The 119,068-nt window shown below is 39.6% G+C and overlaps 1 protein-coding gene across 1 annotated transcript; it reads left to right on the top strand.

Moving 5' to 3' along the window:
• The first annotated feature begins 38,029 nt into the window (after positions 1 to 38,029).
• Positions 38,030 to 99,952, top strand: LVRN (laeverin). Its single transcript, XM_045566067.1, has 20 exons — positions 38,030 to 38,911; positions 57,199 to 57,341; positions 58,404 to 58,543; positions 61,795 to 61,921; positions 65,707 to 65,861; positions 67,647 to 67,760; positions 73,330 to 73,473; positions 74,006 to 74,071; positions 74,166 to 74,231; positions 74,605 to 74,777; positions 76,327 to 76,403; positions 76,739 to 76,878; positions 78,979 to 79,034; positions 83,468 to 83,621; positions 85,463 to 85,557; positions 87,441 to 87,548; positions 88,292 to 88,459; positions 88,671 to 88,808; positions 95,306 to 95,381; positions 99,509 to 99,952. The coding sequence occupies exons 1-20, from the start codon at positions 38,214 to 38,216 to the stop codon at positions 99,647 to 99,649; spliced, it is 2,979 nt and encodes a 992-aa protein (XP_045422023.1). The 5' UTR covers positions 38,030 to 38,213; the 3' UTR covers positions 99,650 to 99,952.
• Positions 99,953 to 119,068: the final 19,116 nt, after the last annotated feature.

Genomic DNA, 119,068 nt, shown 5'->3' on the forward strand with positions numbered 1-119,068 from the left:
GACCCTGCCCAGGCCTGACTTCCCTCTGGTGTCCGCCTTGGTCACTGTCCTCTCCTTTCATTCCACCTCCACCCCCCTTTTCCAGATGTTCATGTATGAATACTTGGCAAGTTCCTTGTTATTACTGCTCTTTGGAGCCTTTTCAGAGTAAGGATTGAGCAAGTTTGCAATGTAAACCTTAGGGATTTGAATTTTCAAGTTGTGAACTTAAGCCTTTTGGTGATTACTCTTGTTCAAATGCAGCTTCCTGCCCTCATGAAAAAAAGTCTCCAGAAACATTTGGACATCTAGTAGCTATTGCAAAATGACATACTGTTGATGATTTAAGTGTAAGGAAACCAGAAACATATGGATTACATTTCCTTTTAAATGAGCATTGTCTTCAAAATGAAGGGAGCAAGTGAATTATTTGGCAATATCCAGTTTGGAACTGGTCGATATTAAAGTATTGGAAAAATGGGCAGCAAACCAGGCCTGCTTTCAGGATTCTCCCTCTGCGGGCTGCAGGGAGCTGCTAGACCTTGTTCTGTGAGGGCCGCTCCCCAGCTATGAGAACTGTCGTGCTGCGCGGCAACTACTGGCACGGATTGGGACACTGCCACTGTCCAAGGGCATTATTGAGTGATGGCTCATCACTCAAATGCAATTAACACTTGTAAATAAGTGGTTCATAACTGCAGGACATAACACTAATCAGCGTATTAAACAGATGAGGCCATTGTAATATATCAGCTACCAGCCTAGTCTTTATTCTTTAAAAATAGACTTTATTTTTTAAAGTAGTTTTAGGTTCCTAGCAAAATAAGACAGTGTTCATAAAGTGCCAGGTTCAGACCCTGAAACTGGCTCGACACATGTAAGAGGGCTGCAATATGTACCCGGCTTCCCTCCCGTCTTCCTTCTCTGTCAGCAGGCTGCCCTCTCCCGCTCACCTGAGTAGGTTGCGTGGGAACTATCTTGGACTCATTCCTCTATTTCTTTTACCCTTACATTGAACTGCCACACCCTGTTGACTTTTAAAAAAACAGCTTTATTAAGATATAACTCATACAGTCTACGATTCATCCATTTAAGGCATCCAATTTAATGGCTTTTAGTATGATCACAGATACATATAACCATCACCATAGTCAAGTTTAGAACATTTTCATCACCTCAGAAATAAACTCTGTACCCTTTAGCTTTATACTCTCCCATCTCCCACCCCCTTACCCCTAAGTAACCACAAATCTCCTCTTTGTCTCTATAGATTTGCCTACTATTAGCTTTCATGTGAATATAATTATGCAAAACATGGTCTTTTGTGACTGGCTTTTTTCACTTAGCCTGATGTTTTCGAGATTCGCCCATGTTATAGCATGTATCAGGACTCATTGTTTTTATGGCCAAATAATATTCTATTGTGTGGATACACTACATTTTGTTTATTCATGCATCAGTTGATGGACATTTGGGATGTTTCCACTTTTTGGCTATCATGAATAATTCTACTATAAACAATCATGTCTAAATTTTTGTGTGGCCATATGCTTTCATTTTTCTTGGGCATATACCTAGGAGTGCAATTACTGGGTCATATGGTAACTCTAATCATTTGAGGAATTGCTAGACTGTTTTCCAAAGTGGCTGCACCATTTCACATTCCCACTAGCAGTGTATGAGGTTTCCGGTTTCTCCACATCTTCTCCAGCACTTGCTATTGTCTGACATTTTGATTCTAGCTATCCTGTTGATTTTTGAAAAATTCTTTTCCTCTGAAAGAAGGCAACACCTTCCTTACTTAGATCATTTTGTCCAATGTAGCCACCCCCCTCTAGAATTTCATCACCTCACCCAGAACTCGGGAGTCTAAACTGCTTTTGATTTCTCCCCTTTACAGGTCACACTGCCCAGCCCCGCCAAACTCTATGTGAGAAACATGTTTTCATCTCTGATTAGTCTTCCTCAGATCCCTTCAGTGGCTCCTAAGGTCCTGTCACAGCATCTCTGAGCTACTCTTGTGGCTTTCCAGGTATCCCTGGAGACCCTGACCCTACTCACACACCTCAGCACGCATCCTCCTCCTCCCTGACCAGACCTCCAGGCCGTGCTCACCCTCCCGCCAGCAGTGGTGCTGCCCACTCATTTTCGCCTCCTCAGCCTTAGGCTCGACTGTGAATGCCCCCTTTTCTCGTTTGCTTGACCAAAAAATCACCACAGAAGCTTCCAAGAAGATTTCTATGACTCTTCAACCATTCCTTCCCATGTCCAAGGGGTGGGTGCGGCCAATCATGTGTCCAAGATTATACTTTCTCTCTGGAATGTACATCTGAGCCAAGTGACATTAGGATTAAAAAGTGGTGACAGTGGTCTCCTAAAGAGACTCCTCATCAATTTTACATACTTTTACAAGGACATCTGGCTACACACTGTTGTCCAAACTCAGACTGAGGTCACCCTCTTTATTGATATTTGCAGCCAAGGATAGTTATTTCTAAACAATTATGCAATCCTCCTCAATTTTTCCTTTAAAAGCTTTTGTCTTCCTTTACCTCCCTAAATATGCACATAGTTTACTATGACATGTGTATTCCCTTTACAACGCTCTTTTCCCAAATAAATATATTTTCTTTTAAAGAGCCTCTGTTTGCTGTTTAGGTTGACAATACCAATCACTTCCTTTTTGTTTGTTTGCTTATGACAACCAAAGTTGTCTTCTACCGATTAAACCAGATAATCCTAACTGATATATTAAGCACAATAATACTAGTATGAATGTTTCTTCAGTACTGCTGTGGACAAGGCACTATGCAAAATTCTTCAGCTGGATTATTTCAGTTAATCTTCAAAGTGCCTGTAAAATAAGTAGCATTTTGTCTCCCTTCTATGCATGAGGGAATCATACCTTTGAGAAGGTGAGAAACCTGTTCCAAGCGACACAGCTGATTAACGAGGAAGATAGGTTGAATCCAGGTCTGCCTGGCTCCCAAGGATGTGCCCATAGCTAGCATGCAGTCAGGCCTCCCACTCCCATGGCATCTGTCTGGCAGCCAGTGAAGGCTCTTCCCCACAGATTTCCTTGTGTATTATTTGGTATTGAATATAGTTCACATTACTGTCTAGTGACAACTGACATTTCATCTTGTATTATAATTATTTGTGTGAGTACATGTCTTACTTCCCCGGCCCAGAATCTGGCATATATAGGAGGTAATCAATAAATATTTCTGAATAGATAAATGAATGGATAGTTACATCTAAAAAAGACCAAATGAAATTCCAGATCCAATTGAAGTAAACTGCTTTGGCAGAACAAGTAGAGCGACAACACCCTGGCAAAGATGGCAGTAGCTATCCTTTTCACATGAATGTATTTATAATTTCATCTTTAGAAAGCTTGTCATGGTTATTACAAAATACTGATCTCCTTTCCAGTACTTTGCACACAAACCTTTAATAGTGGATTGTGGTTTTGGTCACCAAGGTTACTTTAATTAAATTCAGTAGTTAGCAAATACTTGTGGCAAATCTTCCCAAGTTACATCATTGGCCAGTGGAGCGTACTGCTTCTTACCAGGGTCTCTCTGTTGCAAGATTTTCTCCTCCTTCCTCGTTACCATTTTAATTTTTTCTTTTCATCTGTACTTTCTTCTCCTGAACTTTCCTTGTGGCCCAGCTGAACTCTCTGCATCTCTCCTCCAAACTTTAATATTAAACACCATGCAGGGATTGAAGGAGAAACAATCCCCCAAGCAGTGACAACTGGCAGAGGTAAGAATGAAGGGAGGGGAGAGGCCTTGTTGGGATGGACTGGCAGGCTGGTCCTGGGTAGAATTAAGTAGGGTAGCGCAAGCCAGCACAAATGATGTCAGTCATAACATTGTAATGTTCCCACAAACTGCATGAGTTGTCTAATTGAGGCAATTTTTTGAAACTTCCATGGAAAAGATGCAAAATCTAACTTTTCCTTTTAAATATTCCCAGCTGCTACTACTTACTCTCCAGGCTTTGCTGATTTAAGGATGTCTGTCCCTTTTATTAGGACCATGGAACACAACATATTTCATGTCCCCTTTTGTAATATAGAATGCTTTAAACTGCCCCTATCAGATTAACTGTGTGATAGAAAACTAACCAAAACACTGCAGATATGGGAAAGCTGAACTGATACTGTAACTAGAGACAAAGGAGAACACTTTGTCTGCCAACCCTGGAATCAGGCAACTTCAAGGAAGGAGGAGATAGTTAAGAAGGTCAATATAGAGAATGAAAGAATTGAAGATAGCAAAAACACCTCTTTCATTTCGTATCCAAATCATGAAAAAAATGAATCATATCGAAAAATGAATATCTTCTACACACTTTAAATGTTTCTTTTTGCTTCATTTAAATATTATTTCCTAATATTAATGAATAAACAGAATGGTTCTTAAGAGAGACACATGCTAAGTGATGGAAATAGCATGGACTTCATATAGGGAACACAGACCTGGATTTAAGTCCTGACTCTACCTCTCCTCAGTTCTGTATTCATGAGCAAATTGCTAACGCTCACTGAGCCTCAGTTTCCATGCTTATCTAGTAGAGAAAAAAACAACCCCCGACCGCCTGTCGGCTGTTATGGCGGTAAATGAAATGCGTACATATAAAGTGCTTGCTATAGTGGCTGGCACATGGTACGAGGTCAACATGTGATAGCAATATATATGCTATTCTACCACATACATTGGTAGAACCGGCAAATTGGTTTCAATTTGCTGAACTGATCACCAGCCTCTTTTTCCATGATCAATGAAGTGAGCATGATAAATTTACCATGTCTGATGCAAAGAGAGGAAGGAAGTTAAAAGATTAGGTAGAAAAGATTCTGTAACAAAGAACGTTTTTCAAAAAGATAACATTTTTCTAGTGTAAAGTGTTCATGGCATTGCAAAACTATCCATACATCTCTTTTGTAAGATTTGACGCCACGACACCTTTCAAACAGAACTACAGACTAAGTAGATCAAGTAAGGTGGAGGCTGCCCAGTTTGTAGGTACTTTATGACCTCAGTATAGTTCTCGCAATTTTAATTCTTGCTAACTCACGCCTTACTGAACACTTAAGAAACTAACCTGAGTCCCAGGAAGAAAAAAATGTTTGAAGCAATGGTGAGTTTATATTATGCTGAAAATAAAAGGAGCAGGGTAAAATGAACCTTATTATCTAAATCAAAGAGCTTTAATATCCTGTAATATAAGTCAACAATCAGTCTTATGAGTTATAAAGCCATTGGATCATAGCTAGAAAACTGATTACATGGTCATAGCCACAAAGCACCAGAAGTCATAGACTTTTTTATTTTATCTTGAAAGACAGATTTGATTTGGATTTGAACATTTTAATTATATGCATTAATTTTATCTTTCCCAGCCTTCTACTTTTTGAAAATGATTCTTGGCCCTGGTAATGACATTCTTGAAGGTGATTCTGTGTTAGTGGATGTAACTTCCATGGTAATAAATAGAGTTGGAGCAAAGAGGAGAAAGCAGAACTGTTTAAAATTGTTCCTTGAGTTTGCAAGTTTTTCCTTTAAACAATAACTTGTAATATATCAGGTATGGCCAGGGAATAAGCTGCTCTACCTAAATAAATTTTGTAGGCAGGAAACACTCCCCAATTGTTTATATTAACTATTTCTGTGAGGAAATCTGTTATATTTTCAGCCTCCTAAAGCAGTAGACAGAATATAACTAAACCTTTGTTGACTTTATCCTGGATGACTCAGGTCAATCATTTAAATACTTAGAAGGTAGAGAACTAATATATCAGAAAAAGCACAGGATCAGGAGATCTGGTTATAACTGACTAACTCCGTAAACTTGGACAAATCACTTTATCTGGGTCTCAGTTTTAAAATTAGGGGGTTGATTTCCAAGGTTCCTTAAGAACTGTAATCCTATACTTCTGAGTATGAGCCTGTGTTTCTGAGGCTCTATGCTGTGACTAAATCCACATTCATCTTATTCAGCCCTTCAGTAGTACTGAACACAATTGCTTACCCCTTCTCCCACCAAAAAAAAAAAAAAAAAAACCACTTCCTTCGCTTGGGTTCCAGGACACCGTACTCATCAGTTTTCTTCTTACTGCAATGGCTTCCCCTTCTCTGTATCCTTTGTTGAAGCCTCCTCATCTTCCCAAAGTCTACATATTGGAATGCACCAACATTACACACATTCTTAGATTATTGTCCCCAGTTCTATGGCTCAAGGCAGAAGAACACCCACCTATTGATAATGCCTGGATTTACATGTATAGTTCTAACACCTCCCCTGAATTCCAGACAACCCACTCAACATCTCCATTTGAATATCTAACAGGGAGATCAAAATCAATAATCTAAATAGTCTACTCCTTTTAAAAAATTCTGCATGTCAATAAATGATACTTTCCATTTATCCTGTTTCTCGGGTTGAAGCCTTGGAGTCAATCTTGGCTCTTAATCTTTTGCTCCTACATGTCCTCTATTAGCCAGTCCTATTGATTCCATTTTCACAATATATTCCAAATCCAGCCACTTATTACCACCTTCAACTGGTACCACCCTAGTCTAAGATGCCCTCAGGTGCTGCCTAGGGATGGTCTCCTAACTGATCTCCACTTTTGACCATCAAAAGTCCAGTATCAAAAAGATCAGGAGCAGAGTGCTCCTTTCAAAACAAACCCTGATTATGTCTTTCCCCTACTCACAACCTTCTAATGGCCTCCCATCACAGAGAAAACCCAAAGTCCTTGGCAGGCCCTGGCACGACTCTCACTCCACTCAAGCCACACTCCCTTCCTGCTATTTCTCCCTCAGTAAGCACACTCTTGCCTCAGGGTCCTTGCTGTTCCCAGATGTTTGCACCATTTTCTTCCTTACTTGTTCAAATGTCACTTCTTCAGAGAGATAGATGTCCTGTAGCCACTCTGTCCAACATGGCAGCCGCCCCACCTCCCTAACTCTCTCCCTTTACTATCTTCATATTTCTTTAAAGCTTTTATTTCTACCCAATGTTATTTGTTTCATTCTGTGTTTATTATCTGTTTTCCCTGACTACAATGTAATCTTCTTGAGGGCAGGGACTCTAGTTGTTTTGTTCACTGCTACTTCCCATCAACTGCAACAGTGCCTGGCATTTAGTAGGCACTCTATAAATATTTGTTGAATGAATTATGAAGGTATTGGACTATTTTTATCTAATTTAACTTGCCCCAGAACGTTTGAGATCATAGTGTTGGATGGCTCTGTAATTTCCTTACTTCTCAGTATGTTAGTTTCTATTTCCACTTCTACCTCATTATAGTCTGCTCCTCCTGCTGAACAATGGTTATAACCCAGGCAGAATTCCAGCATTTCCAAGGGACACTACATAAATAAACTTGTTAGGACAGTAAGATTAATTTTATGTATACTGTGGCATTAATAGGTCCTGTCTGTGGCAATGTGGATAAAAGGGGCTGGAACGGGAGCCAGAAGCCTGGAGTTCTAGTTATTACTCTTCCACCAACCAGGTGTATGATAGGGGCAAGTCACATGGTCTCCCCATCTATAAACATTCTCTTCTCTGCTCCAAGGTCCTGAAGATATCTTCACATGACTTCTGTGGAGCAGAGTACATAAATTTCTGACACCTTTTTCTACCACTACTGGAAAGATATATTTTCTTTCTTTTGGATTTAGGTATGAGTAAAGGATGTGTTTGCTTGAAGTGATGTAGTAGTTGATTGGAATCCAGGAATCTTATGTTCCTTCATTAATTTTAGGAAATATTTATTAGGCATATACTATGCCAAGCAGAGTAATAGGAGCTGTAAATAAATAAGTGAACGAGACAGTCTTTATCTTTGCCTTCATGGAGAAAACAGCCCAGTGGATAAGTTTAGCCTCAAACAAGCAATTAATCACATGTCAGGAGAAGAGTTAAAAGGCTTTTGCGCTCCTCTAGGTCTGGGATGATATTGACCTGGCACGAAGGTGCATAGAGGCACTGAAGAGAGAGAATATTTGAAAGATATTTTGAAGGCAAAACTGATAAACTTGGCAATTGATTTGATGTGAGGAATGAAGAAGAGGGAGGAAACATGGCTTGAGCAACTGGGAGTGGGAGTGGAGATGCCATTTCCCAAGAAAGGAAACACTGGCAGAACAGCAGATATTGTGGGGTGAGAGGTCAGGAGAAGGAATTGAGTCCAGTTCAGGCCCAGGAGCCTGTAACACAGTCAGTGAAGATGCCAAGAAGCCAGTGCAGACATGAGTCAAGGCTGCAGATGTAAGTGTAGGATTCATCAGCCTATGTGTGGTATTTGAACCTGTGGGATGGGATGGCATCACTCTGGGAAAGAGCATAGAGTCAGAGAAGAATAAGACCCAAGGCCAAGCCTTGAGGAACTCCTGTATTTAATGTTTGAGTAGAAGAGAAGGTCAAGCAAAGGTATCTGAAAAGATGGGCCAGAGAGGAAAGAAGAAACCAAGGAGAGCTGGGCCCAGAAATCAAACAGAAGGGAGTGATCCACTATGATGAATGCTGCAGAGAGGCCAAGCAAGGTGAGAACTGTAGATTTGATGAGGTTGGAATTTCAGCTGGAGTAATTTGAAGAGTGACAGATGAGAAAATAGAGACAACAAAAGTACAGTACATATTCTTCTTTTTTTTGAGACAGGGTCTCACTCTGTCACCCAGGCTAGAGTGCAGTAGTGTCATCATAGCTCACTGCAACTTCCAACTCCTGGGCAATCCTCCTGCCTCAGCCTCTTGGATATCTGGGACTACAGGTGTAGGCCACCACACCCAGCTAACTTTTCCATTTTTTGTGGACACGAGGTCTCGCTCTTCCTCAGGCTGGTCTTGAACACCTGACTTCAAAGGATCCTCCTGCCTCGGCCTCCCAGAGTGCTAGGATTACAGGAGTGAGCCACTGTGCCCAGGGTGCACATACTCTTTAAAGTACATACTCTTTAAAGAAGTTTTGCTATACAGGAGATAGAATAATAGATGGACAGGCATAGGAGGTCAAGGAACTATCTTTCTTTTTAAAAAAACACAGACTTAAGCATGTTTAAATGGGAAGTGAAAAGATAGAGCAGAGAGGGAGAGGAAAAAGAATGGGAGTGAGAAAGAATGAGATTAATGGATAGCCTAAGATATCCAAGAAAATGTGTGAGAATAAGATTCAGAGCATAAACGAATGAACTGAGCTTAGATCAGAAGCACATGTCATTAGTATTTGTTGTGTCCAGAGGGGAAAGGAAAAGATGGGTGTGGATGCAGATAGGTCTGGTATATAAAGTTGAAGTGGTTCCCAGCTACTGACTTCTATTTTCTCTGTGAAGTAGGAGAAAAGGAGCGAGGAGGAGGGTTATAAGTGAGGAGGGTGGGACATGTGTGAAAATAGTTGTGGCAGATAGTGAAAAAGCAAAATATTAGAGAAAAATGGTTGGACTTAAGATGCAGCAGAGGCTGGTCACCACGAATTTATAGTGTTACCAACCTGCCCAGTCATGGCACCTTCTCCTGGAGCCCTGGGCAGGCGTGGAGACAGCTGGCTAGTTGGATTCACAATGCTGTGCAGACTTGCCAAGTGGAACAAGGCACACACAAGGGCAGGGGAAGTACAGGGAGTAGAATGCAGTTGAAGAAACATCCCAAAACATTATGGCTGATTTGTTTTTGTTTCTTCAGCCTTTTCTCTGTTTGATTTTTACAATAAAACAACACAAACAGGCTGGGCACGGTGGCTCACGCCTATAATCGTAGCACTCTGGGAGGCTGAGGCGGGTGGATCGCTCGAGGTCAGGAGTTCGAGACCAGCCTGAGCAACAGCAAGACCCCGTCTCTACTAAAAATAGAAAGAAATTATATGGCCAACTAAAAATCTATACAGAAAAAATTAGCCGGACGTGGTGGCGCATGCCTGTAGTCCCAGCTACTCGGGAGGCTGAGGCAGTAGGATCGCTTGAGCCCAGGAGTTTGAGGTTGCTGTGAGCTAGGCTGATGCCACGGCACTCACTCTAGCCCGGGCAACAAAGCAAGACTCTGTCTCAAAAAAAAAACCAAAAAAACAAAAAAACAACATAAACAAAAGTCTGTAGCAGATATTTGTTGTTTGCTTATCCAGCATCCATCCCCCTTCTTCCAGAAATAGCTCCAATTTTTATTTGAAGCTCCTCTCCCACCAGCTCTCAGTCCATAGGGTCTGGGTGGGGCTCCAGGAGGAGGGGCTGTGGAGCATGTGACCCATCCTGGCCAATCATAGTACTACATATCCTGGCCGCAGGAACAGGTGCTCCTATTGGCTGATGTCCCAAGCGGGCCCAATCAGAGTGACTGTTAGGGCTTTTGAGGAGGTGGGAAGAGGTAGGGCTGAAACTGCTGCAGTCATCTTGTAACCAAGAGGGAGAGCCGGCTAAGAACTGACTGGAAAAGCAAGTGCTGCTGAGGTTAGAGAGAGAAACGGAGCTCTGGTGACATGGTTTAAGTCCTAGACCCAACAGTGCCTGAGGTAATACACTGGACTTTTCAGTTCCACGAACCAGTAAGTTTTTCTTTTTACTTGAGCTAGTCTGTCTTTAGTTTTCAAAAGGGTTTTTACCCGACGCAAGATTTTAATTTTTAAAAAGGAGCCCCCTCTCCCAGTCATCTTTTTGTAGAGATGCCTTTGCTGCCCGTGTGAGTACTAAGAATTAATGAGGATGGTCATATGTCCTTGCTGGCTTAGAATGGAGATCAGAGGAATGTTGTGCAGCTACTAAAATGGTTGAGAAAAAATTGTTTTTGGATTGAAGATAAGTAAAAAACAAAAAAGCAGGATTTAAATTGTATATAAAATATATTAATAGTTATGATGTGGTTTTTATAAAAGATGAAGTAAATACAACAAAGTCTTACAATGATTGTTTTGGGTTACAAAACTATGGTTGATTTCCCCACCCCATTTTTTGCATTTTTCCTAATGAGCATGCATCACTCTTATGTATTTGTGTACTTATATAATTTTGAAATTAAGTTATGTTTTTACCAAAGTAATGTGTGCAACATTTTAAAAAAATCAAACAGTACTAAAATGCGTATAATAAAAAGCAGCAACCCCGTACCAGACCTGCTCTCTACTTCCCCTAATCCTGTTTTAGCAGTTTCTTCTGTCTATATACCTCCCTATTTCTAAATACTATGCATAGACTGCTATTTTTGATTTGTCAGTTTTAGAAAGTACCTTTCAGAATTCTGTTATATCAAATGAGGAATTAATCTCTCTTCTGCACCATCCCCTTTTAATCCTTTTCTTCCCATCCTCCTAATATAGTTGTGACACAGTTTAGGTTAAATCTTTAGTAATTTATGTGCACATTGTTTACTGCTAAACCAAAAGTATAGCCACGAATATATTTCTGTTCTTAGATAATTTTTTTCTTCTTCCTAGAGTTAATAATTGCCTTGCTTTTTTTTTTAATTGCTTGGTTCCATTTATTTCCAAGTATCCATTGCAATTTTCTTATAAGGGTCCAATAGAGCTGTCAAACTTGCAGCAATGTCTGTCACCATATACCTCACATCAGTCTGGAGCTAACACAGCCCTCCATGCTCTTGTGCTGGTTTCTCTCTAGGTCTGCTGTCAGCCTCACCCCCGAGATGCTGGATCCATTGTCTCCTGAGTTTCCTATCTTCCTCTTTCTTCAGTGTGTGGGGAAGCACATCTTTCACTGGCTTTCTAACAAAGAGTGCATAGAAGGCAATTTTTTTTAGTCCTTGAACATCTGAAAATTTCAGATATTTAGTTTACTCTCATACTTGATTGATCCTTTGGCTGGATATAGACTTCTAGATTGAAAATAATTTTCACTAAGAATTTTGAAAGAATTGCTGTATCTTAGTCTATCTTCTGGTAATGCTGTGGGAAGTCTGATGCCATTCTGATGCCTCTTCATTTGTTTTTTTTTTCTCTGTATCCTTTTTAAGATGGTCTATTTTTGATGGTCTGAAATTCATAATAAAATGCCTTGATGTGGGCCTTGAGTTTTTGTTATTGTTTTCCAATGAGTTATGCTGGTCATACAGTATACCCTTTCAATCTAGATTTATATTAATTCGTCAATAATTTCCTCTTTTGTTTTCTCAATTCTCGCTGGTCCTCTAACTTTCTTAGCCTTTTTTCCTCTAATTTTCCACCTCTCTGACCATTTTATTCCTCTTTTAGAAGATTCCTTTTATTTTTAACATCTACACCTTTACATTAAATATTTTATTTCAGCTACTATATATGTTTAATTTCCAAGAGTTTAATCTCGGAAATTTTTCTATTGTTTCTATTTTCATTCTTGTTTTATGTTCACAATATTATTTCTTATCTCAATAGCAATATCAATTGCAGAATTAAAAAGATAACTTCCACTTTTTGCGTTTTCTGTTTCTTCTTAATTCTTCTTTGCTGTTCAATTAGGGTTTTTTTTCTTTCATGTTGGAGGTTTTCCTCAAATGACCACTGATCCTTAGCTACGATTCATATTTAAGCACACAGCTCTACATTGCCAGTTAGAAGTTTTGTATATGGTGGAGGGAGGAAGTCTTGGAGGGACTAGGGTGACTAGTGTCCTTCACTGAATGATCATCATGACAAGGGTTGCTCTATCTCTAAAGTGTCTCCTGTTGGAGGTCTTTTCTCTGTACTGTTTAGTTTCTTAAGAGAAACTCCTCTAAACTTGTTTCTGGGATATATGCCAGGCTGCTATAATTTTGGGAGCAAGGCAGGATAAGAAAGGGCGGCCCTTCCATTCATTGTGGAGAGTTTCACTAAGCAGTGCATTATTTCATTAGCAAATATTGGTTGAATACCTGTTATGTGTCAGGCACTATTTTGTGCACTTAGGACCCATCAGTAAACAAAACATGGAAGGCTCCCTGCCCTTAAGGAGCTTACAGCCTAGCAACCTTGAGAAAGACAATAAGCAATAGAGATAAGAAACAAATTAAATAGTATCTTAGTAGGTGATAAGTACTATAGAAATAGAAAAATAATAGTGCAGGATACGGGAGATTAGGTGTGTTACATGCTTGCAATTTCAGTTAGGGTGGTCAGGATAGGCCTTATTAAGAAATTGATTTTTGAACAAAAAGACTTAATGGAAACAAGAGAGTTAGCCATGTGAATGTCTGGGCAAGAGCAGTTGAGTCAGAGGAATAGCAACGCCAAGGCCCTGAGGTGGAAGCAAATTTGTTACATTAGAGAAACAGCAAAGAGGTCAGGACAGCAGCAGGAGTGTGATTAAGGAGGAAATAGAAGGAGAAGAAGAGGGAGTGAAAGGTGGGTCTTGTGGCAGATAGGATGGCTTTACTCAGTATAGAGGGATGCCATTGTAAGCTTTGACAGGAAGAATGCCAGGATCTGACTTTGGATTTCAAAGAATCGCTCTGGCACCTGTGTGGAGAATAGACCATAGGGAGAAACGTTAGAGTAAAGGAGACAACTTAGGAGGCTGTTCCAGTAATCTAGAAGAGAAAGAGAGGGTAGCTTGCACCAGGGTGGTGGCGGTAAAGTTGGTGAGAAGTAGTTAGATTCTGGGTTTACTTTATCAAGATTTCCTGTGTCTGTCAATTCATGAGTGGATTAAGAAAATGTGGTATTACCATATACATACCATGGAGTACTACTCAGCCATAAAATGGAATGAATTAATGTCTGCTGCAACAATTTGAATGGAACTGGAGACTATTATCCTAAGTGAAGTATCTCAAGAATGGAAAAAAAAACACCACATGTACTCTCTAATAATTGGGAACTAATTGATGGGTACACATGGACAGTAAAAGAGAAGTAAAATCATTGGAAATCAAGAAGGAGAAGGGGGAGGAGGGGGGGGTAAAAACATACCTAACACATACAATGAACACTATTCGCATGATGCACACTTACAGCCTTGACTAAAGCATTGTAAAAACTATCCATGTAACAAAAACGTTTGTACTCCTTAATATTTTGAAATAAAAGAAAAGATTTCCTGATAAAATGGGTAGGAAGTATAAGAGAAAAAGAGGCATTAAGGGGGACTCCCAGGTGTGTGGGAGGGCACCTGGAAGAAAGGTATTGCCATCTGCTAAAATGAAAGAAGGGTCCAAAGTTCAATTTGGATATGTTGAGTCTTCCTATTTTCCTTCCCATGGCTTACCCTTGCCCTTTGCTGGGTGTACTGTCTTGAGCCACTTCCATTCGGTTCTGCCAAAGAATAAATCTCCAGTTTATGTGTAGAGGTATATGGGTCAGTAATGTGAACTTTGGGGGCCATAAAGAGTGAGTGAAATGGTGTGTGGGGAGTCAAGTTGCTCCATATGTGTTCAACAAAGCTCCCTGTTTTTATTTCCACGGCATATTGCTACCTTCCATGGAAATAGATACCTCCAAATCCTAAAACTTTCTGAGGTTCTGTGGAGGTGGAGTCCCATTGCTATTCCCCTCTGCAGGCACTTGAGTTTTAACTTCCTCTGCATTTTGAAGTGTTCAAAAATTTGCTGAAATTTCTTCTCCTCTCTTGCCTTTACTCGTCCTTGTGCAATCATCTTTTAAAATTCTTTTGCTGTGTCTTGAGTTTGGAGAATAAGAGGTTATAATGTGTGTGATCAGTACGATGTTGAAATGGATTTGCGCATGTCAGGGGGGAAAACTCTTCAAAAGTTTATATGATTTTGATTTCACCACACTTATTTTTCTAATCCTACATTTATATTTAAATTATTGTTGGTGACAAATTGCTTGCAAGTTGCCTCACAAGTCATTGAAAGTCTGCAGTTCAGCTCCAGCTTAGATGATAGAACAGAATGTCCTGAAAACACCATCTCTGAGATTTCTCCCCAAGTGAGCTCTTTCACTGAGAGGCTAAGCTCTGGCTTGGAGTTCAAAAATAAAGCATGGCATGGTTAATAAGGTGGTTATCATAATAAGTTCTGAGGATGCAGTGTTTAGAGCAGATAACCTAAAACAACATCTTCAGATGTATCCTATTCCAGCAGAAGGAAGCTGACCAATTATTAGGAATTAAAGAGGGGATAGATATCACCTTTTATTCTGTGGACATTAAAATGATAATGAAGAAATATTAGGATCAACTCTATGTCCATAAATTTGATAATATACATTAAGTAGCCTAATTCTATTATAAGAAATAAACTGGAGGTGCTTTCTCATGAAGAATCAGATAACCTAAATATACCCAAGTTAAATAAATCAATTGAAGTTATAATTAAAATTCTTCCCACAAAGGAAATGCTAGACCCAAACGATTTCACTTGTGAATTCTACCTAACATTTAAGAAAGAAATAATACAAATTGTATACCAAATTCCCCAAGAAAATGAAAGAGGAGAGGAAACTTTCCAAGCTTATTTTATGAGGTCAGGGTACCATATCAAAAACCAGATAAAGACATTACAGGTGACACAGGCAATTGGAAAATATTGAGAGAACTATACGTACAAAGATATTGGAGTTGTCAGGTAACTGATAAGTTGCATTCATGCCTTCAGAATGATAATGACAGACTAAGAGCTGTTACTATGCAGTTAACTGCTAAGTGTGAGAACCAGAGAGCATATTAGTTTCAAAAGAGGTCCTCATATCTTCATTATATGTAGCAGAAGGACAAATTCCATCAAACAGTAGACTAAAGACCTAATTGTGAGAATTACAGAGCACCAGTGATGTTTGAATATTCAGCCAAAGCCGGTCTATCATGAAGATCAGGGCTCTGGTAGGGAAAGCCTGCAATCCTGAAAAGTGAAACAGGGACATGTGATGGACACCCTTGAGTATGCTGACCCTACAACCTTCCTTCCCAGAACCTCTGGGTGTGCAGAGGAGCCCACCCTTCTCTTACTACTCCCTAGTAAGGACTAGCTGTGTTGGAAAATGTGGCAGAAGCCTGTCTACCACAAGGTAACCGGGATTCCCTTCAAGAGCTGCTCTCGTCTCTACCCCTGGCTGCCAAGCCAATAACTAGGGTTACCCAGAATAACCCAGTTGGGGATGTGCTGCTTTGGTACCTAAAGAATTATAAGAACTACCTTGCCAAAAGAGTGCTCCCAGGATGGGATTTTGAGGTTGCATGACCAAAGGAGTTGGAATGTAAAGTCAGATATGGTGAAATTTATTGATTTGAGTACACTTTCTCAGAACACTGGGATCAACACCCTAGCGAGGACCTCAGGGGTTGGTGTGCTCTTAGAAGTCTGTAAAAACTGATGATCAACTTTTAGCAAAGTAGCAATGCTGGAGTTTCCCTGGCAGATGGTAGAGGAAGGGGGGTGGGTGTGGGGGAAGGCTAATCCACCAGAATAGAATGTTCCATGACAGGGCCTAGAGGATTCGCCATGGAAGTTTGGTGGTGGCTATCCTCTGCAGGTCAGGGTTGATGGTAAGAAAGGAGGTCACAGAGTTTCTCTCATTGACATCCATGGGGATGATGATGGGATTCTGAAATAATAGCAGCCAGATGGTAGCACTTACCCACCAGAAGTCTAGAGACCACAATTACCATAATGACCAGTAAAGTTGGAGTAGCACCCAAAGGGTGGGGGTTTGACCCACCAGGAGTTGTAGAGGTAGTTATTAGAGCACGGTGTCCTTAGAAACAAAATATACTGACAGCCAACAAAGTTGTTCTTTAACATCTATTAAAATGGAGGGGGAGAGCAACAATGGAAAAACAGGAGGCTGAGGGTGGTCATTCCAGTAAAACAGCATGATCCCTTGTTCAGTTTCCAGACATGAGCCAATTTGCAGATCTGGAACCCATTTACTAAAGAGGGCACTGGTCCCAAGAGGACCTTGCCACACCATGGCTAGTGTCCACTGAGGTGATGTCTCCAGTTCTTCCACCAAGGGACCTATAGCCATTTATTTGGGTGACTGTACGCTAGGGAAAGGACAATAACCAAGCATTCTGAGGAGTATTGGATACAGGATCTGAGCTAATATGATACCCAGAGATATAAAGTGTCATTATAATCCCCAGGACAGATAATAAAGTCCTGAATGCTCAAAGTTTGGCTCATAGTCCCTGAGTGCACATTTGGAATCAATATACTAGGAAGGTGGAGTAGCCCAGTATCAGGTTTCTGGTTTGTGAAGTAAGATCATCATAGTTGGGAAGACCACATGGAAACCTCTGAAGCCACACCCATCCAGATAGTAAATCAAAAACAATATTGTACCGCAGGGAGGATGGCAGAGATTAATGCTACCACTAAAGACCTAAAAGATGAAATCATATCTTCATCTGATTCCAGTCTGACTCCTGCAGAAACCAGATGAATCCTAGAGAATGACTGTAGACTATTGCAGAATAACCAAATAGTAGCGCCAATTGCAGTTTCGAATGGCTGGCCATTTTGAAAGGGCCAGTGGTCCATCCTCACAAGGATATATAACCCATTTGAGGTACGGATTTGCCTTTCCTGCCCACAGATTGTCAGCCAGCATCATTATATGGGGGCTTTTGGAATACATGACCAACAGATAGGGAATCCCACACAGCATAGCATGAGACCTGGGGCTCACTGTACAGTGACAAAGTCGTGGGAACAGGCCTCTGACCATGGGATCTCCTGGTTGAAGTACATACCACACCATCTAGAGGCAAATCACCTCAGAGAATGCGGGAAAGGCCTTCTAAAGTTGCAGCTCAATTGCTGGCTTGAAGAAAACCCTGTGCAAGAATGGGATTCCATCCTTCGGAATGCAGTGTATTTATTAAATGAGAGACCTCTATATGGCGCTGTTTCCTCATTTGGAAAGATACATACGTCTGGGAAACAACCAGTGAAGGCAGGAATGACCTCACCTTCTTTCCCTTCCACTGACTCACTAGGAAATTTTTATTTCTCATCTCTGCAACGCTGGGCTCTATATCTCTATATCATTAGAAGTCCTGGTGCCCAAGGGTACTTCCTAGGGGACACAGCCAGAGCACCATTGAACTATAAGTTATGGCTGTCACAGGTTACTTTGGACTCCTTATGCTCAGGGACCAGCAGGCCAATAGGGGGATCACCATTCTGCAGGGATAAGTGACCCTGGTCAGCAGGAAGAGGTATGACTACTTTTACACAATGGGGACAGCGGCATGATCCACGTGGGCACGTTCAGGTGCTCCCTTGCCCCGTTGTAATTGTGAGTGGCCATGTGCAGCAACCCTAAACTTAGAAGGGTATGACTGTTGAGTGATCAGACCCCTTAGGAATCAAGGCTTGCTTCCTATCAACAGATAAACACTAGACTTGCCAAGGGTGAACAAAGTTTAGAATAAAAGGTGGAAGTGGGAGAGGATGAGTACGAGTTGTGGCTTTGAGATCAACTGCTGTGTCAGGGACGACAGGACATCCCACTAACCACCTTTTTCTGAGTCTCCCCTCAGAAGAGAGGCCCATAGGAATGGCAGAGAAGCTACTCCCGGAACGTGTCTGGAGAAGTACAGAGCTATACGGAAACCATGAGAGTGTACCTCGCAGACCTCCAGACCATGTAATTGAAGAAGGGCCCAAACTGCTGTGCTTAAAAGCCAGTGCCAAACAAGGCCCTGCCTCCCATGGGCTAGTCCTCACTGAGTGAGGTGGGGACACATGGAACTCTCTGAGGGCAGAGTTTGGGCTCCAGGACTCCCCGACAGCTTTGCCAACCCTTCCTTAGACCGCAGGGCAGTCCTGGAGGCTTCCACCCAACCTCCTCTCCCTTTCTTCTTCACTTGAGGTCAGATTTACATTGAGGTTTGGTGGCTCTCCCGTTCTCTCCTGGCTCCCTGCCTATTTCATTCCCCACAGGCTTTTCTCCTAATAAAATATTTGCATGTTTCATCTCCTCTTGGTGTCTGTGTCTGGGCGGATGCAGACTAACACGGGGCTGTGACTTTGTTCTGGCAGACAGTTAACTTACTTGTGAATCAGCTTGATACTTTTGAGGCTTGTTTTCAGGCTTCGGTAGAACAGGTCTAAATAGACTTTCTGTAAGGTTAGTTCAGACCTAAAACTAAAGCATTGCCCTATATGTCCTGAAGTTCCGGAAGAACTCTTCACTCTGGCTGGTTGGATTTGAATAGTTCTCAGCCTTCTGTGAGCTCTGGAATTGTTCTGTTTACAGCTCCCTGGTGTTCTTTGCTTGGCTTTGTGGCACTTTACCCTACATGTGTGTAGTTAAGCATGCAGCGATGGAACCAAGGGACCCCTATGGACATTTCTCTGGGTATCTCCCTTCTCTCTGATACTTTTCTATGTTCTGTCAATACTGGGTGCCCCAGGCTCCCCAAACTGCAGTCCAGAAAGTGCTTTCTGGTAGAAAGCAGAGATAATCATAGGTGTGGCTTCATTGGTTCCTTCTCTCAGGGAGGTGTCACAATCCTGTACTGACTGTTGTTTAATATCTGAAAACAGTTGTTTCATAAATTTTATCCAGTCTTCTAGTTGATTAGCATAGAAGGGCAGTTACCCCAGGAGGGCAAATCTGGTTCTAGTTACTCTATCATGGCTGGGAGTGAAATTCCAGCACCAGTACCACCCTTATACCTGGGCAAGCAAAGGGGCCTGTGCTTCGGGATGCCTTTCTTGAAGTTTTCAAGTCCTCTCTGCCCCTGGTGCCTGAGACCAGCTGGGGCCACCAGTGCCATCCTGTTGAGGTGTCACAAGTCTAGACTGGGACCCATATGGGCTTTGATCGCCATTTCTCCCCTCTGGATGCTCCCTATCCCTCACCCTGCACATGGGTTTGACCACATGCCCTGGGGAGCTCCCATACAGGAGTGTGGTTTGGCTAGTGGATTGTTTCCTATGGATGATGTGATATTTCTTTTGCAAGGTTGTGTGAGGTTGGGCTGCCAGAAAGGTGCTGATATGCTGATTTGGGGTGACTTTCACATGGGGCACAGTGTGAGTTCAGTTCTCTGACCTACCACTGTTCCACCACTAACCCTCGGGCTGTATCCATGTGTGCGGGTCTGTGCATCAACCTTCATCTCCATATTCCAACTGGTCTTCCACACCAAAGAGCAGGGGGTGGGGGTGGCAGGCGTCTTTTATCCTTTGCATCCCCTGTCACGGGCAGCCAGGCAGTCTCCTCACCCTCTCCACAGGCTCTGTGCCATGTGTCAGGTAGTCTGCTATTGGTGGCTGCACCTATTTCCTCTGAGAGCTTTTGAGATCCTTGCTGTGCGATGCCAGTGGGCCCTTTTATGGGTATGTTTGGGAGGTAGAAGAACAGGTCACACATAATAGATCCATTCCAATATTTCCATAAGCAGGCGCTTTTTGGTTTCTTCCTCTACAGCAGTGGTTCTAAAAATTAGAATCACCACAAAGCTTTAAAAATACCTTACCTTGGCATTAGAGATCTGTGGGTTGCACATTTAACTGACCTTACAACTTTGGGCCTAATCTATGTTGGCCTTGCAGCTGGAAGATAGATAAAACACTTCTCTAAGGTGACCATAGAGGTTTCCTGACTGTCCACTTGTAACTTGAGATGGGAGTTTAAAGCCTTAAGCTTTTTTTCTTTTCTTTTTGGACTTCTGCTGTGGCAGTCAGAAGAAGCCATAATAATCTACAAACCTCATAATCACCACTGTCACTGTAATAACTAAATCCTATAGCCACTCAATCTCCCAATGCCCTGCTTTCTACCTGTAATCCACCCTGTGCCATCACTGGTGAGTAAGCACCATCCTAGCAGGGAGGATATTCACGTGCTCTTCAAACATTTAAGCTGCCTGATCCCATGGTCACATTTTGAGAGCCTATTTTCTGGAACAATTTTTGATAAAACTATTATATCAGCACCCAACAGAAAATGAATGGCACAATCATGGGTGAACTGAAGAGAATTTAATAAGGGAGCTGTTTCTGGAGGTATGGACAGGATTAAGGATATAAATAAAGAATTATTACACATCTAGAGATTAGCAAGAATGAGAAGCTATTAGCATGCTTAGACCTGAAGGGGCGAGAGGAAATGGTATCAGCAGAGCCTGGAGAAAGCCAAGACCATGGCAGAGAGCCACTCAGAGGGAGCTGTGGCCAAAAACCAGTCCAGCCCTTTCTAGAATCACAGCACCTCTCACCATAACTCAACCTCTTTCTTTTTTCTGCCTTTGGATCTCCTGATGGTGCCTCCTATTAGCCAGATCCAGCTGGAGTCAGAGGTCAAAAGAACCTGGCTGTTGCAGTTAGTATAGCTTAGCTTCCCAGAGCAGAACACGAGGGAAAGATTGAATTAGGTTGTGGGGAACTGAGAATAACTAGCCCAAAATATCAATCTCTTTTCCAAAAAGCTGTTATGGTAGGCAAAACAGACCTTTATGAAACCTTTGCTGATTTTAGTTTTTGTCACCTGGGAGTTTCTCTTTGGCCACTGATGGGAATAAACAAAAACCTGTTTAATATTCTTGATCTTATTCTGGTACTGTCAGTCCATGGGAAAGCTCCTTAGTAAGGAAGTGATAAAAACCAGGAAGGGAAATTAAATTATCCAACTTTTAGCCTGCTTTTCAGTTCTCCATCTGAACTCCAGAACTTTCCCTGTTTTGCTTTTGTATGGTGATCCTGATTTGCACAAATGCTGAAGATTCACTTGATGCTGACTAAGGGTCTTCTAGCCCTGAGCAGGCTCAGTGGTGCCAATAAGAGCAGTGCTCAGTGAAACCCCTGCCTTTTCAGAGCATAGGAAGTGGAGCTGGGTGGTAATTTTAGAGTGAACATTGGAGAATTGAAAGTGCAGCAGGCAGGTCTGACCTCATATTTTGGGTGAATATCATTGCTCTCCTATGGCTCATAAACTGTGTGATAGCTGCATAGAGTGCTTTCTGTGCATCCTTAGATAAAAATAATATTTGGCACCACATGATACCGTCCCTGAAGTTTAGTTTTGTGGTAGCTTCCTCTTATTAAGTATTTTCTTTAAATACTGAGTAAAGAATGATTGTATTAAACTGCTTTTGTGAAGTATGGCAAAGACTGCTAATTATCTTCCAATGTCCATTCTTTCCTTCCTCCTTTTAGTAATAGGAATTCCCTGTAGAATTTTAGAGACATAGCTAGCCTTCCGTAGAACTAGATTTGGGCATATGGTTTCTTTACTATTGGAATATAAACAAAAAAGACACATGCAGCAACATCTGCATCATTTCTCTAAAAGAAAACATGTGTCCTCTACTTTCTCTCTTGTCCTATTCTTTAGTTTCAGTCTTTCACCACTGAATATAATGTTAGCTATAGGTTTTTCATAAATACCTTTTATCATGTTGAGGAATTTTCCTTCTGTTTCTACTTTTCTTAGTTTTTATTATGAAAGAGTTGGATTTGTCAAATACCTTTTCTGCATCAAGTGAGATGATCATGTAGTTTTCTTTCTTTGTTCTATTAATATGATATGTTACGTACATTGATTTTTTTTTATGTTGAACCACCCTTGCATTCTTGGGATAAATCCCACTTTATAATGATGCATAATCCTTTTAATACACTGTTGGATTTGATTTGCTAATATTATTTGAGGACTTTTACATCTATGTTCATAAGGATACTGGTCTGTAATTTTCTTGTGATGTCTTTATCTGGCTTTGTTATCAGAGCAATGCTGGCTTCATAAAATGAGTTATGCAGTGTTTCCTCCTCTTCAATATTTTGGAAGAATTTTAAAAGGTTTGGTTTTAGTTCTTATTTAAATGTTTGGTAAAATTCACTGATGAAGCCATCTAGCCTAGGACTTTTCTTTTTTGCGGATTTTCTTCTCATTTCTTTATGTGACTATTCTATAGATATTTTCTTTGTGGTTACCATGGGGATTACATTTAACATTTTAAAGTTATAATAATCCAATTTGCATTTATACCAATTTAATTGCAATAACATACAGAGTCTCTGTTCTTATAGATCTCTGCCCCCTTCTGTTATTGATGTTATAGATTATACCTTTATACTTTGTGTGTCCAATAACATAAATAAATAATTGTTTTTATGAACTTGTCTTTTTAAATCACATAAAAAATCAAAAATGGAGTTATAAGCTAAAATTATAAAAATATTACCTTTCATAATTGCCCACATATTTATCTTTACAAAATATCTTTATATCTTCATATGGCTTTGAGTTACTGTCTAGTGCCCTTTCATTTTAATCTAAAGAACTGCCTTTAGTATTTCTTGCAGGGCAGGTCTAGTGGTAACAAACTCCCTCACCTTTTGTTTAGCTGAGAATGTCTTAATTTTTCCTTTGTTTTTGAAAGACACCTTTGCTGGACAGAATTTTCAGGCAACAGGATTTTTCTTTCAGCACTTTGAATATATCAACACTCTGCCTTCTAGTCTGCAATGTATCTGATGAGAAATCAGCTGATAGTCTTATTGAGAATCCTTTGTATGTAACAAATCACTTCTTTCTTACTGTTTTCAAGATTCTCTCCTTGTATTTGGCTAGTCACAGTTTGATTATAATGTGTCTTGGTTTGAGCCTCTTTAAGTTTATCCCACTTGAAGTTTTTTGAGCTTCTTGGGTTTGTAGATTCATATTTTGCACCAGATTTGGGGAAATTTTGGCCATCATATCTTCAAATAATCTGTCTTTTTCTCTCTTTCTTCTCCTTCTGGAACTCCCATAGTGTGTATGTTAATCTGCTTGATGGTGTCTCATAGATCCCTTAGATTCTGTTCACTTTTCTTCATTTTTTTTCTTTCAGTTCCTCAGACTGTATAATCTCATTTGACCTATCTTCAATTTCATTGATTTTTCTTCCTGATAAAACCTACTACTGAGCCCATTTAGTGAATTTTTCATTTCAGTTATTGTACTTTCAACTCCAGAATTTCCATTGATTCTTTTTATATAATATCTATCTCTTTATTGATATTCTATATTTAATGAAATATTATTCTTGTGCTTATCTTTAATTCTTTAGACATAGTTTACTTTAGTTCTTTTAACATGTTTAAAATAGCTAATTTAAAGTCTTTAGTTTTTGTCCAATACCTGAAATTCTTCAAGGACACTTTCTATTGACTGCTTTTTTCCTGTTTATGGGAATACTTTCTTGCTTCTTTGCATGTCTCATACTTTCTTTGTTGGATACGTAGTATTTTAAATAACGTGACAACTCTGAAAATCAGATTCTCTTCCCTTTCTAGGGTTCGTTGTTGTCATTTTTCCCCCCAGTAAAGTTTGTGTTCTTTGTTGTGGTGGCCACTGATGTACTTGCTCAGTTAGCTTAGTAGTCAACTAGTGATTAGACAGAAATTTCCTTAAATTCCTAGAACCAAAAAGTTTCCCAGTCGTTGAGAAAGGGATCTCTGTGTGTGTTGAGGCATCCCTTCAACACTCAGCCACGCAATTGACAACTCTGCCTTAGCCTTCACAACCAGTTCAAGCAGTGCCTCAAGATTAGCTAGAAATGAGAGCTTAGGGATGTCTCAGGTCTTTCCTGGGTATATATAGAGCCCTGGTCACATGTATAGTTCTATACATGTGTGTGGCCTTCCAGCATTTTAGAAATATTTTGGAGCTTTTCAAAGCCTCCTATGGATATCTCATTCCTGAGCTTTTCCTTTTAAGCTTTTTAGTGAGTTTATTATTTGCTCCAATTGTTTGCCCATCTCAGGGAGTTTTAATGTTAAACAGTGTTAAACAATTGCCTCTGGTTGTTTTCAACCAAGGATCCTGAGGAAAGGCTGCTCACACTGGGTGAACTCTGAGTCACATAAAAAAAAATCTTTGCAAGCGGGGTCTTACAGGGAATTATCAAATACTTCAGATAATGACAATTCTCTGAGAATGAGTCTTTGAAGGGGCTCAAACATCTTTCTGTGCCTCATAATAGTTTCAAATCAAAAAACCTACAATGGATACACAAAAAGTAAAAAGTAAGAAATTGAAAGACACTGGGGGGGGGGTGGGCTGAAAGATGGCGGAGTGGAGGTGACCTCCTGGATTCGTGCTCCCGGAGAAGAAGGCCTGGATCTCAGTCTGCCACAATGCTAGAGGATCGCTCCCCCACCAGAACAGTGATGTGAACCCACAGAGAATCAGCGTGGGACACAGAGAGCAGGACAAGACTGCCGGACCCTGAACATTCGCCCCCAGCGCCAGCGACCGGCGCGCGGGCAGCCGCCATTGTCGGGGTCCCCAGCCTGGCCGCTGCGGAGCAACTGGGAACCGGGCGGCTCCATCCCCTGGTCCGCGGCCCCCACTAGGAGCTCTGCCTTAGCGTGAACACTGAGTGCTTCCCCGGTCGCGAGGGAGCGGAGCGCGGACCTTGCGGACATTGGGGCGGGTGGACCGTGGCCCCCGGGAGCCGCAGCAGCCGGGGCACCGGGCGAACGCAGGGACCCCCCCCCCAGCTGCTGTCTTTCCCGCAGAGAGAGGCAGAAACCACGCCGGGAGAGGAAGAGGCAAGGAAAAAGTTGCTTTTCGTCTAGGATTAAATCAGCCCAGGGACGGGACTTTCAAACCGGTTTCGGACCAAATTAACTCTCTGGGGCTGGACCCAACAGGAGCAGCCCCCCAGCTGAGGCAGCAAAATCCTGAACAACACGCGAAGGGCTCCCCCTAGTGACAGAGGAGGCAGCTCACCTGGGCTGCTGCACAGCCCAAGATCCTCGCTCATGGAGTGCCTCTGTCCAGCCTAAAGCTAGCTGAAAGAAGGGACCTAAGGATTGATCCAGATGGGAAGGCCTCAGCGAAAGAACTCTGGGAGTATGAAGAATCAAGCTGAAACCTTGCCTTCGAAGAAGATTACTAATTCTCCACCAATTGTCACAAATCAAATGCGAAATAGTAATATGTCCCAGGAAGAATTTCAATCATGGATCATAAGTAAGCTGAATTTTAGGCAAGAAAAAATGGCTAACCAACACAAAGATACCACAAAAAAGATCCAGGACTTGGAAGAAAAATTCACTAAAGAAATCGAAATATTGAAGAAAAATCAAACTGAACTCCTGGAAATGAAGAATTTATTCAGGGAGCTACAAAACACAGTGGAAAGTCTCAAGAGCAGGGTAGATCAAACAGAAGAAAGAATCTCAGCTCTCTCCAGGAGAACCAAAGAGATGTCGTATCATCGTTATTTCTTATAGCTGAGTAATACTCCATGGTATACATATACCACAGTTTACTAATCCATTCGTGGATTGATGGGCACTTGGGTTGTTTCCACATCTTTGAGAGAGCTGGAACCCATTATATTAAGTGAGGTATCCAAAGAATGGAAGGACAGCCATCACATGTACTCACCAGAAAAATGGTTTCCCTGATCATCACCTAAATGCACATTGGAGAAGGATACCAATTGGATATCAGACTGAGACGGGGGTGGGTGGGAGGGGTGGGGTGAGGGGATGGATCTATGCCTACATGATGAGTGCGTTGCGCACCATCTGGGGAGTGGTCGTGCTTGAGGGTGCTGACTTGGGGAGGTGGGGGGGAGGGGATGGAGGTGTGGCTGCATGGTGGGTGCCAGGCGCACTATCTGGAGAGTGGACATGCCTGGGGCTCTGACTCAGGGGGATGGGCGGGACACGGACAATGTATATAGCCTGAGCTTTTGTACCCCCATGAAGAGCTGAAATAAATAAAATAAAATAAAATAAATAAAAAAAAGAAAGAAAGAAAGAATCTCAGAAATCGAAGATAACACTTTCCAATTAAATAAGGCAGTCACAGAGATGGAGCAAAGAAATAAGAGTAAAGACCAGAGTCTACAAGAAATGTGGGATTATGTGAAGAAGCCTAACGTGAGAGTTATCGGCATTCATGAGGGTGAAGAAGACAATAAGCAAGGGTTAGATAAGCTATTTGAAGACACAATTGAGGAAAATTTCCTAGGCCTTGTCAAAACTCTAGATATACAGGTTCAAGAAGCTCAAAGAACCCCTGGGAGATTCATACCAAATAGGAAGACACCACGTCATGCAGTTATCAGACTGACTGAAATTTCCACTAAAGAGGCCATTCTACGAGCTGTTAGGAGAAAGAAGAAAGTTACATACAAAGGAAAATCCATCCAAATTACGCCAGATTTCTCAACTGAAACCTTACAAGCAAGAAGAAACTGGGGCCCCATTCTCACTCTTCTGAAACAAAATAATGCCCAGCCTATAATCTTATACCCAGCTAAGCTCAGCTTTATGTATGAAGGTGAAATTAAGACATTCTCAGATAAACAAAAACTCAGAGAATTCACCAAGACAAGACCAGCTCTCCAAGAAGTACTCAAAACAGGGCTACACACAGACCAGCAAAAGAAAGACCCACGAATATAAAACTACTCAAGAGAAGATAAAAACTCAGTTATCACAATGGCTCAAGTGAGAAAACAGAATAATGAAATTCAAGCCAGCATGAGGAACAGAAATCAGTCTCACTTATCAATTCTCTCATTAAATGTGAATGGATTGAATTCCCCACTCAAGAGATATATACTGGCCCAATGGTTAAAAAAATACAAGCCAAGTGTCTGCTGTCTTCAGGAAACTCATCTAACCTGCAAGGATGCATTTAGACTGAAAATAAAAGGGTGGAAATTGATATTTCAAGCAAATGGAAGCCAAAAGAAGGCTGGCATGGCAGTTTTAATCTCCGATAACTTAGTTTTTAAATCAGTAAAAGTAATGAAACACAAAGATTGTTACTATATACTGGTGAAGGGTACAATTCAACAAGAAGACATAATTATACTTAATTTATATGCACCCAACTTAGGTGCACCCAGATTCATAAAGCAAACCCTACTTGATTTGAACAAAATGATAGATAATAGCACGTTGATACTCGGAGACTTTAACACGCCTCTGAAAGTACAGGACAGGTCCTCAAAACAAAAAATAAACAAAGAAATAATGGACTTAAATAGAATGCTAGAACAATTGGGCCTGACTGACATCTACAGGACATTCTACCCAAAATCCACTGAATATACTTTCTTCTCATCAGCCCATGGGACATTCTCCAAGATTGACCATATCCTAGGACATAAAGCATGTCTTAAAAAATTTAAAAAAATAGAATTATACCATGCATCTTCTCAGATCACAGCGGAATAAAAGTAATAATGAACCCTAACAGAAATTCTCATTCCTACTCAACGTCATGGAAGCTAAACAACCTTCTCCTGAACAATTATTTTATAAATGAAGAAATCAAGATGGAAATCAAAAGATTCTTTGAATTAAATGACAATGGAGACACAACTTATCAAAATCTGTGGGACACAGCTAAAGTAGTCCTGAGAGGAAAATTTATTTCCATAAATGCCTATATCAGAAAGACAGAAAACTTACAAATAGACAATCTAATGAATAGACTCAAAGAGCTGGAGAAGGAAGAACAGACCGACCCCAAACCCAGCAGAAGGAGAGAAATTATTAAGATCAAATCAGAACTGAATGAAAAGGACAACAAACAAACCATAAGGGACATTAATAAATCAAAAAGTTGGTTCTTTGAAAACATAAACAAGATTCACATACCTCTGGCTAGGCTAACCAAGAGCAGAAAAGAAAAAACTCTAATTACCTCCATCAGGAACATGAAAGGAGAAATCACGACCGATGCCACAGAGATACATGACATCATCTATGAATTTTACAAAAATATTTATGCACACAAATTGGAAAATGAGGAGGAAATGGACAAATTTTTAGAAACACACAGCCTTCCCAAGCTCAACCAGGAAGAAATAGAATTTCTGAATAGACCAATATCTAGATCTGAAATCAAAACAGCAATAAAAAACCTTCCCAAAAAGAAAAGCCCTGGACCAGATGGGTTCACACCTGAATTTTACCATACCTACAAAGAAGAACTGGTGCCCATCCTACATAAACTATTCTCCAATATCGAGAAGGATGAAATTCTCCCCAACACATTTTACCAAGCCAACATAATTTTAATACCAAAACCAGGAAAGGATGCAACAAAAAAAGAAAACTACAGACCAATATCCCTTATGAATATAGATGCAAAAATTCTCAATAAAATCCTAGCAAATAGAATCCAAGTGCTTATCAAAAAAATAATCCATCACGACCAAGTGGGCTTCATCCCAGAGATGCAGGGATGGTTTAACATACGCAAATCTATAAATGTAATTCACCACATAAATAGAAGCAAAAATAAAGATCATATGATCCTCTCAATAGATGCAGAAAAAGCATTTGACAAAATTCAACACCCTTTTATGATAAGAACACTTAACAAAATAGGCATAGACGGGGCCTATCTAAAAATGATACAAGGCATATATGACAAACCCACAGCCACCATCATACTGAATGGGGAAAAATTGAAAGCATTCCCACTTCGAACTGGAACCAGACAAGGCTGCCCACTGTCCCCCTTACTTTTCAACATACTATTGAAAGTCCTTGCGAGAGCTGTCAGGCAAGAGAGCAGAATCAAGGGAGTCCAAATAGGGAAAGAAGAGATCAAACTCTCACTCTTTGCTGATGATATGATGTTATATCTAGAAAACCCCAAAGATTCAACCAAGAGACTCCTGGAATTGATCAAGGAATTCAGTAAAGCATCGAGATACAAAATCAATACACACAAATCAGAGGCATTCATATATGCCAATAACAGTCAAACGGAGAACCAAATTAAGGACTCAATACTCTTCAAAATAGCAACAAAGAAAATAAAATACCTAGGAATATATTTAACTAAGGAGGTAAAGGACCTCTATAGGGAAAACTACGAAACACTGAGGAAGGAAATCACAGAACATGTAAATAGGTGGAAAACCATACCATGCTCGTGGATTAGAAGAATCAACATTGTTAAAATGACTATACTGCCCAAAGTTATCTACAGATTCAATGTAATCCCTATTAAATTGCCAACATCATTTTTCACTGATATAGAAAGAATAAGTCTAGGCTTTGTGTGGAACCAGAGAAGACCTCGTTTAGCAAAAGCAATTTTAAGCAACAAAAACAAAATGGGAGGTATTAATTTGCCAGACTTCAAACTATACTACAAAGCTGTGATTATTAAAACTGCTTGGTATTGGCACAAGTGCAGGGACGCAGACCAGTGGAACAGAACAGAAAATCCAAATATAAAACCATCCTCATATAGCCATCTAATCTTTGACAAAGCAGACAAAAACATACTCTGGGGAAAAGATTGCTTATTTAATAAATGGTGCCGGGAAAACTGGATAGCCACATGCAGAAGACTAAAACAGCTTTCACCTCTCACAAAAATCAAATCATGGTGGCTAACAGACTTAAATCTTAGGTGGGAAACTATTAGAATTCTAGAAGAAAATGTAGGAAAGACTCTTACAGACATTGGTCTAGGCAAAGAATTTATGAAGAAAACCCCTAAGGCAATCACAGCAACAACAAAAATAAACGAATGGGACCTGATTAAATTAAAAAGCTTCTGCACAGCCAAAGAAACAGTCACGAAAATAAACAGACAGCCTACAGAATGGGAAAAACATTTCATATACTACACATCAGATAAAGGTCTGATAACAAGAATCTATTTAGATCTCAGGAAAATCAGCAAGAAAAAAATCAAACAACCCTATCAAAAAGTGGGCAAAGGACATGAATAGAAATTTTTCAAAAGAAGATATAAGAATGGCTAACAAACATATGAAAAAATGCTCAACATCCCTAATCATCAGGGATATGCAAATCAAAACGACAATGAGATATCACTTAACTCCAGTGAGAATGGCCTTTATCAAAAAGTCCCAAAACAACACATGTTGGCATGGATGTGAAGAGACAGGAACACTCATACACTGCTGGTGGGACTGCAAACTAGTGCAACCCCTGTGGAAAGCATTATGGAGATACCTTAAACAGATTCAAGTAGACCTACCATTCGATCCAGCAATCCCTTTATTGGGCATCTACCTAGAAGAACAAAAGTCATTCTATAACAAAGACATCTGTACCCGAATGTTTATAGCAGCACAATTCACAATTGCAAAGATGTAGAAACAACCCAAATGCCCATCAATCCACGAATGGATTAGTAAACTGTAATATATGTATACCATGGAGTATTACTCAGCTATAAGAAATAACGATGATACGACATCGTTTTGGTTCTCCTGGAGAGAATTGGAACCCATTATATTAAGTGAAGTATCCAAAGAATGAAAAAACAAGCATCACATGTACTCACCAGATAATTGGTTTCCCTGATCATCACCTAAATGCACATCGGGGAAGGATACCAATTGGATATCAGACTGAGACGGGGGGTGGGGGGAGGGCATGGGTGTATGCCTACATGATGAGTGCGTTGCGCACCGTCTGGGGAATGGTCATGCTTGAAGGTGCTGACCCAGGGAGGTGGGGGGTGCGGGGAGGGGATGGAGGTATGACTACATGGTGAGTGCCAGGCACACTGTCTGGAGAATGGACATGCGTGAGGCTCTGACTCAGGGGGATGGGCGGGACATGGTCAATGTATATAACCTGAACTTATGTACCCCCATGTTGAGCTGAAATAAAAAAAAAAAAAAGAAAAGAAAAGAAAGACACTACCAGAGAAAATCACTTCTAACAAAAACAGACAGGAAGGAAGGAAAAAAGAAAGAGAGGACCATAAATAACCAGAAGTCAAATAACATCATGGCAGTAATAATTCCTTACCAATCAATAATAACATTGAATGTGAATGGACCAAACTCTCCAATCAAAAGACATAGAGTGGCTGACTGGATTTAAAAAATACCCAATTATATGTTTTCTTCAAAAAAAACCTTTTACTTATAAAGATACAGAGCAGAAGTAGCTATACTTCTATCATATAGTTTTTCAAGGCAAAAACTATAAACAGAGACAAAGAAGATCATTATATAATGATAAAGTGGTCAATTCAGCAAGAGGTTATAATAATTCTAAATATGTATATATGCATGCAACACTGGAGCACCTAGATATATAAAGCAAATATTATCAGAGCTAAAGAGAGAGCTAGATCCCAGAAAAATAATCATTGGCGACCTCAGTACTCCATTTTGAGCATTGGACTGATTATCCGGACAGAAAATCAACAAAGAAACATTGGACTTAGTCTGCATTATAGACCATGTAGAGCTGATATTTATGGAACATTTCATCCAACAGCTGCAGAATACACATTCTTCTCCTTAGCTCATGGATCATTCTCAAGGATAGACCATATGTTATGCCACAAAACAAGTCTTAAAAAATTCCAAAACACTGAAATAGTATCAAGTATTTTCTCTGACCACAATGGAATAAAACTAAAAATCAATAATAAGAGGAACATTGGAAACTATATAAATACATGGAAATTAACACAATATGCTTTTGAATGGCCAGTGGGTCAATGAAGAGATTGAGAAGAAAATTTAAAGATTTCTTGAAATAAAATAAAAACACAACATATGAAAATATATGGGATATAGCACAACAGTAATAAGAGGAAAGTTTATAGCAGTAAGTGCCTACATCAAAAAAGTAGAAAAGCTTCAGATAAACAACCTAATGATGCATCTCAAAAAACTAGAAAAACAAACCAACCCCAAATTAGTAGAAAAAGAATAAAGATCAGAATGGAAATAAATGAAATAGAAAGAAAAATAAATACAAAAGATCAATGAAATGAAAAGATAAACAAAATTGATGCATCTTTAGCCAGACTAAGAAAAAAAAGAAAGAGGACTCAAATAAAATAAGAGATGAAAAAGGACACATTACAACTGATACTGAAATTCCAGGATCATTAAAGACTAATATATGAGCGACTATATGCCAATAAATTGGAAAACCTATAAGAAATGGATAAATTCCTAGATACATACAACCTACCAAGATTGAACCAAGAAAAAAATCTAAAACTTCAATAAATCAATAACTAGTAATGAGATAGAAGTGATAATTAAAAGTCTCCCATCAAAAAAAAAACCCAGGACCTGATGGCTTCACCGCTGAATTCTACCAAGCAGTCAAAGAAGAACTAATAGCAATTGTACTTAAACTATCCCCCCAAAAATGGAGGTGGAGGGATACTTCCAAACTCATTCTATGCAGCCTATATCACCCTAACACCAAAGCCAGACAGAGACATAATAAAAAAAGAAAACTATAGGCCAATAATTCTGATCAACATAGATGCAAAAATCCTCCACAAAATAGTAGCAAACCAAATACAACAACACATTAAAAAAATTATTCATCATCATCAAGTGGTATTTATCCAGGGATGCAAGGATGATTCAACAGATCCAAATCAATCAGTGTGATACATCATATCAACAAAACAAAGGACAAATACCATATGATCATTTCAATTAATGCTGAAAAAGCATTTGATAAAATTCAACATCCTTTCATGATAAAAACTTCCAAAAAACTGGGAATAGAAGGAACTTACCTCAATACAATGAAAGCCTTATATGACAGACTCACAACTAGCGTCATGTTGAATGGGGAAAAATTGAAAGCCTTTCCTCTAAGATCTGGAACAAAACAGGGATGCCCACTTTCACCACTGTTATTCAACAGAGTACTGTAAGTTCTAGCTAGAGCAATCAGACAAGAGAAGGAAATAAAGGGCGTTCAAATTGAAAAGGAAGAAGTCAAATTATCCTTGTTTGTAGACAATATGATCTTATATCTAAAGAAACCTAAAGAGTCCTCAAAAAAAAAAAAACTATTAGAACTGATAAATTCAGTAAAACTGCAGGATACAAAGTCAACATATAAAAATCAGAGCATTTCTACATGCCAATGGTAAACAACCTGAAAAAGAAACCAAGAAAGTAATCCCATTTATAATAGCTACAAATAAAATAAAATACCTTGAAATAAACTTAACCAAAGAAGTGAAAGATCTCTATAATGAAAACTATGAAACACTGATGAAAGGAAGTGGACACACAAAAAGGAAAGATATTCCATGTCCATGGATTGCAAGAATCAATAGTGTTAAAAATGTCCATACCACCCAAAGCAATCTACAGATTGATTGCACTCCCCATCAAAATACCAATTACATTCTTCATAGAAATAGAAAAAAAATCCTAAAATTTGTACAGAACCACAAAAGAACCAAAATAACCAAAGTCATCCTGAGCAAAAAGAACAAAACTGAAGGAATCACATTACCTGACTTCAAATTATACTACAGAACAGTAGTAACCAAATCAGTATGGTACTGGTATAAAAACAGATACATAGATCAATGGAACAGAATAGAGAACCCAGAAATAAATCCATACAGCTATAGTGAACTTATCTTCAACGAAGTTGCCAAGAACATCCAGTGGGGAAAGGACACTCTCTTCAATAAATGGTGCTTGGAAAACTGGATAACCATATGCAGAAGAATGAAACTAGACCCTTATCTCTCACTCTATACAAAAATAAAATCAAAATGGATTAAAGTCTTAAGTCTAATATCTGAAACTATAAAACTACTAAAAGAAAACTTTGGGTAAATGCTTCAGGACATTGGTCTGGGCAAGAACTTCTTGAGTTATATCCCCAAAGCACAGGCAACCAAAGCAGAATTGGACAAATGAGAGCACGTCAAGCTAAAAAGCTTTGTACAGCAAAGGAAACAATCGACAAAGTGAAAAGACAACCCACAGAATGAGAGAAATATTTGCAAACTACCCATCTGACAAGGGATTAATAACTAAAATATATAAGGAGCTCTAAAAAAATCAGTCAGATTTAAAAATGGGCAAAGGATCTGAATACACATTTCTCAAATGAAGACATACAAATAGCTAATAGGTATATGAAAAAATGCTCAATATCATTAGTCATCAGAGAAATGCAAATCAAAACTACAGTGAGACATCATCTCACCCTAGTTACAATGGCTTTTATGAAAAAGACAGGCAATAACAAATGCTGGCAAAGATGTGGAGAAAGGGGGACCCTCATACACGATTGGCTGGAATGTAAATTAGTGCAACTACTATGGAGAACAGTATGGAGGTTACTCAAAAAACTAAAAGTAGAACTATCATATGACCCTGTAATTCCACTGCTAGATATATCCAAAAGAAGAGAATTCAGTATATTGAAAAGACACCTGCACTCCCGTGTTTACTGCAGTACTATTCACAAGAGCCAAGATTTGTAATCACCCTAAGTGTCCATCAATGTAAAAGTTTTAAAAATTTAAAAATATTGTGCAGCTGTAGAAAAGTATGTGGAATATATCTGTGAACTGATATGGAAAGATTTCCAGGATATATTATTAAATGAAAATGCAGTTGCAGAACTGCAATATAGTATACTTTTTTTTTGTATGAAAGAGGAGAAATACGAAGGTATACACTTGTATGTGCTTAATTTGCCTGATGAAACAATGAAAGGATGCACAAGAAAGCTATTAAAAATTATTAACTATGGAAGTGGTAGAAGCAAGATATCTGAACATAGATTTTCATTGTTTTGATTTTTAAAGCTTGTGAATATATTATCTACTGAAAAAATTAAAATTTCAAAATAAATGAGAAAAAGAAAAGAAAAATTGTCATGTGATCCAAGAGATATAATGAAATATTATAAGGTTTCACAATAAGTACCAAGAAATAAAAGATGGAAAAATAATAGACTTGGCAAAGCATAAACATGAACAACAAAAGAAAACAGCAGCACAAGATACAAGCTGAAGTTTCACCTGGGTAGCATATAAAAGGCTTGTATTATTGCTTTAGCTCAAGAATTCTGAACAGTGGCACTAATGACATTTTGGATAGGATACTTCTTTGTTGTAGGGGATTGTCCTGCACATTGTCAGATGTTTAGCAGTATGACTGGCCTTTATCCACTAGATAACCGTAGCACTCCCTGCCCCCAGTTGTGACAACCAAAAACATCTCCGGACATTGTCAAATAGGAGGGTGGGCACAAAAATCACACCCAGTTGAGAATCATTGCTTTAGTTTATGTGAATAAAAAGATTTTCTGAGCAGCTCATTTTAAATTTTCTGGTGAATGTTTTCCTGGAAACTGATCTATATTCCAGAACTACTTTTTCATTGAGATGTCAAATATTTCATATAATACTTTTCCAGTTCCTTTTTTACTGTTATCATAACCCTGACCCGGCTAGTATGCTATTTTGCAACTTCTTTTGAGTGACATTAATAATTTATCAGAAATGTTTTCTTTTTTAATAAGATATTTAAATTGCTGAATCATTTGGTGTGATTTTATTACTTTGAAACTTTTTGTGTAGGAGCCAATCTTTATACTCGAGTCCACATTTATACTTTTCAGTAAAGTTTCTTATCTGTAAATGAGTGGAAGAACACCTCTAACGTGTTTGAAGTAATCTTGTTACTGACTTCTTTTTTAACTTTCCTTGGGAGTCTAGAGTCCTTCAAAAGCCTTCAAGAAGTCACCCAGGGGTGGTAAGGCCAGTAATTAGTTGGTTAGCTCCGCCTCCGTCACAATGTCAATCTGACAATGACCTGAACCCTGAGGCCTCTGTTAGCCCAGCAGCTCACAATCCTGGCAGCACAACCTGTGGTAGGTATATAGAAATAGAAGGAGCTACTTCTCCCTCAGCTCTGCCCAGGATCTTCTGAGAATGATGCATGTGGCCTTAATTATTTTTAAATAATTAAATAGTATTGTTCCATTTTTGAAGAAAGCAAATCCAACCTGCAATTAGGAGACTGGTCCACAGATTACAGCATAACCACCTGCCTGAGCTTCATGTTAAATCTCCTTCCTCCGCTCTGTTCTTGTTCCAGAGGGTTTTGTTGTTAATGTGATTAATTTCACTTCCAGGAGCAAGGAAGCTCACATTTCCCGGGAGAATCGCTGTGGTCTACCCTGTCTCTGAACTCAGGTGAAAGGGTTTCCTCATTGGAAGAGAGATACAGTCCAAGCAGGAAAGCAAAGACCGTTTCATAGCTGCCACAGAAAAATTATTTTCGCAGTGACACAACTGGACTCTAAAGATGGGATACGCTAAAATAAATCTTCAGCCTGAAACAGGATCTTTACCTTCCCCTCCCTCGTCCCCAGGGCCTCCTGATGTTTGCAATCGGGTTGCCGATTCCCTCGCGGGTGTGCGTGCAGACCGGGACCCCGTGCACCGCCAAGAACTCACCCCGGCGCGCTGGCTAAATAGCAAACAGATGCCCGACATGCCAAAGACCTCACCGACTGGGGCACCGCCTGGGAAACCAGTTCCAGCCCCGAGGTTTCTGAGTGGAAAGACTGGTCGCCGGATTGTTTTTTTTCTTTTCCTTCTTTGCTGGAAATGAACCGGTTCTGAAAGAAGGCATCCCCTTTCCCCCGGCGGGGGTGCGGAGAACAGCCCCAGATCCAGGACTGGAAAGCCCGAGCCGGAGCAGTTGCAGAGCTAAGTGGAGGCTTCCCGGTGCGCTCCTTCCTAGGGTAAAGCGGCCTCCCCCAGCCTCTTCACTGGGGAGACCGCGGGCAGCCGCCACACTCCCCGAGTGCTTTGTCGCCCCTTCCTCCAGTGCGGCTTCCTAAACTCCGCAGAGGCCGGGTTCTCCCGCCCTTGTTTCCATCCTCCCACTCGCTGCCTGGGCTGCGTGCGTCCCGGGCTTATTCAAGAGGCGAATTTAGGGCCACAGCTTTGCCTCCAGAAGTTTGTTCTGACTGTACGGTCGCCCCTCGCAGGGTCACTTCACGGCGCGTTCCCAAATGTCCCGGTCCCCAAGCCCTCACCCCACCCCCTTAGCACACGAAGCCCCGGGTGGCGGTCGGGCAGGTAAGTTGCGGTAGCTCAACGGGCTGCGGTCAAGGAGGTGAGGGTACTCGGTACCTGTCCCTTTCCGGACAACACCTGAAACCGTACCGGGACACACCACAGCAAATCCCAGTAATTCAGATGACCTCGTTGGTCCCACGGCCCCTCCCCGCGCCGCCCCTAGAGGCCTCTTCCGCGCGATGTTTCTCTTCGGACCCCAAGGGGCACACGCCTCGGTGCGCCGGGCCCGCCTCTTCCCCGGGCTCTAGCGGGGGCGGGGGTGGGTAGGCAGGGACCTGGATCTGATTAGCTGGGAGGGGGAGCCATGGTCCCAACCGCTCTCTCCTGCCTCTCTGTCCTCTCAGGCTCCTCGAGGAGTAGGAGGGACAGTACAGGAGAAGAGGGGCGAGGGTTCCATCGTTGGGCACCGGGGCCAGGGATTAGAGCCGCTGCCTCTGCCTCTGAGCTTCCACCTTGGCGCCCCCCGTCGCCCGCACCCCCAGCCGGCTCCATGGGAGCCACTTCCAGCTCGGGCTTCTATGTGAGCCGCGCAGTGGCCCTGCTGCTGGCCGGGCTGGCAGCCACCCTCCTGCTGGCGCTAGCGGTGCTCGCCGCCCTCTACGGCTACCGCGCGGGCGTCCCGCCGTCGGAGCTGCGTGGCCTCCAGGTCCCGGACGCCTCGTCCTCCACTCCGGGCAGTCAGGAGGAGCCGCCGGCTACCCCGAAACCCGGCTCCGCACGCGAGCCGTCGGTGACGACCACCTCGGGCGACTGGCGACCCGCGGGGCCCTGGGACCAACTGCGCCTGCCGTCCTGGCTCGTGCCGCTGCACTACGAGCTGGAGCTATGGCCCCGGCTGAGGCCCGACGAGCTCCCCGAGTCGTCGCTGCGCTTCTCTGGCCGTGTGAACATCACGGTGCGCTGCACCGTGGCCACTGCGCGATTGCTGCTGCACAGCCTTTTCCTGGACTGCGAGCGGGCCGAGGTGCGGGGTCCCCTGTCCCCAGGCATCAGGGACGCCACCGTGCGCCGCGTGCCCGTGGACGACGTGTGGTTCGCGCTTGATATGCAATACATGGTGCTGGAACTTGGTGAGGCCCTGCAGCCTGGTAGCCGCTATGAGCTTCAGCTCAGCTTCTCGGGCCTGGTGTACCAGGACACTAGGGAGGGACTCTTCCTCAACGTCTACACCGACCAGGGCGAGCGCAGGTAAGAGCTGGCCAGCCCTGGGTCTCCTCTGCCCCTGCCCCGGCGTCCGGGCGCAGGCTTGGCGTCCAGCTGCCTACCGTGTCCGGGGTGCGTCTCCCGACCTTCGCACTCCTGACGTTTTCTTCCCGAGCTGGAGGGCAAGCACCTCCTTACCTTTCGTCCTGAGACCCCGCTCAGGATAAGGGCTTCGAGACCATGGTTCTTCCTCTGGCCAGTTTTCGGTCCTATCCCTGCCCATCTAGTTTGTTTTTATCATTGCTCCTCTTGAGGTTGCTTCTTCCCCGGAAGTTTTTCTTCAGAAAGCCCCTTTCTTCTCTAGCCGGGAATTTCTTCACCCCTTTGAGCAAATCCCTGGCTACTCAAAGGTGGGTCCTTGGACTAGCCGCAGCTGTAATACCTGGGCGCTCGTTAGAAACGCAGACTCTCAGACTCCACTCCCGACCGAGGGGCTCAGAATGCGTTTTAACGAGATCTTAAGGTGATTCGCAGGCGTTGAGGTTGGAGAAGCGCCAGGCTAACGCACCCTTCCCGCCTCTGCTGTTTTCCCCTTGGTGCGCGTCCCTGAGCTCAGCTCCCTCTCTTTCTAGGCACTGGATAACTGCAGCTCTTACAATGAATACACCCACGTAGGGGCTGTTTGTCCCCATACCTTTTGATTTTTGCTAAGGTTCTCCAAAACTTTGGAATCGCCTTTAATTCATGTCCTCCTTCCCCCATCCCCCTACCCCCGTCCCGCCTGGGTACCGCACCTAGTTTTGCTGGCGAGCAGCGAGTCCCCTGCCGCTCCCAGCACTTCTGAGATTGCTCTGCTGGAAAAAAATAATAATAAAAGTGATGATAAGAGACCTCCCCTTTGAGTTTGAAAGCCCATATAATGTACATATGTTCTTTTTACACTCATTTGAGATTTCATGTCTCCCACACGGAGTATTTTCTACCCCTGCACAAGAATTGCCTCTTTCCACCCTTTGCGACCACACTACAGTCCTCTGGCGAACGCAGGGGAGATGTCTTCAGTGGAAGGTAACCAAAAGTTATTTTTTTCAAACCAGCGATCTCCTTCGTTCACACACTGCTGGAGCTTTTGCGGTTTACATAACTGCATGTGCTTTGCCCTTTATTATTAGAGAAAATGTTCTCAGATGTTCTCTGCGGGAAAGAAACCCACTAAATTACCCTCTAAACCATCTCCTGCACTATTTTGAAATTTTTAAGGGTTTTAAAATAAGTTTAATGAGCTACCTTAGTGGATATGTAATCTGTAACTTTTGTTTTTAAGGGCTGTGTGCTTGGTTTTCTCTTTCAAAAATGCTTGAAAAATAGTTTTGAAATTTTCTCATTCAGATGACGTGCTATCCAATTTAGGTGCCCTGGGAACCTTTTGAAATTACTGTGTGTAGTCCAGGGTGCAAGATCTTTCAGAGGAAACTCTTTGCAGACATATCTGACAGTGTTTTTTTGTTGTCAGTAAATCGTCATTTGTTCACTCATCTTTTCCTTCTTCCTGCCTTAGTGAGGCTATGGCCCACCCAGACAAACTAGCAAACACAGGAAAGAAAATACCTTTCTATTTTTTCTGTTGTGCCACCAGCTCTAACATTAACTGCAAACCATATTTTCAGAAGAAATCTTAAAGTCTTTGGTAGAGGACTTAATAAAGTCCAAGGTAGAGCTCCAGAATTGTGATGTTTTGGGAGAGTTGTTACCAGGAAGTTGTCCTCTGGGTCTCTGAAACCAAAAGGAAAAGACACCTGCGGTTAAACTTCACGCTGAGGTCACAAAGAACCTGGACAGAATGATGGCTTGTGATCTGGCTGACCTAGGGAACCCAGTAGGCCTGAGTTGGAACTGGAGCTGTGTGAATTGAGAGAACAGCTTAACCTCTCTGAGTCTGTTGCTTCATTCATGGAATGGACATAATAACTCAACTTTTAGAGTATTGTGAAAATGAAATGAGAAAGGGGGTGCACAGTGACTGGCACACAGCCTGGGCAATGGTAGCAGCTGTCATTAGGTCAGATTATCATTGTTAGAAGCAGCCTCCTTGTAAACATGAAACCTGCCAAGTTCCTGGTAGAGATGAGTCTAAGAAGAAGATTCCAGGTGTGGGAAGAAGCCAGGGACTGGGGGAGTAGGGAGTTTTTTTTTAATGGGTATATATTTTAGTTTTGCAAGAAGAACAGAGTTCTGGAGATTGACTGGCCACAATGTGAGTACCTAACACTACTGAACTGTACTCTTAAAAATGGATAAAGTGGCAAATTTTGTGTTATGTATATTTCACTACAATTAAAAATTTTAAAAGACCAAAAATATTTCTAGACCAGTGAATGTAGAATGGGGTTCAGAAACATACATATTTTAACAACTATCTCAGATAATTCTGATTCCCACAATCAGCACTTCACACTTCTTTCTAACTTTTTATTTTGAAATAATTATAGATTCATCAAAAGTTGTAAAAACAGTATAGGAAGGTCCTGGGTATCTTCATTCAGTTTCCCCAAATTGTTATATCTTACATAATTACAGTACAATGTCAAAAGCAGAAATTTGACATTATTATTATGTGTATATGGGTTTTTTTTATATTTTATCATATGAGTAGATTTGTGTAACCACTACCAAAATCAAGATATACGACTGTTCCATCACCTCAAAGATCACCCTCATACTTCTGCTTTATACCCCCTCACACTGCTCCCCCACTGTCCCCTAATCCTTGGCAACCACTAATCTGTTGTCAATCTATAATTTTGTTATTTTGAGAATTTTATATAAGTGGAGTTATATAGTATGCAACCTTTAGCTATCAGCTTTTCTTACTCAGCATAATGCTCTTGGGATCCATCCAAGTTGTGTGTATCAAAAGTTTGATTGTTTTTATAGCTGAGTGGTATTCCATGGTGAGGATGTACTACAGTTTGTTTAGTCATTCACTCCTTGAAGGATGTTTTGGTTGTTTCCAGTTTTTCGCTGCTACAAGTAAAGCTTCTATGAGTAATTGTGTACAGGTTTTTGTGAGAACATAGTTTTTATTTCTGTGGGATAAATACCCACAGGTGAAATTGCTGGGTTATGTGGTAATTGTATATTTAGTTTTGTTTGTTTGTTTGTTTTTTTTTTTTTGAGACACAGTCTCGCTCTGTTGCCCAGGCTAGAGTGAGTGCCGTGGCGTCAGCCTAGCTCACAGCAACCTCAAACTCCTGGGCTTAAGCGATCCTCCTGCCTCAGCCTCCCGAGTAGCTGGGACTACAGGCATGTGCCACCATGCCCGGCTAATTTTTTCTATATATATATTTTAATTGGCCAGATAATTTCTTTCTATTTTTAGTAGAGACAGGGTTTTGCTCTTGCTCAGGCTGGTCTGGAACTCCTGACCTCGAGCGATCCACCCGCCTCGGCCTCCCAGAGTGCTAGGATTACAGGCATGAGCCACCGCGCCCGGCCTGTATATTTAGTTTTTAAGAAACTGCCAAACTATTTACCAAGTGACTGTACTATTTTATACTCCCACCTGCAATGTAGGAGTGATAGAGTCTCTCCGCATCCTGGCCACCATTTGGTATTGTCCCTACTTTTTATTTTAGCTGTCCTGATAAGTGTATCATATCTCATTGTGGTTTTAAATTACATTTCTCTAATGGCTAATGATGTTAAACATCTTTTCATGTGCATATTTTCCAGTTGTATTAAATATATCATCTTTGATGAAATGTCTCTTCTTGTCTTTTATCCATTTTCTAATTGAATTCTAATTTTTTTTAACTGTTAAATTCTGGGAGTTTATGTATTCTATATCGGAGTCCTTTGTGAGATGCATATGGTTCACAAATACGTTCTACTGGTCTGTAGCTTGTCTTTTCATCCTCTTAATAAGGTCTTTCACAGAATAAAAATTTTTAATTTTGATGAAGTCCAATTTATCCATTTTTAAAGTGGATCCATTTTTAAAATTTTAAAAGTACAATTCAGTAGTGTTAGGTACTCACATTGTGATCAACCTCCAGAACTCTTTTCTTCTTGCTTTTGGTGTCCTGTCTCAAAACGCTTCACCAAGATTCTGCAGATTTTCTGTGTTACCTTCTGAAAGTTTTATATTTTTATGTTTTACATTTAAATCTATGTAAACGATTCACTTTAAGTTAATTTTTATATAAGATGTGATGTTTAAGTCAAGGTGTTTTTTTTTTTTTGGTTTATTCAATATCCAATTGTTCCAACACCATTTGTTGAAAAGACTGTCTTCTCTCCATTGAATTGCGTTTACACCTTTGTGAAAAACCAATTGTCCATACTTCTGTGGGGCTATTACTGGGTTTTCTATTCTGTTCCATCAATCTATGTATCTTTTCTTCCACCGATACTACATAGTCTTGAATACTGTAGCTATATGATGTCTTGCAATTGTCTTCTTTTAAAGAATTGTTTTAACTATTTTAGTTCCTTTGCCTTTCCATATATATTTGACAATATTTTTGTCTATATGTACCAAAAATCCTGTTGGGATTTTGATAGCAATTATATTAAGCCTTTATATAAATTTAGGGAGAATTGACACCTTTACTATGCTACGTCTTCCAATATTTGAACATGGAATGCCCATATATTTAGATCCTTGATTTATTGCATCAGGCTTTTATCATTTTTAGCATACAAGTCCTATACACTGTTTAATAGATTTATACCTAAGTATTTAATTTTATTTGAACAATTGTAAGTGGCATTGTATTTTTAATTTTGGTTTTCACATGTCTGTTGCTACTGTATGGGAATACTGAGTTTCATGTGTTGATCTTGTATCCTGTGCCCTTGCTGAACTCACTAGATCTAGAGGTTTTTGTTTTCATATTTTATAGACTCTTTAGAATTGTCTACACAGATCATCATGTCATCTACAAATAGAGACAGTTTTATTTCTTCCATTTACTTTCATTTCCTGTCTTACTGTACAGGCTAAAACTTCCAACGTCATGTTAAACAAGAGCAATGAGAATGAACATTCTTGCTTTTTTCTCTTGATCTTGGAAAGTGTTTAACCTTTTATCGTTAAGTATGATATTAGCTGTAGTTTTTATATATGTTCTTCATCAAGTTGAGGAAGTTGTGCTCTATTCATATTTTCATAAGAGTTTTTTTTTTTGCGTGAACTGGGTGTTGAATTTTGTCAAATACTTTTCTGCATCATGTGATTTTCTTCTTTAGCCTGCTAAATGTTATATTATATTGATTTAGTTTAGTATATTGAGCCATTCTTAGTGTCTCCAACCTTTTTGATAAGAGCAATTGCTTTATAGTAAAGGAGAGTGGCCAGCCATTTCAATATAGGGGTAAAGGCAGAGAAGAGAGAGAAAAGTACAATGGAAAGAGCAAGTGTCTTTACTTTCTACCCTCTTCCTTCTGACAGGGTATGACCCCCAAACAAATTTTCCTATAAAAGTAATTTATTAGGAAGTGTCTCCAGGAACAATCAGCTGAAGAATGGGGAATTGTGACTGGCTAAGAAAGGAGGCCAAGCTGGATATGACAAAGTCCCATGAAAGAAAGTTCTGGAGAGTGTGAGCTGTACCTAAGAATTATCCCTATTAGGAGCAAGGGAGCAGGAACATTTGGACCCTCTACACTGGCCCTGAGGCCCGGTTAATTCCCAGGTACTCTGCTCTTTAGAGATGCAGGCAAAGCAATTCCATAGGGAGCCTTGTTCTTCCCTTTGATTGGCTACCTTCTACCTCTGGAGCCAGTGTGGCTTCTAATTCACAAAACAGAAGTGGGTTAGGCCAGTGAGCCCTAGATAGTGAGGGTGGAACCAGTGATCCATTTGAGGCCTCAGGGGATCTAGAATTTCCCACATGGGCTGAGGATATTGACTGGAGAGCTAGAGAAGGGCTACCATGCCAAGGACCAAAGCAACTATGTTGTGGTGAATGGTGTAGAAGTGGTTACCCAAGATGTGGCTCCAAAGGGAGTTGCAGCCAGGTTCAGAGGACTGGCCACGCAAGCAGGAGCCAGTGAGGGCCACATCATCAATGGAAACCATGATAGTCTTCTTGACTATCATGAAGAAATTCACAAGTCACAGCAGTCCAGAAAATGAGGTCACACCAGCCTGGTAAATTCAGAAAGTCCTCTCCTTTCAAGGGTCTCCTCGTTCTCTCCCCTTTCCCAATATGTCATCTGGATGTGGAAGGAAGCCTCTTAGTTCTTGTGTCCTAAGGAAATAAAATAACCCTAAAAGGGAATTTAGACTTTGCATTGACTATTCCCCTGAACGAGACTGTTTTAAACTCATAACAGTGAATCACCTTTAATTACCAAATTTGCATTTTTTGTACCATCAGTGATAACAGGGGTTTCAGAGTATGAAGAAATTAGTTGTATGACAGTTTGTCTTATATACCCTAAGTTCTAGTAAGTGAATTTTGACAATACCCTACAATCCATATAAAATAAATGTCTTATCCAGTACAAATCATGGGGGTTGCAACATTCTGATTCATTCAAGTCTTCTAAGCAATTGTTACCAAGGACTCCATAAAACATTGCATTATGAAACTATACTTTGTACCAGTTATTCCTGACCTTTGGAACACATTGCAGAGGGCACTCCTATGCTAAAGTCTGGTACTCAGCTTGTTGAGAGTTGCTTATTCATCTGATAATAGATGTATTGGAAAAGTTAAATAAAAGTCTGTGTTTTTTCCTTTCTTGGTAAATACTAATTATTCAAATGGTCGTGGATTACAGAATGACTATAAGTCATCTTTGATCATTTTAAGAATTAAGGAAGCCCTTACCGAACTATCTCCTTCAGATAAAATTAGTTGTACTAGTTCTGAGAGAATTTGAGGACCATGTTTCATTTGTACTCCTTGAAGATGAGCTTGGCTCTCCCAGAGACCCTTGTTCATAGTACTAATCCCAGTGAATTAATAGGAGCCATGGGAATAAGGTGATATGGTACCATTACTGGTTATGAATTTTTTTGCATCCACATCTTCATTTACTGTGTGCAAGACTTACATAAGGTATGGATGGATGTAAGAAGCATGATATCTACTTCCATGAAAAACAATTTTAAAACAATACAAAGTACTAGAGTCACTTCTTTTTATTGTTGGCATAACTGGATTGAGAAGGTTTAATACAGAGGAAATGCCTTCTTTTTGCTTGAGAAATCTGAGGTTAAGATCTTTGTTAGAAGTACCAATCCTGCCTGAACTGCACACAGTACTTTTTGAGAGAAGTGGTCTTCTCCTTTTTTCCTGTTTCAGCTTTCTGATGATTAGTGTTTGCATGGTATATCTTTTCATATCCTTTCACTTTTAACCTATGTATGTCTTGATATTAAAAGTGATCTTTTTATTGAAAGCATGATGTTGGGTCTTACTTTTTATACAGTCTGACAATCTCTTTTAATCAATAGTATTTAGACTTTTTACATTTGATATAATTATTGATTTGATTGGGCTTACATCTACCATCTTGCTATTTGTTTTGTATTGTCCTATCTGTTTTTTGTTCTATTTTTCTCTTTTGGGGGGTTGAGTATGTTATTAATATTCCATTTAATTTTAACTCTTGGCTAATTAGCTATATCTAGGGGAGATGGGTGAGAGGGTTGCTCTAGGTTTACAAAATAAATTCCTAACTTATCACAGACTATAGCCAAATGATATTATTCCACTTCACAAAAATGTATGAATTTTAGAGCTATGCTATAGTTACTGTATATTTTACTCCTACATGGGTTATAAATCCCACAATGTATTATTATTGCTTTTGCTTTAAGCTATCAATTACTATTAAGTAAATTTTTAACAAAAGAAAGCTCTTTTTATTTACTTTCATATATACCATCTCCAGTGCTCTTTATTCCTTTGTGTACATCTAAGTTCCATATTGTATTATTTTGCTTCTACCTGAAGAACTTTTTAAGATATTTCTTCAAGACCAGGTTTACTGGTGATAAATTCTCTCGACTTTTGTTAGTCTGAAAAAGTTTTATTAATATTTTTCCTTCATTTTTGAAAGATATTTTGCTGGGTATGGTATTCTGGATTGGCGGATTTGTTTTTTGTTGTTGTTGTTAACTTCAGCAATTAAAACATATTATTTCATTGTCTTTTGGATCACATAGTTTCTGCAGTCTATGGCTTTTAATTTTTGTTCCTCTGTGTACTTTGCTTTTTTTTTCTCTAACTGCTTTTAAGTTTCTCTTTATTACTTGTTTTTAGCAATTTCATTACGATTTGCTTCAGGATGGTTAACATTGATTTAACCTGTTTGGGGTTCATGGAGCTTCTTGTACCTGTGGGTTTATAGTTTTTGTCAAATTTGGAAAAACTTTCAGCCATTATCTAAATTTCTTTTTTCTGTCCTCTACTTTTTTCTGCTCTTATTCTGGGGCTTCAATTACCTATTATGCTACCTAATAGGTCACTGAGTTTCTTTCATTGTTTTTTTAGTGTTTTTTCTCTGTGTGTTTGAGTTTGCATGGTTCCTATTGTTTTGTCTTCAACTTAATTGATTTTTTTTCTTCTGCAGTGCTCAATTTGCTTTTAGTCACATCCAGTGAAATTGTCATTTAAGATGTTGTATTTTTTGTCTTTAACATTTCTACATTCTTATATCTGTCATGCCATTCATCATCATGTTCATGTTTTTCATTATATCATTGAATATATTGGGCATATTTATAATAGCTGTTTTAATATTCTTGTCTGCTAAGTTTAACATCTTTGTTATTTTTGCTTCTTTTTATTTAGGTTATCATACACATTTTCTTGCATCTTTGTATTTCCAGTAATTTTTAAACAGATTTATTCAAGTATATTGAAGTGCATAACTTGATAAGTTTTGGCATATGTATATATATATGTGGTGGTGAAAACATCACTACAATCAAGATAATAAACATATTCATCACCTCCAAAAGTTTCTTGTGGTCTTTATCATCTCTTCTCTCTACACTACCCTAACACTTGCATCCCTGGGTAACTGTGGATCTGCTCTCCATAACTATAGATTAATTTGCATTTTCTAGTGTTTTATATAAATGGAATTGTGCAGTATGTACTCTTTCATGTCTGACTTCTTTCACTCAGTAGAATTGTTTTGAGATTCATTTTTGTGTGTGTATTAATTCTTTTTTATTACTGATAGTATTCAATTTATACCACAATTTGCTTAACAAAAAAAATTGCCAAGATATTTGTGTTGTTTCCACTTTTGAGTGATTACAAATAAAGCTTCTGGGAATATTCATGTACAAGTCTTTGTATGAATTCATTTTTCTTGAGCAAATACCTAAGAGTGGAATGGTTGGCTCATATCATAGGTGAATGTTTAATTTTTTAAGCAACTGCAAAACTGTTTTCCCAGGAGTTTGACCATTTAAAATTTCCATCAACAGTATAGCTACACTAGTTGTTCCACATCCTCATCAACTCTTGGTATTGCCAGGCTTTTTCATTTTAGCCATTCTAAGAGGTGGCTTTCATTACAGTTTTAACTTGTATTTTCTTAATGACTACTAATGTTATGCATAATTTCCTATACTTATTTGAAATCCATGTATCTTCTTAGCAAAGTGTCTGTTAAAATATTTAGTCCACTTTTTCCTTTATGTGTTTTCTTATTGTTGAATTTAGAGAGGGTCCTTTCTCAAATATGTGATTTGCAAATATTTTCTCAGTTGTGGCTTGTCTTTGTACTCTCTTAACAGTGTTTTTCAAAGAGCAGAAATTTTACATTTTGATGAAGTCCAATTTATCAATTTATCCTTTTATGTATCCGGATTTGGGTGTTGTATCTAAGAAAACACTATCTCAAGCTCATACAAATTTTCTTCTATACCTTCTTCTAGAAGCTTTTGAGTTTTAGGTTTTACAGTTAAATCTATTAATATGATCCATTTTGAGGTAATTTTTGCATATGGTGTGAGGTATGGATTGAAGTTCTTTTTTTTTTTTTTTTTGCATGTGGAAATTGAATGATCCCACCACCATTTGTTGGAAAGTATATTCTTTTCCACTGAATTGTCTATGCATCTTTGTAAAAAAAAAATCAGCTTTCATATATATGTGGCTATATTTTTGGATTGTCTATTCTGTTCCACTGATCTATTTGTATATCTTTATGCCAATTCCATACTGTCTTGATTACTGTAGCTTTATATTAAGTCTTCAAATCAGGTGATATTTATCTATTAACTCTGTTCTTTTTCAAAGTTATTTAAGTTATTCTAGGTCTTTTGTATCTCCATATGAATTTTAGAATTAGCTTGTTAATTTCTACAAAAAAAATAAGAAAAAGGCTACTGCAATTTTGGCTGAGATTATGTTGACTCCAGAAAAATCTGGGGAGAATTCAGATTCTAAAAATATTGAATCTTCCAACCCATGAGCATGGTATATCTCTCTACTTATTTAGATATTCTTTAGTTACTCTCAGCAAGGTTTTATAGTTTTCACTGTGCACAAGTTTTGTCAGGTTTATTCCTAAGTATTTCATATTGTTTGAATCTATTATTAATGGTATGTTTAAAAATTCTAATTATTTGCTGCTAGTTAATTTTTGTATTAATATATTGATCTTGTATGCTATAACTTTACTTAACTCACTTCTTAGTTTTAGCAGCATTTTCGTTGAAAAAATTTAATTTTCTATTAAATTTTCAACATAGGTGATCATTCTGTCATAAATAAAGACAGGTTTATTTCTTTTTCTTTTTTTGTTTAGATATCTTTTATTTTTTTTCTTAGCTTATTCTAATGTTTAGAGCCTCTAGAACAATGTTGAATAGAAGAAATAAGTGCAGAAATTATAGTCTCATCCCTTAATTCAGGGTGAAAACATTCAGTCTCGCACCATTAATTATGGTTTTCCCTGTAGGTTTTTCTTTTTCTTTTTCTTTCTTTTTTTTGGCAGATTCCTTTTATTAGATTGAGAAAGTTCCCTTCTATTTCTAATTTTCTGAGACCTTTTATCAGGAATGGATGTCAGATTTTTTTCAAGTGCTTATTCTGCATCTATTGAGATGATCATATGGTTTTTCTTCTTTAGTTTATTAATGTAAATTAAACTGATTTTCTAGTGGTAAACCATCTTGAATTTCTGCGATAAATCCTACTTGGTTTTGATACATTAGCCTTTTAAATTTTGTTAGATTTGATTTGCTGAAATTTTGTTCAGAATTTTTATTCTGTTCATGAGACATGCTGACTTGTTTTCTTACAATGTCTTTGTCTGGTTTTGGTATCAGAGTAACACTGGCTTCAAAGAATGAGTTCAGAAATATTCCCTCTTCTTTAATTTTCAGAAACAATTTGTATAAAACTGGTATTGTTTCTTCCTTTAATGCCTGGTTGAATTTCACTAGTGAAGCCACCTAGGACTGGAAATTCTTTGTGGAATGTTTTTTAACTACAAGTTAAAATTATTTAATAGCTATAGGACTATTTGGGTTATCTATTTCTTCATGAGTGAGCTTTGGTAGTTTGTGTCTTTCAAGGAACTTGTTTATTTAAACTAAGCTGTCAAATTTATAAGTTGTTCAAAATATTGCCTTATGATTCTTTTAATATCTGCAAACTCTGTAGTGACATAAGCTCTTTCATTCCTGATATTGGTAATTTGTGTCTCCTTCTTTTGGAAGCTGGAGCCCTGGTCTGGTACCTCCCTACCATTTACTAATTGTCTAATCAGTTGCTTCAGCTTTTACATATGTAAATTAAGAGGGTGGGACTCTCACAGGTTTCTTCTACTTCTAATACTCAGTAAGTTTGATCAGTCTGCTTAGAGATTTATCTGTTTTATTAATTTTCTTGTAGAGCCAATTTTTGGCTTCAATGGTTTTCTCTATTATTGTCCTGTTTCTTATTTCAGTGATATTTATATTTTGATCTTTATTGTTTCCTTTCTTCTTCTTACTTTGGGCTTTATTTCATTTACTTTTTTTTTATTCCTAAGTTTGACATAAGGTCATTAATTTAAGATTCTTCTTTCCTAATAAAGGCATTTAGTGCTATAAATTTCCCAACAACTCTTGCTTTAGTGGAATGCCATGGATGATGTTATTGTGTTTTTTCATTTTCATTAAGTTCAAATTCCCTCTAAGTTTCATTTTGATTTCTTCATTGACTAATGGATTATTTAGAACTGTGGTATTTTATTTCCAAGTATTTGGGCATTTTGTCATTTTTTATTGAGTGCCTGATATTTAAATTTGTTATCAAGTGCTGGGTTTTGTTATATTGCTTAAAGAATGCTGGAGTTTTGTGGATAGCAGCTTAAGTGACTTGATGATCCTCTTCATCCTTGTCTGATCCTCTTGAGACTTGTTTTTTAAGTTCTTTGGGCCCCGCAGCAGCCTTTAGGCTACTTTAGCTCACTTCTCAGACATTAACCTTCTGGTCTCCCTCTGTTGAATAATCCATATATTCTGGACACTTTAAATACTCTCGGTTGAGAGAATTCAAACAACTCCTAGCACTATGCGAGCTCTGGGAATTGCTCAGTTTACCTGAGTACTTGGAGTACTTGTTCTTTCCCCAACAGCTTTTATTTTCCTGACCTCATGAAGGACAGATTAATATTTGACCAAAGACTTAAGGGGAATCCTATGCAGATTTCTGGAGGTCTTTCTTTGCATAGTTACCTCTTCCTTATACTGTACTCTGTAAATTCTAGCTGTCTAGGACTCCCTGAATTCTAATGTCTACCTCAACTCAGTGAGACCACTGGACTCTGTTTCAGTTCCCCTTTCCTGTGCTGACATTTTGGAATTGCTTCCAGGCAGAGAGACAGGTGATTGTGAGTTCTCCTTGTTTGTTTCTCTTCTCTTGGGGGTCATAGTCCTGTGCTTCCAGTTATCTAATACCTGAAAGTAGTTGTTTCATAAATTTTGTCAGGTTTTTTAGTTGTTCTCAGCAGAAGGCCAATTCCAGCCTGTTATTCCCTCATGGTGGAAAACAGAAGTCTCATCATCTCTAGATATGGAAATGCTATTAATTATAAAGTTAATTTTCAGTCAACTTCATGACATCATAGCTTGCTTTTGGTATTTATTATATTACAAATTTCAAAGCAGACAGTGCGTTGGAAAGAACCCCAGGCTTGAGAGCTGGAGCCCTGATTCTGGCCCTCTGCCCTGGATCATCAGTTGTCTGGTCAGTTGCATAAACCCCCAGAGAGTCAGCATTCACATCTGTGTATGAAGATGGTGGGACTCTCCACGGTCATCTTGTTCAAAGATTCCTTTAGGAATCACTTCTTGCATTTTTGATCCTGTCATTCCCTTTTATCAAAGATAAAAAAGAACTGAAAGCTATTTAGAGAAACGAAAATAGAAAGATCAAGAAAGAAAAATGTGAAATAGTTTGATAAAATTAAGTTCTTTTGGAGGGACAAATAAAGGTAAAAGCAGCATAATCAAAATCACTCAACTTGTGCAGGTATAGACGGAGTGAACAGAGAATTGAAAAAGACTTCCTTGCAGTTTTTGTTTATGCTAGGAAATCTGGCATAGTGCTTAGGGTATGACACACAGGAGAGAAATTTGAGCAATATTAGGAAAGAATTCGGAAGTCTCAAAACAAGGTCAGGGGACTCAAGTGCCAGACACATGATGTTATTGGTGTCACAGAGGGAAGAGCTCATTGCATTATCCTATAGAGGTGTCAAACTCACATATTTCATGTGACTCAGCGGTTCTCTCTGGAAGATGGTTTTGCTCACCAAACATTAAGATTCTGTATCTTTTCAAAATGAGTATAACTAGCATATTGAAAAAGTGCAACTCATAATTCAGTAAAAATGCAACTTTGTTTTTCCCATTGTCCTTTTACAGTGGGAAATTTAGTGTATGGGGTAATCTTCCCTGTTCCTGCATGAGGACTCCAGCAGTCCATAATTTCTGGCTTATTCTTAGGTGACAGATGATCCACAGTCTAAGTCACATAGTAGATATAAAAATTAGAATATCCAGTCCTGTGTAATACTCAAAACTTCATACTTAATTTACTGTTAAATCCCCCTCTCTCCTGCCTCCGTCCTCACTTCCTCACTCTCGGGCTGGCTTCAGGATGGAAGCTTGCAGTAAGGTAGGGGTAGTGGTCCTTTTCCTTTCTCTACCTCATATTTCTAGTCCTCCTTGACTGTCTTGATGGCTGCTGTTTCAACCCCAGAAGGGTCCAGTGGGGCTGGGGGTGACAAGGAGAAGCGAGTACTCTTACTTGAACGAGTACTCTTGTCATTTGGTCTTAACTCTGGTCTCGCAGATGCCCTTTCTCCTTGAGATGATGTCATTTTCCAGGACTCTTCAGTTTTTCTGTTTTCGTCTACTATTCCCTTCCCCCTGAAGGATGCTTCTCTTATTTCTGTGTTCTCATGGTCACTGTGACTCCTTCCTCATCCCCTGGACATAGAGTAGTGCATCTCCAAGCTCCTCAGCCTCCTCCAGGTGGCTCTGTTGGGTGGACCCAAGACAGTCCCTGTACTGGCTCACTCTGTGTCTCAAGGTCCACAGCTCTTCCAAGGAACACTCATAGATCCCTTGTCTGGGACTGACATGAATCCCAAGGCAGCAGCACTCTTCTGGCCATGCCTCCAAAGCAGTCATCCATTCTCTTGCCTTTTAGACTCCCCTGGTAGAAGTTAGACACTGGAAACACTGCCAATTTCAGCTTTCTCAAAAGTGAGTTGGGCTTCTAAGCCTCTCAGCCTTTGCTGTCTGAGGGTCTCAGGGATCTTCTCCTCCTAGCCCAGGGTTAGAGGGTTGCACCTCCTCCCAACTCCCTAAGAGCATGGAAGGCTTGGGAAAAGAATGTGCATCCCGCCCCCTCCACCCACCAAGAGATATCTTCTCTGACATGTTTTGTCTCCATTCCCTGACCCTTCTTCTATGTCCTTGATCTAGCTGAGAAGGTTCTTGAGGTCATTTACTTTGAAAATCTTCATAACATGGTTTGGCACCTTTCTTTGGAATTTTACATCTATTATGTTCTGTTGCTTGGTGGAAACTTCAGTTTTCAGATCCTATTACACAAGTAATAAACAAACATTATTCATGAGCCAATCCTTGAACCACAGTCCAGTGTTGTAACATCTGGCTCTACTAAATATTTTTATTTCTGAGTGTGTTATTGTGTAAAAATATTGAGGGGAGAGACAACTTTCCTGAGACTTTTACTTAATCCTTGACCAGGTATGCTATTTAGCACTTGTTAACTGGAGCTATAGGCATACGGAATTCATAAAATAATTTGGAATGCAATATACTGAGTAGGTATAGTAGATAATTTTTGTGTGGTAGTAGATTAATTCGCCAAGGACATCATATGGTTCTTGACCACAGAGATCTTTTCTAACACAAGAAAGTGCTGTGTCCATAATTCTCTTTCTAGACAAGAGAGCAGGAAAGTGGCTCTGAAATACTGAGCCACTAGGAGACAAATTTTCCCAAATTAACTCCCTCACTAGCTAACCATTCTAAACACAGACCTAATGGGCAGCGTAATAGCATGTTTCAGTGAGATTTGAAGGGAGGAGAGGGGGTGAATGGTTCTCTTTTCTGAGGTCAGAATATTCTTACAGGATTGCTGGCGCCCAAAGCAGAGAGAGAAGGGAAAGAAACGCTACCCTGAGGTCCCCAGACGTGGCATAACCAGATCATATGTGATGCTGGCTGGCCCTGAACTTTGCAGTTGAGGTTGAGAGCCAAAAGGCTTTGTGTTGTAGGGATTTTTCCCTAACTTTTTGTTTGTTTGTGTAAGACCAGGGACGGAAATAGTTGAATAAAATCCAAGAAGCTTTCAGACCTGAATCATGGAATTGAAAGATACTTGCTTTATGTTTGATTTGCTGAAACGGTGGCCCTCTAAGCTGGTTTCTCGTAGCCTTTGTGAACCCATAGTATAAAAGTTTTCTACTTCTTTGAAGAGTGTAATTTTCTTTCTGCTCCCCACCTTGCAGCATCCTTGAGATTTATGCACTTTGTGAAGTCATGACAGCAGAGAAGATATTCTCAAGCTTTTACTTTCTATAGTGTCTGTTACAAAAACAATAGGCATTTGTTAGCTTTCCAAATATATAAACATGTATCATATAATTACATGTGCTTTTTCACTCTGTACGACACTTTTTCATGCTAATATACCACCATTTGTACAAAATGCCCTACAATTTCAGAGGGTTCAAAGACCTGCCAAAGGCCATGCATGAACCCCCAAGAGGACTTTCTTCCAACCCTAGATGACTCAGTCACGGCCACCTCATTGGTTCTTTTTCCATCCTGTTGGGTATCTTTATCCCTCTTAGAATCACAGTTTTAGAGCTCTAAGTGGCCTGAGACATCTTGTCCCAGCCCTGCATTTTGTAGAAATGAATGTCTAGAAAGTTTAAGCAACTTTCCCAGAGTTACGCAACTGTGTCTACACTGCAGATCCTGAGCAAGAAATTAGGTGGCTGAATTTCCTGTTCAATGTTCTTTCCAACATATTGTCAACTGCTTGGATGTTCTCTACTTTTTCCCATTCTCCCTTAAAGACCACAACCAAAACTACAACATAACAAATGCCAGTGTAACATACTCTGCAGAAGTATTTTGTGTTCTTTTGTATATACTAATATCAAGCTGCCTTATTTTATAGTAGCTCCAAGGCTGAGCAAATATTCAATTGTTATGAACCCCTATTTTTGCCAAATCATACAGAAGAAAAAAATATATGAGCTCTAACTTCTAATAGTTTAAAACTTATTGGGGAGACAAAGATGATTCTTATTCAGTTTGTGATCAGCTGTAACCCCTGGGACCTTTCTTAGTGATTTCAGCCCTCTACCGCATCCTGTAAGTTATCCCTCTTTGATTTCTTCTGTAGTTCATCTGTATGAAGAATGATTTGTGAGGAATATCAGAGAATTAAAAAGTGATGTATTGGTAAATTTAGTTACCAATAATATAAAAGCTCAAACATCAATGCAAAGTAGATGGTGTCATTATAGTCTAGGTGGGGAAACTGAGGCTTAGTGTAATTATGTGGGTTGTCCAGGATTGCCCAGTTGGTAGTAGGTGGAGCAGGGTCTTGCAGCCGAAGTGGCTGGTGTCAGAGCCGACAGGTCTCTTTCCAGGCTATGCAAGCCAGAGTATAGTAAAGTGGGTAGAAGCAAATAGGGCAAAACAGGCTTGTTGGAAACTATAGTGAGGTTATGGACACCTCAAATTAGCTGATTGTGAGAGGTTTTTGAATGTGTCCACTGTCCTGTGTGTCTTTCCTAACCCTGTGCCAATTTGTGTGTGAACAAGGGCCTTATCATGGTGAAGGAGGGATTCCCAGAGGAGAGTAATGGATGGAATACACTCTCTCAAGACATCTTTGTTAAATTCACCTTTATTTATCTAAGAACTGGGCCTGAAGCAAATGCAAATGTATCAGAGATTTTACATTTCAGAACCTTAGCTGAAAAAGGAATTTAGCGTCTACAATTGTCATCTAAAGACAGGTTCCCAGGTCAGCGAGTCTTGGCAAATGGGACCAGGAGACTGCAGGTTTATTTGGAGGAGGAAGTTGTATGCTGGGGCCCACACTTTCGTCAGACTCGGGCAGTGTTTGCAGAGGGTGAACCTGACATCTTTTTGTTTACTCAGGGTATTCCTGTCCTTAAGCTTTTCCATACACATCACTGTGGGACAATGTCACTCTTTGTATCTTCCCATGGAGATGCGAGGAAGAAGCGGCAGGGATTTGATAAATTTACCCATACAAAATTGAAAGTGTTTTGCTCAATTGGCATGTACCCATATTTTTTTTTAACCCCAAGGGTGTCCAAAATAAAACTTATTGTAAGTTTTCAACTAGGAAGAAGAAGGAACGTGTAAGAAAAAGAAAAAAAGTCCAACCGACTTGCACATTAGTGGAGGATGAAAGCAATGGACCATTCCCAAAGAAACAATCCTAATTTAGAAAAGACCTGGTTCTCAAAAGACTGGTATTGCATTTTTGCTATATTTGTACCTATTTTGTTTGTAAAAGGTTTTAAAGGTTTATGATGTAATGAAGCAAATATTATTTTGTGGTTGAAAATTAAAGTTCTTTTGAGTTTTTGGTCTTACAAGAATTCTGTGGTGCAGTGAGAATTGTGTGTGTGTGCTATGGGAGAGCAGTGAGGAAGATGAGGGAAAACTTCTTCTTGCACACCAGGTTTACTTAGAAGCCATAATCTCTCAATATTTTTTTATTCAATTGATTTGAGATAAAAATAAATGAAGTCTTCCCAAAAATGTATTTCAGGGCCCTGCTAGCATCTCAGATGGAACCAACATTTGCCAGGAATGTTTTCCCTTGTTTTGATGAGCCAGCTCTGAAGGCAACTTTTAATATCACAGTTATTCATCATCCAAGTTATGTGGCCCTTTCCAACATGCCAAAGCTAGGTAAGTAATGCTTCTTTTCACTATATACATAATATAATGAAATATATATATAGTAAAAGCTTATACATCAATAGCTTTTCTAGGCAGTGTTAGTGGTGTAGTGTAATTGCAGTCTATTATAATTAGAGAGCGCAGTCACCTGGGGCATGTGTCAGCACCCCCATCTTGGAGATGGCAAATCCTGATTCTTTTTGTATTAGAAAATGAGGACATTATGCTATTCTTATATTAATACATAGGCAGCCTGCCTGCCCGTTAGTTTGGCATCAGCTATTGATCATTAGTGATAGCAAGCTGGTGGACTTAGTCTGAATCTGGTGCACAGATGTGTTTTATTTAACTCATATGACTTTTTTCTTTTGATTGAATTAGTTTCTGACTTTAAAAAAATCCAGAGACTTTACATAAACATCTAAATTTGTACTTCCTTAAAAACTCAGACGGTCTAACAACATTGAACCTACAATGCTTATGTGTCAGTGATCAGTTATAGCCAAGAAGAGGCTGCCTCCTGCAGACTGGGCCTGTGCCCCCCAATCTGCCATGGTCCCCACCACTGCCTATTCGTGTACACTGGTCCATTTCACATCAAGTGCCTGAGTAGGCATTTGAATTGGTGATTTCAGCTTTAAAGGCCCCATATTGCTTCTACTAAAGACCTAACTGAAACCTGAGAATGGTAGAACTGTACCTTGTTGACTAACCATGGGCCTGGGCAGCTCTAGATCAAGTGTTGTGAGAAATGGGCTGGACTAGGAAACCATAGAAGTGGGTGGGAGAGAGGAGGCAGATTAGGGGCTAAGCTCACAGTGCTCATGGACTTGGGCCTCAGTCAAACCCGTATTACTCAACATGCTAATTCAGGCCTAAGATGCTGTTCTTAGATCTTCCTAATGTAGTTTTCATATCTTAGGGGTAGGCAGAGAAATCCAAACTGCTGGACAGACTATGGCAAGTGGGTGGAAAGGAGAAGCTGGGTGACAATTGACTTGACAAATTATTAGAAAGATAGATATTATTGCTTAGGTTTACCGTGATTTGGACTGAAATAAATTTCTCTAGGTCAGACTGAAAAAGAAGATGTGAATGGAAGCAAATGGACTGTTACTACCTTTTACACCACGCCCCACATGCCAACTTACTTAGCCGCATTTGCTATCTGTGACTGTGACCATGTCAATAGAACCGAAAGGGGCAAGGAGGTGAGTAAGGAAGATTCTCTAGGTAAGGGAGAATGTACTGGCTGCAGATGTTCATCTACTCTTCCTGCATCCAGGGGTTATGCCTGCATATCCCATTGTCACTTCCTGGTTCTCTCTCCCAAGCCCTGTGAAAGCTATCAGTGTGGCTTTGTAGAATTGGCCACATTTCCCACTGTGGCTCTGTGGACGAGTTTCCATGGAAAGACTGCACATTAAACCCACTCCTCAAGGCACAGTCTGAATCCCCTATTTCCAGCCTGTTTCCACTTTTGCAGAAGACGGGAGAGAACCAGGAGAGCTGCTGCATTGGCACTTTGACGCTCGGGTTTAGTATGTGTTGTTTACTTAGGCTACGGTGTCAGTGTACTCGTGAAGCTGGGGTGATACTCAAAATGTTTGGCAACCAGTATGGCCTGGGCAAAACAGACACCAGCCAGGAGCAACTGCTGTGGCTGAAATGGTGCGTGCAGGTTAAAAAAATGTCATCTCTAACTAGAAGCTGGGCTGCCATGTTCCTCAGCTCTGGGGTATGCCACACTTCCCTGAAATTGTGTAAAGTGTGTATCGGTCTTGAAATACCCAGTTTTCACTCAGTTATACCCATATTATATGACAACCCTTTAGGAAAATATTGAGTTTATTATGACAATGCTTTATATGCTGGTCCACTCCCTGTCATAAAGTGTGGAGGTGAGTAAGGTCAGTGCCTTAGGCCCAAGTCTTTCTAGTCACATCAACTTCATGGGGTTGGGGAAAATCAAGCTCTGTAGCTGGCTGAGACACCCTCCTGGGCCCTAGATCTTCCAGGCTTACACCATTGACATGTGGAGACAAGGAAGTTGTGGTGAGCCAAGGCCTTCATCAGCAGGAGAATCACTCAAAGCTACACCTCTTACGCTCCTTGTAACCTAATGATGAATTAATAATACTGTGTTATTATTAATTACAGCTTGTTATCTTCCTGAGCTGTTGGCTCCAGCCTGATTTTCCTCATTGAATAATTACTAGTAGATCCTTGACATTCACAGATATAACATTGGCCAAGGCAAATGTTCATGACAGATATTGTTAAATCTGCCCAGGCATGAATTAGAAGCACATGCTTTGAGCCTGGCAAGAGGGGGTGGGCCCGGTGGCTGCCATAGCTGGTGAGAGACCCCAGGTGGTCCCTCAGCATCCAGGTCCCAAGTGGCTTGTTGTGATCAGTACTGCTGCACAGTCAGCAATTCTTGTAGGGGGATAATAATCTGTTTCTTTGTAAGGACCCCCCTGAAAAGAACACCAGCTGCCATACAGCAAAGAGGAAATGGAGCATGCCTAAGAAAGTCATGTTTTGCCAGCAAAATGAAGTTTGGAGTGAGCTTATCAGTGGAATGTTGCACTTGGCTATGGCTCAGTTCTACAAAGTGAATGAGTCTACCATACACTCTACAGGAAACCCAAATGTATGCTGGGAATAGTCTCCAGCCTATAAGAAAGTTGCTCTTTAAGTAAGAGATCAGGATTTAGTGAAATTGAAATGTGGTTAATGTGTGGTGTGATAAACAGAGGAAACATGTAAGTAGGTGTGGAAATAACATACATTGAGTAGAATTTAGTGCACGTGGGTGTTTGAAAAGATGTTCCTGTTTTGGATGTCAAGATCTGCTGTGCCTAGGGAGGGACACCAGGACACACTGGTTGGACCAGGTGTGATTCCGAAGGAACCTTACAGTTGCGTCTCCAAAATGGCCTTTGTTGGCCTGTGTTCCTCACTGCTCTGCCAGGAGCCGCCTACTACCCTTTCCTCCCATTTGAAATCCTCGTCATTTGCCTCACTTTCGGCTTAGAGAGTGGTAATTTATGGGAGGAGCTTTGTAAACTGAAAGTTAATGTACACACATTAATTGTTATTGCTATTATAGTCCAAAAGGCTAACATTAAAACGCACACATTATCTTAACTGTGGGGAGAGCTATGACTTCCACTAGTGTGACCCTTGGTTGAGCAGCTTCCTAACTGTCGCCTCCGAAGTCAGAACTGGAACGGGAGGGTGGGTTTAGTGTAGGGGCAGGGCCAAGTCTGGGGCCATATTTCCCAGCACAATGAGGCCTCTGCAGCATGGGGGAGGCTGAAAGCAATGAAGGGGACCAGGCAGGAGCCTCAGAAACAGGTGGTTGCATTTTGTGAAAGGGGAGCATTCCTGAATCCTCACGTAATTTAGAAGTCGCCTAATTCAAGACAAATTTCCCAGAAGAAATAAAAGCAAAGTAAGGTGAAGGTATTTTGGAGTACACAAATCTGCAAATGTTGTTATTCTGCTTTTCCTTTTCGTAGCATTTTCTCCAGTGTTTTGCAGAGAGCTCTTTCTTAAATTAACTGCACTGACATCAGGACAAATATTTTAATTCTTTCACTTCTAACTTTTGTTCCAAGGTTTTTGAGTTTTATGCTTTTTTTTTAGCATAAATGCTGACAATTCTATTAAAAATTGTTTAGATGATATTGTTGTAGAGTATAAAGTGCTTTTGTATTACAATAATAATGTTAAAACAACAGCATATTAGCCACCAAAATCACACAGATAAGTTCCAAGTACCCAAACAACAGTGTGGTTACCTAAAACTGACAAAATACAGCAGAGATTTTCTTTTCCTTGCTGAAGTGGAAGCATCATTTGGCAATAGAATAAATAACCAGCAAATACAATTCACTTGCTTCAGCTTTAAAATCCTAAGACTTTTGATGATCTTTTTTAAATTAGGGGAATTAACCTGATTTCAAATTTTGGAAATAAGGTAGGACTATTAATGTTTTAGTTATCAAACTATTTTAAATTTGCATGATTCAAATTGGCTTAATATATTCCATACTATATAACCCCCACTAAACTACAATTCTGTTTTGGATCTTAGAAATGTGTCCTGAAAAGGGAAGCAAGAGTCCAAGGCGCACAAAATATATATAGAATCTACATTTACTGTGGGAGTGGATGGTAGTGTGGACCATTCCAAGGATTGTTTTGTAATTTCAGAGTTATGCATGTTATTGTCAGGGATTGAAATAACACATTTTCCAGAGCAATCACTGTTTATAACTTGGTGAACAGCCTTCTGGGTTTTTCTCAGCACATGTATGCATTTAAACATTATGTAGCTTCTTCCGAAAAGGTAAGACTTTGGCTCTAGAGCAGCAGGGATTTGGAGCAAGCAGGCTTCCACTTCCAAAATCACGACTGCCTTTCCTAATTACTGCTAATTGTTTTAATTTAGATACGCATCTGGGCCCGGAAAGATGCCATTGCAAGTGGAAGTGCAAACTTTGCTTTGAACATCACAGGTCCCATCTTCTCTTTTCTGGAGGATTTATTTAATATCAGTTACCCTCTTCCAAAGACAGGTGAGGCACCTTCCCTTCCAATGCAATTGGTTTCCTGTTACATGGGTCCTGGGTTGAGGTCACAGGGTACACAGATGAACCTTTGGGGACCTACCATCACCATTTAGCTGCTATTTTGGAGTTAGCCTCTTGGCCTCCCATCATTATGTCTTAAACATAGAGGCCTGTCTGCTGTCTCTGTTCGGTGCCATGTGCCCAGCAGGTGTTGAACATCTCTTAGATTTTAGATTCCTCTTGGGTCTCAATGGCAGCCTCTCCTCCTCCAGACCCTACTTTTTCTCTTGTGTTCTTGCCTTTTCTCTCATAATGCAAGTATGCAATGCTGTGTTCTGGATCTTTTTAGCTAGTGGGCTTGCATAAGTTACTCCAGTTCCCTCTAGTAAGTTTTTTCTTTTTAATATTCTGTAGCTGTGAGTTATTGGATTAGGACTTAGAGGTCTCATATGTGAATTTTCATTGTGTAAAATTGGAATCATATGTGAATATAGTATGATTCTTGAGGAAATATGTAAATATTTAACCTCTCACAGATCTGTATGGTATGTCTTTAAAACTGTATGAGCCACTCAGCTCAGAAAGTTGTTCAAGTGTTTTTTCTCTCTCAATTGAGAATATCATGGAAATGTATTTTGTTCCTCTGGCATGCTAGTTGAAGTCTCGGAAAAAGTATGCTGTACCTATATTGGTAAACTATCAAAGCTGGTCCACTACCTGTTTTTGTGTGGCCCATGAGCCAAGAATGGTTTTTACATTTTTAAATAACTGAAAAAAAAATCAAAAGAAGAATAATACTTTGTGACACATGAAAATTATATGAAATTGAATTTCAGCATCTAAAAATAAAGTTTTATTGAAACACAGCTTGCTAATTGCTTGCATAGTGTCTATGAGTGCTTTTGCACTGAGATGCTAGAGTTGAGTATGTGAAAGAAAACACATATCCCATAAAGATGAAAATATTTACTATCTGGCCCTTTACAGAAAAATTTGCCAACTCCTGTTCTGAAGGGTTAAGTGGTGGATTTGTGTGTGTTTCTATTATTATTTTAAAATAAGTTAATCATTAAAATAAAATAAAGCAGGCCATGCGTGAACCAGTGATGATAGTTTATTGAGAAACAAGGATCTTGCTTAATCTAATTCTATGCATCCGAAGTAAAAAAAAAATAGTTTTGAAAATAGTCATCAGGGTTAGTAAGAAATGCCTTCTTATTTATGTCCAGTAAGATTGGACCACAAGTATTGGTAGCATTCATATATGGAGCAGAGGATTTCCTGGATAACAAACATTGAGCAGAAAAAGACTCAGTGGTTGTAGAGCACAAAAGAGGGTTGGCTTGAGGGGAGCAGAGCAATCGCTGTGGGTGGACTAGTGGGTGGGGTGGGCGTGGGTGGGGGAAGAGGAAGGTTAGAAGGATGGGCAACCTAAGCTAACTTGCAATTAAGCATGCCCAAAGGTAAGGTAATAGAGCACTCATTGCTGGAGCTGTGTAATGTTACACTTCGCTACACACTGTCGGCTTCAGCCCTGTGGAAAGTCAACTTAAATATTTAACATAGCACAGCATAGAACATTCATTAGGCAAGAGTAGCATGGATTATAGGAGTGATATTTCTTCCATTAGGAAAATAAAATAAAAAAAAACTCTTACTGTTCTTCTACTTATAAAAGTAATAATCACATTGTCAAAAAATTGGGAAAACAGAAAAAAAAGCACAAAAAAGGGAAGAAAAATCTCCTGTAATGCTATCAAAAAGAGATAACCACAACTGACATTTTGGTGTGTATCTTCCCAAAGTCTGTCTTCCACTGCATTTACTCCTTGTTTTTAACAAAAAATGGCACTGTAGATTTGACATGGTTCTTTGAATGGCTTTTTTTAAAAACAGTATACAGCAACATGATCTAGATAACTAAAAACTTTTTTTTGTATTGATATTTTTAAGACATAGAATGCCTACATATCAACTTGACAAAATATTTAATCCTCTGTTGCTGAACGTTTGGATTGAATCCACCTTTCTTGCCTAATTTTTACAACACTAAAGACAAATATCTATACTATTTACCTTAGTATAAATTCCAAAAGTAGAATGATTTAGTCAAAATTTATGAAGATTTTTAAAGATTATGAAGCATTTTGCCAGATTGCTCCAAAATTATTGTACCAGTTGACACCCTCACCAACAGGCTATGTGACAGTTTTCCTATACCTATACCAATACTAATTATTTAATCTTATGTATTTTAAAAATTAAGTTATAGCATTTTAATTTTTGTTTTTTGATAATGAATGAAATTGAACATTTTAAATAAGATTTCTGACCATTTGAATTATTTCTTTGGTGAATTGTTCACATTTTTTTTCTTTTTTGATTGGTCAGAGATCTCTAAATATTAAAAATAATTATCTAATTGCCTGTGGTATGTGCTTCAGATATTTTTGCTTGGTTTAGTCTGGCTTTCAAATGTGTTTATAATGTCTTTTGGTGAAATAAAGTATTTAATTTAAATAGACTATTTTCTAGAGCAGTTTTAGGTTTACAGGAAAATCGTGCAGAAAGTATAGAGAATTCCCATTGCGCCCCCCCCTTCCCTTCCCTCCTATTGTTCACATCTTGCCTTAGTGTGGTAATTTGTTACACTGATGAACCAATACTGATACATTATTATCCACTAACATCTGTGGCTTATCTTAGGGTTCACTTTTTGCGTTGTACAGTTCTATGGGTTTGACAAATGTATAATGACTTGTATCTGCCATTACACTATCATACAGATCAGTTTCACTGCCATAAAAATCCTTGGTGCTTTACCTGTTTGTCTTCCCTGCCCCCTTCCCCTGAATCCCTGATAACTACTAATCTTTTTATTGTCTTTATAATTTTGCCCATTCCAGAATGTCATATAGTTGGAATCACACAGTATGTAGTTTTTTCAGACTGCCTTCTTGCACTTAGCAACATGCGTTTAAGGTTCCTCCATGTCTTTTCATAGCGTGATAGCGCATTTCTTTTTGTTGCTGAATAATACTGTCTTGTATGCATGTACCACAGTTTATCCACTCATCTATTGAATGGCATCGTGGTTGCTTCCAACTTTTAGCAATCGTGAATAAAGCTGCCATAAACATTTGTGTGTGGGTTTTTTGTGGACATACATTTTCAGCTCATTTGGATTAATACCAAGGAGTATAATTGTTAGATCTTATAATAAGCCTATATTTAGTTTTGGAAGAAACTGTCAGACTGTCTTCCAAAGTGGCTGTACCATTTTGCATTCCCACCAGCAGTGAATGAGAGTTCCTGTTGCTCCATATCCTTGTCAGAATTTGGTGTTGCCAGTGTTTTGGATTTTAGCCATTCTAGCAGGTGTGTATCTCATTGTTGTTTAAAATTTGCAATTCTCTAATGACAAATGATGTTGAGCATCTTTCCATATATTTGGTATTTGAATATCTTCTTTTGTGAGGTGTCCAGATCTTTTGCCTGTTTTGTAATTGGGTTGTTTATTTTTCTATTTTTGAGTTTTAAGAGTTCTTTATGTATTTTGAATACAAGTCTTTTATTGAAAATATTTTATTTTAATATAGTCAAAACAATTTATTTTCTGGCTTCTGTTTTTGACAGTAGTCTTTTAAAATGCTTCTCTCCCCTCAGGTGATAAATATTCACTTGTATTGTTCAGTAATATTATGATTTAATTTTGAAATATTTATATTTAGAAAGTCCAAATTTTCTTGGAAGAGATGATTTTATCTTTTCCTCCATTTAAATCCATTTAGATATAATTGCTTTGCCTATTTTTGACAACCGTGCAATGGAAAACTGGGGACTATTGATGTTTGATGAATCATTATTGTTGCTGCAACCAAATGACCAATTGACAGAAAAAAAGACTTTGATCTCCTGCATTATCTCCCACGAGATTGGACATCAGGCATGTGGTAAAATGTTCTTTCTTATTTCACATGACAGTATTCTCCAGCTGCTTTACCGAAAATAGCAAAAAAACCAAAATGCCCTGCCATATACCAAATTTTAAAAAAGAAAATCAGTATTCAAAAAATGTGACGGCAAGGAAAAACAAGGAAGGTTATACATAATCAGATTCTGGCTAGATTTGAGCTATTCGTGGTGGCTTATAGTGATGAGGCCTTATGGGCCTGCTGAGGGTTGAGTGTTTACATTTAAAGATTAAATTTGCTCCACAAAGTCTTCTTCAGGAGAAGTAAGCCATACAGAGCTAGGGGTATTTGGTTTTCATTCCACCTGAAAGTAAGGGATATTCAAAAGGATCACTGAAAGACACTTGCATTTCATCAGTAGGTTGTTATAAATTTTATTTTTTGTTGGTGTTGGATAGAGGTTAGGTGGACACAGGCAATATGTTAGTGAGGTGAGCAATAGTTAATCCTTGAGCCACATCTGCAAAGGTAGTATAAACAACGATTCATTTCATCAGATCTTTCATATATGCTTTCATGTTGCGATTTTAGAAGTTTAGCTGTTTGATTTAATGGAGATTTTCACATCTGCATTTTGTTCTCTATGTCATTAATATGAGCCTATGAAGAAAAAAATTGTCTCCATCATGAAAGTGTTATCTTCTTTGCTATGTGGCTGCATGAGAAGTTCTGGAAAAGAACAACTTACTAGGGTTGAATAACACCCTGGTGCACAGTCAACACGCACTTTCACAAGTTTGGATCAGTCATCTTAAGTGTCATTTTTTATTATAGCCTAAGTGACACATTGTTTTGGAATACAGGCTGCTAACTATTAGTACATCATAGCTGTTCTAAAAATTTGGTTAAATAGCAGAGCATGGTTTAGTTGGTTTTGGAAATTATTGTGTTTTTCTTTCCTAATTCTGTTCATCATCCTTTTGGCACTTCTATTTTTTCTGTTAAGCTTAAATAGAAGATAATTACAGCTGGATGTGGTTACAGAGCATATGATTGCTTAAGTGATTTGCACATGGTATATATCATGTTCTTAAAACATAAACAACTGCTCATAGCAAAATCCTGTTGTAGCGTATTTAGAGTATAGGTGCTAGAGTTAGTAGGTAGTAAGTCAGCATTCAGGGCTTCTGCTTTACTTAACTAAACACAACTTTTGGGCAAAGCGGATAGTTTAAAAAATGTTACTCTAACTGATCTTATGTTTATAAATCATGGTTTTAAAACAAAAATTGCTGGCCAGGCATGGTAGCTCATGTCTGTAATCCTAGCACTCTGGGAGGCTGAGGTGGGAAGATTGCTTGAGCTCAGGAGTTTGAGACCAGCCTGAGCAAGAGTGAGAGTCCATCTCTACTGAAAATAGAAAAATTAGCCAGGCATAATGGCATGCGCCTGTAGTCCCAGCTACTACTGGGGAGGCTGAGGCAGGAGGATTCCTTGAGCCTCAACCTGAGTTTGAGGTTGTAGTGAGCTACGATGATGCACTCTATTCAGGGCAACAGAGCAAGACTCTGTCTCAATCAATCAGTCAATCATAAAATCAAAATTGCTTTCAATAATTGGATATAAGATAATTGTTTCAAAGAAATGCATGGCTGATATCTCCTCATGTTAAAACAAGCTTTTTGGAGCCCTGTTTTCAAATTTTATTACTGATGGCGAATAAAGTTAATTATGTCTTTTGACCCTGCATTTATTTAACATGCATTACTATAAATATAATTTTAAAAGAAAGCTCTTTTTTCTTTCATCTCCAAAAGTGGTTTGGAAACTTGGTTACCATGAATTGGTGGAACAATATCTGGCTCAAGGAGGGTTTTGCATCTTATTTTGAGTTGGGCGTAATTAACTACTTCAATCCTAAACTCCCAAGAGTAAGTATGTTTGTTAAATTTATTTAATGTATTTTCTCCTAATTATAAAAGTAATGCATGTTTATTATTGAAAATGTATAAGATACTGAAAAATACAAGGAATATTAAATTATCTATAATGCCAAAGATGATGTATATTATCTTTTTGATATGTTTTAGTTCCAAGATTTTGAAAGTAGGAATTACATAAAAATTTGTAATGCTTTATGTACTTCATATTATCTTATGAACATTTCTACAAGTCATTAAATCTTTTCTGAAAAGAAGATTTTTCATGACTGCCTAATAGTTTATTACCTTATAAGGTGTTTGTATACAATTTTTCCCTCTTGTTGGTTTTTAGATTATTTTCACTTATTCCTATCTAAACTAAATTTTAAAGCAGTTGTAATCAGTGATCTATGACTTTAATGATAAGTAATACGCTACTTTTAATGACTCATATTTAATATTATTGCTGATATTTTTGGGCTAATTTGAGTAAATAGTAACATTGAAAAATAAATTCATGGAGATGCAAATCTGATTATTTCAACTGTAGGTTATATTTCTGATATTTAATTTATTAGAGTAATTAGATAGTGCTTTCAGAATGGCATGATAAAGCCAAATTGATTTGATTTGATTTAGACATTTAAATCTTTATACTTAATGTTGATCTCACTTCTTTAGCAAACTAGAGGTCCTTTCTCAGTTCACATCCTCTTTCCCCCTTCGTTCTGCCTCCTGGAACCTTGGCATGCTCCTTCCGGCTACTCTTCGCTGGCCTCTACCTCTTCTCACCTCCCAGCTGTTCCAAGGCTAGAGTCTTAACTTCCTTTCTCCTCCCTACCCTCACTCATTCAAAGAGCTTAATATTGAAAGTGCTGATGTCCACTTGCCAGATCTTCTTTACAGGCTAAATCTATTCATCTTAAAGGAGATTCTAAGATTATGTTCTTTCTATTGTTTTGGTAGTAAAATTTCCTTCTTTTATGAAAGATTGTGCTAGTATGTAGGTGGTTCTTGTTTTTGATGACTGTCAGAATAAAAAGTTGGCAAACCTATCTTGGCCCCATAGAAACCTTTTAAAAAATCTCTTTTTGTCTGTTTGTGAAATCACAGCATCTAGGAAGCGCTGATGTAGTACAGGCTCTTAAGACCTCAGTTCTATGCCACCCACCCTACCCTCTGTGGACGTCCTGTAAGATGTCCCAGGCCCCAGCCCAGTCTCCCTGCAGCGCCTCTCCCTTCCCCGCCTGCACTGTGCACGGGCCCTGCTTTTCACGGAGAGGACTTTGCACATCATTATATAGATCAGGAGACTGAAGTCCTGAAGGGTTAAATGACTTGCCCAGGGTCATTTGCCTCACTGGGACAGAACTGAGATTACAACCCAGTTGTCTGGGCCAGGCTGATGATGAGGATAATGATAACAACAATAATACTGTATACACCCGTCACCGCATATTTAGAACTTAAGTGCCAGACAGTGTGAATTCTATGCATAATCTTACTCAGTCCTCAAAACAGCCATATGAGTATCATTATTTCTGTTTTACAGATGAGGAAACTTAGACATAGAGGCATTAAGTAAATTGCCCAAGGTCTCTCATAGTTACTAGGTTCAATTCGGGTCTCTGTGACTGCAAAGCCCATGCTTTCAACCACTGTGCTCTGTGGAGAAAACACACAAGAGTATTCTTACCCTCAAGAAGCTAAGGATGTGTGTGTGTGTTATTATATGATTCTTTTCATATACAAAATTTGTGTACATACAGTAAATGTTAGTTGTTTTCAGAAGTCCTTTCCTCATACTCTATATCTACATACCTGTTTGTATCTGTTTTATAACTTTTATTCACATGTGGTTAGTGCTGTCTATAACTTTTTGAAAGCATTTCATTGTATCCCAAATTAACTCTGTGCTTAGAGTCAATAAGGGAGGAAGTTTAATTCTCATAAAACAATGAAATTTACCATCTATTTTTAATCGAATGGAATATATTATTAATATCAATTTCGGTTACCTCTTACAGCAACTAAAATGGCTACGGTATCAGTATCTGGCAAAACTTGATGAAAACATATTACTGATATTTTTGAAGCTAAGATTGCCAGATTAGTCTCTTTTTATACCATTATTTTTTTTTATCATTGGTTTCTTAATCACTCTTTTCTGAGCCTACAGTTCTCAGCTGCTTGTGAAGCTGAGTGAATATACCCTTGCCAGAAAGCATCAGATCCTGATGCTTGAGGAGGTTTCACAAGCTTTGTTTTTAAAAAGCTTAAGCTCTTGCTTCAGTGATCTGTGGAGATCAAGAATTTTGGCTTCCTTTTAATCTAGTAATTTGACTGAAATTGAGTAAGGGAGTCACAGAACCATATGTAGAAACAGATTTTCTATTTTTTTTCTATTTCTTGGTCCAGTTTCAGCTGAAAGTCATTAAAGCATGATATGAATGGGTCATGGTCAAGGGTTCAGAACATTAAGAACCAAGGGTTTCTTGAAGCTCCAACCCTGACATTGCCACTCACTGACTTTTCTTTGTCTCTTCTTCGTCCTGATCTCAGGAAGCAGCAGACTGGGTGAGGGGAAAGGGTACATGTGGGCCCTGCAGCCAGTCAGATATTGCTCTGCCTTTACCGTCATCGTAAGCTGGGGCCAGCAGATGAACCCCTCTGAGCTTCATTTCCTCATTTGTAAAATCGGTTTCATGCAGTCATTCAACAATCATTGAGCATCTACTATGTACAGTTGAAACAACTACCATTAACTAAGCTGTGGTTACATACTTACAGAATATCATATACATTACCTTTTCAATCCTTAGAGCAACTCTGAAGAAATAATAAAAATAATGATAGGTAATCACAGCAGTAGTTAACCCTTATTGAGCATGTCCTATTTGCTAGGGATTGTGCTAAGAACTTTATGTAAATTAATTGAATTTTCATAATAGTCCAATGAGGACAGTGTTATTTTTCCCATTTTCAGATGGCAAAACTGAGTTTCAGAGAGATAAATTTGGTTGACTTTTATGAGACACACCACTCCTAAAGGGCTGAGGTAGGATTCAAATATAGGCAGCTCGATGCCAGTCCTGTGTTTTTAACCGCTATAATACTTGACACAAATTCATTATAATATATAGTGTTATGTTTCTAAGTATAAGAATAGATTTTAATAAAAATAGAACTTCTCTGGGATATCACAACTTGCAGGATGAAATAATGGTGAGTATACAGATCCATTTTATCTAAACACTAGATGCAGTGGTTAAATATTATTGTTATTATTTTTAAAGCTGATGTCACTTTTATGTAGTGTTTCCCTCCAGCAGAACTGGAACAGGCTGGGGACAGCATCACTTTATGGGAGGCCTAGAGTAGAAAGACCCACGGGGAGTTGAGGAAGAGGTGTTCGCCTCATTCATCAGTTATCTTGTTTGGTTACAGTGATACCAAGAAGATTATGTAAAACCTTATACCAGGCAGGTAGAAGAGAGACAGACGATCCAGTCAGGGGGGAAGGGGCACAACATAGGGAAGAGGCAATATGTACAAAAATGTTCATTAAAACTAGTTGTAACAGTAAAATTTGGAAGCAGCTTAAATGTCTAACTAATAATAGAGAAATGATTAAGTCAATAGTGGTCTATTGACCTGACAGGGATTTTTTTTTTTTGAGACAGTCTCACTCTGTTGCCCAGGCTAGAGTGCCGTGGCGTCAGCCTAGCTCACAGCAACCTCAAACTCCCGGGCTCAAGCAATCCTACTGCCTCAGCCTCCCGAGTAGCTGGGACTACGGGCATGTGCCACCATGCCTGGCTAATTTTTTCTATATATTTTTAGTTGTCAAGCTAATTTCTTTCTATTTTTCATAGAGACGGGGTCTTGCTCTTGCTCAGGCTGGTCTCGAACTCCTGACCTTGAGCGATCCTCCGGCCTCGGCCTCCCAGCGTGCTAGGATTACAGGCGTGAGCCACTACGCCTGGCCTCCAACAGGGATATTATGCAGCTGTGTATTTATTAATTTTAATGTTTTGCTTGTGCAAAAGTTTTATCTGCTATATTTTGAAAAGAATAAAATCACCTATGATATGACCACCCTGTGTAATTACTATTAAATTTCAGTTTATGTCCTTTCAATTTATATTTCTGGAGTTTTTTAAATCATGCAGCAGCCCTTATAAAAGGATAGTTATAAAGATGAGGTAGCAAAATTTTAAAAATGCTATAATAAGTAAATAAGCAGGATAAAAAGTTTTTACACTTATGGGGATAAATAAATACATAAAAAAGATTTGAAAGAACTATACTAACATTGTAATGATAGTTAGGGTGTGAGATTATGGGTGTTTTTTATTTTCTCTATTTTCTCCATTGTGCTTATATGACGCAGATCAACAGTGAGACACTCTCAAGAACTCTTGAATGTTAAACTAATAAAATCTAGGCTTAATGAATAGCATTGAACCTATGCAGCTGACTGTTTTAGATCCTTGCTACTCAAAGTGTGGTTCTCAAACTAGCAACATCATCATTTTTGCATAGTTTATTAGAAAGACAGGCTCCAACCCAGACCACCTGGATTAGAACATGATTTCAACAAAATTCCCAGGTGGTCCTTATTCACATCAACGTCTGAGACATATTGCTTTCTCATTTCAATAAGAGCAAAGTTTGATAATAGTCTAATCAATAGTATTACTAACCTAAAAATAATGTGCTAATAGGAAAGGGTTGATTGAAACATTGGCAAATGGAAGTGGAATAGAATTTGAAAATCTGACACCGTGAGGGAAGAGAGAGTCAACTTGGAGACACCAAAGAGAGTCACTAGGGACTTAAGGCTTCACGTGGATCATGAGGGCTCCGCTCGGCTCTCCGGCCTGTGAACATATGTCTGTATCGCTTCTCTACTTCTTTGCTCTGGCTCTTCATCCCAAACCCCTCTTTGGCTATAAATTGGTTTTCCTTTTAGCTTTATTTCAGGGAGAAATTGCCCTTGTCGTGCATCTAAGAGAGATCTAGTCTTTTGGAGAGTTCTGTGGTTCCCATTAAAATACAATAAATTACCTTCTCTTAATGCATGAGCCATAAACTGTAGTATCCAGTCTATGGATTTATTTCCAATTTTAAATTATTACATCAGCATCTCTGTGGATTTGTAAATCTGGCATGGTTTTGGTTTGTAAATGTCTATGTAAGAGAGACTGATCCATTTTAAGGAGTTACTGAAAAAATAAAATAAAATTCTAGAGGATTAAAACCACCTAGAGATGCTATTCCCTGTCAAGGGGGGCCACGGACCTCCTCAGGGGAACTAGGTGGCTCTCGGAAGACACATACACTTTTGTAATTGATTTTTTTTAAGAATCTAAATAAAAAAGGATGCAAAATGGTAAGGAAGTATCCTACAGTTTTATTATTCAAGGAATGCTGACTTATTTGGCATATCATGATGCAGACACTTCTCAATCATTGATTTTTTCCCTCTTCAGTATCTGTTTTTGAAAGGATTTTAGGACCATTGTGTTTCTGTGACGCCTCGGAAGTTAATGTGGCTCAATCTTTTCCTTTATAGAATGAGGTCTTTTTTTCTAACATTTTACACGGTGTCCTCAACGAAGATCACGCCCTGGTGTCTAGAGCTGTGTCCACGAAGGTGGAAAATTTCACAGAAACAAGTGAAATAAATGAACTCTTTGACTTATTTACTTACAACAAGGTAAAAAGGATTTATAAATGTCCTTTTGTTCTGTACTCTTGTAGAAAGTTGCATAAAATGGATTCTAAGTGTTATAGGTTAATATGCAACTTAAAACTTTTGATACAAATACCCTTAATTTTAGTCATTAGATAGGTTTCAGAAAATATGATTAAATTTTCTCACCTTGACTATTTTAATCAAGACCATATTCGATGCTCCATACCATCTACCATTATAAATAGACTTAAATAACTAGCTACTTTTAAGGTGAACCCTTCTGTTTGATGGAAATTTGTTCTTGCCTTGTAAATCTCTCAATTTCAAAACATTTTGTGTATGCTGAAGTCTTTATATGCAGGACATTTGCTCACCTTTTACCTCTTAATTAGTGACAGTCTACTATTTTGTTAGCATATTTTGGTATAATTCAAATGTTCAACTAAAGTGAAAAATGCAATTAGGAGTCCAGAATATTGCTTATAAAAATGGAATGTGTCAGTATGTAGATATTGAATTTTGTTCAAATAATGGACAGCTTCTTATGTCCTAGGGAGCGTCTATGGCCCGGATGCTTTCTAGTTTCCTGAAGGAGCATTTATTTATCAGCGCACTCAAGGTGAGTGCACAAAATAGTTGTTACCTGGAGAGCAATAAGCATAAAGTGCTTTGCCATGTTATTTATTTTAACCATAACTTTTCTATTTTTATAGTCATATTTGAAGACATTTTCCTACTCAAATGCTGAGCAAGATGATCTATGGAGGCATTTTCAAATGGTAATTGTCCTACTTTCTGACATATTCGTGCTGAGTTGTTTTGTAAGGATACAGTCCAACAAGATAGGGAACCCATGGGTGAAGGCAGTTCCACAGGAAAACAATTTTTCCTCATTGTGAAACTCCTTTAGGGCAGGGAGTCTTTAGTCTTCACTGTATTCCCATAAATATGTGTTCAGGGAATGAATGAATGAAAGAACCAATGGCAAATAGAGATAAACGTAGTTCTGAATGTGACCCAGAATATTGCTCACTGGGGGGCACTACATAAATGGGGAATAGAATAGCTACCTAGTGTGTTTTAGGAGATTGCTCCTTCAAAAGGTTTTGCTGATGACTAGAACTGCTTTTGTGATGATTTTTTTAAAAACAGGCCATCGATGACCAGAGTAAAATTCTTTTGCCAGCAACAGTAAAAAGCATAATGGACAGTTGGACACACCGGAGTGGTTTTCCAGTCATCACTTTAAATGTTTCTACTGGTGCCATGAAGCAGGAGCCATTTTATATTGGAAAGTTTAAAAATCAGACTCTTCTTACCCACAAGTAGGTAGCTTTGCTCCTCTTTGACTTCCTCTTCTTTGTAGTAGAGCTCTGATCCAATGGAAACTAGTCCGTGGGTGAAGAAGCCTAACCCCTGCTGGGCCCATACCTTTCTCCAAAGTGACTGCTAGTGAGGGTGAGGCAGAGCCCCTCAGCCCTGTGCAAGGCCAGAGACCTGCAGTTAGGGATTCAAGGCAGTGCCCCTCCGCTGGGATTTAAGGCCACACCAGCAGCCAAAGCTTTGGGGTGTTGGGTATTCCTGTTTGTTCTTCAGAGAGAGGTAATGAATTACTTGGGATTCTGGGTGGGAAGCAGTAAGATAGAGCCACAGGTGGCCACACGTTAGTTAAGAGAAGGGAGTCTTGTTGCAGAGTGGTCTTTTCCTCCCTAGAAACAGATCTGAATGGGAACTATATCCTTGAGGAGTAACTCTGTGCATGTGTGTGCACGTGTGTGTGTATTTGTAGCCATACCTACAGCATTAGAATTATGGCCTTTAGAGTCCATTAGACCAGGGTTGAAATGCTGACTTCACCAAAATTCAAACCTTAGGTATTATTTAAACTCTCTGAGTCATCTTATCTATAAATTAAATGTAATAGCATATATACCAAGGGATTGTAAAAATGAAATGATGAGCATAAAATAGCCTAGCCTTCATCACTTCCTTTTTTCTTTCCTTTTCTTGATATGTTAGATAATTTTCAACTGTTTTTCACAGTTTTGATCCTCACATCTATCTCATTGTAGTCTCGGCACAAATGAGTAATTAATTTTCAAATATCACCATGAAAATTTTCAGGTGATTCTACTCGTTCTTTAAAACAGGAGACTCAAAGTTTCCTTCTCGCTATAATACTCTGTGCCCTTTGAGAAGAGGTGTGCACCTTAGCTATGCAGGTAAACACAGACCCACAGTTGAAAGTCTTTGAGAAACCAGGCTTGCGGGAGAATTGGAGCAAGGTTGGACATACTGCCCAAACTCTGAGGAGCGTGTCTCTTTGGATGACTAACGTGCTCCTGCGGTCGGCTCCTTCATCCAAGTCACGTCCACCAATGTGGGAAAAATGTGGGCACTCAATAAATATAAATGTCCTGGCTGATTGTGGTTGAATACTTTTCAGATGGAGAGCAATCTTGAGGCTGAAAAGTATTTTGAAGTGTTTGTCAAGCTTTTTCTTCACCTCTCTGGGCACAGACAGATTTGGGTTTGTCTGTGGCATTTGCATGGCCTTGAGTGAAGCCAGGTGACTATAATTTAGCATAAACCAGACTGGAAGAGTTCACATACAAGACAGTCTTAGTAGCTACGTAAGTCATAAAAAGAAGTAAATTTATAAGACACAAGAAAAGAGAGTAAACTAACAGCCTAAGCAAAACTGGCTTGTAAAAACAACACCAAGTAATCCTAAGAGCCAAGTCCTGCATATCCAGAGGCAATGACCAAAGAACTTGACTTCTGTCTGCTGTGTTATCTTCTCTTCCATACTGGCTCAGAGTGTACATTCTTACGTGTAAAAATTAACTAAATTTTTGCTTTTCTTCCAATAAGTGACACATGGATTGTCCCTGTTCTTTGGATAAAGAATGGAGCTACGCAGTCCTTAGTCTGGCTAGATAAAAACAGCAGTAAGTAACAAATTTTAAAAACACCTTCATATATGTACATATATAAAGGCATTTAGGATAATGATAAAATGTTGAAATGGCTAACTTTTGAAAAGCTACCTCATTTAAAATTAAAATATCATTCTTGTTGAACGTAGAGCTTTAAAGAACAGTGTCAAATCAAAAGCCATTCTATGTGAAAAAATATAATTATATAAGATCACTATATATTATAGAATTCCTTTATTATTTGCTTTATTGGTTTATTGTTTAGAATTAAAAGTGATTATGAATAAATATGTATTGAAATCTTTTAAAAACGTATCATTTCAAACTATTCCCATACTCCTTTGTAGAAGTATTCCCTGAAATGCAAGTTTCAGATTCTGACCATGACTGGGTGATTTTGAATTTAAATATGACTGGATATTATAGAGTTAATTATGATAAATTAGGTTGGAAGAAATTAAATCAGCAGCTTGAAAAGGATCATAAGGTAAGGTTATTTTTTATACTTTTAATTAAATATAATTCCCAGAGACTTGTCTAGCCTTTTAGAGGTTGAGCTTTCCAATGGGAAGAGACTTCACTCTCTCATCCCCACCCCTCACTCCCAGGCGTATTGGAGAGAGCTTTTTCCTGCTTCTTAGAAAGGGGAGATGTTGGTTGAATGTGTTGTGTTTTTGAACATTCATCTTGCTTTTCCAAAACAATTTTACCTTTCCAGATAAGAATCATAATACATTTTCCTATTAAGCATTAGATTTATGATCTTTGGGAAGTTACTTAAATGTTCTGGTTCCATGTCTTCATTTTAAAATGGGAATATTATCCTATCATATTCATCATGAGGATTAGAGATGATGTAGGTAAAAGTACACTTAAAATTTCTAAGCCTGTAATAGGTACTCAGAATATACCAGAAAATATTAATTTTTCTCCTAAAAATGTATTTTCCACCCTCCCTCAGAAGAGAGAATTTAATCCACAAAATATCAGTAATAGTCCAATATCACTTTATATTATGAAACAACTGTAAATCATTATGCAATGTATAAACAATACAATGTTGGCCAGCTCTAATCAATCACATTTTAATCGGTTGAATTGAACTGAATCTCCATTGGTGGGGGGACGCTGGCTTAGGAGTCTGTACAGTTGGCTCTGTCTGCTGTGACTTGCTGTGAGCTCTTGGGTGGTTCACTGAGACACCATTCGTAAGACTGGAATGTTTAACTAAAAATATCTTAAGTGTCTCCATGTTCAAAAGTTCTCTGAGACATGCAGCAGCCTCTCTAGCAGAGGAGGCAGTACAGCATCTTGGCCCAGAGGTTGGGTTCTAGGTCAGGAAGTCTTGTGTTCATATGTTGTTCATCGTTTGCAGATGTGTGATCTTGAGCCTCTCATTTGACCAGTTGTACCTCAATTTCTTATGTGTATCATAATGGGTGTAATAGGCCAACCTTAAAGGGGTGTTGTGAAGATTAAATGAGATGATACGTGTGTTATGTTTAACAGAGGCCTGAAACAAGCCACGTGCTCAGAACACATTTGGTAATTTTTAAGAAAATATTATTGAGATTTTGAATAAAGTTATAAAAATCACTTATAATGGTATTTTCTTTTCGAATCTTTTTCAGAGTGGCTAAATTCTTACTAGTTTCTAAGAATACTCTAAGCCATGGAAACACTAGGTTATGCCATGATAGTAATGTTTTCTTGAAACTATTATAGATTTACTTATTGAAAAACTGAGGTAAATTATTTCTACAACATAATTGGTGAGCAAATAAAACAATTTTTATTATTAATATTAATCCAGAAAATGCAACTATTATTCCTGTTGGAAAAGAAATTAGACTGTTATCAACAGAAGAATTAAACTTGACTTGTTTAAAAGAATATTGTGAAGATGAATTTGCTAGGACCAAATATATGAAAGGGCGGAGAGGTGTTGAAGGAATGATGTAGAAGGCTTTGGGCACCCTCAGGGGACTGAGCTGAGAGCAGAGTCCCTTGCCTGGGCGATGCTAAGGAGTTCAAACAGAAGCCTAAAGAGTTAGATTCACAACTGTCCCTGCCTTCCATGGATATTAAAGGATATGTTGTAGCATTGTGTCACATTAGTAAACGCTTGAGAAGACAGATATCATTTAAAAGGGTACAGTACCTCAATATTGCCAGAATAGTGTTAAATAATATTTATTTAGGACCTCCTATCCGCAAAACTCCCCTGAAAATAATTGGGATATTGTAATATAATTTCACGTATAGGTTTTGTTTTGGAGAGGCCTTTTAAAGTTGGTGGCCTGTTTCATATTTTTAACATGGTATGTTCCAGGGAGTATTTTGGCAAAACTCTCTGCCATTTTTGAACCTTATGATTAATGTCCAGAGGGACCATTTATAAAAAACAGATGTATAATAATAAATAAATTTTGGGGACTATCCTTAGTAATTATTATTTCTCTGCAGATGAGATAATTCATGTGAAGGTGCTTTGCATGCTGCAGTGATCTTTAAATTGTTATTTTGAAAAATTTTTACAAAAAAAGTTCTCATCTGTTTTTGCGTGCATTTGGATCTAATTCTGCAGGCTATTCCTGTGATTCACAGACTACAGTTGATTGATGATGCATTTTCCTTGTCTAAGTGAGTATATCTTCTTCTCTGATGGTTTTAGAGTATACTTTGAGAACTTTATAAAAATAATAGCTTCATCACTATGAATTTGGTTCTTTAGTATTTACAGGCCCTAGCTGATTATGATTAGGATCCAATTCCGTAGTCATAGTGGAATTTTATAACATAATATGTTGCTAGAAATAAATAGACTCTCAATCGAGATTTTGAAGTGATTTCTGTTCCCCAAGGGTGATGGCTGTAAGTATAATTTTAATGAGATCTGGCCTGTATTTTAATATGCTGCAGAATTATTGATTTTATGTATATTGACTCAGTGTAAGCCATGCTGTTAAATATTTAACCAGATAAATTAATAGATGTTCAGAATTGAAATTTTCAGGCAATACAATTAAGGAGTAATATAACGAATTATCTACTGTCTTCTTTCTTTCTTTGGCCTGTCGTGTTTCTTGAACAAATATCTATGTATTTTATCCTTCATTTCTTTACTGCTTTCCCTCTGTGACCTGCAGCACATGTCCTTGCCCAATCCTTTGCTGAAACTCCTCTCTAAGATCACCATGACGTTGATACTATTGACAACATCCTCCTGGAAACATCTTTTTTGGCTTCCTGAGACTCTGATATGCAAACCTAATTCTCCTTATGTATCTGACTTTTCTTCCTGCTGCTGTAAGCATCCTTTAGACCAATTATGATTATGTTATTTGCTTCTATCTTTCCTTTGGATAGCTCATTCATTCTTAGGCTTTACTGACCATTTTATTATGTATCTCTAGAGTGCCCAGCAGATGTAAGATACTCAATAAATGTTTGTGGCAAAACATGTTGATGACTTCCAAATCTATATCTGTACTTATCTTTCCTCCTGTCTTATGTTTATCCTGTGGTCATTTAAATTCAGTACCTTAAACACTGAACTTTATTTCTGTCTCTACATTGCTCTTGCTGTCAATTTCTCCCTCAGTGTGAAGGTACCACTGTTCTTCCTGTCACCCAAACTTGAAACCTCAGAGGTATTCCTGATTCCTCTCCTTGCTCCATCTCTCACGCACAGCCAGTCACCATGTTTTATCTCTTCATTCTTGGAAAGTCATTTAGATTCTCACCTTACTACTTTCACTGCTTCACACTAAGCCAAGCTTTTATCATCCTTTGCCTAGCCTATTACATTAGCCTCCAGCCTTCAGTCCTTTTGAATTCCATTCTGTCTTCTTGAGCATTATTGCAATAAATTGTTAGGCATCAATTTTATTATTAATAGGTTACTACAGTTGCCTAAATGCCTCGAATGCCTTCTCACCAAATATAAAGTCTTCATCCTGACATTCAAGGATCCCCATAGGTTTGAGCCACCTGACCTATTAGCCCCCATCTCTTCCCGTACACAAGAGGAATTCCCTGGCTTTGTTAGCTTGGTCTGCCCATCACACTAATTTCCACCTTATCTTCTTTGTCCTGGGCTACCTTCTTCCTTCTTCATCCACTGTAATCCTACCATCCTTCATTGCTCATCTCAAGTTCCTCCTCCATGAGGCCTTCCCTGACTTTTCTATCTTTTCCATGTGCATATATTCCTTCTTTGCTACATTATTTTATTCATTGCCTTTTCTGGGACCTTTCATTAACAGTTTCATATGCATAAATCTCAACTCCTCACTAAAGCTCCTCAATGGCAGGCAAGTGTGGTGTCATATGTACTACAGGCATACCTCGTTTTATTGTACTTTGCCTTAATATACTTCACAGATATTGTGTTTTTTACAAATTGAAGGTTTGTGGCAACCCTGAGTCAAGCAAGTCTACTGGTGCCATTTTTCCAACAGCATGGGCTCATTTTGTGTCTCTGTCACATTTTTATAAGTCTCACAATATCTCACATTTTTTCATTATTATTATATCTGTTATAGTGATCTGTGATCAGTAATCTTTGATATTACTATTGTAATTGTTTGGAGTGCTACAAGCCACACCTTTATAAGACAACAAACTTAATCAATAAATGTTGTGTATGTTCTGACTGCTCCACCAACCATCCATTATCCTCTCTTTGTCTCCCTCTCCTTGGGCCTCCCTATTCTCTTAGAAACAATAATATTGAAATTAGGCCAATTAATAACCCTACAATGGTCTCTAACTGTTTAAGTGAAAGGAAGAGTAGCACATCTCTCACTTTAAATCAAAAGCTAGAAATATGTAAGCTTACTTAGCTTAAGGAAGGCATGTCAAAACTGAGATATGCCTCTTGTGTCAAACAGTTAGCCAAGTTGTGAATGCAAGGAAAAGTTCTTGAAGGAAATTAAAAACGCTACTCCTGACACTCAAATGATAAGAAAGCAAAACAGCCTTATTGCTGATGTGTAGAAAGTTTGAGTTGTCTGGATATAAGATCAAACCAGCCATAATATTCCCTTAAGCCAAAGCCTAATGAAGTCTGACAGAAGTGAGGAAGCTGCAGAAGAAAAGTTTGAAGCTAGCAGAGGTTGGCCCATGAGGATTAAGGAAAGAAACCATCTCCATAACATAAAAATGTAAGGTGAAACAGCAAGTGGTGATCTAAAAGCTGTAGCAAGTTATTTCTTAGGTCAAGTTAAGATAATTGATAAAGATGGCTACATGAAACAACAGATTTTCAATGTAGGTGAACCAGCTTTCTATTGGAAGAAATCATCTGGGACTTTCATAGCTAGAGAGAAGAAGTCAATGCCTGGCATCAAAGCTTCAAAGAACAGTTTGCTTGTCTTATGAGGGGCTAATGCAGCTGGTAACCTTAAGTTGAAGTCAGTGCTCATTTACCATTCCAAAAATCCTAGGGCCCTTAAGAATGATGCTAAATCTACTCTGCCTGTGCTCTATAAATGAAATAACAAAGCCTGGATGACAGCACATCTGTTTACAGCATGGTTTGCTAAATATTTTAAGCCCACTCTTGAGTCCTACTGCTCAGGAAGAAAAGATTCCTTCAAATATTACTGCTCATTGACGATGCATTTGGTTACTCAAGAGCTCTGGTGGAGATGGACAAGCAAAACAATGTTGTTTTCATGCCTACTAACACAACACCCATTTTGCAGCCCATGGATCATGGGGTAATTTCTATTTCTAAATCTTATTACTTAAGAAATACATTTTGTAAGGCTGTAGCTGCCATAGGTAGTGATTCCTCTGATGGTTCTGGGTGAAATAAATTGAAGACCTTCTGGAAAGGACTCACTAGTCTGCATACCATTAAGAACATTTGTGATTCATGGGAGGAGGTCAAAATATCAGCATGAACAGGAGTTTGTAAGAAGTTGATTCCAACCCTCATGAATGCCTTTGAGGGGTTCAAGACTTCAGTGGAGGAAGTACCTGGAGATGTGGTGCAAATAGCAAGAGAACTAGAATTAGAAGTGGAACTTGAAGATGTGACTGAATTGCTGCAATCTCAGGATAAAACTGAATGGATGAGAAGTTGCTTCTTATGGACGAGCAAAGAAGTTTGGTCTTGAGATGGAATGTACTCTTGGTGAAGATGCTGTGAACATTGTTGGAATGGCAGCAAAGTGTTGGGAATAGTGTATAAACTTAGTTGGTAAAGTGGCAGCAGGGTTTGAGAGGACTGACTCTAATTTTGAAAGAAGTTCACCTGTGGGGGAAATGCTATCAAACAGCATGACATGCTACAGAGAACTCTCATGACAGGAAGAGTCAATAGATGAAGCAAACTTCATTGTTGTCTTATTTTCAGAAATTTTCATAGCCAGCCAGCCTTCAGCAACCACCGCCCTGATCAGTCAGCAGCCATCAAGGCAAGACCCTCCACCAACAAAAAGATTAGGACTCTCTAAGGGCTCAGATGATCGTTAGCAGTTTTTAGCAATAAAATATTTTTTAATTAAAGTATGTACATTTTTTAGACAGAATACTATTACATACTTAAATCCTACAGTATAGTAAATGTAACTTTTATATGCACTGAGAAATCAAAAAATTCGTGTGACTTGCTTTATCATGATATTCTCTCTATTGTGGCAGTCTGTAACCGAACCCACAATATCTCCGAGGTATGCCTGTAGTTGGTATGCCCACTAGTAGCTGGCAGAGCATTAGATACTGAGTTTCAATTAATAGCTGTTGAATGGAAATTATACTCTCATAAGAATGCATACGAAATGCACAACTATTCTATTTCCCAATAATCAGTCCAACATTTGGCCTGGATTTTCTATAGCCCTCATGACTTTAGGCACTTGAAAGTACCAAATTGAAATGGAAGGCCTGTCAACATTGCTTAGGTTCCATCTTATCAATAAGATGGGACTTCTACCTTCTGTCTTCTTGATTTACTTATATAACTTATTGAAGTCAGGCATCGAGGCATGGAACAAATATCAAATGTGTGCAAATCATTTAGCGAGTGAAGATTTTTTGAGTGTGTGTTTTTTTAAACCAAACAGAAATAATTATATTGAGATTGAAACAGCCCTTGATTTAACCAAGTACCTTGCTGAAGAAGATGAAATCATAGTATGGCATGCAGTCTTGGTAAACTTGGTAACCAGGGATCTTGTTTCTGATGTGAAGAACTATGATATATACCCATTATTAAAGGTAATTTCATTCTTTGTTATGTAGTTTTTAGATAAATCCTCTATTCCTCATTTCATATCCTAGCTGGCTTCTGTAAGACAGGCCTTTCCCAAAGCAATAGTCTTTTAGTTCCATATATATATATTCATCTTCACGGCAATGGCCAAGAAAGTGGTATATTCTTGGAAGAAAATACCTTAATCATAAATCTGGTCTAGGAGATGAGTATGAGTGGATTTTTGAAAGGTACTAAATTCTTGGTGACATTTTTAGATAGTATGTCCTAAGAAACCAGAAGTTGTGATTGGAAATAGTATGCTAGTATGCCTTCTTCTTCGTCTTCTTTTTTTTTTTTTTTGAAAAGGATAGTATCTAATAGCAACTATTTCCGTAAGAGATTTTTAGGCAAACAGAATGACTTTTAACAACCCTATTTTCATAATTGTAATACTCTGATCTATAGGACAAGCACTTAAAATCAGAGAGATTCTAAGGAAAGTAAAAAAGTAAAAGTTTTGAAGCTGCTTTTAATGTTAGGGAGAGAAAGAGGGAAATTAGAATTAATGAATGAAGAAATGACATGCCATCACAAATGAAAAAATATATTAATAAAAGGGGGAAGTTCCATTATTAGATCTTAGACAGTAATCATAAGAAAAATGGCACAGGTAAAATCAAAGCAAAAGTTAGGGAGCACTCTTTAGACAATTAGGGATCACGAACAAACCAGAAAGTGTGTTAGGGGAAGATTTCAAGTGAGTTTCTGGGTTACTCTGAGGGGGTGATCCAAGTATGTCAGGGTTCCAGACTTTCTTTTTTCTAATGTCCAAAGTAATGATGGAAACTTAGTTGAGTATAGGGATAGTGACCAATAGAAGAAGGCACTTAAATGTTTGTGAGATTGAGTTGCCTCATTGATAATGGCTAATGACTGGTTCTGCATAAAGAAGTATAATAAAAACTGGCCAGTGGCTCCCACCTGTAATCCTAGCACTTTAGGGGGCCAAGGCAGGATGATCCCTTGAGGCCAGGAGTTCTAGATGAGCCTGGACAATAGCAAGACCCCATTTCTACAAAAAATTTAAAAATTAGCCAGGTGTGGTGGTACACACCTGTAGTCCCACCTACTCCGGAGGCTGAGGCAGGAGGATCGCTTGAGCCCAGGAGTTCAAGGCTGCTGTGAGCTATGATTGAGCCACTGCACTCCAGCCTGTGTGACAGAGTGAGATCTTTTCTCAAAAGTACAGAACAAAAAAAAAAAAACCCTAATATTTGTTTTTTAAAAATTTCTATGAATAATACCTAGTTTGTTCTTAGGGGTGTATTAGTAAATATCTAACTTTTATAATCTTGTATTTACCAGCTGGTAGCTCAAGTGGAGAAACTTTATTTTAAGCTGAGCAGTTCAATTTGTCTAGGGCATAAACCAGTTCTCCTTATTTTTTTTTTTTTTAAGATATATATACTGAGCATGGAAGTTTTAAGGTAGAAAGACTATTTTATATTTTTACATTTTTTTCTCTATTTTGAAGACAACTAGAAATATTTGGGGTGATATTAAATGATAATAGCTAATATATTTTGAGTTCTTACTATGTGCCAGGCAATATGCTTACATACATTATAATTATTTAATCTTCACAATAACTATAATCATTGTTATTATTTTAAACCACATTTTATGTATGAGGGTACTGAACCTAGAGAGGTTCAAAATGAAAGTTACACATTTAGTAACAAAGATAATTTCTGAAGAAATATGTGCCACTTCTCTATTAATGTCTTTTTGGATAAATAGAAATACCGTGAATAATCAGTGTTGTGAGCCAAAACTAACAGTATATTTACTTTCTTGTTTATAGAAGTATCTATTGAAGAGACTTAACTCAATATGGAATATTTATTCAACTATAATTCGTGACAATGTGATAGCATTGCAAGATGACTACTTAGCTCTGTAAGTATGTTTTAAGCAGTGATAATTGAATAAAATGGATTCATATCAATAGGCTTCTAGAGTTCATAAAAAGAATCTTAATACGCTTTATTCATGGAGAGATTTTGTATGCTATTTGAGAACAATTGCTCAGGGATTGGTGGGCTACATGTACCTTAATAGGAGATAGTAGTTTGGGAGATCTTACTTTACCTTCAAAGCATATACATGTACACATAGGAGTTTATAGCTCTGTATTCTCAAAGCTTGGGCTACTGGTTGAAATTGTGTGTCCTACTATTGGTGGAGGGTTATGCTAAGCAAAACTAGCCTGTACCAGTGAATTGAAGGACATAGGAAAGCCACGGGGCAAGAGTCCCCTCTGTGTATTATTGTTAACAGGAATTCTGCCACTATGCAAATTCGATAAGAGAGGTTGATAGTGATATATATCGGTCACTTACGTGTGGCATTAGTATCGCAAGTGATTTTCACATCACTGGTTTGGTGAGAGGAGTAAGCATGCTGTCATGATGGTCTGAGAAGACCAGACGGGGGTGTGGTACTGCTGGCCTTCCTCTGACCCGAGTTTGTGACTGTAGGCTGGGCTTCCAGATGTAGGGAGGGAATTCGTAGCCAACAACAGTACAGGGATTATACCTACAACTTCTAGTCAACATCAAGCTCCAATCAATTAGCCCAAGGAGGAAATACAAAATATACAAAGTGTGATTACTGTCTGTCAAGGGTAGAAATTTTAGCGTGAGAGGTGTGGCTGGAAGGAGATAGAATTGGATGGACGAGTGGAGGATGATGGCGAGGACTAGCTGGTACCGCGAGTGGGGAGGCAAGCGTGTGCGTGAGTGGGAAGGCAACAGTGTGCTCCATCAGGCAGCACATAGTTAACCACACGTACCCTTCGATCTCCTAAATCGGACTGCAGTGGCTACTTGTGGCGTCCTGGGGCCAGTTCTCTTCAGAGCAGCCCTGGGGAGTTAGACTGCGCCTCACAGAGCTCTTGTTCTTGTTGCAGCCAGTTCTTGTCATCTTATTGCAGCAGCTTGGGGTTGGGAAGGGTGGGGAGAGGGAGTGAGGATGTAAATGAACGCCCAGAACTGTCTCTCTGAGGACCTCCGCCCTTGGACATTCCATTTCTGCTTATCAGAAGGTCAGGCCAGGGTGGGTTGAAACTAGAGGGTGGGACAACAGGGATTTGGCTCTTGCATTTTCTGGAAATTTATGGCCAGTTTGGGTTTCTTTACCCCTGACCCCAAACTTGGAGATGCACTACAAGGCATTGCTTACTTGGATTTCTTCTTCTTCTTCATTGTTTCCTTTTGAACTTATTTTGTTTTGATCCATAATATGTACTCCTACTCAGCTGTAAAAACAAAACAAACCACACAAACACCTTTATTCTTTTTCTGATCATGTATATAACAGCCAGAAGGAGGAGGGGAAGAAAAAGGCACTTTAGCAAGGGAAAGCAAAGGGTATAGAGAAAGAACTTTATTGTTAAGACTACTCAGTCCAATATGCTAAAGTCACTTTTGATCAATAGGAAAATTATTATAAAATGGAGGAGAAATAAATTGACAACAGATGTGGAGTATGTGTACACCCCTGTGTGTTTTGGGGAGATCAAGTATGGCAGTAATTTATTTCTAACTTTGAAAAAATACTAGTCTTAAGCGCTTTTTTGGTGCCTAAGAGCCTGTTAGCAAATATTTTTCTGAATCTGAAATACATTTGTCATCTACAAAAGCTATTTTTTAAACAAACTTGATGTTTTTGAAAGGATGTTTTATAATATTCATCCTTTTATAAAACATGCATTCTTGGAGGCAGGGAAAATGAAGGTGGTGTTGCAAAATAAACTGTTTTTCTTTGACTTTTTCACCAAGAATATCACTGGAAAAACTTTTTGAAACTGCATGTTGGTTAGGCCTTGAAGACTGTCTTCAGCTGTCAAAAGAATTCTTCAGAAAATGGGTGAATCATCCAGAGAATGAGTAAGAGTAATATTATAATCCTCCCTGTTTTTGTCCTATTTTAACACCAAAAATTTCTCTACCTTTTTGGTGTTTTGACTGTGGAATGATCATTTTGCTTTCACTTGGTTAATCTCTCTCCTACTATTCTTCTCAAATACCTTGTTCTTTAAACAATTGTTTAGTGCATGTCTGTGCATAACAATAGAAGGTTAGAATTTATATGATTAATTGTCACCCTCACCCAGGACATCTCATTTTCAGTGCTTTCTCCCAATAAGCACTTACTTTTAACTCTCTATGCTTATTTTGAACCTTAATAGGTTGTTCTTTCTGACTGTTTATTACTGTTATATCTGTGAGTGCATGAGAGCGTATCTCTCCCTGAGTTTGCAGTGTCACTGAGAGCTGAGACTATGACTCTGCCATTTTGGTTGTGTTACCTATAATATACTACTTCAGATGCACTCTTAGAAAATGTGATAATGACATACGAGACCAAACTGCATCATGAACATATGAACTGTTCTATTCTAATTTACTTCTTTCTTAAAACTCCTTAGTTTCTAAGCTAATTTGATGATCTTTTCTCACAGAATTAATGCTAATGAGAGTTCCCACAATTGTCTCTCTAGATCCCTGCTTTTGATCTTTATATCTGAGATTACAAATATTTTTTCTAGACTTATACTTGTAACATATGACAACCTGGGTAAACGTACAACTTAACTGCTGTGAGAAATATTGCATGTTATATCTTACAGAGTACCTTATCTGATTAAAAGTGTGATTTTATGTTATGGCATTGCCTTGGGAAGTGATAAAGAATGGGACTTTTTGTTAAATATCTACACTAACACAACGGAGGAAGAAGAAAGGATTCAACTTGCCTATGCAATGAGCTGCAGCAAAGACCCGTGGATACTTCACAGGTGATTATGGTCAACTTACCTTGAAACTTCCTGGTGGAGGAATGCAATTAATAAACTAAAGGGAGAAAAAGCAATGTGCTAATATAAGAATTAAAACAGTGCATATTTGTGCATCACAAACTTAGAACCATGGGATTTTAATTCCATTTATTTAAATTAACTCTTTATATTGGAATTTTTCAATTTATTTTTTGCAAATGCACTTTGGCAGATATATGGAATATGCCATCACCACATCTCCATTCACTTTTAATGGAACAAATGTAATTGAAATTGTGGCAGCCTCTGAAGTTGGCCGGTACATTGTGAAAGACTTTTTAGTCAACAATTGGCAAGCTGTGGGTGAAAGGTAAGAAGGAAACTGAGACGTCCTTTCATTTAGGTCACTGGTTTGCTGCTAGAAGCTCAGCTTTAGTCTGGCTAAGTCACAAAAGTGCTTTGACTCGAAAAGTGATGATTTTTCCTGTTTTTAGTCTCACCACAAACTAGCTGTGTTATGGAAGAGAAAATCACTCATCCTTAGTTTTGGCTTTCTGAATTAAAATGGATTTTCATCGGACACTTAATTTACCTCTGTTTCCTCATTATGCCCCATAAAAAATTTGTCTTAAGAGACATATTTTTTGGTATGAATGTATGTCATCCATTCATTTATTTTGTGAAGTACATTTCAATATCTTTAAGAAACAATAATAGTCATTTAGGATATTGGCCTGACTGTTGCTAATGTCTTATGTTTGTCAGATTCCCTTCATGTATCTGAATTCTTGAACTTTTTGTATTTTTCAACTTTAAGATTAAATGTGCTCAATTTCTAGCCCCTTTGTTGGGTGAAATATACATTAACATATGAAACTCAGACAGCATGCCCTTGATGGCTAGTCTTTCTAGAACATTACTTAACCATACATTCTTAAAAGCTCAGAATTAACATGCCCTACACATTAATACATAGTTCTACCCACAGATGTAGATTTGGTAGATACACAGTAGCCAACAGTTAAGGCCTAATACCCGAAACACCTAAAAAGGCCTGAAAAGTTAGAAGATAACTTTTTGTAAACAAGTTTATCCCTTTAGAACAAAAAGTATATTTAGAATATAAATGTTTAAGATTGTGGATATGGTTTTCTTTTAGAGAAAATAATTCTTTTATAAAATTAAACACCTTTACAACACGAAAAGATATGTTTTTAAATCAGCAATTGAAAATGTGCAGATGAAAGTTCATTTGTACTATACCATTTCTCTGGCTTATCAGTGGAACACACATAGCCGACCCCTACAATGAGAATATTGTCCCTGTCTCCTATTTTAGATGATCTGTCACTCTTGGTCCATTGCTTCAGATGGCTCTATAAATTCCTTACATTTCATAAGATCCCTAAGATCTTGGAGGTAAATTATGTCTTCCACATTTGCTTAAGTCATTAAAGATAATTCCCTCCTGCCTAAGCCCTACCTTCCACTGGGAATTTGGGAATTGAGTTTTAAATTAGAATTATTTACATGGGTCCCCCTTATTCCCTGAGGTCTCAGAGACTCAAACCTCATAAGATTGTCCATTGGTTTTTGTTCTCTCTTACTGGAGCTTATAACAAAAGCTCTGTTCCCGTGTCCAGTCTAGGTCTAACACTTCTGGCTTGCCTAATCTTTGAAGCCATCTGTCCTCCTGCTGCCTTGGTCACCTTGCCCAAAGTCATTAACTGCAGCCATAGTCCTTGACTTTTCTTCCAGAGTCTCCTGCTGACCTCTCTAGTAGCAATTTGGGGATTAGAATGTTGAGAGAATGGTTCCTGTAAAAAATATGTCATGATTTGCCTGACACAGGCTGTCACATTCTCCACTCCTTCTGATGCATGCACTGCTGCACCCTTCAGAAGACCCAACTTCACAATTACTTTCCAGGCTTGTGTCATACACAGCACATGTGCAAGTTAAAACCCCAAAGTGGCTTTGAGCACCTCATGGAATCCCAACGTGAATATATGGTGGTAGCTGAGACATAGATTTGGCATTATTGCTGGATAGCTCTCTTGTCCTGTCATGCTGCATTCCTAGTGTTGACAACTATTCTGCCACTAGAAGTCACTGGACTAGAAAATAAAGGATAACGGCATGTTTTTAATCCTACAGATTTCTCACTTAAAAATTAAGGATGATTGGCTCATTCATTGTGAGAAATGTATCATAGTAATATTAACCAAAAGAGAAAGAGTGGATATTCTTACAACTTCTATGTAAGTCTAAAACTATTCTGAAATTGAATAGTTCATTTTTTAAAAAATTAGATGATGCCCTGTACCTCTGCCCTATAACACAGGTGTTATGATGAGAAAGATTGCTCTTAATTTAAATGACTTTAAGTGTGTTTTACTTTTTATTCCTCAAAAGAATTTCCTTCCTTCATTTAGAGAACACGAAAATGTTGGCAACATTTTACTGAGGCTTAAATTCCCCTTTCTGGGAAGTCTATTGTCTAGCAATTTATTTAAATGGTCTACATAATTGTAGTAAGTAAGAATATAAAGGAATTCCTTTTTTTAAACTCTAACTGGGTCTTATCATTATCCCCAAGAAGTTCCTTGAATTATAAATGCATGAACTTTTAACTGTGTCTTAATATTTTTGTCTTTTAGTTGACAAAATGCCATATTATAGACAAATAGATGCCTATTCTATTTACAGTAAATATATCTCAGTTCACTCCTCTTGCACATTCTGCTACAAAAAGTCTTTCAGACTCAAATAAATTTGCTTTCTACATCTCATACATTTATTTTTAGGATTTAATTTATGTTCATCAGTCTTGCTCAATTTTGCTAATCATTTTGGTTCAATAGATAGTAATATTATTATCAATTATTAGAAGGAAATAGAAGTTCAGTTTAAAAATTAAAATGTTATTTACACTCAAAATGGCATAGGAATGTTTACTTAGTTCTTTGTATATCAGAATATTTAATTTTCACTTACTAAACAGTTATATTTGACATGATTATTTGTATGACGCCAGCCCTCATGTAATGATAAAGATAGTATAAAAGTATAAGTAAAAAAACGCTTATGCCAAATTAAATTTTATATTAACTATGTGAAAAGTATTTCTACTGAATTTGCTAAAATCTAGCTGATCACTAACAAGTGAGCACTTCAGTTTTTCTCAAGTGTGTTGTACTGTGTTCTACTCATGGAAGATGAGGATGACAAGCCTTCTGGGAACAAGTGAGACAATAGCCCAATCAGTTTCAAAACTGTTTTAACCCTCATTTTTGCAAACTCGGGGTATATTTTAGCATCACAAAGTCTCCGGGGAGCACTGCAGAAGGAAATTTCGAGTTTTCCACACATTTTGACCACCTAGCATCTTATAGATGCAGTTCTTCTGAGCTCCGGCTTGGTATATGCTGATGTAAACAATGTGTCATTTTGCCAGTAGACCAGTTGTTCCAGAAGAAAGAGGAGAGAAACAAAATTTTCTAACCCTTTTATCTGGAACTGGAACTAAAACAACATCTATTTATTGTTTGCCTATTAGATAACGTTTAAGCCTTAGTTTCTTCTTCTATAAAATGACAAATGTTGTATTTGATCAATTCTAAGGTTCTTTCTAGTAAAAAAAAAAGTTTTAGTTCTTCTATGTCAAGGTACAGTTGAAGCTGTTGTTGGGGATGTAAAGTAATTAGGACCTGGTGTCTGATAAACGCTGTAGAGGAGAGATGGCAAGGGTTTTGGGGATTCCAGGGGAAGAGAGGTGTGATTTGAATAGGCAGTGCGGGAAAACTCCTCCTGGTATATTTCCAGGACACCAGGAAATACGTGGAGGCAGACTGGGAGGCTGACTTGGGACCGGTCACAATAACTGTTTGACTGGAAATTAGAGCACTGGAAAGGAGGAGATAGGGCTGGGATGATAAGTTAGGAGTCAGGGCGAAGGACAGATAATAACAGGCCTTGAATATCGTGCCAAGGAGCTTTATTTTGTGTATTCTTCATTGGTGCTCTCCTGTCTCTAACTGGTGTAGTATGTGAGGCACACAGTTGTTGTGTCTGATGGTGACAGTGTGTTAAAGCTATTGGGAACAGTTCTAGAACTGGGAGGATGGGGACAGACAATACATAGAGCAGTATAGCAAAGTGGTGGTTTCTTCTTCTGAGAATTATGGAAAATGTCTCTTTATTACTTTCCTTTGTCCTTTTATTTATTGTGTTTTTAGTTTTCTATTTATTCATTAGAGACATGGTGTAACATAGAGTTAAGAACACAGAATCTAGAATCAGGTCAATCTCAGGTTGAGGAGACTGCTAAATGTGTGACCTTAAACAAGATTTTTAACCTAAGCTTCAGTTTCCTTATTCAAAAATGGGGATAATAATAATTAGTGTTAAAATGATTTAGTAATGGGCTAAAGTGCTTAGCACATAATAAATGCTTAATGTTCATTATAATTAATATCTCACTGGGTTGATATGATATATATCTGTTTTATTACATGAGTCTTTATGTTAATCAGTTTCTTTTTCTCGGTATTGTCATTTTCTATTTTGTGACATTGTTAATATTTCTCAGCAGTGTTGGAATGCCATGATTAGAATGAAAAAACTTGCCTTAATGTTGGTTCTTTAAAATAACATGTTTTATATGCAATAGTTATAGTTTTCACAACCGCATATAAAATAATTACCAATTCATAACCAAGATTCAGAGGTTACATAACTTACCTAAAGTCAATACCCAGTGAACGGAAGATCCTGAACTAGAACTCGTGTCCTCTGGCTCTGATTCCCAGCTCTCTCCTTGGTTCCTGCTAAATAAGGAAATGTTGACTTCTTAATTACTGATTTTATGAGAGTACTACTGAAATTTCTAGTCTTTTAATGTGTTCTTGATACCTCAGTGTCTAAATTTTTAATAACTTAAATGTTATATCTCTTAAACATTTGAAATGCCAAGATTTGTTCAGAGGTTTTAAATTTGTCTTACTTAGAAAGCCTAATCATGTAATGTGATTTATTTGTCTCAATTTCAGAAAAATTTTTAAATTAATAAGGTAGATTTTCAGTTGAATTTTTTAAACATTAATAAACTTTATGTATAAAATGGTGAGGCGACAGGCTCACCCCTATAATCCTAGCACTCTGAGAGGCTCACATGAAAGAATTGCTTGAGCTCAGGAGTTCGAGACCAGCCTAAACAAGAGCGAGACCCTGTCTCTACCAAAAGTAGAAAAAATAGCTGGGCATCATGGCATGTGCCTGTAGTCCCAGCTACTTGGGAGGCTGAGGCAGGAGGATCACTTGAGCCGAGGAGTTTGAGGTTGCAGTGAGCTATGATGAGCCACAGCACTCTACGCAGAGTCACAGAGGTAGACTCTGTCTTAGAAAAAATAAAACCAAATAATCTGGTGAGGATAAACTATTTGTAATGTATACATTTCTGTTCAGTAATACTTCAAAGAGATTGCTTTCTTAATAAGAGTGATAAATCATCTATTCAAAAACAACTCCTCTTGAAGATGACGAGAACAGGAAGGAATGAATGTGCCAGGGACTCTAATAGGTGCTTCCACATACATTATCTCATTTAATCTCCAGGACAGTGCTTCTAGATATATGTTATAAGCCATTTTTACAATTTATAAATTGCTCAAGGTAACATTAAACCCAGCACGTCTTGGGGTAACCCTTCTGGGTCTGGTAGAAATTCACATGTTTAGTACCAGAGGTCGGTTTCCTCTGTTTTCTACTTTTCTTTTAGAGGTTGGAACTTGGTTTCTTTGGAACTCAAATTTCTTGAGTCATCTTACAGGCTTTCTCTACCTGGCCAATTAAAATAGAGAACTAAGAAATATTTCCTCTTTCTTCATAAAAACAGATTTGCTCACCTGAATTAAATGCAGGCTGTCTCCATTTTGCTCAAGCAGACACAGCTTAAGTTACAGCTGGAAACTTAAAAGAACAAAAGCGCTATTTTCTTTTGCCTTTATTTGTATATTTTGCCAAAGTTAACTCTCATAATTTCTAATTTCAAGTATACATTGTTTAAGTAAACCAATTGTGTGATATTAACTGTCAAGGCTGTTCAACCTTTTCTTGTTCAGTCTGTTATAATAACCCTATTTAACTTTTCTTTCTTTTTTAATGCATCCAAAAGTCCTTTATTTACTTTTTTAACTACAGCAACACTTTGAGCAGGTATGTATCTGCTGTTTTTCCATAGAAATACTTTATGGCTTTTTTTTTTAGATGGTTTTTGTTGAATTTTCAAGGACACTAAACTAAAGAGGAAGTTTCAATTACCAGACCCGTTGGAGGGAGCTCAGGCAGAGCTGTGGTACTTAGCCTTCGGTGATCACCAACGTTTGAGACTATTAGAAGACGTGCATCCTCTCTCTGAAAAGCATGCACAAATACACAATTTTAAATACACTTGCAGGGTGTTTTAGCAGTTCAGAAATTGATCTCTTATTAACTATTGTTTTTAAGGGGCATAATTTGCATATTTATTTACTCCTTTATATATTTTCTTAATTTGAGACATGCAACATATATTCTAAGTACCTCATTTAAAAATATAAGCACGATTGTTTTTAAAAAGAGCTTTTTACATTTAATCAAAACTTTTAAAACTATGTGTTACACAAATCAGTGTTTAACTGTACATATTTATTATTAATAGAATTTCCTATTAAAAATGAAGCTAAACTAGTTCATATATGTCTTTGCTTGGATTTGAGAGAGAGGAATTAATAGGGGCTGTATACTTAGCATTCATCTGTTGTGTAAAATATGGCTTTATCTTGCAAAATGCTTTCCACCCCTGATTAGCATCTTATTGCTTTGTAGGTACGGAACACAATCATTGGTTACTTTAATGTATATAATAGGGAGAACCATAAGTACAGATTTACAGATCGTGGAGGTAAGTACATATTGTGAAATATAATGATAATTTAGAAACCACTTTTTATGTAGTTTAGACTTGCTAAAACTAAAAATAATAAGCTTACCTGAATTATTACCTCCTATGCTTCCATTGATGCCATATCACTGTGAAGGAAGTGTTTTTTCATTGTATCCTGCCCCTGAGATAGAGACCACCTGTCCACGGAGGGTTGGACTTCATCATTTCTCACCTGAATTACTGCAGTGGGCTCTGGCCCAGGGTCCCTCTCCCAGACTAGTCTTCCCTCTGTCTCACCCTCCCCATTGCTGCCAGTCATTGCTCTGTTCCCAAAGCTTCAGTAGCTCTTCAAAGTTTTTAGAAGAAATTTTAAAATCTTTTGATTAGCACAAGAGAGAGGTCTTTCATGATCTGGCCCCTGCCTTACTCTCTGGTTGCATTTTTGCCCACCTCACCACAGAGCACTAGGGAGCAGGAGAGACAAACAGATACCCCAGACACTTTTCCTCTAGCTATATTGTACCACTTGCTGATTTTCTTGAATTACCATGTTATTTCACATTTTCTAGACTTAAGAAACACTCTGCCTTCTGTCTGGGGAATTCTCTCCATCCCTGTCTTTGGCTGGATAATTCCTAATCATCCTTTAAGATGATTCCTAGGATGACTTGGGGAGATAGAAGAGGAGAGGGTTTAAAATTCTAGGAATTTTTTAAATAAACTAATGTATACCCTCTCCTCTTCCATGCTCCTGAGTCATCCTATGAATATATTTATCATAGTGCTTACCACATTATGCTGTCATCAGTGTGTAAATAGGTCTACCCCATGAGGCTACAATGAGCTCCTTGAGGACTGAGACCATATCTTAGTCGTATCTATTCCAGAATCTAACACAAGGCTTGCCTTTCTTTGGCTTTACCTTCCACTGGGCTGAATTTCTTCTTAGGTGGGCTTTCTCTGCATGGAGACAAGCATAGCTCCAGGCTTACATGATCCTTAGCTCTCTCAGTTGCAGAAGGAGGACGCTTTCTCACTCAGCTTCAAGTTCTTGACCTAAGAAAGACTTTAGTTGGTCCTACTTGGGTCACATGCACCAATCACCATATCCAGGGGAGATGAAATACTCTGATTGGTCTAGCCTGGGTCATGTGCCTACACTAGGCACCAGCCCCACCCAAACCAGAGGCACTAGGAATGGGGAAGGGGTAGTTCTGTAAGGAAAAAGGAGACACTATAACCAGAAAGCAAACAAAGGGGGCAAAAGCGAATGTCTACAAGAAGACACACTCACACAAAGTAAAACAAGAATAGAACATAAATACAACCTCCACAACCCCAGTAGCATAGGTAAAATTAGCATGATTTGTAGTCCCAAACGTTGGCAAAGATGTAGAACAACTAGAACTCATTTATCCTGCTGGGGAGAATGTAACATGGTATAAGCACTTTGGAAAAGAGGCAGTTTTTTAAAATGCTAATCAGAGACATATGACCTACCAGTTTCACTTTTAGGATTTTCCTCAAGAGACATAGAAACCTGTGTCTACACACAGACTTGTACATAAATGTTCATAGCAGCTTTATTCATATTAGCCAAAAACTGGAAACCATCTAAATAGCCATCAATAAGTGAATGAATAAGGAAAACATAATATTTCCACAAAATGGAATGCTATCCTGAAATAAAAAAGAATAATTTATGTAGCAACATGGGTGAATCTGCACTCTCTAATCTCCAATCTCCAAGGTGACTATGCTGAGTAAAAGAAACCAGTCACATTCTGGAAAATGCAAACTAATCTATAGTGAACAAAAGGCAGATAGTTGTTGCCTGGGACAGAGGGAGGGATGGACTACAAAAGGGCCTGAGGAAACTTTTTTGGACAATGGAACTGTAGTGTATCTTGACTGTGGCTTCAAAGGTATATACATTGGTCAAAACTCATTGACTTGTACAGTTTAAGTAGATACAGTTTATTATACCTAAATCATATGCCAATAAAATTGATTCAAATTAAACATCAGGGCCTGGAACTATGTTAATAAGAACAGTAGGGCCTGTCTGTATAAATAAGAAAGGAAGATCAACCCTCCCCAACCAAATAAACAAATAAATGTATAGGTCATAAAGGCCTGAAATTTGATCCTAAGCAAAAAAAGGAGAAATAGTCTGTTATGTAGTTGTTATCATGAATGAGGGAGAACCATTAATTCCTGAAGAAATTATCTTTGTTTGGGTTTTGGCCTGCCTGAGGCTGAGCTGTCAGGGGTTCCCTGGACAAGAGAGAGAAAAGCACACCACACCCAGAACATGCTACAAAGAAAGCTCGCAGAATCAAGACTGAGTTTGTGTTAGTATCTTCCAAAGTGCATCAGTTCATCTTTGCTGCTACAGAATCCAATGAAGTTTTATTGTTTTATGAATGAACGAATGAAGTTTGTATAAATTTAGCAATCCTCAAAGTTCCCCAACTCTATAGTCAATGCTGGTTTACAAAAATGAACCTCATAGTAGTTAAGTTATTGCAATTTTGAAAACAAATAAATTAGCTATGATGAATATCTTTGTCTACAATATATTAATGCCCAGCAGTTCTACTGCATAACATCAGTTCACATGACAATATCTAAAATAATTGCTGAAAAGGAAAGTGAAAAAGAAGTCATCTCAGTCTTTCGTCCCTTCTCACAGGCACAGTTTTCACAATACCCTCCACGCTGGCTCTGATCTTTGTGCTCCGTGCTGCTAGAAGCCTGGTCTCTCTCATGCTCTCAAGTATTCATGAAGCCCACCTACGATCCCACAGAGCCCCCCTACTCCACCACTGCAGGAGCCCGGTGATGGGCACGCCATCAGTGGTATGGAGCTGTGGGCATGTGGTTCCCACCTGCTAGCAGGTGTGTGCGTGAAAGGAAAGAGTGTGGCCTGTTCCTGGCTCCTTAACCCACTTCTCCCTAGAACTTGACCCTTCTTTTACATTGTAATTGGGCTTGATAGCTCTTTTACTATTCAATTTCAAATGCATGAGGGTTTAAGTGGGCTTCTGTGAGCTAGAATGGGTGCTAATAATATCATCTTATGGTGATATATGGTGGTATATGTCTAATCCACTGACACAGAAATAGACTTTTGGAATATAATCTGTTATTCAACTGGAGACTAACTTATATGTAATATTGTGACAAATGTTTCCATAACTGAATGCTTAACCTGACCCAATGAGGTAATTTACCCAATGGATGAATATGCTATCTAAATATTCTCACATAAAGAATAACATTTGTTAAGACACAAAAATTATGTACTAGCTTTGAGCTTTAGAAGTAGCAGAGTTTCTTTTGAGATAAAAAATAGGATTTTACTGTATCTCTGTTCATAACTCTTGTGTAATATTCAGTACACATTTAGTAAATATTCATTGAGACCTACTGTGTGCTTTGGGAATAGAGCAATGAATAAGACAAAGTTTCTGCTTCATAGACCTTCCAGTTGTTGACCTAAAAGAAAGAGAGTGAGGTGCAAAATATAATTTAAAGAGTTTACTTGAGCCAAAGTGAGGATAGTTGCCTGGAAGACTCAGACCCAAGTAACCCTGGATATGACATCTATCTGGCTTTTGTTACGAGCAGGTTTTTAAAAGCAAGAAAGTGGGACAGGGAGTGGGCTGATACAAAGTGTTTTGTCAGGAATTCTCATTGGTTTACAGATAACATTGATTAGTGATTGGCTATACATTGTTAAGCTATGGGGTATGGGTTAGAGTGTCGGGTGTGGCATTATTATGTTAATTTATAGCTACTTGTGGCAATAGCAAGCAGTTTCAAGAGAGGAAACATAGCTTGTAGAGGGGAGTAGGATGTGAGTGATTGCTGTCTCATTTGATAATTTAAAAAGACTTACCTTCCTCAGATAAAAGTTCTTTTGTTTTCTCACAGTGTACAACCACTTCTTCAGGGTAGGTAAGGTGTCCGTCACATTGTCACAGCCAGTCTCCCCAGGGACACATAGCTAGGTGTACACGTTTCTACGCATTCTGACCATCATCTCCCATTTTCAAAGTCATGTTGCTACTTAGCATTGAGACATTTATTTTGTCCAAGTGAGAAGTCAGATTGCACTGACTGGCTGTCTCTCCTTCTAGCTGCAGCAGTTTTTCAACAACATGTTGGAGGAGCACCAGAGGATCACAGTACATGCCAAATTACAGACAATAAAGAATGAAAATCTGAAAAACAAAAAGCGACATGCCAGGGTAGCCGAGTGGCTTCGGAGAAACACGTAGCCTGTGGCTACTTTCAGCACTTCTCTTGAGTATTATAATGCGGTTTACTCCAAGTTTTGTCTTCCAGTACTCTGTAAGGCTGGAAAACCACACATTTGTTGTTTGTATTTCAGTCACATTTACTATTCAGAGTCCTGTTCTTCCCATACTGTCATGTTTGGCCCTGAGGCTTGATAAGAGCTAAGAATTTTGCCAACACAGCTATAATTCTGGGGAAGATTTCACTTTATTGGGCTATAAACCCACAGAATTTACTTTAAATGCCTTGTAAAAACAAATTTACCTAAGACAGTCTTGCTTATTCTGTTGTGAAGGCCAATGGAATATTAAATCATTGGCATTAATGAAGAGCACATTCTTTTTTTCTGAGGGAAACACAGATTTGCAATGCTTGAGGGTTTATTTAGTTCACTGTTGAAAAGAGTAATGAGAAGTAAGATGATAGTATAAAGAAACAGAAATCCGAAAAATAATATTCCCCAGAAGACAGAAAAGCCAAAGAAAAGCAGGTTTGAAAAAGAAAGAATAAGACTATTTAATAAGCCATAAAGGCAAGAAATGTGCCTTCTCCTGCCCATTTCTCTTCCCTACTGCATTGAGCCACACTTTGCTGGCTACTGAACTTTCATTATGGTGTTACAAAAAGACAAATAATTATAGGATCCATGAAGTGCCCTTAGGATCACTGTGAAGGAGGCCAAAATAAGATGAAGGCTCTGCTCTGAAGTTCTTGGTTGCATGTTCCCCCGTGGAATGGACACTCTTTCAGCCAAAACTTATGAATGAAAAGGGAATCTTCAAATGAAGGGAAATATGACTATAATGAAAGCATAACCAGAGCATAGTCCTTACAGTTTCACACTCAGGGGATTAAGTTTGAAATGTGGTCTTTTTTGGCCAAATTGAACCCACTTGCAATGTGGACCAACTGAAACATTTTCGTCAGTCACAATGTATGGGGATGGGCTGAGTTTTGTTACACTTCATTAAGAGAGAACAACTAGTGGAAATCATTCTCAGACTTTGTGTGTATATGATTTAATCCTTTATGGTATTTTATACATTTTATTTTTGTTTTTGTAGAATGGGGGTAAAACTATAGATCTCCTATCTACCTCAGGGTGATATCGTAAAGATTAAGGAGTACATGTCAATTAAAAGTCTTTAAAGATGTTATATAAACTCAAAACAATATGACCTAAGGCTTTTTTCCTATTTCTTGTCTACGTTAAGGCAGCCACAAATTAAAATACAATACAAAGTTTGCTTTTGTGTTTGCTTCACAAGAGATGCTGCCTGAGGGTTGGTGGGGCCTGTAGAACTTCATCTTATGGACAGAGAAAAGCACAGTCCACCCAGACTTGGCAATGGTCATAGGTCAGAGAATTTTTTTTCCTTGAATTCAGAAATGTAAATTTTAAGCAATAAAACATCTCCATGCCTTCAAATTATCATGTGTGAGATATTTTCCTGTGTTTTTAAAAACACCAGAATACATTCTGTATTTCCCATATTTTCTGTGACACTGAATCTTATCTTTTGATAACCTTGTCATCACATGTCCTCTTGACTGCTTTTGTCTTCCCCCTCTTCCTCCCTGTCTCAGTCCATTTAGTGCTGCTATAATAGAATACCCGAGACTGGGTAATTTAGAAAGAACAGAGATTTATTTCTTGCAGTTCTGGAGGCTGGGTGAGGGGCCACGTCTGGTGAGGGCCCCTCTTGCTGTAACAGAGGCAAAGGTCTGAAGAAGGGCAAAATGTATTATGAGTTGTCTCTTGAAACCCCCCCACCCCTTCTGGGAATTAAAGCCTGCTTTCCTATCCGAGGCCAGTAATCAAAGGGGCAGAAAAATGTTCTTTGCTCTCTGTGTTCCAGTATCTTAAACCACAGGAGGTGGCTCAAGAGACTTGTCCAGAGGTCATGAGATCATTCACTGGAGATAGGGTCAACCAAAACCACCAACTGTAGTTAAACAACAATAATCAGAGGCCACCACATGTGACACTGGTCACATAGACCCAAGCCCAACCACTGAAAACCCCCCTTTCAAAAGCCCGGTATTTCTGTTTAAAGGTGGGATGGTGGTCTTTTGAGACACTGGTCTGCCACCCTCTTCATTTGCTGACAAATTAATAAACTTTTCTTTCCTTTTTCTCGAACCACTTGTCCTCATCTTTGCTCTCACTGATTTGGCCTCGGACACAAGTACCAAAGTTTTGGTAACATGGCTGCCAGCATCCCATGGTGAAGGTGAGAGGGTGAGAGAGCCTGCGCTCGAGAGAGGGAAGGGGCCGAACTCATCCTTTTCATCAGGAACCCACCTCTGAGGTGACTAAACCATTAATCATTCCAGAGGTGATTAATCACCTCTTAAAGGTCTTACCTCTCAACACTGTTGCATTGGGGACTGAGTTTCCCACACTTGGACTTGGGGGACACATTCAAACCGTGGCACCCTCCTTCATTTCCCCTGCTTCTTTTTCTCCCTCAGGCTCCCCTGTTTTCCCTTCTCTCTTTCTCCCCTTCTCCTCTTTCCAGCAACCTCTGCTGTCCTTCTGCCTGGTTGTCCTCATCCTTTCTCCCTGGTCTTCCTCCCTTACCCTGCTCTTGGTCCACCAAGTGCACTGCGAGGGTGACACTGGGGTCGAAGAGGGCTCTGATGCTCGGTAGCAGGTGATGCCAAGCACTCCTGATCCTGCCAAAGAGAACATGGGCAGATCTCTCCAGACTGTTGAAAATCAAATAAATTCTTATTATATCTTGGTTTCTGTAGTAATTAAACAGTACTGAAGGTGTTTCTGCAAAATGAAATGCCAAATATTTGGTTAATAGTCTTGCCTCTTAATACAAAGAAAAAAATTCAAATGTACTTTTTTTTACTTGGATAAAGCTAGTTACTCAAAATAAGCACTACATTTTATTATACTTTACCTTACACTTAGTATAAAAACAAGTAATTGCTGATTAGTTACTGTGATAGCAATAAGGCAGTAGTATGAAGTCCAGGAATGATACTGAGGCAGATTTGTCCAAATGGCATAAATACTTTATTAACCAATAAAGCCAGCCTATCTATTAGCACTCCAACTATAAAAAAAAATTTCTCTGAGCCAACCAGGTTACTTTATACCTTTCATCCTAAAAACAGTTAACAAAATGTACAATGTAATCATGATTTTTCCAATTTTATAATTAGATATTAAAATTTTCCTCACAGTCTTATGCTTCTTTCTTGCCCAAACCCATTTAGTGACTCTGCATTGTTGGCTTTAAATGAAAAAACTAAAGCCTTAGTCTGATGTTCAGGTATTTTGTAATTTAGATCCCTGGGGCCAATCTATATAGCAATTTATTCTGAGGAATGAATGGAGAAGCAAACTGAGATGTGATTTAAAAGATTTAAAAGGCAGCTCTGGGTTACTTTTCCTATTTGACCCACTCTTGGATCCAATAAATACTATCGTTTTCCTATCCAAACTCTAGCAGGAGTAATACTTCCAAATCAAAGTCTTAAGGGGGCTCACAAGTATATATAACCACCCTTCTAACACAAGGAATTATGTAACATAGTTAGCAGCAATTGAAACCATACATATATTGTATCTAGCTTGCTCTTCTCTCTAATTCAACAAGATTTAGCAAAGATAATCTTTACCAAACACATATTTAGGAGTTATTTGACCTTGCCCCCTTTCTTTCTCTTCATAAATGTCAGTCCTAAAGGTGCAACAGGCCTAAAGGCAGGTATTCAGCACGAGTGGGAAGTGAGGGGGCCATGGTGGTCCATGACCCACAGTGGGGCATAAGAGCTTGAGTGGGGTGAAGAGGGAGTCCATACAGAGGGGAGGAGCCCAGGTGGGATTTCAGAGCCCAGGGAGGCTGAGTAGGGTGACCACATGGTGGGGAAGGGGGTTATGACATGGCGAGTCAGAGCCAAACAGGTTAAGGAGGACATCTATGCAGGGGGGGCAGCCTAGCATGGGCAGTCAGAGCCAAACAAGATGAGAAGGGCATCTAACAGGAGGGGGTCCCCCAGAATGGGCAGTTCAAGTCCTAGTGGGGTAAGGAGGATGTCCAGATTTGGGGATGGGGAGTCTAGCATGAGGTAGCAGAGACTGAAAAGGTTAAAGAGGAAAGTCACTTGGGGAGGGGTTACCACCTTATGGGAGGTTGTTTACCCCTCAAACAAGAAAGTATATACATGGTAATAGGATTCAGGTGTATCACTTTTGGAAAAGAGAGTTACAGATATTCAAAAGGAGGGAACTAGAATGAACTCATTTTCGGAATGGAATTAGAAGTATTGGTGTGGACTCATGGTTTTCAATGTATAGATAGACTTATAAATATCTGTAAAGTGTGTAATACATATTTATAAATGTGTATAGATATATTTTGCTCTTTCTCCATCTCTCTCTATATGGATAGACATAGATGATATAGATATAGACCCTAGCTTTTCCACTGAGAGGGTCTGGGAGCAGTAACACTCTTGTTATGGACTGAATGTGTCCCCACAAGATTCCTATGTTAAAGCTATAACACCCAAGGTGATGGTGTTTGGAGGTGGAGACTTTGGGAGATAATTAGATGAGGTCATGAGGTTGGAGCCCCATGATCTGATTAGTACCCTTATAAGAAGAGGAAGAGACACCAGAGCATTCTCTCTCCCTTCATGTGCATGCACAGAAAAAAGGCCATTGAGCACAGAGAGTCTACAAGCCAGGAAGAGCGCTCTCACCAGGAACCGAATCTGCCAGCCCCTTGAAAATGGACTTCCCAGTTTCCAGACCTGTGAGAAATGTCTATTGCTTAAGCCACCTAGTCCATGGTATTTTGTTATAACATCTCAAGCTAAGACACCCCCATAACAATGATTACAGCTAGTGCTCAGATATTGGCTTCTAAATGCCATTCTCCACTAAAAGAGCTCCTTGGAGAAAGGGCTGATTTCAGGGCAGGGGCAGGAAAGGGACAATTATAAATGGAACATCTTTTTGTACCGAAAAACAAGGAAGTGCTCGATGAATGATGGGAACATACCAAAAGGGCACAAAAAGCCAGCTTGAAGGGAACCCTACTGGCCAAATCTGGGAAATTTTGAGAATCATAATAATAAAGACAGTAAAGGAATAAAATAGGAAATCTTGAGTCTATACTTATATATCTAAATAATGAATAAATTGAAATGTTCATAAGAAAAAGGATACTTACATAATTTCAAAGTAATTTGCCACTAAATACTGATTAATTATGAAGGCAAAATGAGTAATTTACAGTGGAAAAGCCTGGCAGATGTCACCTTAATCAAAGGATCATTTTGAACATCACAGCTGCGGGATAAATAAAACTTTGTTCTATTTGATAAGATAAAATGACAAAAACACAGCATTGTTTTTGTTAATTTTTAACAAAGCTGTATAGTATGAATCCAATAATGAGGAAACATCAAACTGAGGAACATGCCACAAAATCATCTCCCAAAGTGTCAAGGTCGTGAAAGTCAAGGGAAGATGGAAGATCTGTTCTAGACGAGGAGATTAAAGAGACGTGACAACAGAATATGACGTGTGATTCTGAACTGGGGCCTATTGCTATAAAGGACATTATTGGGACAAGTGAAAGACCTTGAATGGAGTCTGAGGATTATATACCAGAAACATATCATTGTTAATTTCCTGACTTTGATGGTTGTTAGGTTCCTAACTTTGATTTTCTACATGTAGAAAATCTCCTTCGTTGTGAGAAATACACGTCAAGGGGTAAGTGGGGCATCAGGTGGGCAAATTACCTACTGGTTCAGAAAAAAAATATTTTTATGGTAATTCCAACTTTTCTATGAGTTTGTGATTGAGTAAATTAAAGTTAAAAATAAATAAGAGTTATTTGTTGTTAGAACTGCAATGAACTTTTATTTCCAGCCATTTTTGTCTTTCAAACTTGGTGACGGCCACAGCCATGGTCCTGAAGTTACCTACTCAACATTTTCATAAGCCCAGATAAATACAAGTTGTCCCAAAAGACTTGTTTCAGTCAACATTTTCCACCTTCAACCAGAAGTTTAAAAACTTAAAATTTAAAAGTGTATTATTTAAAATAAACAAAGCTGTATAGAAATGTAAAATAAATGTAAATCATTACACTTGTGAATAAAGTTCATCTGAAACTCATACGTAAGTTTGTAGCATTATATTTCTAAAGTTATTAAAACTTAAAATTTCACTAAAATTTTTGGGAAAACCTTTGCATATACATGGATGAATGATGTAACCTTGAAGTTACTATGACAACACCTTGACTTCATGTTAAAGTAATACATAAATAATATGTTGCCATTTCATATAACCAGTGATAAATGGTACATGAGTCTAGACGTTGTTTAGTACAGTAGTCCTCCCTAATCTGCAGTTTTGCTTTCCACAATTTGTTACCCCTGGTCAACTGTGGTTTGAAAATATTACATAAGTGCTCTTGCGCTGTGGGGCCATTATTAAGTAAAGTAAGGGTTACTTGAACGCAGGCACTGTCATAGTGGGACAGTTGATCTGATGACCAAGATGGCTACTAAGTGACTAACGGCATTCTGGGTCGGACAGAGTGAGAGCGAGATTTCATCACACTACTCAGAATGGCACACAATTTAAAACTTATGCATTATTTCTGGAATTTTCCATTTATGCCATGATGCCTACGTTATCCTACATAGGTCATTCACCTTACTTCAGCTGGTCACATGGTCATCTTATCATCTCACATCATCACAAGAAGAGGAGTGCAGTAAAATAAGATATTTTGAGAGAGAAAGAGACCAAATTCACATAACTTTTATTACAATCTATTGTTATAATTGTTCTATTTTATTATTAGTTATTGTTGTTAATCTCTTAGTGGACCTAATTTATAGTTAAACTTTATCATAAGTATGTATAGGAAAAAACATAATGTATATAGGGCTTCCTATTATCCTTGGTTTCAGGCATCTGCTAGGGGACTTGGAATCCTCTGAGGATAAGGGGGGACTACTGTATACAATACCTGGTATGTAGTTATGTATTCTTAACTGTTAATATCTTGATTTAATGGAGGTAAACATAAAAACTCTCTGGCAGGTACACACTACCACCTCCTTTCTCCAGAGACAGTCCCTAACTTAGGATGGTTCGACCTAACAATGTTTGACTTTGTGATGGTGTGAAAGTGATACGCATTCAGTAGAAACCATAGGCTAATGTTAAGTGTTCTGAGCACATTTAGGATAGGGTAGGCTAAGCTATGATGTTTTGTAGGTCAGGTGTATTAAATGCATTTTAGACTTAGGATATTTTCAACTTACCTATGGGGACATAACTCCATCCTAAGTTAAGGTGCATCTGTTCTTTCTTCATTGGAGAAAATCTAACTAGGTACATAAAAATTATTTTGATATGGGTGCTATTGCATGAATTCAAAATTCTAAATGAGATATAGAGGTACAGAATGAAAAATTCAAGTAAATGTTCTCTGCTCTACTTAAAAAATGTATTGAAGAACAGGGATTGATAGTAGGAAAATGTGTGTGTATGATGAATTGTTTTAGAGAAAAAGAAAATGTGCTCTCTTTGATTCTAACTGATGCTATTTGCTTCTGTGACTGTGCTTGCTTTTAGCTGTTTGATAAATATAGTTAATCAAAATGAAAAACAGGTATAAGAGCAAGGGTGACTCCATGATAGGCTAAGCTTCCTGGATGTGAAAAGCTAACAGCTTAGTTCTGCTTCTATATATGTGCGGCTTGCTGGCTTGGCGCTTAGCTTAAGTGGAGCCATGACAGGCTTCACTAAGATGGAGAAAAACAAGGCCCCGGGGAGGTAACCGCAAGTTACTCCTGATAAAGGGGCAAGGCATGATCAGTGCGTGAACAGCTTGTGCAAGGCGTGTGTTCTCAGTATCGCTTGTAACCAGAAACTAAAAGTCATGCAACTACCATTTGATCCAGCAATCCCATTATTGGGCATCTACCCAGAAGAACAAAAGTCATTCTATAACAAAGACACCTGTACCCGAATGTTTATAGCAGCACAATTCACAATTGCAAAGAGGGGGAAACAACTCAAATGCCCATCAATCCACGAATGGATTAGTAAACTGTGGTATATGTATACCATGGAGTATTACTCAGCTATAAGAAATAACGGTGATACGACATCTCTTTGGTTCTCCTGGAGAGAGTTGGAACCCATTATATTAAGTGAAGTATCCAAAGAATGGAAAAACAAGCATCACATGTACTCACCAGAAAACTGGTTTCCCTGATCATCACCTAAATGCACATTGGGGAAGGATACCAACTGGATATCAGACTGAGGTGGGGGGTGGGGAGAGGGGATGGGTGTATACCTACATGGTGAGTGCCAGGCGCACTGTCTGGAGAATGGACACGCTTGAGGCTCTGACTCAGGGGGATGGGCGGGACATGGACAATGTATATAACCTGAACTTATGTACCCCCATGATGAGCTGAAATTAAAAAAAAAAAAAAGTCATGCAACAACAGCCCCCAACGCGACGCGGGCCCTCCTCTTCCCCGAAATGACACTGATCACACCTGGCGCTGGTGCGAAAAGCCCGAGGCTTGGAGCCAACCAATCAGGAGCCAACACGATCAGCCACTTTTGAAGGAGCAAATGAACTAAGGGGGAGAGGAGGGATGGAGTGCCCAGTGTGTCGTGTGCAGACTAGCGTGTTGTGTGCAAACTAGCATAGGAAAAAGTATAAAAGCTTAACCTTTACCCCAGGGCGGGGTCCTGGTTCATAGGGAGGCCACCGCATTGGTGCTCTGGGACTTGGACCCTGGCTTGAGCCTGCTAACAAACTCCTTTGCCTTTTGCAGCCTCAGTGGCTCTGTCTCTCTGTTCCTGGGGCCAAGGAGAACCGGCTCTAACAGTATATTCTTGGATCAGGATTTTCAAAATAATAAATTGTAGACTTTTAGATACAAACTCATCCTACCCAAGCTGTATCTGTATTATTAAAGGTATAACTTATTTTGTTTGCTAAAATGTTTATTTTGTGAAAGAAGTTTATTTGTGAATGTGTGTATATAGACACATATATATATAAATAGGGCAAATAGGGTATATGTATCTGTGTGAATAAATAGTATGTGTGTGAACATCTATCTGTTTTAGGCTAAACCGCACTTTAATGATTTTGATTGCCATGGAAAAGAAAGAGCAGGATATAAAAGCTTCCTGTCTTTCTTCACTTCCTCTCACAGACAGTGCCAAGCAAAATGAGATGAAGCTATCACCCTCTCTACTCTCAGGCTTCTGCTGAAGTTGGGCTATTATGACGCTTTGATGACTTCTGGACATTGGAAATTCATAGATGTATGTCAGAGTAGTAAAGGGGCTCTAAGCATGGGGTTTGCAGGAGTTTTGGGTTTTCTATCCTCTGTGCAATGATCACCTTATCATTGAGAATCATTCTGCAGCCTTGGCACACTTTACCTGAAATCAGCACAGGCTGTTAATCCCATCAGTTCCTATGAGCAGGAACAATGCTTAGCGATGCCAGGAATCTAGGGCTTCGTTTAGGAGATTGTGCTAAGAATGCCTCATAACAGAGAATAGCTATGGTTTCTTCCAGAAAGTGTTCTTATGACTTATCAATAGTGAGCAGGAGGCCTTTCTAATCAACTAGCACCAGATGGTGGCTTCAGTATTTATGAACTCCTGTGAGATGTAGGCAGGGTGTGAGTACTAGCCCAATAATTCATTTCTCCATAAAGTTGATTGATGTTCTCCTTCATCCCTCCAATACAAACCCCAAATTCTAGAGAAACTATACCCATTTTATAAATAAGTTCAGAGGAAGTCATGACCTACCTAGTAAGAAGAGAATAAGGCAGTAGGGAAGAGACGTGGTCAGCAGTAAAACACCACTTACTACTGCCGAGTGCCCTCTGGGCGTGGTATACTGTACTGGGCTCTGTTCTATATATACTTTGTCTCAGCCTCAAAATACACCTATAAGGCGTGTGTCCATAGGGTTCAGTTAGAAAAACAGAAAGCAGACCAGTTTTTTTGTTTGTTTCAACAGATTTTAATGCTAGAAATTTGTTAAATAAGTATTAGGGAAGTGAAAAGCAAAAAAAGAATCCCAAATTATAGCTCAGGAAATAGTTTTCCTAGCACTGGAGAAAAAAGGGCAAAGTTTGGAGTTAATAGAATGTAGAAGCTTGGATGAGGGAGTATAGATTTTCTGTTTCGTTTGAATTCACCCAGATGTCCTTATTCTAAATCTCAGGATCTGTCTCCTTCCCAACCAATGTCCTAATTCTCACACTGAAGACTTATCAAGGCTGTGAATTCAACTTGCATTGAATGACGCATGGGGCAGGGCAGCTAAAAGAATTAAGAGATTCTTTTAGAACTGCCTTAGAAGTTCTCTGACCGCGTCTCAAGCTGGTCATTTTTGTTCTGTAAGCACTCCAGTGCACAGAGAAATAGCCACCCCATCCCCTCATCCTTGCAGTCACAGTGGTTAAACACAGCAGCCACCTGGTCCCCAGAAGCACACGCTTCAGTAGGTACTTCATTGTAATCAACCATAGGTGTTACTGATTAATCATGATGGCACTAGGAGTCAGCACAGTGTTCAAGGCCAAACGCATGACCAAGCTTAAGTTCAGAATCCCATCTTGAGCATCTATTTCCTGGGATTCTCTAGTATTAGTCAAGGTCCACTCAAGAAATCAGAAACCAGATCAGCTGTTTTTTGACTGCAAGAACTTATTATAAGGAATTGGTACTGGAGAACTGAAAAGCCCAAACAGTAACACTGAGATAACATTGGGATAGGAACTGCAAGGAACAGCCAGTGCTCCTGGGGCAGTGCAGCAAGGGATGAGGCGGGGTTATTAGATCCTAGAAGCTGATGTGGCTACCTCAGAAGCCCAGAGAAAGGGCTCAGCAGAGCTGGGGGTCAGGCTTTGCGGGGAGGGTCAGCTTGACTGGTGCTGATGCCTCAGCAATTCAGAGGGGGGCCCCTGGGAGCTGGACCCCAGCCTCTGAGGAGAGGGCTCTGACCAGCTGGTGCTGGTATCTCTATGGGGGACACACTAGGCTGGGTTTGGGGGAAAAATTCTGGAAACTGAAATCCAACAGCCACTGCTGGAAGAAAAAAATCATTGCTGGGGTGATGCTGACAGAAACGGGAAGCAAACAGGAAGGAGCAAGCAAGCCCCTTCCTCCTCCTGTCTTCCGGCATTCCCCAGTGTCCTTCAATGACCCCATTGGCAGAGCTGGCAAAGCCAGAATGCAGTTTGCAGAGTCCCCACCCTAACATCACAAAGCAGGGAATAAAAAGGTGGCTTTGGAACTGAGAGACAATGGCTTAACAACCAAGTCAGGTCAGTATAATTGTTCTGACTTTAGCACATGGGGCGGCAGGGGCTTAGGGTCACAGTGCTAGCTAACGCACAAGCCAGAATTTAAGACCCACTCTGTCTACTGCCAAATCCCATTTACCTTTGGGTTTTCCTTTTATCTGTTCACTTAGGACATGGTTAAGATTCCATTACATGCTGAGAAACCTCTCTGAAGGCTTTTAATCCACACACATCTTCTACAGACCAGAAATATAGTGTCAAGAAGGAAGCTCCTGGAAATAACAGGCAGTGCTTCATATAGACATGGGCATTCAGAACAAAGGAAAACTTTCTAAGAGTAATTTTTATAAGAGTAGTTAAATTTGGACTTGTTCTGAAAAGAAACTTTAGGCAAATGCACTTAACTAGATTGTTGCATCTACTTTGCAAACGTTATTTAGACATGTTTTTATAGAATTGCAGAAGCTCTAAAATGACTAGCTTCATGCTGTCAGGTCACTATTCCTTATGGTTTACAATTGTATTGAGAAATCAAACTGCACAGGAAGTTCAGCCTAAGGATATTTTATTGATACAAATAAACTTTCTTGATAAAAATATAACCCAGGAATATGCTTATATTATTCATGAAACCTAGTTTAGCTGAAACAATGAGTTTCCTATAGTTTCCATTAACCATATATAACCATTAAATGGATTTAAGTGAATCCGAAGTTAAAAAATATCAGAAATTTAATAGATTACTAATTCCACTTTCAGATGTCAAATTTGAAAACATCAGTGTTAAATTTATTGATGCATTGTGAATGTTCTTATTGATGTCTTCCTTTAAAAGCAATTAACGAATTTTTTTTTTTTGCTTTTTATGTGTTTTTCCATTTTTAATTTGCACCTCTTCTCCTCTGAGCATCCTTTTTCTCAGTAGCAAAATGAAAGCAGTGCACTGCATCAGTGGTTTTCTCTAGGGACTTCCTGGAGCTATTTTATGGACTCCATAAATGTTGACTAAGTATGGCCAATTCTTGACTTTGTCAGTCACCAAAAGGGTGGGGCTGGGCTAGGACAAAGAGAAGGCCCCACGTGGCTCTTGCCCTCCTCCCCCTCCCCTGCCTTAATTAGGGTAGCTCTACTTTTGTCAGTTTCATATATCGGAATTTATTTAGAGAAAAATCTTAAAAACAATGCTTGAAAACGGATGGACTACATGATCTCCAAAACCCTTTCCAGGTGCAACATCACGTTGACACATAGCTTGTCCATTCTTGAAGAATATTCTTCACTGGCCGTCTTGCTGTGCAGCCTCTGCGGGTCCTACACATCCGTTCTTATCACAGGGGCCCCTACTTACCTCTGGAATGACTCACCTTTGACTGGAGAAGAGATAAATAAGTCATACTTAGTAGAGACAAAGATTCTGGAAGCAACGACCATTTTGGCTAATTCCTGGTCACTAAGAAACATACCCTCCACGTGCATTCTTGACGTACTAAGGGTTTTTGGTTTTTTTTTTTTTTTTTCTTTTAAAAAGCTGCTTTAATTCTCCATTAGGGGTTTTGCACCATCTGCTGGACAGATTTCTTTTACACATCGGAGAGAGCTCTACATTATTCTCAGAAGTATCTTTTAGAGCTGCGTTCCCCAACTGGGTCCGGACTGGGACCGGTCTGCGGCGTGTTCGGAACCGGGCGGCGCATCCTCGTGAAGCCCCCCCCGCCCCACCCCCACCCCCAGCCCCAGCCCCAGCCCGGCCGTGGAAAAATCCTCTTCCATGAAAACGGTCCCTGGTGCCAAAAAGGTCGGGGTCCGCTGTTTTAAAGAATTTATTAATACCTTTAAAAATTGTGGAATATACGCTTATTATAGTAAACAGGTAAATATGGGAAATAATAAAGTATAAAATAAAAATCCATAGATATCAGCTATTAACATCTAAACAGTATTTCCTTATCCACACGTTAAGAATAGGTTTTTGTTTAGTTTTAGTTTGTGGGTTTTTTTTAAACACCAGCGTGAGACCAACACTGCATTAATTTAGGTCGTGGCAGCAGTGAGAGGAGGGACCCGTTGCAGATACGGGGTTCCCGGAGAGGGACAGCTCTCAGCTCCTGCTGCGTCTGCGAGCCCCGAGGCTGCCTTGCCTGTCATGCAAAGCGGGAATCTTCTGCTCCAATTTAGCAGGGTGGGGCGGGGAGAGGGGTGGGGGTGGGGGAGTGGGTTAGACCCTGGAAAAGATGCCTTACGTTGTTCAGACTCACAGGAAGCAGATCACCAAGTTACCATTCCCAGTGGAAAATGTGCCATCTATCATCCCTGCCAGCGGATACTTGTGAGCACCAGTGTGCTAGTTGCTACGGCACGTGCCACAGAAATGCAGTCACGTAGATCCCGCCTTTAAGTGGAAGTTCAGTACGGGGGACAAATATGTACAGAACTCCAGACAAGCTAGGAAACAGAGACGCAGGGTGCTCACCCTAAGTGGGCAACCGGGAGGGCTTCACAGTGGTGCTTTTTGGCGTATACTGTGAGGGAAGCATAAGTGGGTCCTGGAGGTGGGAACAGTCTAGTATTCTGGCATTCAGTGCCCGGTTAGTGGAAGGATGCAGTGAAAATGAGGCTGGCAAGGTAGAATTAGCTCACGTCATAGAAGGCCTGGTACATCATGCTGAGGACTGACAAAGCACCGCAAAGGTTTGTGTAAGTATGTAACGTAAGGCTGGTTGAGGGCACCCCTCCCCTCCCTAGGACAAAAAGAAGCCCACACGGCCGCCATAAATAACTGGCAGGCCCAGCTAAGTTAAAAATAACCACACCCAGATAAGGGTTTCGGTTCCTGGAGTCCACACATACCACCAGCGCCCCCTAGCTCTCAATACCTGCCCTGAAACTAACAAAGGAAATGCCCACTTTGGCGCAGAAATCTTCCCGCCAAAGAAACCCCCATCCCCCAACTCTAAAACTTATATAAGCCCACACAAAGCTTCTGGGCTGCGCGACTTCTCAGGTCTCTCTCTCCTGGGACCCGAGAACCTCACCAGGGCCCCTCTCTTGGGACCGGTTCCCCTCACCCAGCAGTGCTCCAATAAAGCCTCGCTACTTAACCCTTTCAACTCTGCTCGTCTTTCTTTCTCTGGTGCTGGCCAATCCAAAGAACCTTACATTTGGTGCCGAAGCCCGGGAGGGGTGTTTGGCTGCGCCGGCCCGTTCCAGGGCCTTGGCTGTGCCACTCCCTTCCCAGAACTCCCACATTCTGGACCGGGACCTCCGCTGACTGCCTTCGAGTCCCTGATTGACGACCTCCGCCTGGGTGAGTCACCCTGTGTTGTCCCAGCCAGATCCCCCACCGGGAGCCTCTGTTCTCTGGAAAGCTGTTCCCTGTGTGTTAAACCGTGGGCCCACGTCGGAGGCCCTCCCATTCCAGAGGCTGAGGCTATTCGGGATGCCTGAATTCCTCTCACCCCTTTCCCTACCAGCACACTAGTCTCAGTGGAGACGTCCCCCAGACTTTTGCTGCCTCCATAGTCAGGATACTGTTCCTGTCTGTTTCCCCATTCGGGTTGGGACGACATGGGTAACCAATCTTCCAAAATTCCCCACGAGACGCCCCTAGGGTGTCTGCTGGCCAATCTGAAGGCCCTGGATTTAGACATCCTGCCCAAGCGACTCATTCTTTACTGCAACACTGCCTGGCCAATGTATAAATTGGACAATGGCTCCCTGTGGCCTGAGAATGGGACTTTCGATTTCTTTTTTCTTTTCTTTTCTTTTTTTTTTTTTTTGAGACAGAGTCTCTGTTGCCCGGGCTAGAGTGCTATGGCGTCAGTCTCGCTGACAGCAACCTCGAACTCCTGGGCTCAAGCGATCCTCCTGCCTCAGCCTCCCGAGTAGCTGGGACTACAGGCATGTGCCACCATGCCTGGCTAATTTTTCCTATGTATTTTTTAGCTATCCAAATCACTTCTTTCTTTTTTTTTTTTTTAGTAGAGACGGGGTCTTGCTCTTGCTCTTGTTCAGTCTGGTCTCGAATTCCTGACCTTGAGCGATCTGCCTGCCTCAGCCTCCCAGAGTGCTAGGATTACAGGTGTGAGCCACCTCGCCCAGCCTCGATTTCAATATTCTACAAGATCTTGATAATTTTTGTCACAGGAACAACAAATGATCAGAGATCCCATATGTCCAAGCCTTTTTCTGTTTGTGCTCCCGTCCTTCTCTGTGTCTGGCCTGCCACCCCGCACATGTCCTTGTGCGGGGTCCCCTACTGCCCTCCCCCTCTTCTGCCTCTAACTCTCCACCAGGCATCTCCCCAGATGCCCCTTCTGCTTTCTCTGATCCACCTGACTCTCTCATCTCTCCCTTGACTCGACCTCCACCATACCCGGATACCCCCTCACCCTCTCACACCACCCAGCCGCTCGCCGCCAACCTCTCCTGTCAGCCATCACACTCGCTCTCACGCAACCCCCTCTGATCAGTCTCCTGTCCCTTACGGGGGGCGGCGGGCGACGAGGGGGTCCTACGGGTACATGTTCCCTTCTCCCTTTCCGACCTCTCCCAGATTAAAAAGCGCCTGGGCTCCTTTTCTAATGATCCTTCTGCATACGCCAAGAAGTTCCACTGCCTAACACAGGCATATAATCTTACCTGGCATGACATTTTTGTCACACTCTCCTCTGCCCTTACCATTAATGAAAAGGAGCACGTCTGGGTGGTGGCTCAGGGACACGCTGTCCAGGTCCATCTCACAGACCGATCCATGCTGGGGTGGGGGGGAGTGGGGGGGCGTGAAGCCGTTCCCCACAAAGAGCCCCACTGGGACTACCAACCAGACCCCCCCACTGGCAGGGACGACAGACAGCGGAGGGACCACATGTTACGGTGTGTCCTCACCAGCCTCCAGGCCGCCACCCACCGCGCTGTAAATTATGACAAGCTTAGAGAAATCACTCAAAGGGCAGATGAAAACCCTGCGGCCTTTCTCAGCTGCCTTACCGACGCCCTTATCCCATATACCCGCCTAGATCCTACCTCCCCTGCGGGGACTACTGTCCTTACAACCCACTTTATTACTCAGTCCTCCCCTGACATCAGAAAGAAACTCAAAAAGGCAGAGGAGGGCACTCAGACCCCTATCTGGGACCTGGTGAACATGGCATTTAAAATCTTTAATTCTCAAAACGAGCAGGCAGAGGCCCAAAAGGAGGCCCGTGTCCACCAAAAGGCACACCTGCAGGCCCGAGCCTTGGTTACAGCCCTGTGGCCGGCGGGCCCCGCAAAGCCATCAACCTTGTCCAGGACAACCAGTCACACTGCACCAGGCACCTGCTTCAAGTGTGGTGAGGAAGGCCACTGGGCCAAGCGGTGCCCGCAGCCATGTCCACCCACCACGCCTTGGCTGGCATGTGGTCAAGAGGGACACTGGAAAAGTGACTGCCCCTCAGAACAAAAGTGCAGAGAGTCAATCCTTCCATCCTTAAACCTACCAATGGCGGTTTGGGGTCTGGCTGCCGAAGACTGCAGAGGCCCTGACTCAGTGACCCCGATCACCCTTGCCGACCCCAGGGTAACAATCAAGGTAGTGGGTGAGACAGTGTCCTTTCAGGTTGACTCGGGGGCTACCTACTCTGTCTTGCCTTCCTTTTTTGGCCCTACTTATCCTTCCCAGGTGTTGGTCATGGGTATTGACGGCAATCCCTCTCGGCCCCCCACCACCACCAGTCCCCTAACCTGCCTGATAGGTGACCGTCCCATCACCCACTCCTTCCTTATCATGCCCTCCTGTCCTGCTCTGCTATTGGGAAAGGACCTATTAACCAACCTGGACACCACCCTCCACTTTTCCTCTGGGGCCTCTGCCCTTCTTCCTCCATCTCTCTCTCCAGATTCCTCAGCTCCGCCCACAGCCTCTCCCGCCTCACCAAGCCCTACATAACCTCTCCTACCTGAACTGATAGACCCCCGAGTTTATGTTAAAGAAATTATATGTGTAATTTTGTCTAATTCAGAGGCTGTTTAGAAATTGATTCAAAGCATGGATTTGGAGGGAAAAATAAAACCAAGATAGAAGGTAACTAGTAAGGTGGAGAAAAAGATGTAGAAAGGCTATGAGCATGGAATTGTATTTTTGTTAAGAAAGATCAGCGAGGGAATGATTTGGGTGGAGAAGGATCTTGTGTAGTGACTTTTTGTCCTGAAACAGAATGGCTGGTTATTTGGGAAAGAGGAAATTTAGGACAAAAAAAGAAAGCCCAAGCTTGTCGTAGATGGTCTGTGTAGGTTGTGATGGAGTTCGTGGAGGGAATTTATGAAAGAATTTTGTGTATGGTTGAGTTGGCAATAATGAAAGGAGAAAAGGTTTGGTTAAAATCACAAGGTATTCCTGAAACCCTGGTTTGCTCTTAATGAAACCGCAAAAGTGTTTTGATTCTAGATCTACTGACAGCCGAAAAAGGAGGGACCTACGTCTTCCTTCAGGAGGAATGCTGCTACTATGTCAATGACAGGCCCCCTCCAACGTTCAGTTGTCTAAGCCTACTGTCACGTACCTTGGACTTAGTCTCACCCCCACTTCCCATCATCTCACTGTTAATCGCCAGTAGGCCCTTCTCAACCTCCAGCCTCCCACCACTGCTGAACAAATTCTGTTCTTCCTCGGGTTTGTTGGTTTCTTCCGACACTGGATCCCCAACTTTTCTCTCCTTGCCAAACCCCTCTATGAGGCAGCACATGATGCCTCTGTTGGCCCTCTGTTAAACTCTCAGGCTGTCTGCCACGTGTTCCTAAAACTCTGTGACACTTTCTTACAAGCACCCCCCCCCAAGACTCCCTCATCCTAAAAAACCCTTTTATCTCTACACAGATGAGCACCAGGGCCTGACCCTTGGTGTCTTCACCCATCCTCTGGGACCTACTCCCATTTCCACCCCAGTGGCCAACTTATCCAAACAGCTGGACACCACAGTCCCTGACTGGCTGCCTTGTCTCCGTGCCTTAGCCGCGGCCACTACTCTCACCAGGGAGGCCCTTAAACTCTCCCTGGGACAGACTTACATGTCTTATCCACCCACCACTTACAGGACCTTCTAACTCACCGCTCTTTAGCCCTCCTCACTCTGTCTAGACTACAGGAATTCCATCGCTTGTTTATAGAAGATCCCACCATTACTCTATCTCAATCCCCAACTCTAAACCCTGCCACTCTACTCCCCATTCCTTGCCTAACCCTGTCCTCACACTCCTACGTGGAAATGGTTGAAGCCTCCACTACCCCTAGACTCGATCTGTCAGACAAGCCACTTCCTACAGTGGACTTAACTTTTTTTGTTGATGACAGTTTGGTCACAGGGGAGGACAGCAAATGCCGGGCAGCCTATGCCATTGTCTCTGCCTCTCAGGTAATAGAAGCCTCCTGTCTTCCAGAGGGCACCACCTCCCAAAAGACAAACTCATTGCTCTCACCCGAGCCTTACACCTAGCCAAAGGCAGGATTGTAAATATTTACACGGACTCCCAGTATGTGTTTATGATAGCTCACTGCCATGCTGCCATATGGAGAGAACGGGGCTTTCTCTCCACCAAGGGCTCCCCTGTTATTAACGCCACCCTTATCTCCCATCTCCTTGAGGCCCTTCAGTTACCCACCCAATTAGCTATCATACACTGCAAGGGACACCAGACGGACGGGTCCCCTGTCATTAAGGGAAACAACTACACTAATACTGTCACCCACAGCCTAACATCCCCAAAACACCCTAGTCCGGCTCCTCTTCTTTTCTTTTCCATTCCTTCCCTCCAACCTCACTACACTCCAGAGAAGCGCGACAGCCTGCTCGCCCAAGGGGGATCAACCACCACCAAAAAGTGGGTCCTTCTTAAGGACGGCAAGCTGGCTCTCCCTAAGACACAGGCCTTAAAACTCATTGGCCACGTCCATTCCTCACTTCATATTGACACTAAGGGCCTCTCCCACTTCTTACAGTCTCTATTTTCACACCCTTCTCTATACTCCCTCATCAAAACTGTCTGCTCAGCCTGTGACATTTGTACTTCTG

This window comes from Lemur catta, chromosome 12 (assembly GCF_020740605.2).
Source record: "Lemur catta isolate mLemCat1 chromosome 12, mLemCat1.pri, whole genome shotgun sequence".
Lineage (NCBI taxonomy): Eukaryota > Metazoa > Chordata > Mammalia > Primates > Lemuridae > Lemur > Lemur catta.

Coding starts and splice junctions, on each gene's coding strand:
- LVRN (XM_045566067.1), top strand. CDS start 38,214: ATGGGAGCCACTTCCAGCTCGGGCTTCTATGTGAGCCGCGCAGTGGCC. Junction 61,922..65,706: donor TTACCCTCTTCCAAAGACAG/GTGAGGCACCTT, acceptor AAATCCATTTAG/ATATAATTGCTTTGCCTATT. Junction 83,622..85,462: donor ATATATACCCATTATTAAAG/GTAATTTCATTC, acceptor TCTTGTTTATAG/AAGTATCTATTGAAGAGACT.